We start from the raw sequence: 144,179 nt of genomic DNA on the forward strand, positions 1-144,179 counted from the left end.
ATTAGCTAAAACCCGTGCTGAGGGGTCCTTGTATAGTGCCTTGATGGCGTTCAGCATCTGGGAGGGGAAACCCATTTTCTCGAGCACCGAGAAGACAAACGACCAATTGACCCGGTCGAATGCCTTCTCAGCGTCCAGGGTGATGAAGAGCGCCGGTTTTGCGGACCTATTCGCGAAGTCTATTAGGTTGAGGACTCTCCTCGAGTTGTCGGTGATTTGCCTCTGTTGCACAAAGCCCACTTGGTCCGGATTAATTAAGGATGGAATAATAGGGGCTAACCTATTTGCAATCAATTTCGCGTAGATTTTGAGATCCACATTTAAGAGTGAGATTGGGCGGAAGTTTTGTGGGGTATCCGGGTCTTTTCCCGGTTTCGGCAGCGTCATTATGACCGCTTCCAACATTTCTTTTGGCATCTTTCCATCTGATGCAGCACGAGACAGGGAAGCCTGAAGATGGGGTTCAAACGTTGAGGCAAACAGTTTATAATACATATTAGATAGGCCATCAGGTCCTGGACTCTTATGACTTTGGAGTTGGCGAATTTATGCAGAGGATTTCTTCTGCAGTTATAGGAGAGGTGAGAGAGTTTGCACTCACCGCGGCGAGAGTGGGTAGAGACAGTGAGTCCAGAAATGTATCTATGTCTGTGGGAGAAGGAGGGGTGACGAGGGGGTCTTGATCCAGATTATAAAGATGGGAGTAAAATTCCATAAACCGTTTGGCAATATGTTTAGGGTCATATAGCTTTTGGGATTTAGCGGAGTTCCATAAGTATGCTATGCGGGATTTAGAGGATTTTGCCTTTATTCTGTTCGCGAGCAAGCTACCTGCCTTATTAGCTTGGGAGTAGTACCTGGCTTTAGTTTTCTTCAGGGCATATTCATAGGAGTGTAACAAGAGTTCTCTTAGATTAAGTTTGAGAGATCTCAAAGTGTGTGATGTATTCTCATTTGGAGCAGCTTTGTGTGAGCTACCGTGTTTTTAAAGGCTAGGAGGACCCCCCTTTTCTTTTTCGTATCATGTGCTTGCATGATCACTGGAAAACTATTGTGCTTGAGCCTGTGGGCGTATTTCTCAAGTATGTGCGTCTCTTGCGCACAAAAGATGTCACATTTAAGATTAAGGGCCTCCTTCCATAACATGCGGCGCTTAAATAGGCTGTTTAGGCCTCTAACATTAAGGGATCCTAATTTTAGCACCATTGTAATGGATATAATGCAATGTTAAAAGCCTGTACGAATATCTCAGGAGAAAGGAACCTCCTCCCAGTGCCCATATGCATAAAATATATCACATTTTGGCTTATCTCTACTCAAGAATAGAAACACAGGATAAATAAAAGAAAAGGAAAAGGAAAACACAGAACATAAGAATAACAAAGCTATCTAAACTCGGGCGGTCAGGTTGAGAGGTTAGAGGCAGGTGTAATTGCCTCTCAAGTATGTTGGGGGAAAACATAGTCAACTAATACAGGGTAGTGAATACTTATCCACTCCTACAACTTCAGAAACAATATGGTGGCAAGTCCTTCAGCAGTTCTTCTTCTTGCGCCTGCCTTCAACCAACTGCCATTCCTCCTCCGTTGAGATTTTGTTTCGAGGTGGCAAATCATGAGAAGGATCCGTCTGGATGTTCCATGTAGAAAGCAATTTCTTTCCTTCTTCCACTGATTTGACCACAATAAAGGAATCATCTTTACGGATCAGCAGCTTGACTGGAAATCCCCAGCGGTATACGATGGAGTGAGCCCGTAAGGCAGACGTTATGGGGAGTAGCGTGCGGCGGATTTGCAGGGTGGCTGCTGATAAGTCCGCGAAGAGCTGAATTGATTGGTAAGGATCTGGCATGCAGTCCCTTCCTGGCATTCGCTAGTGCACTCTCTTTTATGTGGTAAAAATGGATCCTTGCAAGGACATCTCTGGGGGTTCCTTCAGGGAGATGTTTAGGCTTGGCAACCCTGTGCGCTCTATCAATGATCAGGTCGCGATCTGTGCAAGAGGGTATGAGCAATTTCAGTAGGCTCTTTATATAATCGGACAGATCCGCTGGGGTAACACTTTCTGGGATCCCCCGCAATTTAAGATTATTCCTGCGGGATCTATCTTCGAGATCTGCAACTTTAGCCTTAAGATACGACACTTCAGCAGCAAGTGCTTCATGTTCGTCGATCAGGTTATTGTGTGAAGCGGCAAACTCCCCAATTTTTTCCTCCACATGTTGCGTTCTATTGCCCAGATCTATGACTGTGGCCTGCAATGGCGATATTAGGTTTGACATATGTGCGGTCATAGAATTATTGAATGCTAACAGCATTTGCTTCATTAAGCTGCTGGATGTGGGTAAGTCATTGGTGGGGAAGGAGTGCAAAGCTTCAATTGTGGAGGGAGATTCTATCTTCTCCGGGGTGTCCGTTAAGTTGTACCCAGGGTGACCGGACTCTTGGATCCTAGGCCTCCGCTTTTCTGGACTGGCCGACGGTGAGGCCTGAGCGGCGTTCACTACAAGCAGGGATCCCGCGCCAGAGCTAGGCAGACTGACCTGAGAGGTTAAACGGGGGGAAGGAGATGTCGATGCTGTGGAGACAGCTCCTTTATCTGAGCTCCGGTGTATCTTCTCCCCCTCCTCCGTCCGTCTTGGGGATGGTGTATTGATGCTTCTAGTGCTGCTTGTGTTCGGGGCGATGGAGGAGGCCTCCCCGTCAGCGCCATATTGGCTCCGATCTTTGCTGAAGAAAAACTCCAGCTTTCCTTGCGCTTTAGATGCTCTCACCCCTCGTCATCATGAGGGTCTTCGCCAGTGTCTGGCTTTTTGTGAAAACGACCACTTTGAAGGGCTTTTGCAGTGTTCGTCGCAGTGCAGGAGCGGGAGATCTGGTTTATGCGTTCATCTCCCTCGGCAGCTTGGCCACGCCCCCAGTTGAAATCTTTTAAGGATACACACAAACATCAAATGAAATAGATTAACCCCTTAAGGACCCTTCCATATTTCACCTTAAGGACCAGGCGATTTTTGTGTCACTTTATGTGGTGATAACTTTAAAACTCTTTTTCTTATCCAGGCCATTCTGAGACTGTTTTCTGATCACATATTGTACTTCATGACAGTGGTAAAATTGAGTAAAAAAATGTCATTTTTATTTATGAAAAATTACCAAATGAAATTTATTTATTTTTTGGTGAAAATTTCCAAATTTCAATTTCTATACTTTTATAATAGACAGTAATACCTCCAAAAATAGTTATTACTTTACATTCCCCATATGTCTACTTCATGTTTGGATCATTTTGTGAATGCCATTTTTTTTTGGGGGAGGGGGGGGGGGCATTAGAAGGCTTAGAAGTTTAGAAGCAGATCTTGAAATTTTTTAGAAAATTTCCAAAACTTATTTTTTAAGGACCAGTTCAGGTCTGAAGTCACTTTGTGATGCTTACATAATAGAAACCACCCAAAAATGACCCAATTTTAGAAACTACACCCTCAAGGGATTCAAAACTGATTTTACAAACTTTGTTAACCCTTTGGGCTGTTTCACACGAGCGAGTCCATTGCGGGAATCGCGCTCCGTGTGTGAGTGTGATCCTCCGCTCTGGACTTGCAGGAGCACATGGCATTATCATGATTTATAATGCTTTGTGCCTCTGCTTGACCTTATTTCTACAGAATCATACTGACCGCTTTATGTCACTAGGATTCTGTGGAAAAAAGGCCATGCAGAGACACATAGCATTATAAATCATGATAATGCCGTGCTCCTGCAAGTCCAGAGCGGAGGATCACACTCACACACGGAGCGTGATTCCCGCAATGGACTCGCTCGTGTGAAACAGCCCTTTAGGTGTTGCACAAGAATTAATGGAAATGGAGATGAAATTTCAGAATTTTACTTTTTTGGCAGATTTTCCATTTTAATCAATTTCTTTCCGCTAACAAAGTAAGGGTTAACAGCCAAACAAAACCCATTATTTATTGCCCTGATTCTGTAGATAACCCCCCTATATGTGGTCGTAAACTGCTGTATGGGCACATGGCAGGGCGCAGAAGGAAAGGAACGCCATATGGTTTTTGGAAGGCAGATTTTGCTGGATTGTTTTTTTGACACCATGTCCCATTTGAAGCCCCCTCTGATGCGCCCCTAGTCGAAACTCTAAAAAAGTGACCCCATTTTGGAAACTACGGGATAAGGTGGCAGTTTTGTTGTTACTATTTTAGGGTACAAATGATTTTTGGTTGCTTTATATTACACTTTTTGTAAGGCAAGGTAACATATAATAGCTGTTTTGGCACCGTTTTTATTTTTTGTTATTTGCAATGTTCATCTGACAGGTTAGATCATGTGATATTTTTCTAGAGCAGGTTGTTACGGATGTGTAATGACCGGCGTCACGCACAGGGAGGGAAAAGGGAAAGCCCTGCCCAAGGGAGAGGGAAAGGTGGTGACCCCTGACTCACCTTGCGGCTGGCACCTGACTGCCCTGACGTCCCTAGACGGGTTCCTCACCCGTGCGGCGATCGCTTGCCTAAACCCTGGCTTTGCCTAAAATGAGCCTTAGATAGTGAACGGGCCGGTGGGATCGCTAGTCCACACCACTGACACTAAGAGGGAAACACCTGGGAGAGGACAGACAATACAGACAAACACATACACCCAGGTGGGCGACCACAGCAGACCACAAAGGTCCAACAGGGATCCGGAGGGTAGCGTTCTGGACCAACAACCAGAGAACGCAGCAACACAGCTCCAGAGGGTCAGAATAGATGTCCAGGCAGGAAGCTCTATATCTGGCAACCAGAGAAGTGTGAGAGGGGAATATAAGGAGGTTGGGAGTGCTGGACAAGGAACAGCTGAGGAGAAGGAGCTACGGATCCCTGAGTGAGCCAAAAAGGGTTGCAAAGCAAATCCAGAAAGCTACCATAAGGAAACAGCCCTATCTTACATAGAGCGCGCAGCCAACCGCTGCGACTTCCTGACCCCGGGTATAACTGAGTCAGGCGTGGTTCTTGACACCCTCGTGACAGGATGCAACAATAACAAATATGACTACTTTCTTTGGTTGTTTGTATCAGTTTTACATAATAAAGCATTCTTGAAAAAAAACATTTTTTTGTGTTTCCACATTCTGAGAGCCATAGTTTTTTTTTATTTTTTGGGCGACTGTCTTATGTAGGGGCTAATTTTTTTCGGTATGAGATGATGGTTTGATTAGTACTATTGTGGGGTGCGTATAACTTTTTGATCGCTTGGTATTATAGTTTTTGTGATGTAAGGTGACAAAAAAAGGCTTTTTTGACCCTTTTTTTTTTTTTCTTTTTTACGGTGTTCACCTGAGGGGTTAGGTCATGTGATATTTTTATATGGACGCGGAAAAACCTAATATGTCAACTTTTTTATTTATTTAAGTTTTACACAATGATATCTTTTTTGAAACAAAAAAAAATCTTTAATGTCTCCATAGTCTCAGAGCCATAGTTTTTATTTTTTTTGGGGCGATTCTCTTAGGTAGGATATCATTTTTGCGGGATGAGATGACGGTTTGATTGGCACTATTTTGGGGTGCATATGACTTTTTGATCGCTTGCTATTAGACTTTTTGTGATGTAAGGTGACAAAAAATGTCTTTTTTAACACTGTTTTTATTTTATTTTTATTTTTTACGGTGTTCACCTAAGGGGTTAGGTCATGTGATATTTTTATAGAGCCGGTCTTTACGGACGTAGCAATACCTAATATGTATATTTTTTTATTTACTTTTTAAGTTTTACACATTAATATAATTTTTTCAACAAAAAAATTATGTTTTACATAGAAACATAGAATGTGTCGGCAGATAAGAACCATTTGGCCCATCTAGTCTGCCCAATATATCTGAATCCTATGAATAGTCCCTGGCCCTATCTTATATGAAGGATAGCCTTATGCCTATCCCATGCATGCTTAAACCCCTTTACTGTATTTGCAGCTACCACTTCTGCAGGAAGGCTATTCCATGCATCCACTACTCTCTCAGTAAAGTAATACTTCCTTATATTACTTTTAAACCTTTGCTCCTCTAATTTAAAACTGTGTCCTCTTGTGGTAGTTTTTCTTCTTTTAAATATGCTCTCCTCCTTTACCGAGTTGATTCCCTTTATGTATTTAAAAGTTTCTATCATATCCCCTCTGTCTCTTCTTTCTTCCAAGCTATACATGTTAAGGTCCTTTAACCTTTCCTGGTAAGTTTGGCACATGAAGGGTTAATGCGCCAGAATCGGCGCAGAAGAGGTAAGAAGTTTTTTATTTTAAGGTCTGATCTGAGGTCTGATCGGGGTCTGAAATGGAGTGCTGATATAAGGTCTGAAGAACGTCTGATAGGGTTCTGATATGAAGGTCTCATGTAATATCCTGATATAGGGGTGTCATGTAATGTCCTGATGTTGGGGTCTCATGTAAAGACTTTTCCCCTTAAAGTATATGTTATTTGTGGGGCAAAACTGTGATATGAACAACCATAAAGGAGGCCAAAATGAAAACATTTGGCACTTAAATGCTCAGCCTCCTCCATTTAGATACACCAGACCTGCCATCTGCACTTGTTCTATTTAGTACAGATGCAGTGTGTTTGAATGGAGGAGACATCACATGGAGGTGACTTGCTTGGTCACATAACCCTCAAACAGCGGCCATCTTATGGACAGAACCTCTGTGTGGACATGGACAGTACAAAAAGACTTTGTAAACAAGGGGGCATATCTTATAAAATATAGAAAATGGTGTAGAATTTCAACAAAGACTATATTAGTAAGTGAGTATAATCATCTCACAAACACATTGGTCAACAGTGTTAATATAGTGGGACCATGCTGCTCCTTGTTCACACAAGGCGTTTTTCCAGGAATGCAGGTAATCACTTTCTCTGGCTTAAGACAGACACTCTTCAGTTGGATAGTGGTCTGCTTCAACCCAGATTGAAGCTCAGCAAATCTATGCTGGATCGTTAAAGGCTTTTCTGCAAGATGTCATAAATCACACAATAGTGAGAGTACCTCCGGCACAGTAAAAACTTTCTGTTTTATTATACTCACAGAAGTAAAAGTTATTCAGCATATCAATATGATAGTATTCTTTCCGCACAGCCCGACCCGGGTTTCACATAAAGCTTCGTCAGGGGCGAGAATCTACCATGGCTAGGGTAGGCGGCTATTTAACCCCCTTCCCCCCACATGGCACACCTGATGATTGCATTACTAATCTAATTGCTCCAGGGATTTCTCCAAAGTGCTCATTTTCCAAATAAAATACATAAAGAATAAATAAATAAAATGCAAATAAAATACACTCCATCAAAGATTAAACTTTCACCCAAAAAACTTTAAAAAAAAATTTTAAATGTAATTTGATTTAATTTTTTTATTTTTCACAAAAAAATTCCACAAAAAATCGCAATGGTTTTTTCATGCTGACTCTCCCCTTTGGGAGTTATATTCTAAACACGGCTAGATCAACCAATGACTGACTACAAAAGTGCTTCATTCATGAATTCACTCGTCCAGGTGAGTGCCCTCTCCTCCCGGACAATTCCTTATTCCACTACTCCGGCGCAATACAATGTCAATACCCCAAATATACCTTAACCAGGCTCGGCTTGAGATCGAATTCTATATTCATCCCTTTAGGTTGAAGGGTGATATACGTACTGGAGTGCCCTTGTGGCCTCCAGTACGTGGGAAGAACCCTCAGAAAACTGGAAGTTAGAATACAGGAACACATCCGTAATATTAAAAAAAGGTCTAACCACCCATAGTGTCTCTATGCATTTTAAGGAGCACCATGAGAAGAACCCTAGAGGTTTGAAGTTCATGGGAGTAGAATTAGTTAAACCCCATTGGCGGGGTGGTGACCCAGTCATGCGAATAAATAGAAGAGAGATCGAATGGATATACAGATTAGGCACCCTTCAACCTAAAGGGATGAATATAGAATTTGATCTCAAGCCGTGCCTGGTTTAGGTATATTTGGGGTATTGACATTGTATTGCGCCGGAGTAGTGGAATAAGGAATTGTCCAGAAGGAGAGGGCACTCACCTGGACGAGTGAATTCATGAATGAAGCACTTTTGTAGTCAGTCATTGGTTGATCTAGCCGTGTTTAGAATATAACTCCCAAAGGGGAGAGTCAGCATGAAAAAACCATTGCGATTTTTTTTGTGGAATTTTTTTGTGGAAAAGAAAAAAAAATGAAAATGAAATTAAAAAAAATTTTTTTTTTGTTTTTAATTTTTTTTTTTAAAGTTTTTGGGGTGAAAGTTTAATGTTTGATGGAGTGTATTTTATTTGAATTTTATTTATTTATTCTTTATGTATTTTATTTGGAAAATAAGCACTTTGGAGAAATCCCTGGAGCAATTAGATTAGTAATGCAATCATCAGGTGTGCCATGTGGGAGGAAGGGGGTTAAATAGCCGCCTACCCTAGCCATGGTAGATTCTCGCCCCTGACGAAGCTTTATGTGAAACCAGGGTCGGGCTGTGCGGAAAGAATACTATCATATTGATATGCTGAATAACCTTTTTACTTCTGTGAGTATAATAAAACAGAAAGTTTTTACTGTGCCGGAGGTACTCTCACTATTGTGTGATTTATGACATCTTGCAGAAAAGCCTTTAACGATCCAGCATAGATTTGCTGAGCTTCAATCTGGGTGGAAGCCCACCACTATCCAACTGAAGAGTGTCTGTCTTGAGCCAGAGAAAGTGATTACCTGCATTCCTGGAAAAACGCCTTGTGTGAACAAAGACCAGCGCGGTCCCACTATATTAACACTTTGCATTTGTGAAGAACCCACTTCATTTCGGGAGACCAGCAGCGCAAGTACCGTTGAAACCTAGTGACTCATTTTATTTCATTTTATTACATTGGTCAACAGTAACCAGAAGGTGACCAACCCCTTCAAGACCAAAATGGCTCCGTCATTAAGGTATTAAGGAGGAATCTGGTCTAGAGTATGTACTAAGGAGGAATCTGTTCTGGGCTTTGTATTTATTTAGGGGGTCTGGGACCTTTATTTATTTACAGGGTCTGAATTCTGTATTAGCTTGGGGGGGTGTCTATATTTCTTTATAAGGTCACGTGTAAATATTTTGCAGGGTAATAATGGGGGTCAGAATTTGTGGTTTGAGGAGTGTTTTATATACAATTAAATCGACAGGACTTGAGGCCAAAAATGTTCCTGCTTTATGGTGGGCATGCACATATTCAATGCAGGTCAAAGCATTTTTAGCAGTGTAGTTTTTTTTTACCCTAGAGGTTTGCTTTTTTTCAAATCGCAGCATGCTCTGGCATACTTTCCATTATTGCTTGCTGTTTTACTCATATAGACCTCCACAGTTTTTTTGTTTTTTTTTGCAAGTTCAAAATATGGGCAAAGTGTATTGGCAGTTTTTAAAGGTATTTTTGCATGGTATTTTTTTTAAACAAAGCTTTTTTTTTGTCATACAGCTTCACAGAGAAGTAACATCACAGAGGGACACATGCATTAATCTGAAATGACCACCAGGCATGGAAAAAATATTAGGTTATCAAACATGCCATGAAGGCATAAATGCCTTAAAAACAGCTAAAAAGTTGTGGAAAAATCTGATCAACCCAGGAGTTTTTGAGGCTTTTTTCCCCAAATAATAAATGCTAGGGACAAAAGTGTAAGAAGGAACCCTAATGCCCCCTTTTTCAGAATTTCCCTGATGTCCCATCTCAAAATTTTGGTAGTATTTGGTCAGTATTTTTTTCAGTATTTATACGCCAAAACGGATGGACAAATCTCTTCTTTGTCTGTACCGAAGGTTTCACTCCTGTTTTTGTATTACAAATACTGATGAATAATGCTGACCAAATACTGACTTATGAAAGTGGCATAAGGGTTTTACCTGTAGAAAACACTTACCTGAAAATATTTATTGCAACATAGCAATAATTTGTAGCATGACTGCACATAGATACTCTTGACGATGTTAGTTCAGGCATTTAGCCTCTCAGTAGAACGTGGATTTGTGACCACAAAATTGCTTAATGCAATAGGTCCTTGTGACAGTCTTTTAAGGCCCCTTTCACACGGGCGAGTATTCCGCGCGGATGCGATGCGTGAGGTGAACGCATTGCACCCGCACTGAATACCGACCCATTCATTTCTATGGGGCTGTTCAGATGAGCGGTGATTTTCACGCATCAATTATGCATTGCGTGAAAATCGCAGCATGCTCTATATTCTGCGTTTTTCACGCAACGCAGGCCCCATAGAAGTGAATGGGGTTGCGTGAAAATCGCAAGCATCTGCAAGCAAGTGCGGATGCGGTGCGATTTTCACGCACGGTTGCTAGGAGACGATCGGGATGGAGACCCGATCATTATTATTTTCCCTTATAACATGGTTATAAGGGAAAATAATAGCATTCTGTATTCAGAATGTAAAATAGGGCTGGAGGGGTTAAAAAAAATAATATAATAATTTAACTCACCTTAGTCCACTTGATTGCGTAGCCCGGCATCTCTTTCTGTCTCCTTTGTTGAATGGGACCTGTGGTGAGCATTAAATACAGTTACAGGACCTTTGATGACGTCACTCCGGTCATCACATGGTACGTCACATGATCTTTTACCATGGTGATGGATCATGTGATGACCGGAGTGACATCATCAAAGGTCCTGTGACTGTATTTATTGCTCACCACAGGTCCTATTCAACAAAGAAGACAGAAGTAGATGCCGGGCTGCGATCAAGTGGACTAAGGTGAGTTAAGTTTTTTTATTAATTTTTTTAACCCCTCCAGCGCTGTTTTACTTTGCATTCTGTATTCAGAATGCTATTATTTTCCCTTATAACCATGTTATAAGGGAAAATAATACAATCTACAGAACACCGATCCCAAGCTCGAACTTCTGTGAAGAAGTTCGGGTACCAAACATGCGCGATTTTTCTCACGCGCGTGCAAAACGCATTACAAAATCGCGCATGTTCCCGCAACGCACCCGCACCTTTTCCCGCAACGCCTGTGTGAAACCAGCCTTAGGGTGCTTCTACTCTTTTGCTTGTTTTTTATTTATTTTTTGAATTGTTAAAAGCGTCATGAAATTCATGTCTTCCTTTAGAAGCCTTTATTTGGGGCTTTATTTTCTAGCCACGCTTTTTGGCTGGAATGATTTTAAAAAATACCACCACAAAAGAAAATGTTTGTAGGGTATTTTATAATTTCTTGTTGGCCAACGAGTCACATCTAGCCACAGTGTCGTCCCCCCCCCCCCCCCCCCCCCCAAAAAAAAAGGTTGACAATAAAATGCGAGATAAACTAAAATTGGTTAAATGGATCACAATCGGTTTGGTACTTCCTGAGTAAATGTTAGAATTCATCCATACCCTGCTTCTATAATAAAATCCAACCATTGCTAGCGGCAAAACCTCAAGCATATGGAACACACACCTCCAGTGGTGAAACCCCGCTGCTGTAACAGAATGTCTTTCTCCACCCAAGTGTTTAGTATGGGAGATACAAAAGCTGCGCAAGCCTTAGAAGCCAAAAAATTAGAATTATCATTTTGTGATACCTTGATCCTACTGGATCATGATAAATTAAGTTCCCTGCACCAAGCGATGAAAAATAAAACCTAGATTTATTTGGCATAGATTAAAAGCAGGTGGTGTGCTACCACATCAGAAAAGAGTTAGGACCGATTACATGGTTTCAATCTACTCAGGGATTCTTAGTCATAGCAAATGTACTGATGAGAATTAGCTAAATCCATGCCGGAAGTAGCTGGGTTAACCCACTCCATAATAGAAGTAGTACTAAACATGCAACATAAGTAACACATTAAAGAATAAAAGGGAACACACATAATAAAAAAAGATGCTTGGAAAAGCGAAAATAAGCATTTTAACTTCCTGGTTCAATTGCCTCTGCCAGTAAGGCTAATCATATCTCCGTGGTGTACCTTGGGAAAATATGGAGATGCTCCAGACAATAGTTTTGATGGGTTCTCAGTTGGTTGGGCCCTTGATATATGTTCCAAAACCCTTATCTTAAATTTTCTGGTTGAATACCTAAGATTGCATGTAGTGCACTTCATGGAGTATACCATGTGGATAATGTCGCAACTAATAAGAGTTTCTTGAGTCTAGCCTATAATCATAAGTTGATGAGTCATTAATCCTTTTTCTTACATATTTACAAAGGTTGCATCTAGATAGGAAACATAAAAATAAAATAAAAATGTTTTTTTTTTTTTTTTAGCCATGTGTCATTGAAGAGGCTATATATTGAATGCCAGGAGACAGGGTTTCTGCAAGGATTTCATCCTGACATAAGATTGGTATGTGTTTCTTGATGATATCAGAAGTAGCCTGAAATTTCATGCTAAGGGTTGTATAAAAAATGACTATTTGTGCTAATGTCCCCTTAATTTTCTCCTATTTATAAGATCAAGGAGGTTTGAGTTCAAGTAGTAAGAAAAACCTGTGAGGTGGTCAGCATCAGACTGGCATACTTAATTGTCCTACTAGATCATGACAGATCTGGCAAATAAATCATGACTAGAGTAGAGTGAATTGATTCTAAATGAATCAGATTTGTCACAAATTTCACAAAAATTCTTCTTCCAAATGAATCCAAACTTTCGGCATTTTGCGTTGGACGAATCTTTCAAAACAGTGCCCACCATTTTGCATTTACAATTCAGTACAGTAGTGAAGGAAACAGGGCAGGGAGGAAGAAGACAGAGGATCACAGGGCCCCACTGTCTGACTTGTCCATAATGCTTTGCAGTCAGCCTGATGGCCAATCAGGGGGGATGTTATTGGTTGGTCTCTCAGGCTGTATGTTAGCTCTGATCAACAGACACCATTGTGAGCTCAGCCATAGATCTGATAGGACGTATCTACCATGTCTCAGACAGTCATAAATTAGACACAAGACACCATTTTAGAGTCTTGCAGGGAAATTGTAGGGATATATTTAGTTAGGTAGATTGAATTACTAGGTAGAAAGTCAGGTTTTATCATTGGGGATAGGATAGAGTGAGCTAGTGTTGTGTATCTGTTACAGCCAGGGCTGGAGCTTTTTACACGTATACAGGCTGATACACTGCTGCACAGAGACAGTACACTATTTGCTATGTGCCAGAGCCAAACCTGTTGTAATTTTTCTATAGTTTACAAGTGTGCAAATAAGTGTATTTTAGTGTGTCAACAGCGGTGTATAGTTTGGTCACACCCAGGGGACGTCCAATTAGGCCTGTATTTTTTCCCCCCCAAAAACTGTTGCAATTTTTCTATAATTTATAAGTTCGCAAATAATAATATTTTAGTGCCTCTAAAGTAGTATAAAGTATGGTTGCACTCGGGGGACATCCAAATGTGCCTTTTGCTATTTCCTACAATCCTGTTACAATTTTTCTATCACGTATAAGCACTAGTGTTGATCACAAATATTCGAATTTCAAATTTTTATCGCGAATATAGGTACTTCGAAAATTAGCGAAAATTTCGAATATAGTTATATATATTAGAAATTTCGAATATTCAAATTTTTTCCGATTATTTTTTTATCAGTACACATGATCCCTCACTGCTTCTAGCTTGTGGGCCAATAAGAAGGCTGCAATATACTTGACTTTAGGAGTAGTAGTGTTTGCGAATGTTGCTCTATATTCGTTTTTTTTTTTGAATATTCGCTATATTGCTATATATTCTTGTTTTAGAATATTACGAATATTCAAAAAAACAAAGTTATAGCAATATAGAGAATATTCAAAAAAATCAAATAGAGCAATTTAGCTAATATAGTGATATAATCTTCTTTGTCTAATAGTTGTAAGTTGAAAAATTCGCAATAAAAAATTTGAATCCGAAAATTCGCATATTATACAATCATTACCTTTCCGATTTTTTGAGTAAAAAAAAAAATCGTGAATTTTCGAATTTTCAATGAATATGCTACAAAATATTCGCGAAATATTGCGAATTCGAATATGACCCCTGCCGCTCATCACTAATAAGCACCCAAATAAGCATATTTAATGTGTCAATGGGAGCGTGTAGCTTGGTTGCACTTAAGGAATGTCGAATTGGTCCTGTATTTTTTCCCAAAAAAGGATATTATTTTTACTTTTTTTTAAATCATAACAAATCTTATGGTGCAGTGTGTTTTTAAAGGGTCATTTACATTTAAAAATCTTTTGATATGTCATGAAGGCCCCATAGACTTCTATAGCACGCGTCTCGTGCAACGAGGAGAGAGATTGCAATATGCCTACGCTCTCTTCTCTCTCCTCGTTCCCAGCACTCAGACCACCACTGGTCTAAACTTTGATATGTCTCTATGCTATATGAAACATTTTTGACAGGCCATTTCTTAACGCTGTCAGCCATATCTTTAAGAACAGATATATATACAGTACAGACTAAAAGTTTGGACACACCTTCTCATTCAAAGAGTTTTCTTTATTTTCATGATTATGAAGGCATCAAAACTATGAATTAACACATGTGGAATTATATACATAACAAACAAGTGTGAAACAACTGAAAATATGTCATATTTTAGGTTCTTCAAAGTAGCCACCTTTTGCTTTGATTACTGCTTTGCACACTCTTGGCATTCTCTTGATGAGCTTCAAGAGGTAGTCCCCTGAAATGGTCTTCCAACAGTCTTGAAGGAGTTCCCAGAGATGCTTAGCACTTGTTGGCCCTTTTGCCTTCACTCTGCAGTCCAGCTCACCCCAAACCATCTCGATTGGGTTCAGGTCCGGTGACTGTTGAGGCCAGGTCATCTGGCGCAGCACCCCATCACTCTCCTTCATGGTCAAATAGCCCTTACTTTTAAAGTTTTCCCAATTTTTCGGCTGACTGACTGACCTTCATTTCTTAAAGTAATGATGGCCACTCGTTTTTCTTTACTTAGCTGCTTTTTTCTTGCCATAATACAAATTCTAACAGTCTATTCAGTAGGACTATCAGCTGTGTATCCACCTGACTTCTCCTCAACGCAACTGATGGTCCCAACCCCATTTATAAGGCAAGAAATCCCACTTATTAAACCTGACAGGGCACACCTGTGAAGTGAAAACCATTTCAGGGGACTACCTCTTGAAGCTCATCAAGAGAATGCCAAGAGTGTGCAAAGCAGTAATCAAAGCAAAAGGTGGCTACTTTGAAGAACCTAGAATATGACATAGTTTCAGTTGTTTCACACTTGTTTGTTATGTATATAATTCCACATGTGTTAATTCATAGTTTTGATGCCTTCAGTGTGAATCTACAATTTTCATAGTCATGAAAATAAAGAAAACTCTTTGAATGAGAAGGTGTGTCCAAACTTTTGGTCTGTACTGTGTGTGTGTGTGTGTGTGTGTGTGTGTATATATATATATATATATATATATATATATATCAGTGTCTTTCTGACATTAATAACTATTGCTTTCTTTGCATTGAACAGCTTTAAAGGGGAGAGACAGAGAGAGAAAAAAAATTGAAAAAGAAAGAGAAAGAAAGACGAGAGAGAAAATGTGAGTTCTAGAAGACCGATTGAAACACGATCAAATAGTATTAGTATTCGGGTAATATCGATTCAGACCCAAATCTAACTTTCTGCCAGATTAGTTAGATTCGAGAACTTCGATCATCTTTAATCATAACAGATCATAATGAATTATCTTCAAATTCATGATTTTGGAAGCCATGATAAGACCCTTAGTCATGGTATCCAGTTACCATAAATCCATGTTTAAACAGATACCGGTGAATCTTAATGGACATTATTTCATGGTTCTAGTAGTTTTTATGGCACAGCTATATCTGTGCATACTGTGTTATTGTTGCTGTGAAATTACCAGAAAGCATGGTCTTATTATCATAACCCTCTCTTTCATATTATCCTTCCAAAATTAACCTTCTGACACATTTAATAGCTGTGGCTAAACTATTAATACCACTTCAATGGCTTAAACTTTACTCTCCAGCTCTGCAAGAATGGACTAATTAAAGAGAAAAGATTTGCAGGTTGGAAGAGATCCAGTTGAGAGACTCATTCCCATCCCAACTATGGACATCCTGGCTTAATTGGTACTGAATACATTTTGATCTACCTACTTCTTGCCTTCTGCTTTCCTGACCCTGCCATGAGTCAAACTGTTTTTGTCCTTTCACGATACTGAGATGCATAACCTGTCACTACTTTCTTAGATCTTTCAGTGTCAAAAATTTCTAATTTTATGATGTTTTATACTGTATGTATTAATAAACCCTGTGGATGCTGTATATCCACCTCCCCTGTCTGGGTACCTCTCTATGAGTAAGCTTACTATGATTGTTCATTGTACTAGTAGGTAAGTCTTATTGTATGATGTCCTGTTGGATTGGTCTTACAGTACTGACTTTCCCATGTTTGGTTTGTACTGTTATTTAGAAAAATGCTTAAAGGGGCTGATTGGCGGTGTTTGCAGGTGTCGGAACCCCACCAATCATAAACTGATGACCTAGGATAGGTCATCAGTATTAAAGTCCTGGAAAAATCTTTTAACCCTAGGTAGAGAAGTCCTATAACAGTGGCTTTCTCCTGCTGTATGCTCTGTCAGGCCAATAATTAAAAATAGATTTACTTATGAGCAACAAAATTTGGACTTTTCATACATTCTACATTTTTTGAAAAAATATTTTAAAAAGGTAAATTAGAGCTTTTCTACCTATAGATAATCTTCCTGCTCTTATTCCCTTCAACTCCCATGCAGTGCTTATTTTATTCACAAGGGGTCATCAAAGGTCTGATTTTCTTTCTTGATGCAGATGGCAAAACCTCTGAGCCTCTTTTACATGTTAGTCAAGCGAAAGTTAAGGTCTTTAATCTTAACATTATGTAACCACATATGACAGAAATATAGCACTGTCAATATTTATACGTTTCACACACGATAATCTTTAACCTGTAATAGTTGTCATCTGGCCGTATATCATTTGCTTTTTAATATAATTCAGGTCCTCTCGACCACTCTACCATGTTTTTCCACTTTAGGATCAACAATTATATCCATTAAAAATAAAATGAAGCAGATAGGAGGTAACTTAATATCTTATAGTGGGTCAAACGTTGCTATGCAAGTTCAATTACCAAATGACAACTATAGTATATGTAAGGTGTACAGATATAAGGTGTAGAAATTTCTTGAAATTAATTTTGGATCTGATTCTATCAGAGAATTCGATTAGGGTCTGAATCTATTCTACCCGATTCGAAAGCGCTGAAATTGGTGTGAAAATCAGTGTATGACAGTGAATGACACTCTGAGGTCTCTTCGCTCTCTTGGCTTTCTGCCTTTTTTTTTATTTTTTCATATATATATTTTTTTTCCTCTCTCTGTTTCTCCCCTTTCAATCACTTTACCACAAAAACTGCAATACTAAATAATGTCAGCATGATGCTCATATATATAGCTATGGGTGAATACATGGGGGGTCATTTATGATTAGATATACGCCACATTGTGGTGTATGTCTGTCGGAGATTTGGTCGCCTGCCATTAAAGTGAATGGGGCTCGCCGCGAACTTGAGGTTCGCGAACATTTGATCGCGTTCGCGAACCGTCCCGGCTGATGTTTGTCCATCACTAGCCCCCAGTCCTCATGCAGCCTTGCTTGGTAATTAAACTGCTGTTCAAACGCTGTAAACAATCCTCTTGGAACGATCCCTCTTTCAATAAGCAGGATCTAGGTGAGGGACAATGACCAGTCCCCCTCCACTGCATCCCCGAACACTCCAGGACACTCTGACAACAGGATGGAACCGGATTCTATCTCACACATCCAGCGCTTTCACCATCTCAGCCCTCACTTCCTGGTTCTTCTTTCAGCAACCAGCAGCATGAGTCATCCTCTACTTTGCATATTTAAATCCAACAGTAACTTAGCTGTAACAGAGAACCAGCGGCCTCCTGTGGCCGAAATGCAAAATGACAATCCTGAAGTTCAATTATGCATAGCATCATACAGGAAGAGCTGTTCCATAATCTCACATGTGCAAACTCTCTCCTGGATGATACTTTTTAAAAAAGCGCTGCACCACTTAAAGGGAACCTGTCACCAGTTTTATGGTGTCCTAACTAAGGGCAACATAAACAAGTGACTGATTCTCTTAGCACAATCCTGGGTCACTTTCTTTAATTGACCCAGTCAATCTGCCAACATCTTGTATTGAAAAGCTCCAGCTGATAATGATGAGTAATGAATATTTATGAGCTCCTGACTGTCCCCGCCCACCTGCTGCTGAATGACAGTTTGTTTCCATAGGAATCAGCAGCAGGTGGGCAGGGGAGTGGCTTTAGCTGTTAATTAAATATACGATGGACTCAATGACATCACGCTGGACTCCAATCAGCTCATTAGCATGCTGCATGTGGCATCTTTGCGTGTATATTATGAGATAACCATCTGTCACACCAGTAAGTGAATACATCTAAGGCACTTTTTAGTAGTTAATGATTGTATATAATTAGTTAGATTATAATCAAATATCCACATGACAGGTTCCCTTTAATTTATCATGTGCACCATGTTTCATAATTTCAAGCAAATACAAAGCAGCCACAATATTCCTGCCATTGTCGCTGACAACCTTGCCCAGTTGTAATTGGTGGGGAGACATCCAGTGCTGCTTGATGCAAATTAGCAACTGACCCACTGTGTGGCTTCTGTTCTCCAGGCTCATCAGTTCTAAGATGGCATGGAAATGCTTCCGTTTACACCTTAAAGGAGAGAGGGGATTTGAAGCAACTCTCTGCCATGTTTAAGTTGGGGACAGAAGGATTTCCTTTAAGGAGGATGTGGAGGAAATCAATAAATGCATGGTGTGCAAAGCAGACTTACACAAACACAGACTTAACAACACGTAATGTCCCTGGCCATAATTGCTGTTTCAGGTGTTGACAGTGGCGTGCCCAAGGAGCAGCCCACTTTCTCCTCCACTTGAGAGTACAAGATAGGGATGTCTTTTTGGAGAGATAATGGTGGGTAGGTAAGTTCCATTGAGGCTGAGTGCCTGACATCAGTTCCCTAAAGGCAGTGAAGGTGGTATGAAAGGAACTGCACTTGGCCAGGTAGGAGTTCAACTTGCACACAAGCATATTGATGGGTGCGTATAGTTGTTTCTTAGTCACATATTCCATTACAGATGACTGATAACAGATGGGGGAGGAGGAGGAGTTTGAGAAAGTGAAGCATTAACTGGTGTTGACAATTAAAAAGACACTGTGCTGTTTTTAGATGAAAGAAGTGGCAGGTGAAGGAGTAAAGTATTGTCCTCATCCTTCCTGCCACTGTTATCAGACTGTGATATGTCATCATGGGCTCCTTGGCCCCCTTGCGATTCCCTACTGTCACAACAACTACTAATGCCCCTACCGACATCACCATAGTGCCACTACTACTTCCACCACAAACATAGCTATGCGTTTCAGTCATCAGGTGCCCTGCCTCTACCTGAACCTTCTCTTTACGCCAGTCCAAATGATGAAAGTTTTCCTGTTACTGAGTTGTGCAAGAACTATTTTAAGTATCTTCCATGGCAATTGGGATCTTTGAAAAAGAAGGTGTCCTATTAGGAAGCGGAAGTGAAGACAGAAATGCTGCAAACTGAAAAGCTCATCTCTGGAAGCAAGTAGAAGGAGTAGAAGGAACCTTGGCTCAACGGCACAGTGTCAGACTCACAGGTGACATCAACATCATCCTGCTGTGACTGAGAGAATCAGTGAGCCACCAGTCCATGTCATCCTCTTTGTCTTCAGTACTCTGTCACCTTCAATACACCCGGCCGGCACCCCCCATAGAACTGCCTATTCTTGTCTGAATAGGACCTGTTCTATTTTTTTGCGGAGCCACGGCCCAGAAGTTCGGGGCCGAAGCCCTGAACTTCGGGTCCGTGCTCCGGAAATGCGGATGCGGAGAGCACATAGTGTGCTCTCCGCATCCATTCCTGCCCCATTGAGAATGAATGGGTCCGCACCAGTTCCCGATATTGCAGAATGGATGCGGACCCATTTGCGGACGTGTGAATGGACCCTTACGGTCCTCCCTATATGATAAAATTGACCTGCTACCTTCATTCTCCAGGTCAGTACGATTACAATGATGACACTTATATACCGTATTTTTCACTTTATAAGACACACCTGATGATAATATGCATCCAGGCTTTAGAGGAGGAAAATAAGAAAAAATATATTTTTCATCAGACCTCTTATAATATTCTCAGATCAAATCCCCATATAAGGAACTCAGATAAGACCCCCATATCAGGAACTCAAATCTAACCCCCATCAGACTTCCATGTCAGACCCCCATCAGACCTACATGACAGACTCCCGTTTCAGGCTTCAGATCAGACTTCCATGTCAGACCCCCATCAAACTTCAGATCAGACTTCTATGCCAGACCCCCATTACACCTCAGATCAGAGATAAAATAAATAGCTTCACTTACCTCTCCTGCTCCACCACTCCTCTCCAGGTCCGGCGATCACTTCTCTAGTCGCGCTCCCTTGTCTTTTCCGGCCTGCTCTGCACTGTCACCAGACAGTTTGCAGCTTCAGGTCATAGTACTCGCCCTATGTCCTGATGCTGTATGCAGTCAGGACAGTGCAGCACGGCCCCAGGGAAGAACACCATGGAGCCCTCACAGCGCTTCACTCTCTACTCACCACAATGGAAGCACTCGTTAGTATTTGCGTTATAAGGCACACTAACGATTTCCCACCACTTTTTTGCAGAAAAAAAGTTCTTCTTATAAAGCAAAAAATGTCCTTGTGTTTTAATATTGAAAAAAAATTAACAACTTTAAAAAAATCATTTCTTTTTATTGCCATATTCTAACCCCTATAACTTTTTTTTATATTTGTGCCTATGGACGTGTGTGCTCATTCTTTTCAGGGCAATCTGTACTTTTCAGTGATTTTGAATTTTAATGTCTATTTTTGATTTTGAAAAAAGGGGGTGATTTGAATTCTTATATATATATATATATATATATATATTTATTTTTTTACTTTTTATAAGTCACACTCGGTGACTATATCTAGTAATCATTATATTGTATTATATGATGGGTATATAGTCATCACAGAACACAACATTTACTGTATTCCAATAAAGTGTTGCCACCTGCAGGCCTGTATTGAAATATACCAGTGATGGGTATTGGAGCCTGCTTGAGGCTCCGAACCATGACCGACGTATTCCTGATCTCAGCTGGGGAATGTCGTTAAAGCGTGGCTCCTGCGTCTTCACCACACATATGCCGTGGTCACATTTGACCACGGCATCTGAGGGGTTAAATGTATGCAATTGGACTTATGGCTAATCGCAGACGTTTGAAACAGCAGAAACCCTGCGGCCATCTTAAAGTGATCTTATCCCTAATGATAAAACCAGACTGTCTAATAATTCAATCTACCTAAATAAATATACAGTATCCTCTTCACAATCATTTCATTGTTCCTGCAAGACCCTAAAATTGCTGACCTGTGTGTACCTCATCATAAATGAGGCTCATCCTCCAGCAGGGCAGGAAATATAATAGACTGTTATAAAGTGCTGGTGTGTGATAAATCATCTCCCCCATTGACTTATCACTTCACATTCACAGTTTTGACAAAACTCCTCTCTATTCCTGAACCCTCAGTGCCTATGCAAGCACCGCCAGGACTGGACTAAAAAACAACCCTGGCACATAAACCCCACCAACCAACATACACTCCACATATCACGGTGAGAGCCATTAGTGTTGGGCAAGAATATTCGAATCGCAAATTTTAATTGCGAATATCGCCACTTCGAGAATTTGCGAAGATTTAGAATATAGTGCTATATACATTCGTATTCGTGAATAGTCTAGATTTTTTTTCATCTGAACCCATGATCCCTCCCTGCTTCTTGCTTGTGGGCCAATGAGAAGGCTGCAATGTCTTTGTCTGAGCTTAGCAAAATCCCTAGCAACCAATAGGAAAGTTGCCCTGAATGCCAGCATTTCTAAACTACTGGCCTTTGAAATGCTGTCATTCAGGCTGGTGGAGACGGACAGCTTCAAACCGCTCATGTCGCTTGCTGTCCCACAGTACGTCGTTCCAAGCCGCCACTACTTCTGCAGGAGAGCCGTGCCCTCCCTGCACAACCAAGTATCGGATAAAATCAAGTGTGCACTGTGCAACGCCATCTGTGGCAAGGTCCGCCTAACCACAGATACGTGGACCAGTAAGCACGGCCAGGGACGCTATATCTCCCTAACTGCACACTGGGTAAATGTAGTGGCGGCTGGGCCCCAGGCGGAGAGCTGTTTGGCGCACGTCCTTCCGCCGCCAAGGATCGCAGGGCATCATTCTTTGCCTCCTGTTGCCTCCTCTTCCTACTTGGCTTCCTTCTCCTCTTCTACCACCTCCTCATCCGGTCAGCGACAGACCTTCACCACCAACTTCAGCACAGCCAGGGGTAAACATCAGCATGACATTCTGAAAACTGATGTGTTTGGGGGACAGGCCCCACACCGCGCAGGAGTTGTGGCGGGGTATAGAACAACAGACCGACGAGTGGTTGCTGCCAGTGAGCCTCAAGCCCGGCCTGGTGGTGTGCGATAATGGGCGAAATGTCGTTGCAGCTCTGGGACTAGCTGGTTTGATGCACATCCCTTGCCTGGCGCATGTGCTGAATTTGGTGGTGCAGAAATTAATTCACAACTACCCCGACATGTCAGAGCTGCTGCATAGAGTGCGGGCTGTCTGTGCTCGCTTCAAGCATTCTCATCCTGCCGCCACTCGGCTGTCTGCTCTACAGCGTAACTTCGGCCTTCCCGCTCACCGCCTCATATGCGACGTGCCCACCAGGTGGAACTCCACCTTGCACATGCTGGAGAAACTGTGCGAGCAGCAGAAGGCCATAGTGGAGTTTCAGCTGCAGCACGCACGGGTGAGTCGCACTGCGGAACAGAACCACTTCACCACCAATGACTGGGCCTCCATGCGAGACCTGTGTGCCCTGTTGCGCTGTTTCGAATACTCCACCAACATGGCCAGTGTCTCCTTGAAAAAACACTTAGGGCGATGATGGAAGAGGATGTTGCCCAGGATGAGGAGGAGGAAGAGGGGTCATCTCTAACACCTTCAGGCCAGTCTTTTAGAAGTGGCTCAGAAAGAGGATTTTTGCAACAGCAGAGGCCAGGTACAAATTTGGCCAGCCAGGACCCACTACTGGAGGAGGAGGAGGATGGGGATGAAGCATGTTCACAGCGGGGTGGCATCCAACGCAGCTCGGGCCCATCACTGGTGCATGGCTGGGGGGATACGGAGGACGCAGACGATACGCCTCCCACAGAGGACAGCTTGTCCTTACCTCTGGGCAGCCTGGCACTCATGAGCGACTACATGCTGCAGTGCCTGCGCAACAACAGCAGAGTTGCCCACATTTTTACGTGTGTTGACTACTGGGTGGCCACCCTGCTGGATCCCCGTTACAAAGACAATGTGCCGTCCTTAATTCCCTCACTGGAGCGTGATCGGAAGATGCGCGACTACAGGCGCACGCTGGTAGACACGCTCCTGAGAGCATTCCCGACTGACGCCGGGTGACAAGTGGAAGCACAAGGCGAAGGCAGGTGAGGAGGAAGAGGTCGCCAACGCAGCTGTGTCGGCACCAGCACCTCAGAAGGCAGGGTTAGCATGGCCGACATGTGGAAAAGCGTTGTCACCTCGCCGCAACAACCGGCCCCAACTGCTGATATGGAGCGTGTTAGCAGGAGGCAGCATTTGAACAACATTGTGGAACAGTACCTGTGCACACGACTACACGTACTGACTGATGGTTCTGCCCCATTCAACTTCTGGGTCTCTAAATTGTCCACATGGCCAGAGCTTGCCCTGTATGCCTTGGAGGTGCTGGCCTGCCCTGCAGCCAGTGTACTCTCTGAACGTGTGTTTAGCATGGCAAGAGGCGTCATTACAGACACAGCCAAGGTGGACAAGCTCACGTTCATTAAAATGAACCAAGCTTGGATCCCTCAGGACTTGTCTGTACCTTGTGCAGAATAGACAGTTCTAACAGCCTCAACCATCCATCCTTGTACTCAAGTGCACTTATTCCTTTTTTTTTTTATATGTCCCAATATTTTGGGGGATATCCCTATGTAAAAATGCAAATACACACATCTGTGTTGGCTACCTATTCCTCCTTCGCCGCCGCTTCCACCTAGACCGCCACGTGAGCCTACACGGCCACATCCACCCATTCACCGCCTCCTCAACCTCTTCCTCCTACATCATTCCTAATTTTTATTTATTTAAGGTCTTTTATGTTTTTTTAATTCATTTCCCTATCCACATTTGTTTGCAGAGCATTTGCAATGCTCTTAAGCACATTTTGCTGCCTTTTGCTAGCTCTTTCCAGGGATATTTTAGAGCCATTTTAGTGGCCAAAAGTTCGGGTCCCCATTGACTTCAATGGGGTTCGGGTTCAAGTTCGGGTCAAGTTCGGGTCCCGAACCCAAACTTTTTTTTAAAGTTCGGCCGAACCTGCCGAACCTGAACATCCAGGTGTCCGCTCAACTCTAGTAGTTACATATCTACTGGCATTGTAGAGTAACTGTAAAAATGATGTTCAAAATGTATTGGCATTTACTTATGGATTAAACATAACTACACATGCCCACACAAATATCATAAAGGTAGTACAGTTGAAGGAATGGGAAAATGTTTACTGTGTTTATGTTTACTGAAGCTCATAGAACATAAAACTGCCTTCCATCAGTGACAAATTTTGATAGCTTTCATTAGTGTCTCCACTGTACCGTATAAGATATGTTACTGTCATTGGCTATAGGGCCCTGAAGCAATGTTATCTGTCCACCACAGCACACTCAAAATGTTCTGAAGAAGCACAGTCAGAGACTTAGCTTTAAGCAATCTCCAATCATCCTTCAAAGGGAATGTGTCATCAAAAAATGACCTACTGTTTAAATCAGGCATGGCCAACCTGCGGATCTCCAGCTGTTGTAAAACTACAACTCCCACCATGCCCTGCTGTAGGCTGATAGCTGTAGGTAGCCTGGGCATGCTGGGAGTTGTAGTTTTGCAACAGCTGGAGAGCCTCAGGTTGGCCATCCCTGGTTTAAATCATGTTTGTATGTTAAACATATTTTTAAATAATATTGGGTTTTTAATTTTCCATGTCACTTGAAAAACATTTCTCACTGGTTACTAAGCCTAATAATAAGTGCCACTTCTTGGTCTGCACAGATCCCCTTACTGCAGTTATCTGCTTATCATTACAGACAGTCGAGTTGAGTCACATTATTATGACTACCAGCTAATATAGAGAGTAACCATCATGTGCAGCACAGACAGCAGCTAGACGGGCTGGGAGTAACTTAGTAAGGTCTTGGTAGGTTGTCACATGTATCTGGAGCCATGATGACTGCAGTGCATCCCACGGCTGCTGGAGGGTACATAAAGGGAACACGACAATCGAGATGGTCCCACAGATGCTTAATTGGGTTCAAGTCTAGAGAATTTGGAGGCCAGGAAGTATTTGGAAGTCTTGGTAATGCTCTTCCAAACAATGCTGTATTTGACAGCAACAAGTGATATGTGTGCAACAAATAAGGACAGACAAACACAATACCAGTCGCATGTAAATGGGTCAGAACCAGACAAGCTATGCAGTACCAAATGAGAGCCAGAGAGTGGTCAGAAGACAAGCTGGGGTCAAAGGAAATGAGCAATCCAATAAGCACAGGAACAAGGCACTGATGTATGGGACAGGAAGGGGTTTAAATAAAGCACAGAGTCCCAATATCAGGACCTGATAGGCGCTCCATTAGTCAGAAACACTAGCACATAGGAATAGAGCAGTTGAGCATTCAACCCACTGCTGGTCTCCTCCAGCACACACCTGCTACAGGAAGAACCAGAGCATTGCATCCTGTTGCTAAGGATGCCGTCACGTCACCAGGGTGCGTGGCTCAGCAGCGCGTCTCTCCTGGTGCGGCCATGCAGAGGCTGAAGGATTGTGCCGCTGGAACTTGGACAGGTAAGCCTACGACATACCCTTTAGGCCTTCTGCACACGACCGTATGGCTTCTTCAGTGTTTTGCAGTCCGTTTTTCACGGATCCGTTGTTCAGTTTTTTGTTTCCGTTGTGTTTCCGTTTCTGTTCTGTTTTTCCGTTCCGTTTTTCCGTATGGCATATAGTATACAGTAATTACATAGATAAAATTGGGCTGGGCATAACATTTTCAATAGATGGTTCCGCAAAAAACGGAATGGAAACGGAAGACATACGGATGCATTTCCGTATGTGTTCCGTTTTTTTGCGGACCCATTGACTTGAATGGAGCCACGGAACATGATTTACGGGCAATAATAGGACATGTTCTATCTTTAAACGGAACGGAAAAACGGAAATACGGAAACGGAATGCATACGGAGTACATTCCTTTTTTTTTGCGGAACCATTGAAATGAATGGTTCCGTATACGGACCGCAAAAAACGGCCAGTAAACGGGGGAAAAAAACGGTCGTGTGCAGGAGGCCTTAACAGCATCATCTTGTTCTCTCTACTCCTCATTCTTGCATTAACATTGCTTTAACATGGGCACATTTTAGAGTCCATATTATGGGTACAACACCTGGACCTTCAGTGGTTTTACTGAACTGAATTTAGATTACTATAGGAGTCTACACTGTATATTGATTCAGTTGGTTTTAACAGAGTCACAAAGAGAGGTGGCTGTCATATACAGTAGGTGCTAAAATGAGGTTGTGTTATGGTCATGTTAAGAGCAGCAGTATTAAAAAAAAGAAAATAAAGAAAAGAAAACAGTGATATTTATTCTAATACAAACATTTTGGAGGACATTTATTAAACTGTTTAATGGGCCATTGACACTGTGTTTTTTTGGGCAGAATTTAGGAGCGGATAGCCACAGCGAAATCTTGCTGGCAGCTGCCTCCTTTCTGCCTTCCATTCCTTTCAATCGCAGTCAGTGCTGAAAGTTGCAGAGCAGTGGTTTAAAGCCACAGCCACTAAAAATGAAAACTTTGCTGTGATTGGTTGCTATGGGCAACAAAGACCATTTTTCTTTTAGACAATTTTCATACATCTGCCCTTTGTTTCATAATATTATTTAACATAAAAATGTAAAGCAGATGTTATACCAGGGGAGATTATGTGAAAATAATGTTCCATATGACTTATCTATTTCCTGGAACACAGAACTCCACATGTAGAAATTATGTTCATCTAGAAATAGTGTATGCTGTTGACAGTTTAACCAAAATATAGTTTCTTCCTAAATAAATATTAAAGAGAACCTTTCACCATGTAAATGCAGTGAATTCTTCAGGCAGAATGTTATAGAGCAGGGGGAGCTGACCTAATATGCTTATTTATCCTTTCTGGAAGCAATATTTTTGAGTTTGCTGATCTCCATGATTCTCACAGGAGAATAATATCTGGTTCCGAGGAAAAGGAGCTCTCACATGTACTTTCTCTCCCTTCTCTACTTAGACTGGAACTCCCACTCCTGGCAGGAGGCAGGACCAGCTCACTCCTACCAAAAGGGGAGGAACAGGGTGGGTAGCTCTGTTCCTGCCAACCATTGTCAACTTCTCTTACTCTGCTGGAACACACGGCCAATACATGAAAAATACACAGATGTCATATCATACACAATAATCTCAACAAACAAAACTAGAACCAGCCCTGTACCTCACCTCAGGGATCTCCACATTCATTGCTCCAATTACTCTCTTTATTTCAAGCTGGCAGCTCAGGGGCCATAGGATATCTGTGTATGCCCTGAGCACCACAATGATGACGACAAGAACTCTGTGATATGATGATCTGTTAGCAAGGGGCCATATACTGTCCCTACACAAGGTCCCCTCTGGTTCATAGGCTTGCAGACATAGACTATAGATAATAGGAAATTGGTATTTATAGTAGGTGATAACCTATTATAATCTTTAAAGATGGAGCTTTACTTTGGCATATTGATGAATGGTGACAATAACTGTTACTGTAAAAATAACATTACTAATAAATATCATCAGAATTTCCCATGAAAAATCTCACAGTCCGCAGATAATTAGCCTGCCCTTTTACTAGAACCCACCAGTCAGGATTTGGGATTATTTTAAAGGGAACCTGTCATCAACTTCATGCTGCCCATACTAACGGCAGTATAAAGTAGAGACAGGTGAGTTGATTTCAGCGGTCTCTCAGTTATAAGTTAAAAGTAAGTGGTTGCCGAGAACCAACATCACAACCATGGCAGACTGGGCCTGGAAAAGAGTCACGGCCACCTGAGAAGAGTCCTGGTTATTCATGAATCCCTTCTCTCCTGCCCACCTGCTGATGACTGACAGTCTCCTACCTAGTTTTCTCCCTTTCTCTCTAGGAGAGAACTGCCAATCATCAGCAGATAGGCTGGGAGAGAAGGAGATTATGTATAACCAGGACTCTTCTCAGGTAGATTTGACTCTTTTCGAGGCCTGTGCTGCAATGGTTATGATGCTGGTTCTCGGCAACCACTGACTTTTAGCTCATGAGTGACACACCGCTGAAATCAGCATTTCTGTCACTATTTTATGGTGCCCACAGTGAGGTTAGCATAAAGTTGATGACAGGATCCCTTTAAAGTCTGTCACCATTACAGTTCCTTTACATCCTTAAGTGGATAAAATCTGTTTATTCATGTTCTTCATTTGATGCTTATCATGCACAGACCCAAGACAAGCTATGTAAGGAAGGATATAGGATATTTATTGTATGAAGAAAATAAATATACATATCCTTATTGCTTTAGGTCTAAAGGGGTTTTCCAGGACTAGAATATTGATGGTCAGTCCCCAGAATAGGTCATCAGTATACACTGCGTGCAGAATTATTAGGCAAATGAGTATTTTGACCACATCATCCTCTTTATGCATGTTGTCTTACTCCAAGCTGTATAGGCTCGAAAGCCTACTACCAATTAAGCATATTAGGTGATGTGCATCTCTGTAATGAGAAGGGGTGTGGTCTAATGACATCAACACCCTATATTAGGTGTGCATAATTATTAGGCAACTTCCTTTCCTTTGGCTAAATGGGTCAAAAGAAGGACTTGACAGGCTCAGAAAAGTCAAAAATAGTGAGATATCTTGCAGAGGGATGCAGCACTCTTAAAATTGCAAAGCTTCTGAAGCGTGATCATCGAACAATCAAGCGTTTCATTCAAAATAGTCAACAGGGTCGCAAGAAGCGTGTGGAAAAACCAAGGCGCAAAATAACTGGCCATGAACTGAGAAAAGTCAAGCGTGCAGCTGCCAAGATGCCACTTGCCACCAGTTTGGCCATATTTCAGAGCTGCAACATCACTGGAGTGCCCAAAAGCACAAGGTGTGCAATACTCAGAGACATGGCCAAGGTAAGAAAGGCTGAAAGACGACCACCACTGAACAAGACACACAAGCTGAAACGTCAAGACTGGGCCAAGAAATATCTCAAGACTGATTTTTCTAAGGTTTTATGGACTGATGAAATGAGAGTGAGTCTTGATGGGCCAGATGGATGGGCCCGTGGCTGGATTGGTAAAGGGCAGAGAGCTCCAGTCCGACTCAGACGCCAGCAAGGTGGAGGTGGAGTACTGGTTTGGGCTGGTATCATCAAAGATGAGCTTGTGGGGCCTTTTCGGGTTGAGGATGGAGTCAAGCTCAACTCCCAGTCCTACTGCCAGTTTCTGGAAGACACCTTCTTCAAGCAGTGGTACAGGAAGAAGTCTGCATCCTTCAAGAAAAACATGATTTTCATGCAGGACAATGCTCCATCACACGCGTCCAAGTACTCCACAGCGTGGCTGGCAAGAAAGGGTATAAAAGAAGAAAATCTAATGACATGGCCTCCTTGTTCACCTGATCTGAACCCCATTGAGAACCTGTGGTCCATCATCAAATGTGAGATTTACAAGGAGGGAAAACAGTACACCTCTCTGAACTGTGTCTGGGAGGCTGTGGTTGCTGCTGCACGCAATGTTGATGGTGAACAGATCAAAACACTGACAGAATCCATGGATGGCAGGCTTTTGAGTGTCCTTGCAAAGAAAGGTGGCTATATTGGTCACTGATTTGTTTTTGTTTTGTTTTTGAATGTCAGAAATGTATATTTGTGAATGTTGAGATGTTATATTGGTTTCACTGGTAAAAATAAATAATTGAAATGGGTATATATTTGTTTTTTGTTAAGTTGCCTAATAATTATGCACAGTAATAGTCACCTGAACACACAGATATCCCCCTAAAATAGCTAAAACTAAAAACAAACTAAAAACTACTTCCAAAAATATTCAGCTTTGATATTAATGAGTTTTTTGGGTTCATTGAGAACATGGTTGTTGTTCAATAATAAAATGAATCCTCAAAAATACAACTTGCCTAATAATTCTGCACTCCCTGTATGGTCAGCAGGGTCTGATTCCTAGGAACCCTGCCAATCAGCTGATTGAAGAGGCGAACTGGTGAGCGTTGCAGCCTCTTCCTATACCAATGATGACACATTCATCAATCAAATGGACTATGCACAGCTCAGTCAGTTTTAAATGAGTTTATGTGGCTGCAATGCCAAACACAGCCCCTATACAATGTACATCACGATGGTTGGTATGCTGTGAGGAGACTTCAGCGCTCGCTAGAGCACACCAACCTCGTCAAACAGCTGATTGGCATGGGTGCCTGAAGTGGGACCCCCACTATTCAAATTTGGTGGCCTAGCCTGAGGATAGGTCATCAATAGTCTATTCTTTGAAACCCCCTTTTATCTTTATTATATCTGTATAACACTATTGTTTCAATAATATTCCGTTTTAATGAGCGTTATTGAAATAAGTAAATTTATATTTTATGTGCATTGTTCAAAACTGTGTTTTTGTACTTTTCCGTGAAGTTTGCCTATAACATTGTTCTGAGTAACCGAACCAGTTTAACAGTATACTTTGTGCTCCAGGGCTGCAAGTCAAGGACAGTTTAGTAGAAAGGAACATGAGGTCAAAAGTTAAGTTTTTACATTTGTCAAGATTAGCAGAAATCAAGCTGAATGACTTTCATTGCTATTACAGTAACACGCAAGTTTTAATCTGTGATAAAAGCTCCAAATTGTGGATGTTCAGTATGTCACAGTAGTCATTGCTTATGGCTGTGGTGTCAATGCTGCAAACACTTGGATTGTGAATATTTGCATGCCTCTTGTATATACTGTACATAGATTCTTCTCAGATGAGCCTTGTTTGTTGCATTTAAAAGTCATTTCAAGTGCACATTTGCAACCATTTTTCATTGCTCCAATCCATCTTAAAATAAAAAATGAAAGAACCATTGATAATAACCTTGACATAATATTCAACCATTTTGTGTCTACAGCTCATAAGCAGACTTATGTGCCTCCATGGTTACAAGCTATAATCCCTGTCAGTATGGTCTTCCAGTCAAAATGCCGTCCATCTGTCCCAGCCGAAAGAGGACATATAGAAATAGCTGAGCAAATGCTCTTATGACAGCCGGACTCCTTCTGAGTAGAATTGCTGATCCAGACCATTTGGCCAACAGCATATAAGTGGTTTCAGAGGGAAGGGCTCCCTTTGTCGCCTACTGGCACCCCCACAAATGTGAATGTGAAGTCCAGATGTCTTTACATGGCAGCTGGGGGTCTGTTGAAGGCCCGCAGGTCTGCCCTTTGTGTATGCTTATTAGGCTATGCTGGAGTCAGGGCCTAATCGAGTGCCTGTCAATATAAGGGTGCCTTTATATGCAGCAGATTATGCTGCAGAAATGATCTATTCATTTGAATGGGGCTTGCAGAAATTGATGTCCTTCAAGTGAATGGAACTGATTTCCAGAAGCAGAAACTTCTGCAACAAAATTTGCAGTGTCTGAAGGCACCCTGATACACTGTACTACATAAATTGTACAGTGTATTATGGTAGCGATGAAAGGATTGCATGTCAAAGTCCTCTAGTACTATAGAAATGCTGGACCGTAGGAGTCAAGCAAATGTGTGGTCAACACAAGGCGCAGGAACACAACCAGGTGTCAAGTAAAGTTTTGATTTATTCAAGAACAACGCGTTTCGGGGTACAAAAGACCTCTTTGTCAAGTCTAAAAGAAGATAAATATAATATATATATATATATATATATATATATACACACATGTATATGTAAAAGTATGTATTACCATATAAATTATATAGAAATTGATAAAACAATTACTAAAAATAATGAAAACCGGACTAGCCGGTTTGACGCACATCCATTGCCTGGCGCATGTGCTGAATTTGGTGGTGCAGAAATTCATTCACAACTACCCCGACATGTCAGAGCTGCTGCGTAAAGTGCGGGCCCTCTGTGCGCGCTTCCGGCGTTCTCATCCTGCCGCCACTCGGCTGTCTGCTCTACAGCATAACTTCGGCCTTCCCACTCACCGCCTCATATGCGACATGCCCACCAAGTGGAACTCCACCTTGCACATGCTGGAGAGACTGTGCGAGCAGCAGAAGGCCATAGTGGAGTTTCAGCTGCAGCACGCACGGGTGAGTCGCACTGCGGAACAGCACCACTTCACCACCAATGACTGGGCCTCCATGCGAGACCTGTGTGCCCTGTTGCGCTGTTTCGAGTACTCCACCAACATGGGCAGTGGCGATGACGCCGTTATCAGCGTTACAATACCACTTCTATGTCTCCTTGAGAAAACACTTAGGGCGATGATGGAAGAGGATGTGGCCCAGGACGAGGAGGAGGAAGAGGGGTCATCTCTAACACTTTCAGGCCAGTCTTTTAGAAGTGGCTCAGAAAGAGGATTTTTACAACAGCAGAGGCCAGGTACAAATTTGGCCAGCCAGGGCCCACTACTGGAGGACGAGGAGGATGAGGAGGAGGATGGGGATGAATCATGTTCACAGCGGGGTGGCATCCAACGCAGCTCGGGCCCATCACTGATGCGTGGCTGGGAAGATACGGAGGACGCAGACGATACGCCTCCCACAGAGGACAGCTTGTCCTTACCTCATGGCAGCCTGGCACACATGAGCGACTACGTGCTCCAGTGCCTGCGCAATGACAGCAGAGTTGCCCACATTTTAACGTGTGCTGACTACTGGGTGGCCACCCTGCTGGATCCCCATTACAAAGACAATGTGCCGTCCTTAATTCCCTCACTGGAGCGTGATTGGAATATGCGCGACTACAGGCGCATGCTGGTAGACGCGCTTCTGAGATTATTCCCGACTGACGCCGGTGGACAAGTGGAAGCACAAGGCGAAGGCAGGGGTCGCCAACGCAGCTGTGTCAGCGCCAGCACCTCAGAAGTCAGGGTTAGCATGGCCGACATGTGGAAAAGCTTTGTCACCTCACCGCAACAACCGGCCCCAACTGCTGATATGGAGCATGTTAGCAGGAGGCAGCATTTGAACAACATGGTGGAACAGTACCTGTGCACACGCCTACACGTACTGACTGATGGTTCTGCCCCATTCAACTTCTGGGTCTCCAAATTGTCCACATGGCCAGAGCTTGCCCTGTATGCTTTGGAGGTGCTGGCCTGCCCTGCAGCCAGTGTACTCTCTGAACGTGTATTTAGCACGGCAGGAGGCGTCATTACAGACAGACGCAGCCGCCTGTCCACAGCCAACGTGGACAAGCTCACGTTCATTAAAATGAACCAGGCTTGGATCCCTCAGGAATTGTCTGTACCTTGTGCAGAATAGAAAGTTCTAACAGCCTCAACCATCCATCCTTGTACTCAAGTGCACTTATTCCTTTTTTTTATTTTTTTATATGTCCCAATATTTTGGGGGATACCCCTATGTAAAAATACAAAATAACACACATCTGTGTGGGCTACCTATTCCTCCTTCGCCGCCGCTTCCACCTAGACCGCCATGTGAGCCTACATGGCCACATCCACCCATTCACCGCCTCCTCAACCTCTTCCTCCTACATCATTCCTAATTTTTATTTTTTAAGGTCTTTTATGTTTTTTAATTCATTTCCCTATCCACATTTGTTTGCAGAGCATTTGCCATGACATTTGCTCTTTCCATGACATTTTTACAGCCATTTTAGTGCTCAAAAGTTTGATTTTTTTTCTCAAGTTTGGCCGAACCTGCCAAACCCGAACATCCAGGTGTCCGCTCAACTCTATTTATGATTATTACTCTGTCCCATTACTTTTGGTCCCTTAACAAGTGGGAGGCACATATGCAAACTGTATGTTCTTCAGAGTCCTTGCCCTCCTGAAAGTTATCTGTGGTCTAGATGGAATGGCCTCCTTAAGATAGGTGTCATTTTTTTTTATATGTACCAGTGTTTTGTTAAAATACTTTGGGATTGTAGGTAGTGATAAATGAGGATTTATACTTCTTGATGTCCTCCACGCCTTTGGATTTGTCCTTAATCATCAAACACTCTTCCTGACTTTGTTTGCTAGCTCGCATAAAGGGACCTTCAATGATTCCTCTAAGGTATTTTTTATAAAAAAATCTCGAACATGAGATTTGGCTCTGTGAAATAAAATCACTCGTATTGGTGCAATTCCTTCTTAGTCGTTTAAACTGTTTTTAATTCATTTATACTGCAAGCAGCTCCTCTAACCTCTTTACCATTCCCCTCCTTTTGGAAATCCATCTAATTTTTCCCTCTGTACCCCTGCGGGGACCCCTAGTTTGATCTTGCCCACACCCCAATTTAGTGTCTGGGACACTGCTGCACTATTGTTACAAAGTAGCGCCGATGGACTGTGGCGTTGCCACCTAGTTAATAGCATTCCAAAAGGGTATATACAGTGGGATGCGAAAGTTTGGGCAACCTTGTTAATCGTCATGATTTTCCTGTATAAATCGTTGGTTGTTACGATAAAAAATGTCAGTTAAATATATCATATAGGAGACACCCACAGTGATATTTAAGAAGTGAAATGAAGTTTATTGGATTTACAGAAAGTGTGCTATAATTGTTTAAACAAAATTAGGCAGGTGCATAAATTTGGGCACCACAAAAAAGAAATGAAATCAATATTTAGTAGATCCTCCTTTTGCAGAAATTACAGCCTCTAAACGCTTCTTGTAGGTTCCAATGAGAGTCTGGATTCTGGTTGAAGGTATTTTGGACCATTCCTCTTTACAAAACATCTTTAGTTCATTCAGGTTTGATGACTTCCGAGCATGGACAGCTCTCTTTAAGTCACACCACAGATTTTCAATTATATTCAGGTCTGGGGACTGAGGTGGCCATTCCAGAACGTTGTACTTGTTCCTCTGCATAAATGCCTTAGTGGATTTTGAGCAGTGTTTAGGGTCGTTGTCTTGTTGAAAGATCCAACCCCGGCGCAGCTTCAGCTTTGTCACTTATTCCTGGACATTGGTCTCCGGAATCTGCTGATACTGAGTGGAATCCATGCGTCCCTCAACTTTGACAAGATTCCCAGTCCCTGCACTGGTCACACAGCCCCACAGCATGATGAAACCACCACCATATTTTACTGTAGGTAGCAGGTGTTTTTCTTGGAATGCTGTGTTCTTTTTCCCCCCATGCATAACGCCCCTTGTTATGGCCAAATAACTCAATTTTAGTTTCATCAGTCCACAGCACCTTATTCCAAAATGAAGCTGGCTTGTCCAAATGTGCTTTAGCCCACCTCAAGTGGCACTTTTTGTGCTGTGGGCGGAGAAAAGGCTTCCTCTGCATCACTCTCGCATACAGCATCTCCTTGTGTAAAGTGCGCTGAATGGTTGAACGATGCACAGTGACTCCATCTGCAGCAAGATGATGTTGTAGGTCTTTGGTGCTGGTCTGTGGGTTGACTCTGACTGTTCTCACCATTCGTCGCTTCTGTCTATCCGAGATTTTTATTGGTCTGCCACTTCGAGCCTTAACTTGAACTGAGCCTGTGGTCTTCCATTTCCTCAATATGTTCCTAACTGTGGAAACAGACAGCTGAAATCTCTGAGACAGCTTTCTGTATCCTTCCCCTAAACCATGATGGTGAACAATCTTTGTCTTCAGGTCATTTGGTAGTTGTTTTGAGACCCCCATGTTGCTACTCTTCAGAGAAAATTAAAAGAGGAGGGAAACTTACAATTGACCCCCTTAAATACTCTTTCTCATAATTGGATTCACCTGTGTATGTAGGTCAGGGGTCACTGAGCTTACCAAGCCAATTTGAGTTCCAATAATTAGTTCTAAAGGTTTTGGAATCAATAAAATGACAACAGTGCCCAAATTTATGCACCTGCCTAATTTTGTTTAAACAATTATAGCACACTTTCTGTAAATCAAATAAACTTCATTTCACTTCTCAAATATCACTGTGTGTGTCTCCTATATGATATATTTAACTGACATTTTTTATCGTAACAACCAACGATTTATACAGGAAAATCATGACGATTAACAAGGTTGCCCAAACTTTCGCATCCCACTGTATATACTCTTATGGAATGCTATTAACTAGGTGGCAACGCCACAGTCCATCGGCGCTACTTTGTAACAATAGTGCAGCAGTGTCCCAGACAGCGCCGTACCTCCGCTGTAGCCACACAAAAAAAACAACTTCAAATTGAATATAGGGAAGCCGCGCATCTCTTATTTAGCTACTATATGCTATGATATGGGGGTATTATATAGAGGTCAAGCCTAATGGGCTGTTTTACCTTAATTTCTTTGCAGATCCTCCTCGCGATTATCGGTAAGTCCGCTGAGGGTTCGGTTCAGGTTTTGTGAATTTTCTTATTTCTCTTGTTCAAGGGGCTTCAACGGTCTCCACTGAAGGCAGACAAAGTTCTGTTAACAGTCTTTTTCAAAGCTCGCCCCGGTCGGTGGTGCAGCCTTTACTTTTTTGAATCTTGCTCGTGCTCACGGTGTGGAGCAGGTGACGTCACCAGAGCTACGGTTCCTCTTAGACACCAAGAAGGGGAGTTCAACCAACGCGTTTCTAGCACTGCGGTGCTCTTCGTCAGAAGAATCCCTGACGAAGAGCACCGCAGTGCTAGAAACGCGTGGGATGAAATCCCCTTCTTGGTGTCTGAGAGGGACCGTAGTTCTGGTGACGTCACCTGCTCCACACCGTGAGCACGAGCGAGATTCAAAAAAGTAAAGGCTGTGCCACCGGCCGGGGCGAGCTTTGAAAAAGACTGTTAAAAGAACTTTGTCTGCCTTCAGTGGAGACCGTTGAAGCCCCTTGAAAAAGAGAAATAAGAAAATTCCCAAAACCTGAACCGAACCCTCAGCGGACTTACCGATAATCGCGAGGAGGATCTGCAAAGAAAATAAGGTAAAACAGCCCATTAGGCTTGACCTCTAAATAATACCCCCATATCATAGCATATAGTAGCTAAATAAGAGGTGCGCGGCATCCCTATATTCAATTTGAAGTTACTCTTATGGAATGGTGATCATTAATACAATCATCTATTAATTATCAATCCATTGAATAATAACCTACTGTCTATCTTCATGCAAATATATTTGCCTTTATTTAGATTTTTTGATTTTACATCATTATTCACAACTTGTTCACTCTGTCAACAACAGTTTTCCTTCCGTTTACTTCACAAATGATGTCACACTGCATACCATATACATGGTTCCCTTTCATTCTACATTCCTTCAACCTCCAGTTGTATGGCCACCGGCACATCACTGGCAATATCATAAGCATTGACACAAGTTCTGCTCATACATAATTTCCCTCCACTTACCACAGATTAGGCACATTTATCTATCCCTCCATATCATCCTTCATTATACATTCTCCCTTCCATTACAATTTGTCTCCCACTGTCACCCCATCATCACAATTCTTATCATTCCCACTGCATTTATCCATCTGTTCCCTCAGCCCACACTGCGCATCTTTATTCACTCTCAGTGTCTCGCTCAGCCTCGTTACCCTAATCCCACCTTGCAGCGGGACTCCCTCCAATCAGCGCGTCCAGCTCTACGTTCAGCGGCCACGTCTCCCATTCAGCTGTTTACGTCCAGGTACCCTTCTTTTCTTATAGGTCTATGATCCCCGTTGGTGTTCTCCGTGCGATTTTGGAATAGTTGGTCTTCCCCAGATGAACATCCTGGTTTGGGGACTCTATCATCACTACACTGTTTATTCAACTATGAACATTAGTATTCATTATGCCTGTCCCCTTGTATACAAATATTTCAAGTTGGGATTTCTATTTTTATACTCACCTTATACACATTTCAACCACACTGAATGAGTAACTACATGTCCCTTAAATTTTATTTTATATCCTTTATTCAAAATAATCACAGTTTAGACATAAGACACATATAACATATTGTATATTAAGATAATAGATAAGTATATAGTGAATGTATCCAATACACAACACCACCTATACTCAATATGAATATAACTCTTACTAGGAGTAAAACGTCAGTGGTAAGCATCCTAACAAGGGAGGGAAGGTATTGAGTGACCTGTAGTGTGCTGAGTCTAATGAGAGCCGAACGCTCTCTATGAATAGCTCAGCATGGAGTCAATATCTCCCCTGTTCCCTAGTTGGCATACAGAATAACAAAGTGAGGTATATAAAAAATAATCCAAAGGAGTAGCCAGAGATAAGTTCAAGTCATACCAGTAAGAGTCAGGATAGGTGTGTGTGAGCTCCTCGACGTACAGTACAGACCAAAAGTTTGGACACACCTTCTCATTCAAAGAGTTTTCTTTATTTTCATAACTATGAAGGCATCAAAACTATGAATTAACACATGTGGAATTATATACATAACAAACAAGTGTGAAACAACTGAAAATATGTCATATTCTAGGTTCTTCAAAGTAGCCACCTTTTGCTTTGATTACTGCTTTGCACACTCTTGGCATTCTCTTGATGAGCTTCAAGAGGTAGTCCCCTGAAATGGTCTTCCAACAGTCTTGAAGGAGTTCCCAGAGATGCTTAGCACTTGTTGGCCCTTTTGCTTTCACTCTGCGGTCCAGCTCACCCTAAACCATCTCGATTGGGTTCAGGTCTGGTGACTGTTGAGGCCAGGTCATCTGGCGCAGCACCCCATCACTCTCCTTCATGGTCAAATAGCCCTTACTTTCAAAGTTTTCCCAATTTTTCGGCTGACTGACTGACCTTCATTTCTTAAAGTAATGATGGCCACTCGTTTTTCTTTACTTAGCTGCTTTTTTCTTGCCATAATACAAATTCTAACAGTCTATTCAGTAGGACTATCAGCTGTGTATCCACCTGACTTCTCCTCAACGCAACTGATGGTCCCAACTCCATTTATAAGGCAAGAAATCCCACTTATTAAACCTGACAGGGCACACCTGTGAAGTGAAAACCATTTCAGAGGACTACCTCTTGAAGCTCATCAAGAGAATACCAAGAGTGTGCAAAGCAGTAATCAAAGCAAAAGGTGGCTACTTTAAAGAACCTAGAATATGACATATTTTCAGTTCATAGTCATGAAAATAAAGAAAACTCTTTGTATGAGAAGGTGTGTCCAAACTTTTGGTCTGTACTGTACGTTTCGCCGTTCTGCGTCCTCAGGAGGAGTAATTAGATGGGGCCAAATGATCAGTATTTAACAGCAGTTCTATCCTATGAGCGGTGTCCTTGTTGGTCACATGTGCTGGTATTACGAGTGGAGGCTCATTGCGGCTTATCTGCCACCCAAAATTTTAATAAAAAGCGATCAAAAACTCTAACGTGCCTCATCTAGTACCAATGAAGACTACAAGTCCCCCATAGAAATCAAGCCTTCACACAGCTCCATGGAAAGTAAACTAAAAAAGTTAGGAGTCTTGGGATGTAGCGTTTTTTTAGGTGGTTTTACTGTGCAAAAGTAGTAAAACAAAAAAAAACAACAATTGTATTTATCCCGTCGGGTGTAGATGTGACTTCATCGGCGCAGGCGCATTGAGGATGGAGCGGCCGAGCGAGCGTCCGCCTCTCAGTGCGCCTGCGCCGACTGAATACCGTTACGGCGCAGGCGCGAGATCTTGATAGCAGACACGACCAGTCAGAGGACGATCCCGTCCGTTGGCCCTGTCAATAAACATGCGGAGGGGGCGTCTTTAGGATAGGAGGATGCGGCTGCTACCAGCAAGTAGCCGCCCTACTTGCTGGTAGCAAGGTAATTTGCATATTTTAAAAAGTTTTTAACAAAATCTGTTGAACAGAAATTATTAATTACATTATGTATGCATAAATCGCATTATAGGCATTCTAAGTAACCAAAAAAAAAAAAAACTGTTTAGTGGGGTGACAGAAGTTCTTTAACCACCTCAGCCCCCCTAGCTTAAACACCCTTAATGACCAGGCCACTTTTTACACTTCTGACCTACACTACTTTGACCGTTTATTGCTCGGTCATGCAACTTACCACCCAAATGAATTTTACCTCCTTTTCTTCTCAGTAATAGAGCTTTCATTTGGTGGTATTTCATTGCTGCTGACATTTTTACTTTTTTTGTTATTAATCAAAATTTAACGATTTTTTTTGCAAAAAAATGACATTTTTCACTTTCAGTTGTAAAATTTTGCAAAAAAAACGACATCCATATATAAATGTTTCTCTAAATTTATTGTTCTACATGTCTTTGATAAAAAAAAAATGTTTGGGTAAAAAAAAAATGGTTTGGGTAAAAGTTATAGCGTTTACAAACTATGGTACAAAAATGTGAATTTCTGCTTTTTGAAGCAGCTCTGACTTTCTGAGCACCTGTCATGTTTCCTGAGGTTCTAGAATGGCCAGACAGTACAAACACCCCACAAATGACCCCATTTCGGAAAGTAGACACCCTAAGGTATTCGCTGATGGGCATAGTGAGTTCATAGAACTTTTTATTTTTTGTCACAAGTTAGCGGAAAATTATGATTTTTTTTTCTTTTTTTTTTTCTTACAAAGTCTCATATTCCACTAACTTGTGACAAAAAATAAAAACTTCCATGAACTCACTATGCCCATAACGAAATACCTTGGGGTGTCTTCTTTCCAAAATGGGGTCACTTGTGGGGTAGTTATACTGCCCTGGCATTTTAGGGGCCCAAATGCGTGCAAAGTAGTTTGAAATCAAAATCTGTAAAAAATGGCCGGTGAAATCATAAGGCCTCTTTCACACGGGCGTTGCGGGAAAATGTGCGGGTGCGTTGCGGGAACACCCGCGATTTTTCCGCGCGTGTGCAAAACATTGTAATGCATTTTGCACGCGCGTGAGAAAAATCGTGCATGTTTGGTACCCAAACCCGAACTTCTTCACAGAAGTTCGGGCTTGGGATCAATGTTCTGTAGATCGTATTATTTTCCCTTATAACATGGTTATAAGGGAAAATAATAGCATTCTGAATACAGAATGCATAGTAAAACAGCGCTGGAGGGGTTAAAAAAAATAAAAAAAAATTTAACTCACCTTAGTCCACTTGATAGCGCAGCCGGCATCTGCTTCTGTATTCCTTTCTTTAGGACCTGGGTAAAGGACCTTTGATGATGTCACTCCGGTCATCACATGGTACGTCACATGATCTTTTACCATGGTGAATCACCATGGTAGAAGATCATGTGACGTACCATGTGATGACCGGAGTGACGTCATCAAAGGTCCTTTAGCCGATAGTTCATCTTTTGAGAAGTAAAGAATAGATCGGGAGCTACGCGAACAAGAGGAGAAGGTGAGTTAATTTTTTTATTTTTTTTAACCCTCAATTGATCACCTACTATGCATTCTGTATTCAGAAAGCTATTATTTTCCCTTATAACCATGTTATAAGGGAAAATAATACAGTTTATAGACTGTCACCTAGCAACCATGCGTGAAAATCGCACCGCATTCGCACTTGCTTGCGGATGCTTGCGATTTTCACGCAACCCCATTCACTTCTATGGGGCCTGCGTTGCGTGAAAAACGCACAAAGAGGAGCATGCTGCGATTTTCACGCAATGCACAAGTGATGCGTGAAAATCACCACTCGTGTGCACAGCCCCATAGAAATGAATGGGTCCGTATTCAGTGCGGGTGCAATGCGTTCACCTCCCGCATCGCATCCGCGCGGAATACTCGCTCGTGTGAAAGGAGCCTAAAGGTGCTCTTTGTAATGTAGGCCCCTTTGCCCACCTAGGCTGCAAAAAAGTGTCACACATGTGGTATCGCCGTATTCAGGAGAAGTTGGGCAATGTGTTTTAGGGTGTCTTTTTACATATACTCATGCTGGGTGAGAGAAATATCTCGGCAAAAGACAACTTTTCCCATTTTTTATACAAAGTTGGCATTTGACCAAGATATTTATCTCACCCAGCATGGGTATATGTAAAATGACACCCCAAAACACATTGCCCAACTTCTCCTGAGTACGGCGATACCAGATGTGTGACACTTTTTTGCAGCCTAGATGCGCAAAGGGGCCCACATTCCTTTTATGAGGGCATTTTTAGACATTTGGATCCCAGACTTCTTCTCACGCTTTAGGGCCCCTAAAATGCCAGGGCAGTATAAATACCCCACATGTGACCCCATTTTGGAAAGAAGACACCCCAAGGTATTCAATGAGGGGCATGGCGAGTTCATAGAATATTTTTTTTTTTGGCACAAGTTAGCGGAAATTTTTTATTTTTATTTTTTTCTCACAAAGTCTCCCTTTCCGCTAACTTGGGACAAAAATTTCAATCTTTCATGGACTCAATATGCCCCTCACGGAATACCTTGGGGTGTCTTCTTTCCGAAATGGGGTCACATGTGGGGTATTTATACTGCCCTGGCATTCTAGGGGCCCTAAAGCGTGAGAAGAAGTCTGGAATATAAATGTCTAAAAAATTTTACGCATTTGGATTTCGTGAGGGGTATGGGGAGTTCATGTGAGATTTTATTTTTTGACACAAGTTAGTGGAATATGAGACTTTGTAAGAAAAAAAATAATAATTTCCGCTAACTTGGGCCAAAAAAATGTCTGAATGGAGCCTTACAGGGGGGTGATCAATGACAGGGGGGTGATCAATGACAGGGGGGTGATTAGGGAGTCTATATGGGGTGATCACCCCCCTATAAGGCTCCATTCAGATGTCCATATGTGTTTTGCGGATCCGATCCATGTATCCGTGGATCCGTAAAAAACATACGGACATCTGAATACAGCCTTACAGGGGGGTGATCAATGACAGGGGGGTGATCAATGACAGGGGGGTGATCAGGGAGTCTATATGGGGTGATCACCCCCCTGTCATTGATCATCCCCTATAAGGCTCCATTCAGATGTCCATATGTGTTTTGCGGATCCGATCCATGTATCCATGGATCCGTAAAAAACATACGGACATCTGAATGCAGCCTTACAGGGGGGTGATCAATGACAGGGGGGTGATCAGGGAGTCTATATGGGGTGATCACCCCGCTGTCATTGATCACCCCCTATAAGGCTCCATTCAGATGTCCGTATGTGTTTTGCGGATCCGATCCATGTATCCGTGGATCCGTAAAAAACATACGGACATCTGAATGCAGCCTTACAGGGGGGTGATCAATGACAGGGGGGTGATCAATGACAGGGGGGTGAAAAATGACAGGGGGGTGATCAGGGAGTCTATATGGGGTGATCACCCCCCTGTCATTGATCACCCCCCTATAAGGCTCCATTCAGATGTCCGTATGTGTTTTGCGGATCCGATCCATGTATCCGTGGATCCGTAAAAAACATACGGACATCTGAATGCAGCCTTACAGGGGGGTGATCAATGACAGGGGGGTGATCAATGACAGGGGGGGTGAAAAATGACAGGGGGGTGATCAGGGAGTCTATATGGGGTGATCACCCCCCTGTCATTGATCATCCCCCTATAAGGCTCCATTCAGATGTCCGTATGTGTTTTGCGGATCCGATCCATGTATCCGTGGATCCGTAAAAAACATACGGACATCTGAATGCAGCCTTACAGGGGGGGTGATCAATGACAGGGGGGTGATCAGGGAGTCTATATGGAGTGATCACCCCCCTGTAAGGCTCCATTCAGACGTCTGTATGTGTTTTGCGGATCCGATCCATGTATCCGTGGATCCGTAAAAAACATACGGACGTCTGAATGGAGCCTTACAGGGGAGTGATCAATGACAGGGGGGTGATCAATGACAGGGGGGTGATCAGGGAGTCTATATGGGGTGATCACCCCCGTCATTGATCACCCCCCTGTAAGGCTCCATTCAGACGTCCGTATGTGTTTTGCGGATCCGATCCATGTATCAGTGGATCCGTAAAAATCATACGGACGTCTGAATGGAGCCTTACAGGGGGGTGATCAATGACAGGGGGGTGATCAATGACAGGGGGGTGATCAGGGAGTCTATATGGGGTGATCAGGGGTGAATAAGGGGTTAATAAGTGACAGGGGGGGTGTAGTGTAGTGGTGTTTGGTGCTACATATTACTGAGCTACCTGTGTCCTCTGGTGGTCGATCCAAACAAAAGGGACCACCAGAGGACCAGGTAGCAGGTATATTAGACGCTGTTATCAAAACAGCGTCTAATACAGTGTTTTTCAACCACTGTGCCGCGGCACACTAGTGTGCCGTGAGATATTGTCTGGTGTGCCGTGGGGAAAAATTCCAATTTGGTCTATTTGTGAGCTGAAGCCGCATGTTACGGACTCTATAGCTCCGGTGTCACTGTCCTGTTACAGTCTGACAGGAGGAGACATCGCAGTAGATCACCGATGCGCAGAAGAGCGCCGATGGATCTGATTATCGCGTCGCAGCGCAGAGGAGCGCTGAGTGATGGATCTGGAGGAGACATGAGCAGAAGAGCGCTGATTGATGGATCTGATGCGCAGAAGAGCGCCGATGGATCTGATTATCGCATCGCAGCGCAGAGGAGCGCTGAGTGATGGATCTGGAGGAGACATGAGCAGAAGAGCGCTGATTGATGGATCTGGATGGAGAAGAGCGCCTTAGGTGTGACGGACAGTGGCTATCTGGAGGAGACAAGCACAGTAAGTACTGAGTGACAGTGAGACAGGAGCAGATACAGTGATGGACAAGTTTTTGAAAAGGAAAGAACTGGACCCTGAACAAAATTCGGAGCCAGATGAGAGCCCAAGTATGAGTGGGGATCAAAAGAAAGCAAAGATGGTTAGCTCAAGCAAATTCTCTGGCCAAGGCAATATAGCGAAAGCTATATTTCATTTGGATTTACTTTCACCGGAGATGCAAAGAAACCAACTCCACTGTGCCTGGTGTGTGGTGAAAAGCTATCTAACAGTGCTATGGTCCCAAGTAAACTTAAACGCCATCTCCAAACGAAACACCCTTCGCTTCAAAACAAGAATGCAGACTATTTTGTTCGCCTGCGTGAAAACACGGAGAAACAGGCAACTTTCATGAGAAAAACCACAAAGGTAAATGAAAGAGCTCTTAAAGCTAGCTATCACGTTGCTGAACTTATAGCGAAGTCAAAAAAGTGGTGGTGTGCCTCGTGATTTTTTTCATGAAAAAAGTGTGCCTTTGCACAAAAAAGGTTGGAAAACACTGGTCTAATATACCTGTTAGGGGTTCAAAAAATCACATCTCCAGCCTGCCAGCGAACGATCGCCGCTGGCAGGCTGGAGATCCACTCGCTTACCTTCTGATCCTGTGAACGCGCGCGCCTGTGTGCAGTGTCATTGCTGTGCTTTGTGCTTTGCTGTGTCATTACATTAGATAGTTAGTTAGTTAGCTCATATATATAATACAGATAGTTAGTGGGAGATAGTCAGTGTAGGTTAGATAGTGATACAGTGTAGCTCAGGCATGCTCAACCTGCGGCCGTCCAGCTGTTGTAAAACTACAACTATCACAATGCCCTGCTATAAGGCTGATAGCTGTAGGCTGTTCGGGCATGCTGGGAGTTGCAGTTTGAGCATGCCTGGTGTAGCTGATAGGTCCCAGTGCAGGGTGTTAGGTAGTGTGATAGTTTCTGCTGTCCATACATACTGTACATGCTACAGACATAGTGCTGTGATGTCACAACAATACTTAGTGCACCAATCAGTAATATGGAATCAGACCTGCTAAAATGTGAAGCTGCACGTATTGCACCAAAATATGCGCATCATTAATTGCTGATTTGCGCAATCGCGAATATATTGAAGCACTCTATCTGCATATAAAGCTATTGTAAGGTTCTGCCATGCCAACCATTTTCTCCAGTCTCAGGAAACTTCTAGCAGCTTGAAAAATTTAGCAAAAGTGACCCACGCCTGTATTGCGCACGCAATACACGCATATTACATTGTCGATTTTCGCAATCAAGAATATAATGGCGAATTCTCAAATTCGCTAATTTATGACGAATATGTGCCCAAATATTCACGAAATATCGTGAATTTGAATATTGCCCCTGCCGCTCATCACTAGTGACAGCCTGTGAGATCCAGCCCCCTGGAACTTTTGCACCAGGGTCCATGAGCATTTAGCTAGGCCCCTGGATACTGACATGAACCCTGTGCCATGAAAACAGTTATATTCATAGAAAATCCCTTTTTGGTAGAAGGGTCTCTAATAAAGAAGCTGAACACAGGGTATACTGATGCTGGGGACTGAAGAAATCAGCTATAATCTGTGTCAAATGAAGCATTTCATAATTAGCAATAGGGGTCATTTACTAACAGTCTTTATGCCAGTTTTAGGCATGTTTATGCTTCCTCCACACAGGAGAATGGTGGGGAAGTGTGGGGGAGTGGCAGGGGCCAAGCCATCAGCCCCAGCAAATATACAAACAATTACAGCAGGAAACATAAATAAATGGTGATTGAAATCTGCTCCTATCAGTAGCTGGAGTACATCTCACTCCTGGTGCACAGACTTGAAGAAGATGCACCTAACTTATGATGAGGTCGGCCTTTGTCATGAATTCAGTGCATCTTCCGGCAATGCAGGGGATATCAAAGACTGGTGTAAAACGCAGTTTTTTTAAATAAATATCCACCAATGAGTTTGTCATCTAATGGGGTCCTCCAAAGCCAGAGACGGGGTAATTTATCAAACTGGTGTAAAGTAGAACTGGCTTAGTTGCCCATAGCAACCAATCAGATTCTGCCTTTCATTTTTGACAGCTCCTTTGGAAAATAAAAAGGTGGAACCTGATTGGTTGCTATGGGCAACTAAACCAGTTCTACTTTACACCAGTTTGATAAATGACCCCATAACTTTGTAGCCTCTCACTGCTCAGGCTAATTAATGAATAGTTCTCTAATAAGGTATTTGAAGACGTTTTATCTGAATCAAAAAGGTTGAACTGAGCATGTATGTGTATGGTATGTGTTGTCAGCCAATAGCTAATGAATGTGTATAGGCACCAGGTCTATACTAGGCTTCTTTCCTTCTCCTTGATTTGAACAGTTGCTACAATTGCACCATCCCAGTGCTTTGCTTATTGTGTATTATGTTTGGTACATGTATTCTTATGCCAGCACATAATTTCTCCGGAGCCTGTTCGACAATTGCGTCCTTTTCATCTTTTGATTCATTTAGCTGCAAGAACCTACAGGTGTTAGTTCACCTTTGTACACTGCTTCCCACAATACATCTGTTCTAAGGATGTGCTCAAGACGCAAAATGCCAAAGCAATTGACATGAACGATAATTGCAGGTCAGGTTTTTTCCGCATGAACATGATTTGTCTGCTGCTTCTTTGTTCAAATCTACTTTGTTTTGAAATATTTAAAGACAAAGAAAGATAAAGAATTTGCTTACAATAATGAGAACTTTTGGATGTGTTAGGGACCCTCTTTAAATGCTTGATGGCATTTTCCTCCTTTGTTTTCTCATTGAAATGATATATAGTTGAATGCAGTTTAGTTAATATAAAGTAAAGCTATTGTTTCTTTTATGTGTATACTTGGGCATCTACTTCACCTTCCCCTGGCATGCCTTTCTTCACGTCCTTCTTATGGAATGCTGTACCGCCTGCTCACCATTCTGTCTCCAGATGGGCAATTTCTTTTGTAACCTTACCCTAAGATGAAATAAAGTAAGGTCAGACATATTTAGTCAATAAAATTCTGTATGTATGTAATTATATCTGCTCCACCCCCATATCAAGTACTCAAAATACCGAAAAGTCAACCAAGAATCTCTTCTGTGGAATGGAGGTCTGCTGATAGTTATGTCTGCCAAAGAAGATTTGCACATCTCTTTTTTCATAATCACAACTAAAAGAGATCATCAGAATCCTCAAATAAGTAGGCCTAATGATGGAAACATTTGTTATTAAATATTACATTATTGTCCAGTGTCACTAGGGGGAGATGTTGCTGGAGGTTTGTAAAGCAATGTCAGTTAACGGTATGTTCTTTTCAAGTATGTTTATACTTGTTGGTTTTATGTCCACTCCTCCATTTTGATGACCAGGAAAAGAAGCTATACTACGTGTGTAACATCTATTACATCTGCAGGTGGGGGAGAGGAGGAAGGGAAATAACTGTATGATGAATGATGGCTAAGACCCATAAGAGGTATCAGTTCCTAGGCTGTTATTTTCTAACTATAAATTACAACTTTGGGTCATCCTGTAAACCTTAGATAAGACATATGGCAAAGTGTGGAACAATGTAAAAATGTGTGACATTTTTAGGTGGAATGTGATTAGGGTTGCCACCAGGGCCGGACTGGCCAGATGGCAGACCGGGCATTTTTCCCTGAGTTTTTTTAATTTTTTATTAATGTGGCAGCAGCTGGGCAGGAGTGGAGATGAGCGCTTCCATTGTGGAAGCGCTCATCTCCATATTCATCTGTATCGCCGTCCTCAGGACAGCGATACAGATGAATGGAGCAGGGGAGAGGCGTCTCCCTTGCCCATTCCTCTGATAGGCTACAGGCACTAGGCCTGTAGCCTATCAGAGGCCGGTGCAGGCGGAGCGATGACGTCATCGCGCGTGCCGCCCGAGCAGTACAGCGCGGGACACAGGCCGGAAGAGGCCTGCATCGCATCGCTGACAGCAGCATGGAGGTAAGTATATGAGTTTATTGTTTTTATTATTTAATTTTATACTATACTGTGGCAAGAAGGGGGGTGGGGGCCCTATATACTGGCACAATATAGGGGGGGGGTCGGCACTATGGAGAAGAGGGGAAGCACTATGGGGCCATATATACTGGCACAATATGGGGGGGCACTATGGGGCCCTATATACTGGCACAATATGGGGGGGACACTATGCAGAAGAGGGGAAGCACTATGGGGTCCTATATACTGGCACAATATGGGGGGGTTGGCATTATGGAGAAGAGGGGAAGCACTATGGGGCCATATATACTGGCACAATATGGGGGGGCCTATATACTGGCACAACATGGGGGGGCACTATGGAGAAAAGGGGAAGCACTATGGGGCCCTATATACTGGCACAATATGGAGGGGGGGCACTATGGGGCCCTATATACTGGCACAATATGGGGGGGACACTATGCAGAAGAGGGGAAGCACTATGGGGCCCTATATACTGGCACAATATGGAGGGGGCACTATGGGGCCCTATATACTGGCACAATATGGGGGGACACTATGCAGAAGAGGGGAAGCACTATGGGGCCCTATATACTGGCACAATATGGGGGGGGTCGGCACTATGGAGAAGAGGGGAAGCACTATGGGGCCATATATACTGGCACAATATGGGGGGGCCTATATACTGGCACAATACGGGGACACTATGGAGAAGAGGGGAAGCACTATGGGGCCCTATATACTGGCACATTATGGGGGGGCACTATGGAGAAGAGGGGAAGGAGCACTATGGGGTCATCTACTGGGGGCCCTATATACTGGCACGCATTATAGGTAGGCACTATGGAGAAATGGGGGACAAGAGCACTATGAGGGCATTATATAGGGGCATTTAATACTGGCACCCATTTTGATGCTACTATGGGGAAGGGAGGAAAGGAGCATTATGGGGGTATCTATGTGGGGCAGTCTATAGGGGCATTTTATAGTGCCACATTATGGAGGGCACTATGGAGACGGGGAAGGAGCACTATAGGGGCATCTTCTGGGGGGACTATATAGGAGTATTTTATACTGGCACAAATTATAAGGTCACTATGGACACCTAAGCTCAACTGGTGGCACTAAGTGTTTTTTGTAGTGGCACACAGTACGGGTCATTGGAACACATGAGGGCACTCTGGGGACATTGGCTCTACTGGGGGCACTAAGAGGAGGTATTTCTTTTTTTACTGCCACACAACGGGGCATTTTTTGTACTGGTGCACATTATAAGGGGGGGGGGGTTCTACTGCAGGGATCTCAAGTCTCCCGGACGTTCAGGGAGTCTCCCGCTATTAGATAGCGGCTCCCTGACACCCGCATGTGAGACAATATATCCCAGAAAGGTTTACTGATAGCAGAGCAGAGAGATAAGAGAAGTGACAGGACACAGAGTTTACTTTAGATTACAGGTTGAATAACCCTTTAGGGTCAAATTGGCTTCTCAAGGAGATATATATGTTAAAGGCATCCCTTCTTCTGACTCATTCAGTAGCTATAGAACTATTGAGAGAGATGTATTTTTTTAAATACATTTACACATTTAACCCTCCATTTTTATTATATTATTTACCCCAGTGTTAAATTCACACCCCCTGGATGCTTGATTTTTTTTCCTACAGTGGGGTAGATGATTACACACAGTGATTTAAAGAATAAACTTCCTGACTCAGACCAAGAGCCGACTCAGCGAGTCAGCAAGTGAATCGAAGCATCCGCGCATGCGTATTGCGCAAACTAAGCTTCGGTTCACTTGCTTCTTGTCAGCTTAGCGAATGAACCGATTCATGTGAAAGATCCGAACTTCCCATCTCTAGTTTACTCGCAGTAAACCTTTCTGACAACCTGTAGCAGCGTCCCCTTCTCGGCGGGTGCGCACAGTGCAAGAAGAAGCCGATGCCAGCAGTCCGCAACGGCGCATCAGCCACAAATAGCTTTTATAAGGCACCTTAGAAATCAGAATGCTGCCCTGGACATGAGCAGATGTTTAGCTCACAGGGCTTATAGGTGGTGACAGAATCCCTTAAATCATATACATAAATATGATAATTTGGGGCAGGGTAATGAGCCCAGTCCTCCACACCATAGAGCAAAGTGTGCAGATACTGCATATGTTTGGAAAATGTAATAAAAAGTTTGTTAAAGAAAAAAAATGAAAACCTCCCTGAAATGAGAAGTGCACCTCCCTGAAATGAGTTTTTGCAGGTTGGGATGTCTGCTACTGTCACACATTATAAAGAGAATTATTACTATCGTGGCATTATGGTGGGCTTTATTACAACTGGGGGACTATGGGAGCATTATTACTTGTGGGACACAATTACTGTTGTGGGCACTGTAGGAGCACTATTACTACTAAATGCACTCTGGCAAAGAAATAATTACTATTGTTGGGACTTTGGGAGCACCATTACTTTGGGGGCACTCTGGCACAGCATCAGCTTAGCACAGTTCTTTTTGCAGTATAGTTTTGGGGAGCACAGCTTCTCAGTATTGGGGGTGCATGATGGGATGTTAATTGGAGGATGATGGAAAAGTAGGAAACTAAGGCTACTTTCACACTTGCGGCAGAGTGATCCAGCAAGCAGTTCTGTCGCCGGAATTGCCTGCCGGATCCGTCAAAGTCAACATTACCGGATATTTTTCATGCAACGGATCCGTCGTTCCGTCTATAGTAATTAATGCCGGTTCCGTCATTCCGTTGCATACGGCAGACACTTTTCGACGGATCCGTCTGACGGATCCGTCGTAATAGCAGATCCGTCTGTTCCGTTTCCTTCCGTTTGTAAACGGAAAGACGGATCCGTTATTCAAATTTCAGAGATAAAAAGAGGCAATCTGTTTAAGCAAATACTACAAGTGGCTATAAAAGAAAACCGAAGGTCACTTACCACTCAGAAGTTCCTTCTGCAGAGTGCAAAGATGATGCCAGACCATATTAGTTTTGGATTTCAGGCTCTAATTCTGGTTTCGCGCTGGAGAAGACGTCTTCGAGACAGACAGCGTAGAAAGCGTCGCTATTGGGTGCATCCAATAACCTCTGCAAGAATAAGAAGGGGAGTTTTTGAAACTCTGTTTCCCGAATTGAGGAATTATCCTGACAAATTTTTTAATTACTTATGGATGATGGTAGAAAGTTTTGATGATCTTTTACAACGGGTGTCACCTCACATTCAAAGACAAGACACCACTTTCCGCCGCTGTGTTTCCCCAGCAGAACGCCTGTTGTTGACCATAAGGTAAAGTAGATAAATATTATATATAGTACCAATTCTGTCTAAATTTTTTAAAGCTGCTCTTTGGTAGTGTAAAACTATAAAAAAATTAAAATTTTTACTATTTTCCTGTGATCATTGTACAAAGTGCATAGGCCACAAGTGATGATCAGCATTATTATTTTTAATTCTGCATCTTTTAAAGTTTCAATCCATATAATGGTCAAACGATGTCAAATGAACTGTGATCAATATCGGTCACCATGGAGAAGAAACCTTTATCCTTTTTTTACATTATTATTGTCTACATAAAAAATCTTGATAAATATTAATAAAACGTCCCATAGAATTGTGTCTAATTGATATACCTTGTATATTATATATATTTTTTAAATACCTTAAATTTTTATTTTTTTTATAGGTTTCTTGCAAGTGGAGAAAGTTTTAGCTCACTCCATTTCCAATTTCGCCTTGGCATATCGACTGTTTCCATTATTGTGAAGGAGACATGCCGTGTTTTGTGGGATCAACTTCATGATGAATTTATTCCACATCCAACTAGACAGCATTGGAAAGAAATTGCTGAAAAATATTGGGACATTTGTCAGTTTCCCAACTGCATAGGTGCAGTAGACGGGAAACATATAAGAATAATCAAGCCCCAAGGAACCGTATCAGAGTTTTAGAACTATAAGAAATATTTTTCAATAATTCTAATGGCTATCGCTGATGCAGAATATTGTTTTGTTGCTGTCGACGTAGGGGCCTATGGACGCACCAACGATTCCATGGTTTTTAAAAATTCTTATATGGGCCGTAGTCTATATAACAGACAATTTGATTTCCCTCAGCCTCAACCACTGCCAGGTACTGATGCCCCACCCATGCCGTTTGTATTGGTTGGTGATGAGGCCCTCCAAATGTGTGGAAATCTTCTTAAACCTTATTCAAGCCACGGATTAAATTTAACAAAACGGACATACAACTACCGCTTGACCAGGGCTCGAAGAATGGTTGAATGTACATTTGGAATTTTGGTTGCAAAATGGCAGATTTTTACCAAACCAATTCATATGAAGGTGGAATCGGTGGACGAGGTTGTAAAGTGTGCTGTTGTGTTACACAACTACCTCCTTAAAAAGGAACCACTCAATTTGGACCAGATACCGGAGGACAGCGAGATGGCAAGCATTGAAAGTTTTGGACCACGGTCAAGTGTTGCGGTATCACGGATGAGAGACTGTTTTGCGGATTATTTTTGCTCGCAGGCAGGAAGGGTGGACTGGCAGGACCGATTTGTATAAACATTTTGCATTTAATTTAGAATTACTGTTAATTTATGTTTATTTGGTGGTTTACAGATTTCTGTATTAGTTTTCAATAGGATTTGTGGTTGAATAAATATTGTTTTTCAAAGTATTTGAAATTTTAATTATATATTATTTTTACCACGATAGAAGAGAAATACATTCTTGCTTTGCTACACTGATGTTATATTATTGTGTTGTTATATACTCATTTTTAATCTTCTATATCGCTAGAGGAGCGACACATCTTTGTGTAGCTCCGCTGGCGCTGGTAGATTTTAACAGGCCTGTTATTGTGTATTAATCTGACCAACACTAGAGGAGTGACACATCTTTGTGTAGCTCCGCTGGCGCTGGTAGATTTTAACAGGCCTGTTATTGTGTATTAATCTGACCAACACTAGAGGAGCGACACATCTTTGTGTAGCTCCGCTGGCGCTGGTAGATTTTAACAGGCCTGTTATTGTGTATTAATCTGACCAACACTAGAGGAGCGACACATACTTGTGTCACTCCGCTGGTGCAGGTAGATTTTATCAGGCCTGTTATTGTGTAGTAATCTGACCAACACTAGAGGAGCGACACATCTTTGTGTAGCTCCGCTGGCGCTGGTAGATTTTAACAGGCCTGTTATTGTGTATTAATCTGACCAACACTAGAGGAGCGACACATCTTTGTGTAGCTCCGCTGGCGCTGGTAGATTTTAACAGGCCTGTTATTGTGTATTAATCTGACCAACACTAGAGGAGCGACACATACTTGTGTCACTCCGCTGGTGCAGGTAGATTTTATCAGGCCTGTTATTGTGTAGTAATCTGATCAACGCCAGAGGAGCGACACATACTTGTGTCGCTCCGCTGGCGCAGGTAGATTTTATCAGGCCTGTTATTGTGTAGTAATCTGACCAACGCCAGAGGAGCGACACATACTTGTGTCGCTCCGCTGGCGCAGGTAGATTTTATCAGGCCTTTTATTGTGTAGTAATCTGACCAACGCCAGAGGAGCGACACATACTTGTGTCACTCCGCTGGCTCAGGTAGATTTTATCAGGCCTGTTATTGTGTAGTAATATGACCAACGCCAGAGGAGCGACACATACTTGTGTCGCTCCACTGGCGCAGGTAGATTTTATCAGGCCTGTTATTGTGTAGTAATCTGACCAATGCCAGAGGAGCGACACATACTTGTGTCGCTCCGCTGGCGCAGGTAGATTTTATCAGGCCTGTTAGGCCTCATGCACACGACCGTTGTGTGCATCCGTGGCCGTTGTGCCGTTTTCATTTTTTTTTCGTGGACCCATTGACTTTCAATGGGTCTGTGGAAAAATCGGAAAATGCACCGTTTTGCAGCCGCATCTGTGATCCGTGTTTCCTGTCCGTCAAAAAAATATGACCTGTCCTATTTTTTTGACGAACAACGGTTCACGGACCCATTCAAGTCAATGGGTCCGTGAAAGAACACGGATGCACACAAGATTGGCATCCACGTCCGTGATCCGTGGCCGTAGGTTACTTTCATACAGACGGATCCGAAGATCCGTCTGCATAAAAGCTTTTTCTGAGCTGAGTTTTCACTTCGTGAAAACTCAGAACCGACAGTATATTCTAACACAGAGGCGTTCCCATAGTGATGGGGACGCTTCTAGTTAGAATATACTACGAACTGTGTACATGACTCCCCCCTGCTGCCTGGCAGCACCCGATCTCTTACAGGGGGCTGTGATCCGCACAATTAACCTCTCAGGTGCTGCACCTAAAGGGTTAATTGTGCATATCATAGCCCCCTATAAGAGATCAGGGACTGCCAGGCAGCAGGGGGCAGACCCCCCTCCCTCCCCAGTTTTAATTTCATTGGTGGCCAGTGCGGCCCCCCCGGCCCCCCTCCCTCTATTGTAATATCATTGGTGGCCAGTGTGCGGCCTCCCCCGCCCCCTCCCTTTATTGTATTATCATTGGTGGCCAGTGTGCGACCACCCCGCCCCCCCTCCCTCTATTGTAATATCATTGGTGGCCAGTGTGCGGCCTCCCCCGGCCCCCCCTCCCTCCCTCTATTGTATTATCATTGGTGGCCAGTGTGCGCCCCCCCCGCCCCCTCCCTCTATTGTATTTTCATTGGTGGCCAGTGTGCAGCCTCCCCCAGCCCCCCCCCCTCCCTCCATTGTATTATCATTGGTGGCCAGTGTGCGCCCCCCCCGGCCCCCCCTCTATTGTATTAATATTATTGGTGGCCAGTGTGCGGCCTCCCCTCTCCCCCCCCGATCATTGGTGGCAGCGGAGATTCCGATAGGAGTCCCAGTTTATTCGCTCTGGGGCTCCGATCGGTAACCATGGCAACCAGGACGCTACTGCAGGCCTGGTTGCCATGGTTACTTAGCAATATTACAATATTAGAAGCATCATACTTACCTGCTGCGATGTCTGTGACCGGCCGGGAGCTCCTCCTACTGGTAAGTGACAGGTCTGTGCGCCGCATTGCTTAATGATCTGTCACTTACCAGTAGGAGGAGCTCCGGGCCGGTCACAGACATCGCAGCAGGTAAGTATGATGCTTCTAATATTGTAATATTGCTAAGTAACCATGGCAACCAGGCCTGCAGTAGCGTCCTGGTTGCCATGGTTACCAATCGGAGCCCCAGAGCGATTAAACTGGGACTCCGATCGGAATCTCTGCTGCCACCAATGATCGGGGGGGGGGGGGGTGGGAGGCTGCACACTGGCCACCAATGATATTAATACAATAGAAGGGGGGCCGCACACTGGCCACCAATGATAATACAATAGAGGGAGGGAGGGGGGGGGGCCGCACACTGGCCACCAATGAAATTACAATAGAGGGGGGGAGGGGGGCCGACGGAGGCCGCACACTGGCCACCAATGAAATTACAATAGAGGGGGGGAGGGGGGCCAACGGAGGCCGCACACTGGCCACCAATGATATTACAATAGAGGGGGGGCGGGGGGGGCGCACACTGGCCACCAATGATATTCAAACTGGGGATGGGGGGGGCCTGCCCCCTGCTGCCTGGCAGCCCCTGATCTCTTACAGGGGGCTATGATACGCACAATTAACCCCTTCAGGTGCGGCACCTGAAGGGTTAATTGTGCTGATCACAGCCCCCTGTAAGAGATCGGGTGCTGCCAGGCAGCAGGGGGCAGTCATGTACACAGTTTGTAGTATATTCTAACTAGAAGCATCCCCATCACTATGGGAACGCCTCTGTGTTAGAATATACTGTCGGATGTAACTCAAATCCGATGGTATATTCTAACATAGAGGCGTTCCCATGGTGATGGGGACGCTTCAAATTAAAATATACCATCGGATTGGAGAAAACTCCGATCCTATGGTATATTAACTCCTGACTTTACATTGAAAGTCAATAGGGAGGGATCCGTTTGAAATTGCACCATATTATGTCAACGTCAAACGGATCCGTCCCCATTGACTTGCATTGTGATTCAGGACGGATCCGTTTGGCTCCGCACGGCCAGGTGGACACCAAAACGACTTTTTTTTCATGTCCGTGGATCCTCCAAAAATCAAGGAAGACCCACGGACGAAAAACGGTCACGGATCACGGAAAAACTGAACCCGTTTTTGCGGACCGCAAAAAAAAAACGGTCGCGTGCATGAGGCCTTATTGTGTAGTAATCTGACCAACGCCAGAGGAGCGACACATACTTGTGTCGCTCCGCTGGCGCAGGTAGATTTTATCAGGCCTGTTATTGTGTAGTAATCTGACCAACGCCAGAGGAGCAACACATACTTGTGTCACTCCGCTGGCGCAGGTAGATTTTATCAGGCCTGTTATTGTGTAGTAATCTGACCAACACCAGAGGAGCGACATATACTTGTGTCGCTCCGCTGGCGCAGGTAGATTTTATCAGGCCTGTTATTGTGTAGAAATCTGACCAACGCCAGAGGAGCGACACATACTTGTGTCGCTCCACTGGCGATTGGACATTTTTAAAGACCTTTCCTACATACACTAAAGTAATCTCCCATCGCTGGTGGAGCAAACCAAGTATAGTTCACTTCAAAAGCGATGTGAGATGTTCACTTTTATTTTTAAAAAAAATTAAATAAATACAAAACAAATAAAATTTTGAAACAATAACATTTTTATTTTAAAAATAAATATTTTTAAATAATATAAATAACTTTTTTTGAATAAAAAAAAGTAAAAAAAAAGGCTACCTGTAAATGCCTGTAAGTAGGACCAGTGGGAGTGGTGGGAGTAGAAGGTTGGGTGGTGGAGGTTTGAACACTGGTTGGTCCCCCTCGTTCCTGTGCCCCTGTGGACATAAAAGTGTGTGTTGTGGCAAGCATAACAGAGGGAGTATTCAATCTGGATGGGGGAGCGGGAGAAGGAGTTGACCGAGCAAGAGTAGAAGGAGTGTTGAAACTGGTAGAAGGAAAATATTGAGGAGGAGAAGGAGAAAAGTGGTGAGAAAAGTGCTCGGTGGAATGGGGAGGCTGGGATGGGGGCTGAGGAGGTAGGAAAGGGGGGTAGGTAGTTTGGGTAGGGGGTTGTTGAGGTTGTGATGGGGGATAGGGCATGGATGGGGGATAGGGCATGGATAGGGGATAGGATGTGGGGCGGTGCTGAACTTGCCACAAGACACTGTCCACCTGTCTTCAGGCCTCAAACAACTGGTCGGGCATAAAGCGTTCCATCACGGGGAGCAACGAATACCAATAGTGATGCACAGGACCCAATTGCGACGTATGCACCGCCCCCTCCTGCAGACGTCGCACTTGTTCCTCCAAAGCGGCAATTCTATTGGTGAATCCCATCAAGGACTCGTAAACGAGCCTTGTGAGATCCTCGTAGTCCGCCTGACGGCTCCTACCGGTCCTCTGGCGACGCATCAATGCCTCAAAAAGTGGTGCCATTGTGGCCATTGTTGAGTCGCCAGAGGGCACAGGTAGGGGAACATTGAGGTCCCGACCAGCTGTTGGAGTAGGACATGAGGGACCCGCGGTGGGCGGCTCTTCGGGGACCGCCTCTTGTGCTCCGGCCTCTGGAAGGACTTCACGAAGAGCTTGGTGCGCCCGAGTACTGCTAGATGTGCTGTAAAAGGAAAAAAATAATAATAATGGACAAATAGGGAACTATATGTGAATGTCCCAGACAGAGTGTCAAATGACAGTCTGCCTAGGCCACACACATAGATTGGAGATTAGTATTCATAATTATTATAAACATTAGAGCTTACCTTCGCAGCTGTAGGGTTCTACGAAGAAAACCTAATGCGGCCTCATACTGGTACGGCCGCTTTTGGCTTGCTCTTGAACCACTCGGGCGCTTGACCTCATCATTGTAGTCCTTCTTATAGCAGTCCCTCATAGACCGCCACCGCACCAGGATTGTAGTCCCTGTCCGCAAGAAAAAAATAAAATAATTAATATTATAATTATTTATTTCAGACATCAGAAATGGTTTAGTATTTGTTTGAACCTGCTACAACAACAATAAAAAAATTATTGATGTTCACTATAGGTAGCAGTGAGTGACCAACTTCAACCAGACACAAAACCAATTTTTAATGAAAAGTACACATGTGCATTATACTAGAGTATACTTACGGCACTCCTCCCGTTGACTCTCATTGAGGTCATCCCAATTAGGCACTAAAACTTCGCATATCTCAAGCCAGAGGAGCCGGGTAGCATGATGGTCAGCATGGCGGCGGTCCGTGTGGTCCCACAGTGGTGGTCTGTCCTCCACCATCTGGATGAGGAGTTCATTGTCAATTATACAACTGCCAAATTCCTCCTCATCCGTTCTGGTGGAGCGTCTTGAACCCTAAAAATATATAAAATAAATAAATAAATTATAATCTCATGTTTAAAGGGATTCTAACACCAATATATGTGTCCTAGCATGTCCGCAATATATGTGTCCTATAGGGCTGTGTGGTTTTAATAAAAAAAAAGAAATTATTTTATAGATATGTAAATGAGTGTTGAATGTGTCGCTCATGCGCGGTTCTCTGCATGAAGCTGATGTCAGGACAGGGAAGGAACATTATACCGGCACTGCGCACAAGTAAGGTTAGTACAGCCCCTTGGACACATTCAACACTCATTTACATATCTATAAAATACTTTTTTAAATAAATTAAAACCACACAGCCCTATAGGACACATATATTGCGAACATGCTAGCGGCGATCTAGCCGTGCATGTCCGTATCTCTATAGGCCCAAACCTGGTGACAGAAATCCTTTTAACAGATTTGCAATTAAAAATACTCCTCTAGGAAATACTCACACGAACACGACCGCCGCGGGCTCCCCGACTTCCTCTGGCTTTAGATTGACGACCTCTATTGGAGTCAATGGGACTAGCGACCTGTAACAATAATTTAAAAAAATTAAATATACAAATCATAATATTGAGCTAAAAAAAAATACAAAAAATAATTTACCGCTTCATGTCCTCCACCACCAACTTCCTCCTCTCCAGCGGGCTCTGGGCCGCGAGGCCTCTCCTCCACAGATGATGACTGTGAAATAATTTTTTTTTTAATTTAAAATGCGTTCATAATGTAAATGCAGAATGCTTTAAAAAATGTTTTACCTCATGTCTCCGCCGACGTCTTGGAGGAGAGGTCCCGGCCTCAGTAGAAGATGTTGAGCCTGTAGAAAAAAAAATATTAATCAGATTATTATTATTAAATATTATTAATACAAAAAAAACAGACAAATAATACTTACTTGACATTCTATTATAAATTCTTTGGGTTTCCCTTTCCCTTATCTTGCAAGTTTTTTTTTTTTCTTTGGCCCAAAAATTTTTGGGAAATAGATTTTGGACTACATGAGAAAAAAAAAAGTGAGTTAACATTTTGTAGGCCTACTACCCCTAGCATCAACTATCTACTTGCACCACATGCAGTGCCTCTGCAAAACTACATAGGCATTGCATGTGCAGCAAGTACATAGTGGATGCTAGGGGTAGTAGTCATCAGGACTACCACCCCTAGCATCCCATCCACTATGTACTTGCACCACATGCAGTCCCTATGCTAAAGTACATAGGTCCCCACTGGTGGTACAAGTACATAGTGGATGCTAGGAGTGGTAGTCATCAGGACTACTACCCCTAGCATCCACTATGTACTTGCACCACATGCATTGCCCATGCAAAACTACATAGGCATTGCATGTGCTGCAAGTACATAGTGGATGCTAGGGGTGGTAGTCAACAGGACTACTACCCCTAGCATCCCCTATTTACTTGCACCACATGCAGTGCCCATGCAAAACTACATAGGCACTGCATGTGGTGCAAGTACATAGTGGATGCTATGGGTGGTAATCAAAAGGACTACTACCCCTAGCATCCACTATGTACTTGCACCACATGCATTGCCTATGCAAAACTACATAGGCATTGCATGTGCTGCAAGTACATAGTGGATGCTAGGGGTGGTAGTCAACAGGACTACTACCCCTAGCATCCCCTATTTACTTGCACCACATGCAGTGCCCATGCAAAACTACATAGGCTCTGCATGTGGTGCAAGTACATAGTGGATGCTATGGGTGGTAGTCAAAAGGACTACTACCCCTAACATCCACTATGTACTTGCACCACATGCATTGCCTATGCAAAACTACATAGGCATTGCATGTGCTACAAGTACATAGTGGATGCTAGTGGTGGTAGTCATCAGGACTACCACCCCTAGCATCCCATCCGCTATGTACTTGCACCACATGCAGTCCCTATGCAAAAGTACATAGGGCCACACTGGTGGTACAAGTACATAGTGGATGCTAGGAGTAGTAATCAACAAGACTACTACTCCTAGCATGATCTATTTACTACAGCTCCTATATATAATTACAAAACAAAAAAATTTCTACTCACCTAGAATGGCGTCGATCAGGCAAACAACGGAAATCTTTGCGACGGATCCGGCTCTAATGCATTCCTATGGAGAAAAACGGCGGATCCGTCATTCCGGCAAGTCTTCAGTATTTTTCGCCGGAGAAAACAACGTAGCATGCTACGGTTTTCTCTTTTGCCTGATCAGTCAAAATGACTGAACTGAAGACATCCTGATGCATCCTGAACGGATTACTCTCTATTCAGAATGCATGGGGATATGACGAAACAGTCGTTTTCCGGTATAGAGCACTTTTGACGGAACTCTATGCCGGAAAACAAAAACGCAAGTGTAAAAGTAGCCTAAGATGTCTGTCAAACTCTGCAGAGATGTGAGATGGCTAAAAGAAATTATCACGGTGGTCTGGTCTGAATGGAGAAGATGAAGAAAGAGAACATCTACATCAGAGGAGACGTCACTGGATATAAGAGGTATGGGGCACTGTATTAGGCTACTTTCACATGTGCGTTAGTGATCCTGGCAGGCTGTTCCAGCTGAGAATTCACTGGATCCGGCACTGCAGGATGCAGACAGAATGACCGCCAGCTCCATTAACTATAATGGGGTACGGCAGAGATCCGTCCACAATCTGGGAAAAATGAAGAGAATCAGCGGGACATAAACCGCTGCATGCTGTGCTTTGTGTCCAGTCAATTCCTTGCATTTTCTGCCGGATTAGGTGGCCGGATCGTACTAAGACCCCTAATGTCACCTGGGGACCCCCAAAGAAGCTTGTGTGTTGGCTGAAGCCTTCCTATCTTACTGGTGGCTGGCCCTGCCTCTCAATTGTGCTTCCGGTTTTGGCTCCGCCCCTAGACTGCAAGGGGGTGGGGCCTGTTGGGGGTCATGTGATTGGGCTGCTCAGTCAAAAATGCCTGGGCCTATTTTTTGTCCCAGTCCGGCCCTGGTTGCCACCTTTCCCAACAAAAAATACAAGCCACATTAAGCCACACCCAAAGGTTGTCGGGGCGTGGATTAACACGGGGTGTTAAGTCGTTATGTCATAATGTGGCTCCCAGTATTAATAGTGCCCCCATTAGTGCTCCCCAGTAATATAAATGCCTCCATTAGTGCCCCCCAGAATGGATAATGCCCCATTAGTGCCCCCAGTAATAGTATTGTCCCCATTAGCGCCCTCCAGAATTAATAATGCCCCCATTAGTGCCCCCAATAATATTAATACCCCCATAAGTGCCCCCCAGAATCAATAATGCTCCCATTAGCACCCCCTATAATAATTAGTGCCCCGATTAGAGCCCCCCAGTAATATTTATGCCCCCAGTAGTGACCCCAATAATAGTAATATCCCCATTAATGCCCCCCTAGTAAGGGTCCATTCACACGTCCGTGATGCAATTGCGGACAAGAATAGGACATGTTCTATTTTTTTCCGGAGCTGCATACCGGAAGATTGGGGCCGCGCTCCAGAAATGCTCCTATGTGCTCTCCGCATCCATTCCTGCTCTATTGATAATGAATGGGTCCGCACCCGTTCCCGATATTGCGGAACGGATGCGGACCCATTCCACGGACGTGTGAATGGACCCTTATAGTAATACCCCCATAATTACTAATGCCCCTTCTCTTCTCTGTGAAAAAAATAACTCACCTCATCCATCTTGTGGATGACAATTTTGTCTGCTTCGGCGTGACAATGCCACCTGCCATGCTGTGACATTACACTTGAGGGTGGATAAAACAGTACAGTGATAAGCCAGTTCCTCCAAATCTGCATACATAAAAGTCTATGGGGTCAGGGCTCAGGGTTTTTGCCAGACAAAGGGCAGTCTAAGTACGACTGAATCTTGTTGTTTAGACGTTGTATATCCGTGTGTTGATGAGTGTCAGTTTGGTCCAGCATTTGAAAAAAACTTTTCCCTCATGTTCAGCAAACTGTATTGGCTGCTGCGGCTTCTCCTACTTGTTGCAGCGGTAGCACTGGTAAAGGCAGAGGAGCAGTGACTCACTGGGGAGCACAGAAGGGTCTCCTGGTCGAACATGTGACCGTCAGTCAGCTCAGTGAAAGCTGCAACAAACGTATAAATTCGATAAAAATTCCTTAAATTTCCTTTTAATGCGAGGGTCTAAAAGCATGTCTATCCAATAGTAATCCGTTTGCTTGATGCTAGGGATAGGCTTGTCAGGACATAAGCAACCAAGCATGCAGCATACCATGCTTGCCAGCATGCTCGAGGACCCAGTTATTTTGTTCTCTGCTTCGCACTACAATGGTTGGTCATGGCAAGCATCATCATCATGTGTGCCTCATCCTCCTTCGCTTCTTCCTGCACATGCGGGTCCCAACTGCCACATGGCAGTGAGCAAGATGTGAAAGCTGTTCTTATTCCACCATCCCTTGTTACAACAGCCTGAGCTTTTGTTCTAATATAAATATCAAAGGGATAACATTGTTGATGCCTCTGTTGTCCCTACTCACAAACTGGGTGCCTAAGTGACCAACACACATCCCTAATGAGCTGCCACTGCAGCCAGCAAGTAGCGCAGGGGCAACACGTGAGGTGCGCTGTGGACCGATGAGGGGCCAAATAATAACACACAGTTCATCAGTTTACTCACGGTTAGCAGAAAGCCTCCCTGGGCTGGCAGCACAGTGTTGAGGTGGACAGCACGAAATCCTCCGGGGCACGCTCTGTGGTAGGGAAGCATCAGCCAAGATGGTGGTTGAGGTGCCCTTGATGTTAGGGGTGCTTAGGGTGCTTGTTCCGGCTGAGTCCCTTGATGGTATTTGTCGTGACGCCAGTACCGTTAATGGTGGTACAACCAGTAGTGGTAATAAGGAGGTAGACAGTGGTAAGATGCAACTCACAACTTTTACTGTTGATGACTTTGGTTGCAGCAGTACAAAAATGCAGTCTCTTGATGTTAACAGAGTAGGTCTGCAAATCCACTGTTTCTAGACTTTTCAAGTTGGTCTTGGAGCTTAGCCGGATATTTCCTATATCAGTGTAATTTGGTGAGGTGGCCGTAGGCTATGGTATCCTTCACCTGAATATCCCAAAGGTCCTAGATGCCTGATTTGTGGCTTTTATCCTTTGGATAGATAAGTCCTTTTTCCTTGTCCCTTTCTGGACTAAACTTTCCTCAGAGCAGAAGTGCTAGATCTGCACTCTCTCACTCTCAGCAGACTGAATCATAAGTCAACAACCACTGACCTGTCCCTATCCCTCACTCACTAGGCCTGAACTAGGTATATATAAGACCTAAGCTATATCCCCATCTAGTGGTGGGATGTATAAATTACACCTAATCTGCCTGGTAACAGGGATTTTGCAGATACCATAGTACAAAGTACAATACAACATAATGCAATTGACAAGGTAAAAAGTGCTTTTAAGCAGTGCCCACACACACGTAGTGGGACGCTGCACCACTGCCTGAGGTAATCATTGACTGCTTTACACAGGTGGTCCGGCATATGCAGGGTCGAATTCCAGCGAGTTGGAAAGTTGCTGATCAGGTGGTGTAAAGGTAGACAGTTCTGTCACTACAAATTCAGAAGGGTGAATTTGAATGGCTGACATTCTCCTGGACATGGTTGCCAGACCTTGCAAGCCATGATACTTTTTTAAAAATAACATTGTACCACCAAATTTATAATGTGGGCCATGCAGGGAGCATGTGTTATATTCTCCAAATACAATATACAGTGCAGCCCCAATGTTCTTGTTATCATAGCTGACTATGTTGGCCTGTTGCAGTTGGCATTAAGATATTTAGCGGAAAATCTGTTGCCTGAGGCACAATAGCAACTGATCTGCTGTGTTGCTTCTCTTGCCTAGGCTCATGATTTGTTTGACAGCATAGCTTAGGCTACTTTCACACTTGCGTTTTGGGCAGATCCGTCATGGATCTGCAAAAATGGATCCGTTACAGTAATACAACCGCATGCATCCGTCATGAACGGATCCATTTGTATTATCTGTAACACAGCCAAGACGGATCCGTCATAACCTCCATTGAATCCATTTTCTATTGTGCCAGATTGTGTCAGTGAAAACAGATCCGTCCCCATTGACTTACATTGTGTGCCAGGACGGATCCGTTTGGCTGAGTTTCGTCAAGCGGAGAGCAAAACGCTGCAGGCAGCGTTTTGGTGTCCGCCTCCAGAGCGGAATGGAGACTGATAGGAGGCAAACTGATGCATTCTGAGCGGATCCTTTTCCATTCAGAATGCATTAGAATGCAAACTGATCCGTTTTGGACCGCTTGTGAGAGCCCTGAACGGATCTCACAAACGGAAAGCCAAAATGCGAGTGTGAAAGTAGCCTTACACATATGAAAGCAGGGAGGTGGAAAAAATACTTTGCCCTTTTTCTGCTCGGGATAGGAAGAGTGAGGAGGACATAAAGGTGATGGAAAAATGCCGGGTTTGGGAATCAGACGTACACAACCATGGAGGTGTCAGTAGCATCTGGCCTTGTTGCGGTGGTGCATCGTGACCACTGTCACAAAGAACATTGATTGACCCAGTAGGCAATGAAAGACATATACTATCCCTGGTTATAATTTCAGCCTCACATATCAATGATTCTGTGCACCACGTTGTTCACCATGTGAGAGTACAAGGCAGGGACCTTTTTTCTCAAGAAATAATGGCAGCTATGTATCCTCCATCAAGGTTGAGTGTATGCCATCAGCTGTCTAAAAGCAGTGGAACCCACTACGTGTTACCGCAGTGACTGCCCCAACAACAACTTGGTCTGGCGGTAGTTCAGTTGGCACACAAGTGAGTATTGTTGATTTCTGCCTACACATATGGGACCTGGTACAAGAGTTTTGCTTGGCCCCCCTCTCCCTCAGTGCTTTGTGGCAAGGGGCAGGGGTGCATGTAGCCTTTCTGCTGCTTGAGGTAAAAATTGAAATACACCCCCCATGCCAAATTCTCAACCTAACCCCTTCTCTCCAGTCCTACTGTTAAAGTTAATTGTTTTACTACTGATGACCTATCCTAAGGATAGGTCATCAATATCAGATCGTCGGGGGTCCAACACCAGCACCCCTGCCAATCAGCTGTTTGATGAGAAGGCAGCTTCCGTATGAGAGCTTCTTTCTCTGCTCTGTTTAAACATAGAAACATAGAAACATAGAATGTGTCGGCAGATAAGAACCATTTGGCCCATCTAGTCTGCCCAATATATCTGAATCCTATTAATAGTTCCTGGCCCTATCTTATATGAAGGATAGCCTTATGCCTATCCCATGCATGCTTAAACTCCTTCACTGTATTTGCAGCTACCACTTCTGCAGGAAGGCTATTCCATGCATCCACTACTCTCTCAGTAAAGTAATACTTCCTTATATTACTTTTAAACCTATGCCCCTCTAATTTAAAACTGTGTCCTCTTGTGGTAGTTTTTCTTCTTTTAAATATGCTCTCCTCCTTTACCGAGTTGATTCCCTTTATGTATTTAAAAGTTTCTATCATATCCCCTCTGTCTCTTCTTTCTTCCAAGCTATACATATTAAGGTCCTTTAACCTTTCCTGGTAAGTTTTATCCTGCAATCCATGTACTAGTTTAGTAGCTCTTCTCTGAACTCTCTCTAGAGTATCTATATCCTTCTGGAGATATGGCCTCCAGTACTGCGCACAATACTCCAAGTGAGGTCTCACCAGTGTTCTGTACAGCGGCATAAGCACTTCACTCTTTCTACTGCTTATACCTCTCCCTATACATCCAAGCATTCTGCTGGCATTTCGTGCTGCCCTATTACATTGTCTTCCCACCTTTAAGTCTTCTGAAATAATTACTCCTAAATCCCTTTCCTCAGATACTGAGGTCAGGACTGTGTCAAATATTCTATATTCTGCCCTTGGGTTTTTACGCCCCAGGTGCATTATCCTGCACTTATCCACATTAAATTTCAGTTGCCAGAGTTCTGACCATTCTTCTAGTTTTCCTAAATCCTTTTCCATTTGGCGTTTCCCTCCAGGAACATCAACCCTGTTACATATCTTTGTGTCATCAGCAAAAAGACAAACCTTACCATCGAGGCCTTTTGCAATATCACTTATGAAGATATTAAACAAAATTGGTCCCAGTACAGATCCCTGTGGAACCCCACTGGTAACATGACCTTGTTTTGAATGTTCTCCATTGACTACAACCCTCTGCTGTCTGTCACTCAGCCACTGCCTAATCCACTCAACAATATGGGAGTCCATGCTCAATGACTGCAGTTTATTGATAAGTCTTCTATGTGGGACAGTGTCAAAAGCCTTACTAAAATCTAGATATGCGATGTCTACTGCACCTCCACCGTCTATTATTTTAGTCACCCAGTCAAAAAAATCTATAAGATTTGTTTGACATGATCTCCCTGAAGTAAACCCATGCATGCTTGTTTACCTGCTTGTTGTGGCAATTGCAGTGTTGAGCAGGTGTAATTACAAGTATGGTGTCCCCTTTCATCTCTATGGGACGGCTCTGTCTGTTCAAGTGAATACTACAGAGTAGTCCCATTAAAGTGATTAGGGATGTCATACTTATAATTACACTGCTCACCGCTGCAATTGCTGTGGTGAGCAGGTAAACAGAGCAGAGAAGGCAGGGTTCTTATGACCGCTGCCTTCTCTTCAAAAAGCTGATCAGGTGCGGGGAAGGGGCAGGAATCAGCCGATCTGATATTGATGACCTATCCTGAGAAAAAAGCGGACAACCCCTTTGAAGACATATTTGGAAAATATTACATACAGCGCTGCAGAACATACATGGTAATACTGTACCTCTTACATCCAAAGATGTCTCCTCTGATGTAGATGTTCTCTTTCCTCATATTCTCCTTTCATCATGATTTCTTTCAGTTTGTTAAACTCTCTGCAGGGTTTAAAAAACAGTTAGTCTTAGTTTCCTATTTTTCAATAATCCTCCCACCTTCTGAACACCCCATCCTGCCAATGTCACGGCACAGTGTGGGTAGTAAACTCCACACTGAACACAAGAGGGAAGGGAAAAGGTACTAGGCCTTTAAACTAGGGAAAGGGGAAAGGTCACCACCTAGTCAATCCCTAAACCGAGCTACTATCAGTACTACTATCAGTATGAACATACTTTGATGGTAGGAATGTTCATATGCATGAACCTAGAGACCTATCTGACCCTATAGGGCCCTGGATATAGTGTCAGGAGAAAAGATGACCTGTTCCTTCCCAGCTGAAGGAACAGGAGACTCCCTCAGGCCTAATACACAAAGATAGGGAAATACAACAAACAAGAAATAGGGAAAAGACACAATTCCGAAGTACGCGGACGAGCAGGAACTCAGACTAGAACCAAACACCAGCACTTCCACAACCAGAAAGGAGCTATCAACTAGCATGATGGGTGAGACCAGACTAAATAGAGGAATTGGAATGACCACTTAAGCTACACCTGAGACAAGAGGTGTGGTCATAATCAGCAACAACACAGAAACAAGTGAAACCAAAGAGGCTGTCAGATCACATCACGTGCAGCCAGTCTCTTAGATATTCTGACCCCTGTCACGGGAGATACTGTGACAGCCACCCCCCATCCTGTGCCTGCTATGCTCACCAATACTATACTGCAGAAACAGTCCACCTGGAAATACTGGTACCACACAGATAGTGCCCCCTTCAACAATTATTGCCACACAGTGCCCTAACGAAATAACTGCACCCGTCAAATAATGTAACCACAAGGTCCTACAAAAATAAGTGTGCTAAGCTGTGCCAGGTGCCACCCACAGTTATAGTGGTCCCAAAAGTCCCACCAATAGAAATAATTATCTGCCAGAGTGCATAGTGTTAAAAGAGCCCCCAATAATAATAATGCCCACATTGTGCCCTTACTAGTAATCATGTTCCCCATAGCTGCCCAGTACTAATGCTTCTCCTTATAATGTGTGCCAGTACAAAAAATATCCCCTTACCTTTCAGCTCAGACCCCCATATCAGATCCTCAGATCAGACCCCCCATATCAAACCTCAGATGAGACCCCCATCTCAGACCTCAGATCAGACCCCCTTTAGACCTCTATGTCAGATCCCATATCATACCCCAGTTTCAGACCTCAGATCAGACCTCTATTAGACCTCCAGGTCAGAAACCCCCATATCAGACCTCAGACCGGACCCCCATTAGACCTCCATGTCAGATCCCCCCAATATCAGACCTCAGATTAGACCCCATTAGACCTCCAGATCCCCACATATCAGACCTCAGACCAGACCCCCATTAGATCTCCATACATCAGACCCCCCAATATTAGACCTCAGATCCCCATTCAACCTCCAGACCCCCATTACACCTCTCAGACCCTCATATGAGATTTAAGATGAGACAAAATAAATAAATTAGCTTACCTCTCCTGTTCTGCCGCCATTCTCGAGGTCTGGCGGTCAGACTCTCTTGTCTTCTTGAGGCCTGCACTGCACAGTCACCTCACTGCCTACAGGATCAGATCATAGTGCTCTCTGTACGTCCTGATGCTGTAGGCAGCCAGGAAACAGCAGCACAGCCCCAAGAAGTGCAGGCAGGAAGAGGTAAGTACAGTGCTCACACCACTTCACTCCCCGCCTCCCCGGATGTCCACAAAAGGCAGAATCGTGACACTCCCCCAACAGCTGGAGACAAAATTGTATGGGAACAAACAACTTATCTGTTGGGGTGGATGCCGGTGCCAGATGTTGTTCAGCCTTAATGCGAGCTGAGATATCCTGGGTAAGAGCCGCTAAGAAGATGTTTGCTGGTAGGATGGATTCAGGCGGTGCCTCAGTGGGTTGAAAAGCATGGAAGCTCCGAGATAATGCGTCTGCCTTCACATTTTTACTTCCCGGCCTGAACGTAATGGAGAAATCAAAACGGGTAAAAAACAGAGCCCATCGGGCTTGCCGGGGATTCAACCTCTTAGCGGACTCGAGAAACATTAGGTTTTTATGGTCAGTGACAACAGTTACCCGATGCCTTGCCCCCTTCAAAAAATGCCTCCACTCCTCAAATGCCTATTTAATAGCCTGCAGCATCCTATTCCCTATGTCGTAGTTTCTCTCCGTGGGAGAGAATTTCCTGGAGAAGAAAGCACATGGTCTCAGGTTAGTGAGGCTAGCAGGACATTGTGAAAGGACTGCTCCTGCGCCGTCCTCGGACGCATCCACCTCCACAATAAAGGGTCTCTCCTGATCAGGCTGGATCAGAATGGGAGCGCTACTAAATGCCTTTTTCAATGTTTCAAATGAAGAAATGGCCTTGGTAGACCAATTCTCCAAATCCGCCCCTTTCTTAGTAAGGTCGTCAATGGTTTAGCAATTACAGAAAAATTCATGATAATTTTGCAATAGTAATTAGCGAAACCCAAAAACCGTTGTAAGGCCTTTAAGGATGAAGGCCTTACCCATTCCTTAATTTCCAAAACCTTACCAGGATCCGTCTTAAAGGCGTGAGGAGTCAGAACATGCCCTAGAAACAGTATCTCCTGTACACCAAAGACACATTTCTCTTGCTTAGCGGATAGCTGTTCTCCCTCAACACCTCTAATACTTGTTTGACATGAGACACATGAGATTCGAAATCAGGAGAGAATATCAAAATGTCATCAAGTTAGACAATAATAAATATACCTAAGAACGCCCTAAGAATATCGTTCATTAAGTTTTGGAACACAGCTGGGGCATTGCTGAGTCCAAAAGGCATCACCTGATATTCAAAGTGTCCTATCGGAGTATTGAACGCTGTCTTCCATTCGTCTCCCTCCTTGATTCGGATTAGATTGTATGCACCTTTCAGGTCAATCTTGGAAAACCAGGTTGTCCCCAGAACCTGGTTAAATAAATCCGGAATCAATGGGAGACAGTATCTGTTTTGGACAGTGATTTTATTTACAGTTGTGTTCCAAATTATTCAACCCCCAATGCTGTAAAGGGTTTTAGGGAATTTAGTGTACATTTGTAATTGTGTTCGGAATGAAATCTTACAAGGACTTTTTAAAGAACCAAATGCAACTAAAATGACATCAATTGTTTTTGTAATACAGTATTAAATGTGTTTTTTTTGTGATTTCTTCATTGACACAATTATTCAACCCCTTAAAGACTACCACTCTTAAGAACAGAGGTTCATTCAAGTGTTTTCGATCAGGTATTGAAAACACCTGTGGATGTCAAGGAGCAGCAATCAAGCATAATAAGCACCAATTAGGCAGATTTAAAAGGACTGTGATACTCAGCTCCTTCTAGACATTTACTGGTGTGTTTACAAACATGGTGAAGTCAAGAGAATGGTCCAGGAAGACAAGAGAAGAGGTGATTTCTCTTCACAGGAAGGGCAATGGCTATAAGAAGATTGCAAAGATGTTAAACATACCAAGAGACACCATAGGAAGCATCATTTGCAAATTCAAAGCAAAGGGCACTGTTGAAACGCTACCTGGTCGTGGCAGAAAGAAGATGCTGACTTCGACTGCTGTGCGCTACCTGAAGCGCAAAGTGGAGAAAAGTCCCCGTGTGACTGCTGAGGAACTGAAAAAAGATTTGTCAGATGTGGGTACTGAAGTTTCAGCTCAGACAATAAGGCGCACACTGCGTAATGAAGGCCTCCATGCCAGAACTCCCAGGCGCACCCCTTGCTGTCTCCAAAGAATAAGAAGAGTCGACTGCAGTATGCCAAAAGTCATGTGGACAAACCACAAATGTTTTGGGATAGTGCTCTGTGGACTGATGAAACAAAATTAGAACTGTTTGGGCCCATGGATCAACGCTATGTTTGGAGGAGGAAGAACAAGGCCTATGAAGAAAAGAACACCTTGCCTACTGTGAAGCATGGCGGGGGGTCAATCATGCTTTGGGGCTGTTTTGCTTCTACAGGTACAGGGAAGCTTCAGCGTGTGCAAGGTACCATGAATTCTCTTCAGTACCAGGAGATATTGGATGAAAATGTGATGCAGTCCGTCACAAACCTGAGGCTTGGGAGACGTTGGACCTTTCAACAGGACAATGATCCCAAGCATACCTCCAAGTCCACTAGAGCATGGTTGCAGATTAAAGGCTGGAACATTTTGAAGTGGCCATCACAGTCACCAGACTTAAATCCGATTGAGAACCTCTGGTGGGACTTAAAGAAAGCAGTTGCAGCGCGCAAGCCTAAGAATGTGACTGAACTGGAGGCTTTTGCCCATGAAGAATGGGCAAAGATACCCGTAGATCGCTGCAAGACACTTGTGTCAAGCTATGCTTCACATTTAAAAACTGTTATAACTGGAAAAGGATGTTGTACTAAGTACTAAGATTGAATGTCACTTGGGGGTTGAATAAAACTGATAATGATGTGAGCACAGAAAAGACATTTGTGGTTATTTCATTATAAATGTTATGTTATATTTGTCTGACTTACAAGTGCCTCTTTGATTTAATTGTAAACAAGATGACTGAAATGATCAAAATCAATGTCAAACTGGCCAAAACACTCAATTTCAGTGTGGGTTGAATAATTTTGAACACAACTGTAATCTCCGGTAATCAATACGAGACCTAAGACCACCATCCTTCTTCTTAACAAAGAAAAACCCTGCTCCCATAGCAGAGACTGAAGGTTTAATATGCCCTTTAGCAAGGCTCTCCTTAATATAATCTTCCATAACCTTGCGTTCGGGCTTAGAAAGTTTATAAATTCGCCCTTTAGGAAATTTGGCACCCTCTATTAGCTCTATGGCGCAATCATAAGGTCTATGGGGGGGGGGGTAGAACCTCTGGAGTAGGGGATGAGAATACATCAGAATATTCCTTAATAACTGAGGGTAATGTATTAGACCTTACTGAAACCCAGCCTGGACCACGGATAAGCATGAGTCACACTTAGGTCCCCATTTCACCAACTCTTCTTTGGACCAATCTATTGTGGGGTTATGTAAACGGAGCCAAGGCAAGCCTAGTACCACCTCAACCGGTAGGTTCTCCAGGACTAAAAGAGAACATCTCTCAGAGTGGCACACACCCACGGTTAGAGAAATCTCAGAGGTACATGACCTCACCGTACCACCAATCAGGGGAGTAGCATCAATAGCCATGACATGGATAGGTGTAGGTAAAGCAAACATTGGAATACCCAATGTACTGGCATATTCAAAGTCAATAAAGCTGGCCGCTGAACCAGAATCAATAAAGGCTTTACCCGGCCACTTATTAACCCCCAGAGAAATTGTTATGGGTACCAAAAGCTTACATTTAGAAAAATCAGAGTGTACATGGTCTTTAGGTTGTCTTGCCTTAGGAGACTTTTCAGAGAGGACCCTCTTAGGACACTTGTTGACCCAATGGCCAGGATCTCCACAGTAGAAGCACTCTCCGCGTCTGCGACGAAGATTACCCCGGGTCATGCCAACCTGCATGGGTTCCTCGGTGGAGACCTCAGTGTTGTCCCTGGAAAAGGCCTCTGACTGGACCACCATCTGATAACAGAACTGTCGTTCTTGTCATCTCTCTCTAACTCATCGGTCAAGTCGGACAACTGGGGTCATCATCTCCTCTAAGGTCTCTGGAATTTGATAACTGACTAATAGATCTTCAGGGCTGGTTCATTCCATCCTGAGGGGACACACCACCGTCTGAATTGGGTGCAATACTCCTCTGCAGGGAGATGGCCCTGAACCAGTGCCCTAAGAGCCGCCACGGTTACCAGGGCCCTGTCTGGTTCATCATAGAAGGTACCCAGGGCCTGAAAATAAACCCCCACAGAAGTTAGACAACTGGCCCCAGGAGGTAACGAGAATGCCCAGTCCTGGGGATCACCCTGTAGTAGAGAAATGATAATACCCACGCGTTGGCTCTTGGGACCGGAGGACACGGGGCGCAAATGGAAGTAGAGTTTGCAACTCTCCTTAAAGGAGAGAAACCTCTTCCAGTCTCCAGAAAAGGGTTCTGGGGCTCAAAATGTGGACTGGAGGGCTGAGGAGTGGAAGAACCTTGCCCTAACTCAAAAGAACGGAGTTTATCTCCTAGCTCCTGCACTATCTGTGTCAGGTTAGAGACATGGTCAGTCAGGGTCACAAGAGGATTCATGATACAGTGGTTATTGGGCCTGTTAATATGTAAAGGTCACGTCCACACACACACAGCGGGAAGGATAGTGACCACTGCGCTCCACCCTCACCCCTGGCCCTGCCTACTTGCCTCACGAGTCCTGATGACAGGGGACAACTCGACAACAGTCCCTTACTTAAGATATGTGCAGGGAAGACAGACAAGACAAAATACGGAACGTGAACGGACCGGGTCAGAACCAAGAGAGCTACGCAGTACAAAGGGTTAAGCAAAGAATGGTCAGAAGAAGCCGGGGTCAAATACCAGGAGAGTAGAGAAGTACCAGAGGAGTCCACAAAGAGTAGTCAGGTGGGAGCCGGGGTCACAATACCAGGAGGGATGCGCAGTACAGGAGGAGCAGGCAAAGGATCACCAGGGAACAGGATTAGGTGAGTATTCTAGAATTAACTGGCAACCTGTGGCCAGCAGGCTGCCTGTATTTATAGAGGGGTCTGATGGTCATGTGACATGGCCAACATCACATGACCGACAGACAGACAAGTCGAGCACCGAGTGATCAGCTCGGCGCTCAAGGCAGACCTAGGAGCAGGGAACCTCCCAGCTAGCAAAGCCGCCCTGGGAACGAGGCCAAACACAGATCCTCGCTCCAGAAGCTAAGCAGCAGGTCTGCGGCTGATGGGAGAACGAGTGCGCCTTTGGCGCCCCGTGACACCACCCTTCCTGCGGGACGTAGGGCTCGCCCACCTCTCTCTGGAGGTGGGGGGTTAGAATGGAATGGAAGGTTCCATTCTATCTAAGTATAGCTCTGCCCTGTTTGCTGCCACCTGCTGGTGAACCAGGCACATTACATGTGAACATAACAGTTGCATAACAAAATTGGAATGCACATTGTGGAGGACCTGGAATAAATACACAAGATGACATGAGGTTAGAACAATAAATACAATAGCAAGGTGCAGAAGTGGTAACACCACTCTGGGTGTTACACAAGGGTAAAAGAGCAATAGTATCAGGCCGCAATTTCGCACCAACTCTCCAACTACTGATTGACGCATCGAATTAAGTGTAAAAGAATTTGACCACCCTAAAAGTGTGTAGAGAAGTGTTCTGCTTCGGCGGCTATCTGTTCTCGGCCTTTATGGTATGATCACCTCTAGTAGTTTTTTTTTTTTCTTAAGCTCGAGGAGCTTGCTTTCTTTACCCGTGCAGCATGCCAGACCGCCAGTACTTATATGTAAACTAAATACACCCCAAAACTGTTTGTATCAGAACGCATATTCACCTCAGAATGAAGGAGGAATGGATGTACTTATATATCAACTAAATACACCCTAAAACTGTATCAGAACGCAAATTCACCCCAAAAGCAAGCATGAATGGAAGTACTTTTATATATGAAATAAACACCCCAAAACTGGTTGTATGAGACTGCTAATTCACCCCAAAAGCAAGGATGAATGGATGTACTTTTATATATTTAAAATGAACACACCCCAAAACTGTTTGTATCAGACTGTAAATTTACCCCAAAAGCAAGGATGAATGGAGATACTTTTACATATTTAAAATAAATACACTCCAAATCTGGTTGTATCAGACCGCACTTTCACACCAAAAGCAAGGATTGATAAGTACTTTTACATATGAAATAAACACCCCAAAACTGGTTGTATCAGACACCAGTGTTAAAGATTTGTGAATTTTATTCTATATTTTGTATCTCTAGGACTGTAATGAGTTAACTTTTTCTTTTTCAAGTGCTTCCCACCCCCCTCTTTGTTTCAAGGCTGGAGAAGAGAGGGGGGGTGGCAAAGAGCTGTGCTGTGAGAAGTGTCTGTTTTCTCATCCTTGTACAGGTGTCCCAAGGGAGGTATATAGAGTGTGAAGGAATGCATAAGCCAATCATATGGCTTGATGATATGTATATATTATTCACTGCCTATAGAGAAGCACCTCTTTGAAGTGTCACATATGACGTATGCAGTATTATTGTTAGGATAAACGCCATTACAAAATGGCGACGGTAACCAGATGTTTACATTAGTTCACATTCCAAAGTAGTGCCCAGTGCGCAGATGCCAGGGTGTTATCTCCTCTCTCTTATCTCTTCTTCCTTTTGAGCCAATGAAATAATGCCTGGGCCTCAGAAAGTACTGCCCTTTTTTGAAGATACATATACCACTTACTCTGTGTAATAAAAATTAGAGATTGCTTTGACCAGCTTCTCTGTCAGTGTCTAGTCTCTCAACCACGCGTGGATATTAACCCTCTGGGGGTACATTGATTTGGAGCACCAGAGTGTATCTCAAATGCTCTAATTTAGGGCTACTTTATCACCAGTTTAACCCCAAAAAGCAAGTATGAATGGATGTACTTTTATATATTTAAAATAAATACACCCCAAAACTGGTTGTATCAGACCGTACTTTCAACCCAATAACATATGTTAGGATTACTGCCATTACTGATTAAAACAACCTGCAATCTGTTGTTATAGATTACTTTCAGTAACCCAATTAGTGCAGCAAGGTGTAATAGAATAGCTCCTAATACCCAGGCTTTACACTCTCCTATTGGTCCCTGATCTCTCCCTACAGTGTGGATAAAGCCTCCCTTCCCTTTTTTCTACACTATGAGTAATCTTTCCCTGTTTCTCTGAACTGCTCAATATTTTTTATTTTTTTGGGAATAAAGTCTTTTCTAAACACTTTCCCTAGTGCCTGCAACGTCTCTCCCTGCACTAAGTTAACTGTAAAATGGGGGAGACCAGGCATGAGGAGGCTATTTATAGAGCTGTGACATCACAGGGGCTTGCTATCTGCTGATTGGCTGTCTGCATGGCATTGTGGGTGATCCCTCGTTCCCAGGCTTCTTACTTTCACTTTGTAACATGTGTAGAAGCCATTTCAGAATAAATGCGATTCGTTACCACGATAGATAGAATTCCACTTCATCAACTTCGATTCGCTCATCTCTAATTACTATGCACTTAGCGCAATAATACAGTCTGGAGATTTTCACAGTCCCCAACTTAATTAATCATATTCACTGCCTTGCCACAGTGCCACCATGGCCAGGCCCCTTGCACATCATGACAGTCTCCAGTCTTCTCACAGTATTGATTCACAGTACATGCTTTTTGTACTGTGACTCACATTACATAAAATATGTCCCATGAGGACCGAGGAGACACAGTATAATGTGCAGAAAGGAATAAAGAGAGGCCATACATGCTGTGCTAAAGCGCTGCTATTGACTCTCTCAGGCAGTACTGGAGGGCCACTAAGGAGTTTAGACAGAGAAAGCAGAACAGAGAAGAGGAGAGTAGCTAGTGTGCAGTGCTCCCGGTGGCCTTCATGACTGAATGGCGGGGGGCTCGTCATCCTCAGAGACATGAAAGAGACACACACAGTCACTCCTGCTGTCTACTGCTAATCACTAGCATGCAAGGTGCTGCGCTAAAGCTTTGTGCCTGTACATGCCAGCAAAGTGAAAAGTCAGCAGCGTTTGACCAGACAAACTGACTAATGCACCTTGGGCCCTGCTCCCATTGCGGGCCCATCTGCATCCCATGCAATCGTTACTCCTCTGCTGAGATCTAATTCACTGCAATATAGAATTTCAGTTTGATATATGAGTGTCCAATCCAAAAATATTGATTGATTGGATCACTGTCTGCATAACAGCCTGAACTATAAAAATTAGCACATTGTGTAACTAGCATGATAAATGCTGTAAAAATGCAGAATCTCTGTTTTTGTTCATCTGTCTCCCAAAATTAATGAAAAGTGATTAAATAGGCTTATTTACCCTAAAATGGTACCAGTGAAAGTGTCCACTATTCCCACAAAAGCAAGCCCTCACACAGCTCTGTTGACAGAAAAATAGGAGTTATGGATCTCACAATATGATGACACAGAACCATGAAAAAAAAAAAAATGTTTCGGATTACTGTTTTTTTCATCGCCCCCCCCCCCCCCCCCCCCAAAAAAAAACAAAAAACTCAGAAAGTTGCTCAATGCATTAGATTCAACCCAAAATGGAGCCCTTATATTGCTATGGCGATTAAAAATTTAAAAGTTATTGCTCTCAGAAGGCATTGATAACATTAAAAAATGCTGTGTCCTGAACGACAAAATACTGTATAAGGGCTCTTTCACACCTGCGTTGTTTTGTTCCGGCATAGAGTTCCGTCTCTCCATGCATTCTGAATGGAGAGAAATCCGTTCAGGATGCATCAGGATGTCTTCAGTTCCGGACCGGAACGTTTTTTGGCCGGAGAAAATACCGCAGCATGCTGCGCTTTTTGCTCCGTCCAAAAATCCTGAACACTTGCCGCAAGGCCGGATCCGGAATTAATGCCCATTGACAGGCATTAATCCGGATCCGGCCTTAAGCTAAACGTCGTTTCGGCGCATTACCGGATCCGACGTTTAGCTTTTTCTGAATGGTTACCATGGCTGCCAGGACACTAAAGTCCTGTTTGCCATGGTAAAGTGTAGTGGGGAGCGGGGGAGCAGTATACTTACCGTCCGTGCGGCTCCCGAGGCGCTTCAGAGTGACGTCAGGGCGCCCCACGCGCATGGATGACGTGATCGCATGGATCACGTCATCCATGCGCATGGGGCGCTCTGACGTCATTCTGGAGCGCCCCGGGAGCCGCACGGACGGTAAGTATACTGCTCCCCCACTCCCCACTACTACTACGGCAACCAGGACTTTAATAGCGTCCTGGCTGCCATAGTAACACTGAACGCATTTTGAAGACGGATCCGTCTTCAAATGCTTTCAGTTCACTTGCGGTGTTACGTATCCGGCGGGCACCTCCGGCAAATGGAGTACACGACGGATCCGGACAACGCAAGTGTGAAAGAGGCCTAAGTTGAACCTTAGAATTTACCTTTCCCCCTATTTTACCACCTGTTAGTTGGGATCAGGTCGTTTTGTTGCCAAGCTGTACGTAAGGAAAAATATATCTAGATTTGTCATTACAATGGACTTTTAATTATTTAAATAAAAGTTCTTTATCGTCTAACTAAATAGAGAGATTTTCCCATCTAGGAAGCACCCATGCTACCAGTGACAGCTGTAATCCTGATCATTTTGCATGTATTACATACATTTCAGACCCTTTGCAAAGGGTGTAGGTACCCATAAATTGTGAAGAGCTAGCAGATATATAGTTCTCACCAATGTCTACGGCAAGCAGGACTGGGCCAACTGTTTGATATACTGTGGGTCAGGATCAGGAGCCAGGGGTAAAAGCCAAATACACTATGAAAACATATTTTGAATCAGGAATCAAACATCAAACAAAGACTGGAATGTTGACAATCGCAGGAAAGCACTGTCAAAGCTCAGGCAAGAATTTTACAGCCTAGTGTTATGTAGATAAATTATGTCATATATGGATGGGTCTCCTTCTATCTGGCAGTATAATTAGAGAAGAGCGAAGTTCTTAAAAATTCAATTTTTCTGCTTCGCCAAATTTTACAAAAAAAGTTCACTTTGTGACGAATTAGCTCATCATGAAGCACATTTCTTTTTAAGTAGCAGGTGCAATGACGGGGAACAGCAATTGCACCATCCCCCCATCATTGAACCCCTTAGATGCCACGTTCATCGCTGATCGCAGCATCTGAGATAAATATTAAGGTGTTGACGTCATCACACTGGCTGGCGTGGTGACATCATATGTCACCGAGCACAAGATTTTGAGCGGGATCTTCAAGCAAGATGGCCGCAGTGGCCTCTTCGCGCTCAAATGGATGAGGTGAGTATGATTTTTTTTAATTTTTACCACCATTGCAGGGAAATTATATTCGTCTTCATGAAAAATCACTGAATAAAGTGGCCTAAATGGGAGGAAATGCTCAACCCCAAACACAGTAGTGTGTTTATAATCGGGGGAGCAATTCCTCCGCAAGTGATCCGTTGCTGACGGCAATCCCCAGCACAAATGCATACAATGGAGGATGCCGGCAGCGGACCACATGCACCACAAAAACATCCTACACAAGATGAAATAAATATTAAGATGAAAATATAAGTGATTTATATCGTTATCATGAAGCACGAGGAAATTCAGCTTCATGGCGAATAGAATTTTCCCTGAAATAAGGATTGAAGTCCACTTCGGATATTTCAATTCACTCAACACTATAATCATGGGAATTGGTATCAGTAAATGAAGTTTCTTTTGTGTGCACTTAGTTATGGGTTTTTTTTACACATAGAAGTGAAATAGTGATGTGATGTCTCAGATGACTGTAGTTTTTCATGATTCTGGACCTTTATTGTCTGTGAATGTCTTTACTAATTCATTAAAAATCCTTTTTCAATATATACTACGGTATGTAAAAAACTATGTAATTATCAGATGGCCAAGACCTATAAATATGAGGAAAATTTGTAAATAATGGATGACCTTTTTAATTTTCTGTGCATAAATTTGCTAATCAATCATAAGCCACAGAGCTCACTACCAGGTGACTTTTTAGAAAATTGTGTTATTGATAATAAATTAATGCTCCATGTTTCAAGGCACAGAGAATACATTTATAAAATATACAACATGTAATCTCCGGGTCACTTTGTGCATATTCATACATGTTACGCACAGATTTCTCAATGTATTTGAACAAGTTTTCTGCTTACTTATCAGTGACATTTTGCACAGAGCCCCTGAGGAGCTAGTGCAGAGGATGAGAGTAGAAGTGGCCCTGGTGAGATTGTATGTCACGGTGTACTCCATAAGTTTGTTTCTATGGTGCAGAGTAATAATATTCTGGAGAAGGGTCCATGATCCAGGGAGTTATTCTGATTGATTGAATTGAGGAATGTTTTGCCCAAAAATTATGAAAATTGGCTTCTACCTCATAAAGGTTTTTGCTTTCCTCTGGTCAGCTTTGGGGGTGATATGTTGAACTGGATAGATGTCTTTTTTTAGCCTTAGAAACTGTGTTAATATGTTAAAAAACAGATATATAAGAAGGCACCTGAGCAATAGGTTCTCTAGCTTACTAGTCCCTGTGAAGGTGTGCTGTTATTCTGATTTGTCTTCCTGTGATTACCTGTCTTGACTTGTCCCTCTGCCTGACTCCTTTATTGACCCTGTACTGCCTGTTCCGACCTTTGGAATGTTTACCAGATTGAAGTACCCTGCCTGCCCTGACCTCAACTTGTTCTCAGTCAACGATTTTGCCTGCCCCCATTGTGTCATGCACCGGTGTCTCTTGACCTTCCTTAGTCAGTTGTCCCTGAACAGAGACTACTTTAATAGGTAGCAGCGTGGTGGTTCTCCTGCAGCAGAATCCAAATTCCTGTACAAGGGTTAAAGGGTGAAGACCAGGGGTCCACTTACATAACATCCTTAGAAGTAGCCCCAACCAAATCTGTTTGGTCACACAGTGGCTCCACACCCTGCTTTGCAACAAACCGAATTGGTTGAATGCAGCAGCAATGTTAAATTGTTTGTAATTATGGGGTTGCAGCCCTGGCAACCTGTGAGTTGTGCTGTAACCCCATTCATTTCCATGATGTTGTGAGGCTGCACTTCTACACAGCAATCTTTGGTCACTGTTGTATCAGCCTAAGTAGCAATGTAGCCTCAGCCTTAAAGTGGCCTCCAGAAAATGGTGGAATAACATAAACCAGGTTGCCTCAAGGGTATAGGTGCAAGCAATTGCGTAACTATAGGGGGTCACAGCAGGGCTGACAAAGCCCTCCTTGCCAGGCATGCACTGTGACCCAGAGACAAGTAGGGTCTGGACAGGGCCGTGGGAAATGATCGTTTCCATTGTATCACAGTTCTCAGGATGCGGTGGGGTATAGGAGCGATGTCTCCCTGCTCTGCTGTTACCTCTCATAGGCTTTAGGTCTTTTGCTTGTGGCCTATCAGAGGCTAGCACAAGCAGCATGATGATGTAATCCTCATCACGCCTCCTGAGCTGGACAGGGTACAGCTTAGTAAACATGCCGGAAGATGCCTGCACTGCAACACTGATAGCTGCATGGAGGTAAGTATTTGAGTTTATTATTTCTTATTTGGTACCACGCTGTTGGGGGGGTGGTCAGGAGCACTATGGTGGTATTGTTTCTACTGGCAGCACTAATTATGGGCATTTTGTACTTACACACATAAGGGCGTGCATTTTTGTACTGATACACATTTTGGGGAGCACTATGGGGACAGTGGCTCTACTGGGGGGAACAAAGAGGGGGTATTTTTTGCATTGGCACATAGAAGGGAGCATTTTACTGGCACATTTTAAAGGGTCACTTTATGCACTGGCATGCATATAAGGGGTATTTTTGTACTGGCACACATTACAAGGCGGTATTTTATGTACAAGCACACATTAGGGGTCATTTTTGTACTGGTACAGATTAGGAGGAGGATTAGGAGAAGGAGAATTATTAATACTAGGGAACATGATTACTACTATGGGCACCATGGTTATTACTACTGGGACACTGTTAAAACTAAGAGCACAATAATTTTTGGGGAACATTATGTTTGTGACACTATTAGTGTCAGGGATGCTATTTGCTGGGTGCAGTTATTTTTACGGAACTGTATGCCAATAAACAGGGGTACTATGTGCGTGGTACTAGTATTTTCAGGAGAACTGTTTCTGCAGCATAGTATTGGGGAGCACAGTGGGCACAGTATTGGGGTGACAGGATGGGGTATTCAGAAGGGGGCAGGAAGATGGAAAACTAAGATGTCTGTTTGCAAAACTTTGAAGAGACAAGAGATAGCTGAAAGAAATCATCATGGTGGTCTTGTCTGAATGGAGAAGATGAGGAAAGAACATCTACATCAGAGGAGACATTACTGGATGTAAGAGGTATATGGCGCTCTATTACCTGTTTTGTAGCACTGTATATAATGTTTTCCAAGTATATCTTTAACACTAGGGCTAGAGGGAAGGGGTTAGGTTGAGAATTTGGCATGGTGGGCCTTTTTAATTTTGTCTCGGCAACAGAAAGGCTAGGTACACCCTACCCTGCCACAAAGCAGTGACCGTGACCACAATATTGAATTCTTGCTCCCGGCCAGCATCATCCCTACACTACACACTTAATGTGTGGCATAAGCTGCCTAGAATGGATGGGCAGGCAGTAGGGCTTGTGATGGTCTTGCATGGTGTGAAAGACAGCCCAGGCCGAGTGATTCTAGAGATGCAGGTAAGCTTCCAGCAGAGCACGGAGCCTGTCTGCAGAGTTTTCCTGGGGTGGCCTGAAGTGTGAGTGGAGCTGGAACCTACAAGGTGTTTTGAGGTTGAAGTTGAGGTATGAAGTTGAGGTGTGAAGAGGTATTGAGGGTAGTGGGACCCAAGCCGAAATCTTGTACCAGGGCCCATGAGCCTTTAACTATGCTCCTGGGGGCAAGTTCAACACATGTAGTAGAGCATCTCTCTGACATTAAAGATTAGTCTTAATTTTTGAGCATGTGTGTAACGAAACTGAATAGACTTGGGTCTAAAAATGATCTTTATCTATTTGTGGTGAAAAATCTACTGTATATCAACAAGCCAGAATGTAGTCCCAATGATAACAAATAGGAGGGTGGAAATATTTCCAAAGTTTCACTCCTGGACCCAGCTGTGACAATGACATCACAATTAAGGTTGTGGCACTTGCAAAATAAGCTACGTATTAAATTTGATTGGCTAACAGAGTAAACAGATGCAAGCATTCTTGCCACAACACAATCGTCTGAATGTCATATGTATAACTTTAGCCTAATTGTGGATTTATGTGGTTAACAAGATGCAGGCAGTGAAGATGCTCTTGATGTGTGTGATTACTATTATAAATTGTGGCTGCCCTATTTCCCTTTATAATGACAACAGGTAATATAACATGTTCATTTGTCTTTTGATCTTCCTTTTAGTCTTTTGGCACATGTTAGCAATTAGTATAGTTTTTAGCTTGCCTTTTTATGTTTCTTTTTATTGTTTCTCTCCATTGACAGGTTTGTTTGTTTCTTACATTCAAATGTAAAATATCAGTTGGAGTACTTACAGCATGTAGAAATCGTTACATACGGTATATTAAACACAGTGGAAATTCATTAAATTAGATCTGTTTTCTTCCACGTTTCTGATAACGCAGGTTTATTGACTTGCAAACCTGCACTGTAATGGTGGGTTTACATGGGCAATTGTTGGGCCGATTATTTTGGAAACGAACGTTAGTACGAACACTCGTTCCCGATAATAGAGAATTGTCATTGCCGACCCCTGAGGATGCTGGTTCACCAGCGATATGCATGGGGCGGGTTATGTGTGCATCCTAGACTTGGCACCTTGAGGTACACTATGGGTATTGTTCTCATCTGCTGTATAATTAATGTTGCATAGTGAAGTATTTTTGATATTATGTGCTATGTCAATGTGTCTTTGTATATATGGTTTTCCTTCCTCATAAGATCTTTATTGTATACACTATTTTAACATTGTGGTGTTTAATAAAGATTTTTATATTTTTAGATATTTGATGTGCGGTCTGTTTTTACAGTCTTTCTTGGTTCGTGTGATATAGCATTCCCTATAATCGGCCCGTGTAAAGGTGCCGCAGATCACCAGATGAATGAGCTGAACGATCGTTCATCAAGTAAAATGATTACTCATGAGGACATCCATTCATCGGTTCTGGGCAGCGGATTGTGCTATGTAAACAGGGATCTGCTGTCCAGTTGCAGTAGCCATTGCTCTTCCCCATACAGTGGAGGTGATCGCTGCATGTAAGTGCAGGTCTTTCCTTTACTAATGAGGAGGCAGTTATTGGGAAGGAATAGTCTCTCTCAGATAATTGTCTCATCAGTCAGTGCAGTGTAAATGTGCCTTAAGAGACGAGCCAATTAAAATATATAATAAATAAATAGAGTCAAAGGCTATTTTAGGGTGCCTGTAGGTGCAGTGTTCCCTGGCTGCATCTGTACTTGCTAATGTTTAAAATAGCAAGCACTGGTGTGGCCCAGCCATTAGTGCTAAAGTTTGCATGGTCAACCATAATAGCTCCCAACCCATTGGCAGAAGACTTAAAAGCTGTGCCACATAGATTCTGCAAAAGATAGAAAAGAATAAGGATGAAAACGCCTCTGGGAACATGCCAGTGGACTGGTGGAGACTTTGTTGTTTAGGTCATCATATTAAGCATAGTGAAAATAGAATGAGCCACTGCTGGAACTCCTGCACTACATGCATCAGGGATACACGTCCTTTTAACCAGCCTTTCCCAAAAGGGTAACAGCATTAGTATTATTTCCTGCTTGACAAAAGATGCTGTCTGAAACGCTGCAATTTTATTTTCACGGGATGGTGATAAATTAATAAAATTCCTACATGCCTATAAGAACCTACGAGTGCTGTCTCATTGTTTTAATTAAATGCAATCTAATCGAGCATACAGAATTGGGTTGTCCAGATCCGACAACACCGCTAAATTTCAACCCTATTAAATGGTTTGTGCCAGGTTTTCAAGTTATTCTCTATCAGATTGGAGGGGAATAGCTGAGCGCTGTATTCTCCGACTGTACCATAGAGAATGAATGAAGCAGCAGGGCACATGTGAGGCCTGCTTCTCCATCAGCATGGGGAAACAGGACCCATGTTTTCAGGATCGGTTGAGGTCTGAGCAGTCAGACCACCAGCAATCAGTTAGTTATCCCCTTTCCTGTGGATAGGGGATAGCTTGAAAACCTGGCACAGCCCATTTAACTTCAAAAATGCAGGCACAACGTAACACAATTTTAGGAAGAATCTGGGGTAGATGCTGAAACTACACAGCTCTGTCCATATTTCAGTGGATATAGCTGGTTGCTGCAGCATTGCTCCCATTGAGGTGAATGCGAGCAAGTGCGGCAGTTACAAGCTGGAGTGACTCTGAAACAACTGATTGCCGGGAGTATAGGTTGTCGGACCCACGCCATCAGGAATTAATGGTGTAGCCTAAGGGAAGGCCATCAATGGTGAAGGAGTAGACAATTCCTTTAAGTTGTTAGGTGAATGTGTGTGTCACGGTCCCTCAGGTGACTGATGTCAGGAAATGAAGGAGATTGGCTGAGCATGGAGTCTTACGGATTCAGAGACCACAGGCGGCTGGTTCCGATGGTGGGTATCAGGCCTGCCCTGAATCTAAGGTTGCCCTCCCGGACAGATTTTTTGGGGGTAGTGACAATTTCATTAAGTTCAGGGAATCATGTAAGTAACTGTACCCTCGTTAATTTCCGAATTTTCTGATGTGTTTTCTGAGAGTGGTAACCAGGAGTTACCCCAGCATCGGGAGTATGATTGTCCCGTCAATCTTATTCCTGGAGCTAAACTGGCCAAATCTCGGTTGTATAATCTTTCGGAGCCTGAAAGAAAGGCTATGCGAGAGTATATCACCGAGAGCTTGGCAAAGGGTCATATCTGACCATACAAATCCCCAGTGGCTGCTGGGTTGTTCTTTGTAAAAAAAAGAGATGGTACCCTTAGACCATATCTGGACTTCGGTGAGCTCAACTACATTTTCGTCTGTGATCCTTAACCCTTCCTTTTATTCCGGATTTGTTTAGTCAGATTGTCGGTGCCAAGGTGTTCTCTAAATTGGATCTGAGGGGGGGATATGATCTGGTAAGGATCAGGGAGGAGGATGAGTGAAAGACTGCATTTAATACCCCTGAGGGTCATTTTGAAAACCCTTTGGGTTAAACAATGCTCCAGCGGTTTTTCAACACTTTATTAATGACATCTTTTATCATCTGGTGGGGAGATTTGTTGTTGTATATCTGGATGACATACTCATTTATTCTCCAGACATGGAGACTCATAAGGATCATGTGAGACAGGTGTTACAGATCCTAAGAGAGAATAAATTGTATGCGAAGATGGAAAAATGTGTTTTTGCTGTTCAGGAAGTGCAATTCCTGGGTTACCTGCTCTCACCCTCAGGTTTTCATATGGATCCCGAGAAAGTCTGTGCGGTGTTGGACTGGGATCGACCCGAAAATCTGAAAGCGCTTATGTGGTTTTTGGGATTCACCAAGTACTACCGTAAATTCATCTTGAATAGAATTGAGCAGACACCTGGATGTTCGGGTTCGACGGGTTCTGCCAAAATTCACAAAAAGTTCGAGTTCGGGACCCGAACTTGACCCCGAACCCAAACCCCATTGAAGTCAATGGGGACCCGAACTTTTGAGCACTAAAATGGCTGTAAAAATGTCATGGAAGGGGCTAGAGGGCTGCAAATGGCATCAAATGTGGTTAAGAGCATGGCAAGTGCTCTGCAAACAAATTTGGATAGGGAAATGACTTTGAATAACATAAAATACGTAAAAATTAAAAATAATAATCTTGATTTCGGAGGACGAGGTCCATATGGAGTAGGAGGTTGAGGAGGCGGTGGATGTGGCGGTGTAGGTGGAAGCGGCGGTGGAGGAGGAGGAGGTAGCCTACACTGCTTTTTGGTTTTATTTTTTAATTTTGTTTATTAGGGTACACCCCAAAACGTTGGAAAATATAACCTGTGATAACCCCCTCCAGTCGTGCTAAACATACGTTCAGACAATACACTGGCTGCAGGGCAGGCCAGCACCTCCAAGGCGTAAAGGGCAAGCTCAGGCCATGTGCCCAATTTGGAGACCCAGAAGTTGCAGGGAGCAGAACCATCATCAGTTCGTGTAGGAGTGTGCAAAAATACTGCCCCACCATGTCGCACGTCCCCGTGATGTTCACGATCCAATTGGATATCTGCTCTATCAACTTTCGATGTTCTTTTCTGCGCCTACCATGTTGATCACGGTTAGCTGCGAATCAGGGTTCCACCCCGGAGAGGGAGCATGAGAAAGAGAGACCACATCCAAGGGAGATCAATGGATGAAATTTAATTGTGATCGAGCGGAAATGTGGGAGAAGCTATTAAAACGGAAGAATTGAAGGAAAGGACGGGGCGCACGGCAATTACCCATTCCCGACTCGGGGAGGTAGTGACGATAAATAACAATACAGGACTCCTAAGATGCCCTGGTATTTGAATGATTAATAAAAAATTATAGGGAATGTCACTGGGACATTTTGGATTTGGAAACGCTAGCCAGAAAACTGCCTACTGTCGTTTACCCCTGGCTGTGCTGAAGTTGGTGGTGAAGGTGTTACGCTGACCGGATGAGGAGCCGGTAGAGGAGGAGGAAGCAACAGGAGGCAAACTGAATCCTCGGTAGTGGAAGGACATGCAGCAAAGTGCTATCCGCCTCAGCCCAGCCGCCACTGCATTTACCCAGTGTGCTGTTATGGAGATATAACGTCCCTGACCGTGCTTACTGGTCCATGTATCCGTAGTGAGGTGCACCTTGCCACAGATGGCGTTGCGCAGTGCACACCTGATTTTGTCCCCCACTTGGTTGTGCAGGGAAGGGATGGCACGTCTGGAAAAGTAGTGGCGGCATTTCAAAGTAGTGGCAGCATTTCAAAGGCCAGTAATTTTGAAATGCTGGCATTCAGGGCCAGGGATCGCAGGTGGGTAGGGGGGTACTTCCTCTTCCGCTCCAGTGTTTGGGAGATGGAGAGCTGAACGCTTCCGTGGGGCATTGTGGACATGCTTGGTGACCCAGATGGTGGTGTTGCTGGCAGATCCTCTGTTTGCGGGTGGCAGGTGGCACTGTCACTCCAGAGGTGGATGAAGAGGCCGAGACTGCAGCAGAAGAGGAAGCAGGAAGAGCTAGAGACCTTTCTTGGTTTTTGAGGTGTCTACTCCACTACAGCTCGTGCTTTGCACTTAGATGCCTGGTCATGCAGGTTGTGCTCAGGTTGAGAACGTTTATGCCTCGCTTCAGGCTCTGATTGCACAGCGTGCAAACCACTCGTGTCTTGTCATCAGCACATTGTCTGAAGAACTGCCACGCCAGGGAACTCCTTGGAGCTGGCTTTGGTGTGCTCGGTCCCTTGCCGTGGTGGGCAGTAGCAGGCGTACTGTCTAGGGGATGGCCCTCCCATGTACTCATCTTGATACATAAGTGGTTGGGCATCGGTGCACTCAATCTCTTCCACTTCTGGGGCAGGGATAGGTGGATGGCCCTGGGAAACCCTGCTAACAGAGTCATCAAAAAGAAGATGAGACTGCTGCATGACTTGTGGCTCAGACTGCTTGGCTGATTTGCAAGAGGGTGAGGAGAAAGACTGATGGACATCGGCTGCAGGTGCCAACTCTGATCTTTCAGCAGGAGACTGGGTGGGAGACAATGTGAAGGAACTGGAGTCACTGTCAGCAACCCAATCTACTATCGCCTGTACTTGTTCTGGCCTCACCATTCGTAGAGCCGAATTAGGCCCGACCAAATACCGCTGCAGGTTCTGTCGCCTACTTGCACCTGAGGAAGGTGTTTCACTTGTGCGTGTAGCTGGCACAGATCGACCACCTCCTCTCCCTGCAACAGGAGCTCCACCAGCAGCACCACGACTGGGGCCACGTCCCAAATTTAGGATCTTGCCCTAAATGGGTGTTTTTTTAATAGCAGAATAGAACCACAGTATCTAAAATGGTGTATCTCACACGTACAGATGCAGACTAGGCCGCAATTAAAGTTTTTGCCAAAAATGGGTGTTTTTTTTAATAGCAGAATAGAACCACAGTATGTAAAGGGTGCATCTCACACGTACAGATGCAGACTAGGCCGCCATTAAAGATTTTTGCCCAAAATGGGTGTTTTATTAATAGCAGAATAGAACCACAGTATCTAAAGGGTGTATCTCACAATGACATATGCAGCAAAGGCTGCAATATTACGTTTTTTGCCCAAAATGAGTGATTTTTTACTAACAGAATATGACAGCAGTATATAACGCTTGAATTTCACACGTGCAGATGCAGCAAGGGCTGTAAAATTGTGTATTTTGCCCAAAAAGTGTTTTTTAAAACCTAGAAAATTATAGCTGTATTTCTAGCTTAAATTTCACACTGACTAATGCGACAGAGGCTCAAGATGAAGGTTATTGGCAAAAATTGGTGTTTTTTCAAAGCCAGAAAATTATTGAAGTATTTCAAACTTGTTTTTAACAATAACAGATGCAGCAAGGGCTGCAATATTAAGTATTTTGCCCAAAAAGGTGTTTTTTTACTAACAGAATATGACAGCTGTATATAACGCTTGAATTTCACACGTGCAGATGCATCAAGGGCTGTAAAATTGTGTATTTTGCCCAAAAAGGGTGTTTTTTAAAACCAAGAAAATTATAGCTGTATTTCTAGCTTATATTGCACACGACCGTTTTTTTTTTGCGGTCCGCAAAACGGATTTCCGTTGTTCCGTGATCCATGACCGTTTTTTCTTCCATGGGTCTTCCTTGATGGAGGATCCACGGACATGAAAAAAAAGTTTTGGTGTCCGCCTGGCCGTGCGGAGCCAAACTGATCCGTTGTGACGTTGACACAATATGGTGCAATTGCAAACGGATCCGTCCCCCATTGACTTTCAATGAAAAGTCAGGAGTCTCTTTTATACCATCGGATCTGAGTTTTCTCCAATCCGATGGTATATTTTAACTTGAAGCGTCCCCATCACCATGGGAACGCCTCTATGTTAGAATATACCATCGGATTTGAGTTAGATTGGGAAACTCAGATCCGACAGTATATTCTAACACAGAGGCGTTCCCATGGTGATGGGGACGCTTCAGGTTAGAATATACTAAAAGAACTGTGTACATGACTGCCCCCTGCTGCCTGGTAGGTGCTGCCAGGCAGCAGGGGGCAGACCCCCCCCCCTCCCTCTCCCCCTGTATTTAACTCATTGGTGGCCAGTGCGGCCGGCCCCCCTCCCTTGTATTTAACACATTAGTGGCCAGTGCGGCCGGCCCCCCCTCCCTCCCTTGTATTTAACACATTGGTGGCCAGTGCGGCCTGCCCCCCCTCCCTCCCTTGTATTTAACACATTGGTGGCCAGTGCGGCCGGCCCCCCCTCCCTCCCTTGTATTTAACACATTGGTGGCCAGTGTGGCCGGCCCCCCCTCCCTCCCTTGTATTTTACACATTGGTGGCCAGTGCGGCCGGCCTCCCCCTCCCTCCCTTGTATTTAACACATTGGTAACCAGTGCGGCCGGCCCCCTCTCCCTCCCTTGTATTTAACACATTGGTGGCCAGTGCGGCCGGCCCCCCCTCCCTCCCTCCCTTGTATTTAACACATTGGTGGCCAGTGCAGCCGGGCCCCCCTCCCTCCCTCCCTTGTATTTAACACATTGGTGGCCAGTGCGGCCGGCCCCCCCCTCCCTTGTATTTAACACATTGGTGGCCAGTGCGGCCGGCCCCCCCTCCCTCCCTTGTATTTAACACATTGGTGGCCAGTGCGGCCGCCCCCCCTTCCTCCCTTGTATTTAACACATTGGTGGCCAGTGCGGCCGGCCCCCCCTCCCTTGTATTTAACACATTGGTGGCCAGTGCGGCCGCCCCCCCTAATTAAAATGACCGACCCCCATCATTGGTGGCAGCGGAGAGTTCCGATCGGAGTCCCAGTTTAATCGTTGGGACTCCGATCGGTAACCATGGCAACCAGGACGCTACTGCAGTCCTGGCTGCCATGGTTACTTAGCAATTTTAGAAGCATTATACTTACCTGCGATGTCTGTGACCGGCCGGGCGCTCCTCCTACTGGTAAGTGACAGGTCTGTGCTATAAGCAATGCGCCGCACAAACCTTTCACTTACCAGTAGGAGGAGCGCCCGGCCGGTCACAGACATCGCAGGTAAGTATAATGCTTCTAAAATTGCAAAGTAACCATGGCAGCCAGGACTTCAGTAGCGTCTTGGCTGCCATGGTAACCGATCGGAGCCCCAGCAACAGTGGCGTAACTACCGGGGAAGCAGCTGCTTCGGGGCCCGGGCTGCCATGGGGACCCGGCACCCCGGCAGCGTGTGTGACAGTTTATTTTCAAGTTAGTTAAATATCGATTCTTGTCTTAATGTTCAGGGCTCCTTCACAGCAGCAGCGGCTGACCAGGCCCCCTCGCTAATGTGATCTAATCTTACGGTCTCCTAAAGTCTCCTGATGTGTCTGGGATTCAAACCCACAACCTCCAATGTATCAGTGTATCTGTTGAGGAACGGTTAAGACGTATGCATATATATCCATGCATGCCTGCAAACACGTGCGGGCATGTATGGTATATATGTGCATACATTAGACATAGCATCATGGGACGATGTGCGCAGATGTGCCCAGCATCTGCGCACGTCTGCCCATGGTTATCCCCAGGGGCTCATGTTGGCCCCTGTGGGAAATATGTGGTCCCTGGAAGCTGTGCCCCCTTATAATCCCCCTTATATTAGTATATATATGTGTCCCCTTATAGTTAGCATATATTTCCTGGCCCCAGATATATGTGAGGGTGTGTGTATATATAGATATGTGTGTATGTATTTGCACACGTGTCTATGTATATACACTTATGTCAGCATGACAGTATGTATGTGGGCTTATTGCTGCCCATTCAAACCCCCGGTTTTGTATGTGTTATATGTATATATTCAATTCCAACTGTTATCAACAGAGTTGTTTAGAGACTGATAGCCTGTAGGATAACAGCTGATTAGCATCTAGTCCCCTTTTGTTCAGGCCCAAAGCACTCAGACTCTGTGGCACCGTTGTGAGGGGACCTTCTAATCAGAGCCATCAAAAACCTGTTTTTCTGCCCCATGGCCATGCCCATTACTCCCAGCATTTTTGGGACTAGGAGGGGGGACTAAGGCACACTATGATGTCACATGCCTGAGGAAGGAGGAGGGGGTTGCTTTTGGGCTATAAAACCCCGAACCGGACAGAGGTGCCTTCTCTTGCAACCAGACTAGATTCAGAGACGCATAGGAGAGAGGAGCTCCATGATGACCACCTGGATAAGGCCTAAGTATCACCCCTGGTCCTGTAACCCCTATATTTGTGTCCTTGATGTGATGTGACCCTGGGCCCTGATTTACCCTTGCCGTGTTACTGGACACCTTGATCCCCCAAACCCTTGCCTTATTGTATCCTTGTTTGTACCCCTGATCCTGTGCCACTGGTTCCCCTGATTGTATTTGTGGTTACCCCCACTGTATACACCCTGATCCCCCAAACCCTTGCCTTATTGTATCCTTGTTTGTACCCCTGATCCTGTGCCACTGGTTACTGGACACCCTGATCCCCCAAACCCTTGCCTTATTGTATTCCCCTGTTGTACCCCTGATCCTGTGGCCCTATTAGTACCCCTGATTACCCCCACTCCCTGCTGTGTCCCTGATCCCTGCTGTACCCCTGGTAAACCTCAGCACTCACTTGCAAGTAACCCTTGCAGTGCTGAATCTATAGTGTCTGTGGCCTGCACTCCCTTGCAGTGCCACCGTTAACCCCGTAGGGACAGTGAGAACAGATGGGTGGGTTATTGTTAATATTACTTGTATGTGTGAACTGTGTAGTTAGTTGATGGGTGGAATTGGGAATGTGTAGCGTAGTTTAGGATTGTATATTTAGTGCTGTATTGTTAGTATTGCGTGCGTAGTGTATTGTTAGTAATAAATACTGTGTTTGGTTTATAACTATCTGTGTGGCGTGTGGTTATTGGCGATAGTTAGTTTAGTAAGGCGCATGCAGCTAGCATAGTGATCAGTGTAAAGTATAGCGAAGGTATTGTTATTATTATATAAAGGCATAAATGGGCGGAGTTATCACTAGATGGCTCCTCCTATTTATGAATATTAATTATCGATATTTACATAAATATTGGTGATTAATATTCCCCCTTTACATTGGCGAGCCAGGCCCACTGCGTGGATTTTGCATTTATTTTTGGTCTTAAGGCTGAGGGTCGCTGGTACTGTGAATTAGCGGGCAGGAGAGACGCGGTCAGCGGAGTGTCTGAGCGTCTAGTACCCGATAATTCGTACAGGAGTAGCGATACTTCCCTTAGAGTACCAGAAATAAAACAGAATCTTTTGCAGAGAATCTGTGAATTAATATTTTTGTATTTGCTTTACACGGTCACCGGCGCTGGGGTAAGAGAAGAAGAGACGGAAAAGTACAGCACCAACAAGAAGATGGAGGCTCAGAAAAATGTCACTGCATCGCTCAAGTGATTGCAAGGGAGAAGACACATCACTGAAGGAGATCCATCTTTGTGGGAGCGGCGTACAAGTCAGGCTGGTCGGGAAGAGGCGATCCGGGAAAATGGACTTCTTCCAAGCAGCTGCGAGGTACGGCGCCAAGGAGAAGATGGACTCTCATCAAACGGTGAGTATTGACTTCCCCACACTGCAACACTTGAGCAGACACAGCACATTTAACCCCATCCTCCCCACTACATACAAGTCAGCAGAAATGCTGTGGTCCGATTTGTTAGCACAGGCTTGTACTTATGAAAAGCTTTGTGTTAACAAACGGACGGTTTTGAACAAGGCCACCAAACGGCTTTGGATGCTGGCCAAACTCGTTCATACGTTTGAGGCTAGCATCTGTAAGCCAAAGGAAGTGGCGCTGGTGTCCCAGTCAACGGAGACAATTCCTCCGGCCATTCACTGCCAGTGCTGTGCCAGTAATTCGGACCAGGTTTCGGCATTGCGGGCACAGCTGGCAGAGAATGTGCAGTCTACTGTTGACCGAGATGCGCAGGTGGCTAGGATAGAGTCACAGTTAGTAGAGCTGCAGAGGCAGAAGGAGGAAATTGAGGCTAAGTTGACTCAGTCTTATACTGAGGTCAAGGCCTTCAAGGAGCGGACTGCCTCTACTGACGTGACGGTAGCCAAATTGAAGGCTCAGGTTGCTGTAAGGTCCCAGCTAATGTCTGGCATGCAACAGGTTATCACCAAGTTGGTGCCGGCCCTTTCTTTTTCCGTAAAGCCAGGGTCGGAATCTCCCAAAATGTTGCCCTGTGCAGGGCCACAAGGGGGGAGAGTAGTCTGTGACCGGTCTGATCATCAGGTCAAGCCGGTCCAGACTAACAGAGATTTTTCCCTGACTTTGGAAAAAAGAACTGTGGTGAAGAGTGCGTCCCTGAGGATGGTACAATTCAGGAGAAGGGAGCACGGCTGTAGTGTAGATGGACCTGGGTCATGCAGAGCAAACATCAGATGTTTTGCATGTGGTGGCCTAGGTCACATAGCGACACACTGCAAAACAGATAGGAACACAACACACAGGACAGGAAACCAAGTCACGTGTTTCAGGTGTGGGAACAAAGGACACATTGCAAGGAATTGCCCTTGTGCAAGTAATTGCAATGTGTCCAACAGTATCAGCCAGGTAACAAATTGTGCAGTGGGGTCTAGTCAGCTTGGCCATAAAGGGGTTACCTCTCGGCAGCATCACCAGCTGCTGAGGGGTCAGAGTGGCCAAGCTAGGCTAGGCAACATTTGACACCCCTGTACTATTTGTTACACCGTTTGTTCCCTGTGTATGTCCATGTTGTGTGTTGTTGTTATCTGTTTGTAAGTTTTTCTTGATGTTGATGGTGATAGTCCTTGTCTGCGGATGTGTTCTACCATGCTGATTTATGTAGTGTTGTAAGTCTCATCTGCTGTCTGTTTCATTCTGTGTCCCCTTGCAGTGGAACAGTGTTATACTGTGGATCGAGAACGTATAGGTTCGCGAGCAGATAATATCACACGGGAAATCCTACACAAAGGATGATGTGATATTATTCTGGGCAGCCAGGGTCTCAGATCGATACAGATAGCGTTGTTGTGCTCAAGGTTTTCGGTAGGGCTGTGTTGCGCTGGGGACTGGGGCGGACAGACAACATTGGTGTAATGTTGTGCTGCGCACTTAATTCTAGTCCGGTCAGGTAGCACAGCTCTGATAGGGATTGGACGCAGAGTGTTTGGCAGCAGAGTGTGGACTGTGTTCTTGTGTTGTGGGGTCCTGGGGAGCCAGGGCATGCCTATGCCATTGGTTCTGCAGGCCTCCACAAGATGGGATCACAGGGGGAAATCAGCCTGGGTGCACACGAGTGGACGGGGATGCGGTGCCATCAATAACAAGATGGTGCTTTGTCCACAGAACTCCAGTTATCCTAACCTAGTAGGGTGGCCATCCTTATCTGTTGGTGCAGAGGGATGTGCAGCAGAGGACTCAATCCTCTGAAGGTACGGTGTTAAGACACCAGTGTTGGGATAACGAGGGGTCCTGTGAGATAAAGGGCAGCTCAATGCCTTTCTCTACCCATGGGTCAAAGGTATTGGTGCTGGAAATTTTCACATTAATTGCACTGTTAGGGGAGAAATTCCCCTGGGAGCACCTGGTGTTTTCTTCTGCCATAGGTGTGATTTTATATGGAGCGGAAGAAAAACCCAGGAGACGCCACAGAAGAGACCAGCTATTCCCCCTGACACTGTAGTGAAGCTCCAGAGGATCCCACTGGATTTTGGCAACTAAGCGACCTCTGCCTAGAGGTGTTCTAGAGAAGACTGTGCCACAATCCAGCGGGAGCATTATTTAAGGCTCTGGAGGAAGACTTGAGAGACGTTCGGGTGGAAGAACTTATCACTTGTTTCACCCAGTGAAACTTCTTCTGGTTCTGGTCATCGTAATACTTACTGACCAAATACACCAGAACCAGACAGAACTTTACAGAACTATCCGGAGGAGGAGGCTCAGGACATAACTCCAACTTTGTCCTGTAGCCAAATATTTTATGGACACTTTGTTTCCTATGAGGGTTCGGAACGTATAACATGTACTACCCTGAAACCCCATAGCACATTGTATTGTATATATATTGATTGATTGTGTTTGTTGCTCGATGGTGTACCCATAGACACTCTAGGTACAAATGTGTGACAGCCTATATTCGGCTGTACACATTTGCATCCTATAGTCGTTTCCCATTGACACAGGGGTCTGCGACCTACCTGTGTCTTTGGAGGTGTAGAGATATGCCAAGTTGCATGAGTCTCTATGGGTACACACATTTAATGGAATTTGGTGGTGTTGGGAGGGATGTGACATGTGTTTTGTGTGAATGGGGATAAGGTTAGGTCACGATAGGGACAGGCATCATTCATTTGCCACCTTGAACCCTGGAACGGTGAGGTTCTTAAGGGAAGGGCTGGAGGTGTAGTGTGGCGGAGGTGTTCTCCACAGTAGAATTTAGGTACTGTGACATCGCCGCTTGAGAGTCTGACCTGCCTTGTAAAGACCTATTAATCTGTCCACGGGAGAACCGCACCCATCAAGATGGAAACAGACATTGGATAGAAGAAAGTTGGGACAAAGACTGTAAGGGTGAACCCGCTCCAGAATTGGGGGGGGCGAAGATACCTGAAGATTGGCAGAATTACCGAGAGACTGTGGGGGTGTGGCCACTCCAAAGTGGGGGTGGCCAACACCAAGAGACTGTTATAGAAAGGTAAAGACTGTAAGGGTGAACCCGCTCCAGAATTGGGGGGGGACGAAGATACCTGAAGATCGGCAGAATTACCGAGAGACTGTGGGTGTGTGGTATCCTAAAGATGTCAAGAAGTAGGCGGTGTATCCTGTGGACGGAGGAGGAGGTTACGGTGAAGGGCAGGTCAGAGGAAGCTGGATGAGGGATGTCTAAGTACCTAAAGATCAGTGTGCACTACAGTTCTTCCTGAACTTCCACCAAAGATGGAGTTGAAGGGGGGCAAATATATCTCAACCCGTTCCCCCATTATATTGTCGTATTATATTCCGACAACAGGGGGATTGTTGAGGAACGGTTAAGACGTATGCATATATATCCATGCATGCCTGCAAACACGTGCGGGCATGTATGGTATATATGTGCATACATTAGACATAGCATCATGGGACGATGTGCGCAGATGTGCCCAGCATCTGCGCACGTCTGCCCATGGTGATCCCCAGGGGCTCATGTTGGCCCCTGTGGGAAATATGTGGTCCCTGGAAGCTGTGCCCCCTTATAATCCCCCTTATATTAGTATATATATGTGTCCCCTTATAGTTAGCATATATTTCCTGGCCCCAGATATATGTGAGGGTGTGTGTATATATAGATATGTGTGTATGTATTTGCACACGTGTCTATGTATATACACTTATGTCAGCATGACAGTATGTATGTGGGCTTATTGCTGCCCATTCATACCCCCGGTTTTGTATGTGTTATATGTATATATTCAATTCCAACTGTTATCAACAGAGTTGTTTAGAGACTGATAGCCTGTAGGATAACAGCTGATTAGCATCTAGTCCCCTTTTGTTCAGGCCCAAAGCAATCAGACTCTGTGGCACCGTTGTGAGGGGACCTTCTAATCAGAGCCATCAAAAACCTGTTTTTCTGCCCCATGGCCATGCCCATTACTCCCAGCATTTTTGGGACTAGGAGGGGGGACTAAGGCACACTATGATGTCACATGCCTGAAGAAGGAGGAGGGGGTTGCTTTTGGGCTATAAAACCCCGAACCGGACAGAGGTGCCTTCTCTTGCAACCAGACTAGATTCAGAGACGCATAGGACAGAGGAGCTCCATGATGACCACCTGGATAAGGCCTAAGTATCACCCCTGGTCCTGTAACCCCTATATTTGTGTCCTTGATGTGATGTGACCCTGGGCCCTGATTTACCCTTGCCGTGTTACTGGACACCTTGATCCCCCAAACCCTTGCCTTATTGTATCCTTGTTTGTACCCCTGATCCTGTGCCACTGGTTCCCCTGATTGTATTTGTGGTTACCCCCACTGTATACACCCTGATCCCCCAAACCCTTGCCTTATTGTATCCTTGTTTGTACCCCTGATCCTGTGCCACTGGTTACTGGACACCCTGATCCCCCAAACCCTTGCCTTATTGTATTCCCCTGTTGTACCCCTGATCCTGTGGCCCTATTAGTACCCCTGATTACCCCCACTCCCTGCTGTGTCCCTGATCCCTGCTGTACCCCTGGTAAACCTCAGCACTCACTTGCAAGTAACCCTTGCAGTGCTGAATCTATAGTGTCTGTGGCCTGCACTCCCTTGCAGTGCCACCGTTAACCCCGTAGGGACAGTGAGAACAGATGGGTGGGTTATTGTTAATATTACTTGAACTGTGAACTGTGTAGTTAGTTGATGGGTGGAATTGGGAATGTGTAGCGTAGTTTAGGATTGTATATTTAGTGCTGTATTGTTAGTATTGCGTGCGTAGTGTATTGTTAGTAATAAATACTGTGTTTGGTTTATAACTATCTGTGTGGCGTGTGGTTATTGGCGATAGTTAGTTTAGTAAAGCGCATGCAGCTAGCATAGTGATCAGTGTAAAGTATAGCGAAGGTATTGTTATTATTATATAAAAGCATAAATGGGCGGAGTTATCACTAGATGGCTCCTCCCATTTATGAATATTAATTATCGATATTTACATAAATATTGGTGATTAATATTCCCCCTTTACAGTATCAGAGGCAAATCATTTACCCACACAACCATAAAGGCTGCATTGAAACTGATTGAAAAAATATATTTTTTTTCAGTCAGCAGCAAGGCAGCTTTTATGGTCTTGTGGTTAAGTGCTTTGCCTCTGATACAGAAGGTCGTGGGTTCAAATCCCAGCAGAAACTTTTCTGAAATACAAGCCCACCTAACTAACAGACGGATAGAAGTTATTTTTCTCTGTCACTGGGCTCAGGGCAGGGTAAAAAGATTGTGCACTGCACCCACACAACTAAATCTATGTAGATCGATGAGTTCAATTGGAGTTTTGATTAAATATTCTGTCCTATTCTCTCCCTCACAGCAGCAGCTGACGTGCAGAGTGACGTGCAGCGCTATGTGACTCCAGCTTATATATAGGCTGGGTCACATGCTGCACTGGCCAATCACAGCCATGCCATTAGTAGGCATGGCTGTGATGGCTTCTAAGGTCACACAGTTAAACGCTTGTTGATTGGCTGCTCTGCAGCCTCAAAAAGCGCTAAGAAATCGCCGAACACCAAACCCAAACTTTTACAGATATGTTCGGGTTCGAGTCCGGGGTCCAAAAATCCTAAAGTTCGGTACGAACCCGAACTTTACAGTTCGGGTTCGCTCAACCCTAGTCTTGAACTATTCAACTGTGGTTAAACCTTTAACAGACATGACTAGGAAGGGGGTCGATATCTCGATTTCTCTGTTTGGTGGCATTACAAGCCTTTTCTGCTGTAAAGGAATGTTTTGCTTCAGCCCCTATTCTGGTGCAACCGTAGGTGTCTCAGCCATTCATTGTAGAGGTTGACACATCCGAGGTAGGGGTGGGAGCAATTTTGTCGCAAGGTCCGTCCTTCACCTAGTAAATGGCGCCAATGTGCTTTTTTCACTAAAAAACGTTTGACTGCTGAAAGAAATTATGACGTGGGTAATAGGGAATTGCTGACCATTAAGTTGGCTTTTGAAGTTCGGCGCCATTGGTTGGAAGGAGCAATATATCCTATTACGGTAATTATACTGCACCGTCCTTGCTTCCTCCTCTCTTGGCCTCCGAAATCCCACGCAGGCGCAGTATCGCTGAGTGCCTGCGCCTGTACGATACTCCTGCTCCTGAGAGCAACAGCGCTCTGATTACGTCACTGGGCTCGGCGCATGCCCATTGACACTATTGAGGCTGTTGCCCTCTGGAATAGGAGTATCGTACAGGCGCAGGCACTCAGCGATACTGCGCCTGCGCAGGATTTCGGAGGCCAAGAGAGGAAGAAGCAAGGACGGTGCAGTGAATAAATTAAATGACGTAGTGGAGGGGGCGGCTCCGTAGGCCAAGAGAGGAGGACGCAAGGACGGTGCAGTGAATAAATTAAATGACGTAGTGGAGGGGGTGGCGCCGTTCGGCAAGTATGTGGGAGTACATTTATTTCTTAGGAGGCGTGCTGGGCTTGGAAGAAAGGCGGGCTAGGCACTGCAGGGGGGCGTTACTGGGCACTAGAGCAGAGTAATAATGCCCCTCTGGGCACCTTGAGACTTCATTTGCATATCAGAAATGAAGGTACTTTATTGCACATTGCTATGTTAATGGTTTTATATGGTCAAAATAGGTGACAGATTCCCTTTAAGGACTGTCCGTGCCGTTCCGCAAATTGCGGAACGCGCACGGACGCCATCCGTGTTTTGAGGATCCGTGATTTGCGGACCGCAAAACACACCACGGTCGTGTGCATGTAGCCTTACCTTGAGTCGGCTAAATGACTGAATCCAGGGCAGGCCAGATTGTCGCTGTTTTTCACCAGATTTAACTTCATTGTCACCTACCGCCCTGGGGTTAAGAACCTCAAGGCGGATGCTTTGTCGTGCAACTTTCCTGGGGGGGTGATTCTCAAGATCCTAGTCCTATTTTGTCTGAAGGGGTAGTCACATCTGCCCTATATCCTGATCTTGAGGCTAAAGTGTTGGAGGCCCAAGAGGATTCACCGGACTCTTGTCCTCCAGGGAAATTGTTTGTTCCTTCAGACTTACGTCATAAGGTATTTGAGGAACATCACTGTACTGTCTTGGCTGGACACCCTGGGAGCAGATCCACTGTCGCTCTCATCTCGCCCAGATTTTGGTGGCCGGGGCTGCTTAAGTGTGTTGAGGACTATTTGTCAGCTTGTTGTACCTGTGCTCGTGCTAAGATGACACATAGTTGGCCTTCTGGATCTCTTCTTCTGTTACGCATCCCGTCCAGACCTTGGACGCATTTATCCATGGACTTTATCACGGATTTACCGAATTCTTTAGGAAAAACCATGATCTTGGTGGTAGTTGATCGGTTTAGCAAAATGGCGCATTTTATAGCATTGCCGGCTCTACCTAATGCCAAGACTCTTGCACAGCTGTCTGTCGATAACATCATGAAACTACATGGCATTCCCTCTGATGTGGTGTCTGATCGGGGGACTTAGTTTGTTTCCAGATTCTGGAAAGCGTTCTGTACTCGACTGAGGGTACAATTGTCCTTTTCTTCGGCTTTTCAGACGGAGCGCACCAATCAGAATCTGGAGACTTACTTGAGATGTTTTGTTTCGGAGAACCAGGAGGAGTGGTCTTCATTCTTGTTGTTAGCTGAGTTTGCCATTAATAACCGTAGACAGGAGTCCAATGATAAGTCGACGTTTATTGGGGCATATGGATTCCATCCATAGTTTGGCACATTTTCTGGTTCTCAAACTTCCGGTATTCCTGAGGAGGAATGATTTTCCTCTTCTTTGTCTTCGATTTGGCAGAAAATTCAAAATAACCTGAAAAAGATGGGCAACGGGTATAATAAGCGTGTGGCTGACTGGAGAAGTATGAATGGTCCGGACCTGAGAGTGGGTGATTCTGTGTGGCTGTCCACAAGAAACATTAAGCTTAAGGTACCTTCTTCGAAGTTGGGTCCAAGATTTATTAGTCCACATAAGATCACTGCCATTGTTAACCCTGTAGCCTTCCATCTTGAACTTCCTCAGGCTTTGAAAATTCATAACGTATTTCATGTCGTTGTTGAAGAAATGTGTCGAACCTGTTGAGCCGTCCTCCTTGCCTCCCGCTCCTGTCATGGTGGACAGTAATTTAGAATTTCAAATCAGCAGTATTGTGGACTCACGAGTTCTCCGTAAATCCCTTCAGTATCTAGTCCACTGGAAGGGTTACGGATGTGAGTTCCAGCGGCCAATGTTAATGCAAATGATCTGGTGAAGGCCTTTCACAGAGCCCATTCTGATAAGGCTGGTCCTGGGTGCCCAGAGGTCACCCGTAGAAGGGGGGTTACTGTCACGGTCCCTCAGGTGACTGATGTCAGGAAATCAAGTAGATTGGCTGAGTGTGGAGGAATCTAACAGCCTCCTTGATTTCTCTTGATTCAGTATTGATAGGGTTAATGACCACTTCCCTTTTCTCAGCTGTTGCTCAGTGGTCATCAGTTCTACCCTTTATAGTCTGACCCCACCCTTTTGACTATGCATTTTTGGTTTGACTGAGCTGGCGTGAGTTTGTCTCTGGTGTTCCTGCTCGTCTGTCACCACCAGTTCTGTGAGACGGTCTGGCAGATGTTCTTCTCTACCTCTTGTATGATGTTCTTTGTTTTGGTTTCACTTTCTCATCTCTTTTCCTTCTGCCAGGTGTCACTTATTTAGACTAATCGTCTTACTTTATATTCCCTCCCATAGTGCCTCACTTTGCGGTTTATACTACTTCCTGGATGAAGTGTTCACTGCTGGAGGCTGCTTCTGCTGTTTGCGCAGATAAGTCCTTTACTTTATTGTGTTTCCTTGCTGGCTTGATTCTAGGTGACCCTGACTCCGTCCGTATTAAGTGCAGGGAGCCGGTGGTCGTGTCCCCTCACTATTATAGGGTTTTCAGGTAACATAGTAACATAGTAACATAGTACATAAGGCCGAAAAAAGACATTTGTCCATCCAGTTCGGCCTGTCATCCTGCAAGTTGATCCAGAGGAAGGCAAAAAAAACCCTGTGAGGTAGAAGCCAATTTTCCTCACTTTAGGGGAATAAAAAATTCCTTCCCGACTCCAATCAGGCAATCAGGATAACTCCCTGGATCAACGACCCCTCTTTAGTAGCTATAGCCTGTAATATTATTACACTCCAGAAATACATCCAGGCCCCTCTTGAATTCCTTTATTGTACTCACCATCACCACCTCCTCAGGCAGAGAGTTCCATAGTCTCACTGCTCTTACCGTAAAGAACCCTTTTCTATGTTTGTGTACAAACCTTCTTTCCTCCAAACGCAGCGGATGTCCCCTCGTCACAGTCCGGGGGATAAATAGATGATGGGATAGATCTCTGTACTGCCCCCTGATATATTTATACATAGTAATTAGATCTCCCCTCAGTCGTCTTTTTTCTAACGTGAATAACCCTAATTTTGATCATCTTTCAGGGTACTGTAGTTGCCCCATTCCAGTTATTACTTTAGTTGCCCTCCTCTGGACCCTCTCCAGCTCTGCTATGTCTGCCTTGTTCACAGGAGCCCAGAACTGTACACAGTACTCCATGTGTGGTCTGACCAGTGATTTGTAAAGTAGTAGGAATATGTTCTCATCACGGGCATCTATGCCCTTTTGATGCAAACCATTATCTTATTGGCCTTGGCAGCAGCTGCCTGACACTGTTTTTTGCAGCTTAGTTTGCTGTTTATTAAAATTCCTAGATCCTTTTCCATGTCAGTGTTACCGAGTGTTTTACCATTTAGTATGTATGGGTGACTTGCATTATTCCTTCCCATGTGCATAACTTTACATTTGTCAGTGTTAAACCTCATCTGCCACTTATCTGCCCAAGCCTCCAATGTATCCAGATCCCTCTGTAGTAGTATACTGTCCTCTTCAGTGTTAATTACTTTACACAGTTTAGTGTCATCTGCGAAAATTGATATTTTACTATGCAAGCCTTCGACAAGATCATTAATAAATATATTGAAGAGAATAGGGCCCAATACTGACCCCTGAGGTACTCCACTAGTGACAGTGACCCAATCTGAGTATGTACCGTTAATAACCACCCTCTGTTTTCTATCATTGAGCCAGTTACTTACCCACTTACAGACGTTTTCTCCGAGTCCGAGCATTCTCATTTTATATACTAACCTTTTATGTGGTACAGTGTCAAATGCTTTGGAGAAGTCCAGATACACGACATCCATTGATTCGCCGCTGTCAAGTCTAGAACTTACCTCCTCATAGAAACTGATTAAATTAGTTTGACATGACCGATCCCTCACGAAGCCATGCTGATATGGCGTTATTTGCTTATTTCCGTTAAGATGCTCTAACATAGCATCTCTCAGAAAACCTTCAAACAGTTTACCCACAACAGATGTTAAACTTAACGGCCTATAGTTTACAGGCTCTGTTTTTGGACCCTTGTGACTTAGGTACGTGGGCATGCAATCGTCTACCATTGAGACCCTTGCATGGGCATAGCAGTCAAGGAGAGCTCTTAGGGTTTTATAGGGCTCACCTATAAGCTCCTTAGTTTGGGATCAAGCCAGTCGCTCGTTTATTCATAAGTTCCAGTTATCTGCAAACTTCACCCGTGACATCGTCCATCTCTACAGAAGTTAAGTGTTGCGTTTGTTTGTGTTTGTTATATTCCCTGTTGTTTGTATCTGGGCCTGAGACAGAGACTTCCATACATCCATCTGGGGAGGAATGGGTTGTCTCTGGTCCCAACCTTTTCCAGGGCATAATAGGGATATAAAGGCCTAGGTAACCTGCATATGAATATTCCTACCTTCAGGGTCTATTCATATTGATAGATAGTTAGGGTCCGGATTAGGGTTGTCTAGGAGGTGACCTGTTTCTTCCCTAGTTTCCAGGCCCAGTTACTGTTCCCCTTCCCTCCTGTGTTCAGTGTGGAGTTTCCCCCCTACACTGATCATGACAGTAGTACTGTACAGTCTATGGAAGATGTCCATAAACTACAAGCTGACTTGAACACTCTGAGTGATTGGGCATCAACTTGGCAAATGAGGTTCAATGTGGATAAATGTAAAGTTATGCATTTTGGTAGTAATAATCTCTGTGCTTCATATGTCCTAGGTGATGTAACACTGGGGGAGTCACTTATAGAGAAGGATTTGGGTGTCCTTGTAGATCATAGATTGAATAACAGCATACAATGTCAATCAGCTGCTACTAAGGCCACCAGGATATTGTCATGCATTAAACAAGGTATGGACTTGCGGGGCAGGGATGTAATATTACCACTTTACAAAGCATTGGTGTGGCCTCATCTGGAATATGCAGTTCAGTTCTGGGCACCAGTCCATAGAAAGGACGCTGTGCAGCTGGAAAAAGTACAGAGGATAGCGACTAAACTGATAATGGGCATAGAAGGTCTTAGTTATGAAGAAAGATTAAAATAATTTAATTTATTTAGTCTTGAGAAGAGACATCTAAGGGGGGAACGTGATTAACCTATACAAATAAATAAATGGGCCATACAGAAATATACGGAGAAAAACTGTTCCATGTAAAATGCCCTCAAAAGACAAGGGGGCACTGCCTCCGACTGGAGAAGAAAAAGTTCAGTCTCCAGAAGCGTCAAAACTTCTTTACTGTAAGAACTGTGAATCTGTGGAATAGACTTCCTCAGGACGTGGAAGGAACAGTGGACATTTTTAAAAAGGGGTTAGAGCAACATTAAAGCTTATGAAAATGTGTAGAGTTCTGAGTGTCACTTCCTTCTGGGATTCGCGTCCCCACCTATCCCTTGGTTGAACTTGATGAACTTATGTCTTTTTTCAACCGTATTAACTATGTAACTATATATCATTCTGCTCAGCTCCTCCTTATCTATTACATGTTCCCCGCAGAGTACATTCAGTGTCAGAATGGGTTTCCCTGGGCCCACCAGAGGAAATTATTCTTGAGGCTTAAACCAATCATAAAGTTTAATGGGTTTTGAATCTCAAAAATAGATTCTAATGGCAAGTGACTAGCTCCAAAGGCAGCCAAATGTTTTTTTCCCCCTGGATTCTTGGGGCCCATTTATAGTATCAGACCCTGGGTCATCTCTGGTAAGCCAGTCCGACCCTGATTGCGCTGCATTTTCATTTAATTCTTATTTCCTTATCATACTAATAGGTTGGCTGCTATGGAAACATGTTGTTGCTTTAGCTTCTCATTTATTACAAATCAGTGGATTTATCACTTGCAAGAGAAATATCAGCAAGATGTGCAGAAAACTGGTGAAAAATAATGATATATTAGGCTCTATGTGCAGCACTAATTACAGTAGGGAGCACTATCTGTGTGGTGCTAGTATTCTCAAGGGGAATATATGTATGGTGCTAATATTTATTTAAGCACGGCATTTGGAAGCACTGGACAGCAAAGCAGGTGCAGTATTAGGGGTAACAGCAAGGTGACACTGCTAGGGTACCAGAATGAGTTTGCGTTGAGCAGTTGGTAAAATTAGGGAAAAGTGGTGAGCCAAATATGTTTGGACAAAAAAACTCAAAGACAAGTTGTGGCTGGAAGAAATGTCATGGTGGATGAAATAGAACATCTACAATACAGCAAAATGTCACCTATACAGAGAAAATGTCACCTGTGAATCACTGGATGTAACTCCTGTGTACATTGCCTGTGGCTGCATCTGCTCAGTGCATATTTTACCAAATTTTCTGCAGTGCTGAATTAGATTTAAAAAGAAATTTCAAAAGAAAGAATTTGCCTTTGGTGTGTGGCAAAGTGAATTTCGTACATATGTCTGAGGGGCTTTTGCCCCTACTCTTTCAATGTCCTAGCAACAGCCCTGAAAGCAATCCAGTTACAATAATTTGGACAAGGACTCTGGTGGATCACGGCAAGGTTCAGCTTCTTCAAAGCTAGACCGCAAACAAATAACAGCAGAAAAGCTAAATTATAACACAGTAAGACAAGTTGGATGTTGTCTGTTTACCTTCCCTCTGGGTTGTAAATTGCTGCAGAATATGTTGCTGCTATATAAATATCATTATAAAATTATTTTATTACATTTACTTTCCATAGTTCTGTGTTTACACAACCATTTCTTCACTGCCTGTATTTAGTTTACAAGGATGGTTCACAGAGGGGAGGGGGCAGCCGCATTTGCGCCAAGTATTGCATGGCTAGAAGTGGGCTTCACGTTTAAAGGTTCTTTCTGTGCAAGAAGTATAGTCATCAGCCGATACTATAAGTAGACATAATAATAATCTTTATTTATATAGCGCCAACATATTCCACAGCGCTTTACAGTTCAGGGGTTCATGTACAAAAAGTCATAAATAACATAGCAACAGACAAGTCAATAATTACAAGAGGAATGAGGACCCTCCTTGCAAGAGCTTACAAAAGGAGATAGGGGTGACACAAAAGGTAAAAGTGCTTGTTTTGTACAATGGTCCGGCCATCTTGGGAGAATAGGGGAGCAAATATAAGGCTGCTTGAGCCAGTCAGCAGCCAATATATTAAGTGTTTGTGGGTGCAGTGGAGAATTTGGTAGAGAATAGAGTTGTAATATATCACTGTCGTTTGGAACGCTATGTTACTGTTAAAACTAATACTTTATTAATTAAACACAGGGAAAAGGAAAGGGAACTACCTATATTAAAATACTAGGACACCATCTAACCAGTATTGGGTCAATGAATCGGACCTATGGAACCGCAAGATGCGGTATATGCAGCTGTAGATGGGGTCACTAGAAATGCCGCAACTAGTGCTGTACTGCAGGCTGGATCATAAGGCCATGGGGCCGTGCTGGATCCAATCCACCAGAAGTATGCACTGTGGCGCGGTCAAAGTGCTCTGAACCACTACCAGCTAATAGAGCCCTGGACTAAAGTTAAGATAGACTAATCCATTGATAAACATCTGCCTGCAGAAGCCGACCTCACTTGAAACCATCCGTTCGGACTGAATCAGATGTCTGAGTGTCGGCCCTGCAGGCACGAATCAAGGGACACTAGGCTAAGCTGGGTGGAACAGAAAGGCTTGATTGCAATTGCTCATCAGCTGCAGAGGGCTGAGAACCGCAGACCTCAACTGCAGTGTGAGCGCAATACAAGCAACATGAACATTAATTTATCCCCACACCACGCTCGACGCGTTTCGCCATATTCGGCTCGTCAGGAGCATAAATCTGTGGATATTAGGACAAATGATCAAAGCTGCTAAGCCTCAGTGACAGAGGCTGCAGCTGTCAGTACGAGGTGGCCGAACGCGGCCTCTCAAGTGCACGAAATATAAGGAGAGTCCTCCTCCCCTATGCTGAGCCACGCCTTCAGGGCGGCCAATGAAAATGCAGGAGGCGCGGCACCGCCGCATCATCCATCCCGCCCCCATTCTACCGCCCCCTCTATGAGACGGGCCCAGATGAATGTCACAACATTCATACATTAAAGGTAGAGTTAATACATACACCGGCATACTAATCCGGCGGCACGGTGCAGCAGCGATCGGGATGAGGACTGCTGAGCGGTCATCGGTACATTATGTTCAGGACATCAAACGGTAATGGTCGGAACAACACCACAGGGTCACAAAGGGGACCCTGCAGCATTATTGATACCAGGTGGTAACACAGAGATAAGTCGAATATTAAGTGGCAATCCCTCTATAAGTTACAAAGGGGGGGGGGTTTAGTATAATATGGTATAAACAAACCAAGACTAGTGGCTACACTCCCATACCCCTGCTTTCTTATGACCCGATCAGGGGCCCAGGTGATCACACTTCTACTGTCTTACTGACAATAAGCTGTCTAATGTTCAGTACTCCTGAGACACAGGGATCTACTCCTGTTATTGCCCCCACTGCACTCCCTGTCATGGAGTTTAGAGAAAACACGCAAAGGAGTTATACTCATTCAATCCATGAGGTTGGAGTGCATAATGCACTCCTTTGCGTGTTTTCTCTAAACTCCATGACAGGGAGTGCAGTGGGGGCAATAACAGGAGTAGATCCCTGTGTCTCAGGAGTACTGAACATTAGACAGCTTATTGTCAGTAAGTCAGTAGAAGTGTGATCACCTGGGCCCCTGATCGGGTCATAAGAAAGCAGGGGTATGGGAGTGTAGCCACTAGTCTTGGTTTGTTTATACCATATTATACTAAACCCCCCCCCCCCTTCTTTGTAACTTATAGAGGGATTGCCACTTAATATTCGACTTATCTCTGTGTTACCACCTGGTATAAATAATGCTGCAGGGTCCCCTTTGTGACCCTGTGGTGTTGTTCCGACCATTACCGTTTGATGTCCTGAACATAATGTACCGATGACCGCTCAGCAGTCCTCATCCCGATCGCTGCTGCACCGTGCCGCCGGATTAGTATGCCGGTGTATGTATTAACTCTACCTTTAATGTATGAATGTTGTGACATTCATCTGGGCCCGTCTCATAGAGGGGGCGGTAGAATGGGGGCGGGATGGATGATGCGGCGGTGCCGCGCCTCCTGCATTTTCATTGGCCGCCCTGAAGGCGTGGCTCAGCATAGGGGAGAAGGACTCTCCTTATATTTCGTGCACTTGAGAGGCCGCGTTCGGCCACCTCGTACTGACAGCTGCAGCCTCTGTCACTGAGGCTTAGCAGCTTTGATCATTTGTCCTAATATCCACAGATTTATGCTCCTGACGAGCCGAATATGGCGAAACGCGTCGAGCGTGGTGTGGGGATAAATTAATGTTCATGTTGCTTGTATTGCGCTCACACTGCAGTTGAGGTCTGCGGTTCTCAGCCCTCTGCAGCTGATGAGCAATTGCAATCAAGCCTTTCTGTTCCACCCAGCTTAGCCTAGTGTCCCTTGATTCGTGCCTGCAGGGCCGACACTCAGACATCTGATTCAGTCCGAACGGATGGTTTCAAGTGAGGTCGGCTTCTGCAGGCAGATGTTTATCAATGGATTAGTCTATCTTAGCTTTAGTCCAGGGCTCTATTAGCTGGTAGTGGTTCAGAGCACTTTGACCGCGCCACAGTGCATACTTCTGGTGGATTGGATCCAGCACGGCCCCATGGCCTTATGATCCAGCCTGCAGTACAGCACTAGTTGCGGCATTTCTAGTGACCCCATCTACAGCTGCATATACCGCATCTTGCGGTTCCATAGGTCCGATTCATCGACCCAATACTGGTTAGATGGTGTCCTAGTATTTTAATATAGGTAGTTCCCTTTTCTTTTCCCTGTGTTTAATTAATAAAGTATTAGTTTTAACAGTAACATAGCGTTCCAAACGACAGTGATATATTATTTTGATAGGTGGAACGTATACCTCATCATACCAGCTGTACCAGAGAATAGAGTTGAGCAAACCCGAATTGTAAAGTTCGGGTTCGTACCGAACTTTAGGTTTTTTCGGCACCCGGACCCGAACCCGAACATTTACATAAAAGTTTGGGTTCGGGTTCGGTGTTCGGCGCTTTCTCAACGCTTTTTGAAAGGCTGCAAAGCAGCCAATCAACAAGCGTTATACTACTTGCCCCAAAAGGCCATCACAGCCATGCCATGGCTGTGATTGGCCAACTGCAGCATGTGACCCAGCCTCTATTTAAGCTGGAGTCACGTAGCGCCGCCCGTCACTCTGCTCGGATTAGTGTAGGGAGAGGTTGCAGCTGCATAAGGCCATCCTTCATATAAGATAGGGCCGGGGGCTATCCATAGTATTCAGTATATTGGGCAGACTAGATGGGCCAAATGGTTCTTACCTGCCGACACATTCTATGTTTCTATGTGAGGGAGAGATCAGGGAGACATCCTATCAAGAACTGTTTTTTGTACTCAGCGATCTACAGCAAATGTGTTTTGTGGGTGCAGTGCACAATCTTTTTAAGCCTGCCCTGAGCCAACTACTGCTGAAAAATAACTTTTTTTTCTTCAGTTAGTCAATATCAATACATAATCGGCAGCCATTTTATGCAACGATAGTGCACCAGCACAGGTTATCTGCATGTCTGCAAGTCCAGAAATACAGTTTTTTGCTTACTGGGGTTAAAAATATACATCTGTTAAATATAGTGCACATCTGGGATTACACATGCAAAAGTGATTGTCACATTTAGGACAGAAATACAGCTTTTTGGTTACTGGGTTGAAAAAACCCTCTAATATACTGCACATATGGGATTAGACAAGCATAAGTGACTGTCACATTTAGGCCAGAAATGCGGCTTTTTGATTACTGGGGTGGAAAAAGCCTCTGATATATTGCACATCTGGGATTACACGTGCATAAGTGACTGTCACATTTAGGCCATAAATACGGCTTTGGCATACCGGGGTGAAAAAAGCCTCTGATATACTGCACATTTGAGATTACACGTGCATAAGTGACTGTCACATTTAGGCCAGAAATACGGCTTTTTGGTTACTGGGGTGAAAAAAGCCTCTGATATACTGCACATCTTGGATTACACTTGCATAAGTGACTGTCACATTTAGGCCAGAAATACAGCTTTTTGGTTACTGGGGTGAAAAAAGCCTCTAATATACTGCACATCTAGGATTAGACAAGCATAAGTGACTGTCACATTTAGGCCAGAAATACGGCTTTTTGGTTACTGGGGTGAAAAAAACCTCTAATATACTGCATATCTGGGATTAGACAAGCATAAGGGACTGTCACATTTAGGCCAGAAATACGGCTTTTTGGTTACTGGGGTAAAAAAAAAACCTCTAATATACTGCACATCTGGGATTAGACAAGCATAAGTGACTGTCACATTTAGGCCAGAAATACGGCTTTGGCATACTATGGTGAAAAAAGCCTCTAAAATATTGCACATCTGGGATTACACGTGCATAAGTGACTGTCACATTTAGGCCATAAATACGGCTTTGGTATACTGGGGTGAAAAAAAGCCTCTGATATATTGTACATCTGGGATTACACGTGCATAAGTGACTGTCACATTTAGGCCAGAAATACGGCTTTTTGGTTACTGGAGTGAAAAAAACATCTGATATACTGCACATCTGGGATAAGACGTGCATAAGTGAGTGTCACATTTAGGCCAAAATACTGCTGTCATATAGAGTTAAAAAAAATATAGATTTGAGTGCAATACCCTACATCAGGGTTTTTATTGGCGGTTAATTATTTTTAACAGACTTAACCACTTTTTACTTTGCTTTGTAAACGCTAACTATGAAGCAAACATTTAATAAGGGAGGCGGTCATGGTCGTGGTGGTGGTGTTGGTGGAGCCTCTGGTGCAGGGAGAGGATGTGGCCGTTCTGCCACAGCTACACGTCCTACTGAACCTACTACCTCAGGTCCCAGTAGCCGCCAGAATCTACAGCGATATTTGGTCGGGCCTAATGCCGTTCTAAGGATGGTAAGGCCTGAGCAAGTACAGGCGCTAGTCAATTGGGTTGCCGACAGTGGATACAGCACGTTCACATTATCTCCCACCCAGTCTTCTGCAGAAAGCGCACAGGTGGCGCCTGAAACCCATGCCCATCAGTCTGTCACATCACCCCCGTGCATATCAGGGAAACTGTCTGAGCCTCAAGTTATGCAGCAGTCTCTTATGCTGTTTGAAGACTCTGCTGGCAGGGTTTCCCAAGGGCATCCATCTAGTCCTTCCCCAGCGGTGGAAGACATAGAATGCACTGACGCACAACCACTTATGTTTCCTGATAATGAGGACATAGGAATACCACATCAGCACATCTCTGATGATGACGAAACACAGGTGCCAACTGCTGCGTCTATCTGCAGTGTGCAGACCGAAAAGGAGGTCAGGGAGGAAAACTGGGTGGAAGACGATGTATGGGACGATGAGGTCCTAGACCCCACATGGAATGAAGGTCATGACACTGAATTTCAGAGTTCGGAGGAAGAGGCAGTGGTGAGACCGAGCCAACAGCGTAGCAAAAGCGGGAGCACGGTGCAAAAGCAGAGCAGCCGTCGCCAAAACAGTTCGCCTGCTACTGGCCACCGTCACCAGGGACCGAGCACACCAAAGGCAGCTTCAAGGAGTTCCCTGGTATGGCACTTCTTCACACAATGTGCTGACAACAAGACCCGAGTGGTTTGCACGCTGTGCCATCAGAGCCTGAAGCGAGGCATTAACGTTCTGAACCTTAGCACAACCTGCATGACCAGGCATCTACATGCGAGACACGGGCTGCAGTGGAGTAAGCACCTTCAAAACCAAGAAAGGGCTCAGGCCCCTCCTGCTCCCTCTTCTGCTGCTGCCTCTGCCTCTTCCTCCGCCTCTGGAGGAACGTTGGCACCTGCCGCCCAGCAAACAGAGGATGTGCCACCAACAACACCACCTCCGTCACCAAGCATCTCCACCATGTCACACGGAAGCATTCAGCTCTCCATCTCACAAACCTTTGAGAGAAAGCGTAAATTCCCACCTAGCCACCCTCGATCCCTGGCCCTGAATGCCAGTATTTCTAAACTGCTGGCCTTTGAAATGCTGTCATTCAGGCTGGTGGAGACGGACAGCTTCAAACAGCTCATGTCGCTTGCTGTCCCACAGTACGTCGTTCCCAGCCGCCACTACTTCTGCAGGAGAGCCGTGCCCTCCCTGTACAACCAAGTATCGGATAAAATCAAGTGTGCACTGCGCAACGCCATCTGTGGAAAGGTCCACCTAACCACAGATACGTGGACCAGTAAGCACGGCCAGGGACGCTATATCTCCCTAACTGCAAACTGGGTAAATGTAGTGGCGGCTGGGCCCCAGGCGGAGAGCTGTTTGGCGCACGTCCTTCTGCCGCCAAGGATCGCAGGGCATTATTCTTTGCCTCCTGATGCCTCCTCTTCCTACTCTGCTTCCTCCTACTCTTCTACCACCTCCTCATCCGGTCAGCAACAGACCTTCACCACCAACTTCAGCACAGCCAGGGGTAAATGTCAGCAGGCCGTTCTGAAACGGATGTGTTTGGGGGACAGGCCCCACACCACGCAGGAGTTGTGGCGGGGTATAGAACAACAGACCGACGAGTGGTTTCTGCCAGTGGGCCTCAAGCCCGGCCTGGTGGTGTGCGATAATGGGCGAAATCTCGTTGCAGCTCTGGGACTAGCCGGTTTGACGCACATCCCTTGCCTGGCGCATGTGCTGAATTTGGTGGTGCAGAAATTCATTCACAACTACCCCGACATGTCAGAGCTGCTGCATAAAGTGCGGGCCATCTGTGCGTGCTTCCGGCATTCTCATCCTGCCGCCGCTCGGCTGTCTGCTCTATAGCGTGACTTCGGCCTTCCCGCTCAACGACTCATATGCGACGTGCCCACCAGGTGGAACTCCACCTTGCACATGCTGGAGAGACTGTGCGAGCAGCAGCAGGCCATAGTGGAGTTTCAGCTGCAGCACGCACGGGTGAGTCACACTGCAGAACAGCACCACTTCACCACCAATGACTGGGCCTCCATGCGAGACCTGTGTGCCCTGTTGCGCTGTTTCGAGTACTCCACCAACATGGCCAGTGGCGATGACGCCGTTATCAGCGTTACAATAGCACTTCTATGTCTCCTTGAGAAAACACTTAGGGCGATGATGGAAGAGGATGTGGCCCAGGATGAGGAGGAGGAAGAGGGGTCATCTATAACACTTTCAGGCCAGTCTTTTAGAAGTGGCTCAGAAAGAGGATTTTTGCAACAGCAGAGGCCAGGTACAAATGTGGCCAGACAGGGCCCACTACTGGAGGACGAGGAGGAGGAGGATGAGGAGGAGGATGGGGATGAAGCATGTTCACAGTGGGGTGGCATCCAACGCAGCTCGGGCCCATCACTGGTGCGTGGCTGGGAGGATACGGAGGACGCAGACGATACGCCTCCCACAGAGGACAGCTTGTCCTTACCTCTGAGCAGCCTGGCACACATGAGCAACTACATGCTGCAGTGCCTGCGCAATGACTGCAGAGTTGCCCATATTTTAACGTGTGCTGACTACTTGGTGGCCACCCTGCTGGATCCCCGTTACAAAGACAATGTGCTGTCCTTAATTCCCTCACTGGAGCATGATCGGAAGATGCGCGACTACAGGCTCACGCTGGTAGACGCGCTCCTGAAAGCATTCCCAACTGATGCTGGGGGACAAGTGGAAGCACAAGGCGAAGGCAGGGGAGGAGGAAGAGGTCGCCAACGCAGCTGTGTCAGCGCCAGCAACTCAGAAGGCAGGGTTAGCATGGCCGACATGTGGAAAAGCTTTGTCACCTCGCCGCAACATCCGGCCCCAACTGCTGATATGGAGCGTGTTAGCAGGAGGCAGCATTTGAACAACATGGTGGAACAGTCAGTACCTGTGCACACGACTACACGTAATGAGTGATGGTTCTGCCCCATTCAACTTCTGGGTCTCCAAATTGTCCACATGGCCAAAGCTTGCCCTGTATGCCTTGGAGGTGCTGGCCTGCCCTGCAGCCAGTGTACTCTCTGAACGTGTATTTAGCACGGCAGGAGGCGTCATTACAGACAGACGCAGCCACCTGTCTACAGCCAATGTGGACAAGCTCACATTCATTAAACTGAACCAGGCTTGGATCCCACAAGACTTGTCTGTACTTTGTGCAAAATAGACATTTATACCACCATCAAACATACATTCTTGTACTCAAGTCAAGAGCAATGATTCTTTGTTTTCTTTTTTTTTATTTGTCCCAATTATTTGGGGGCTACCTACCCCAATAAAAAATAAAAAAACATTGTTGGCTACCTCCTCCTCCTCCATTGCTGCCTCCACCTACAACACCACATTCACCGCCTCCTCAACCTCTGACTCCATATCCACCTCCTTCTCTGAGTTGCAGGTTAATAATTTGTCATTTTTAGTTATTTTATTTCATTTTAAGATATTTACCTATCCACATTTGTTTGCAGAGCAGTTGCCATGCTCTTAAGCACATTTTACTGCCTTTTACATCCCTCTAGCCTTTTCAAGGACTATTTTAGAGTCATTTTAATGCAAAAAGTGCCAATTTTAGTGCCCTAAATTGAAAAAATTCTTATTTTCAATTGTCGGTTGACATTTTACCATTTTTGGCGTATACAAACCCCTGCTGTGCCTGGGTGACAGGGGCCTAAATCTCTCAAAATCCTCTGTTCTATTGCTGGGTGACACGAACCCCCTTTTGCCGTGAATGAACCCCTGCTGTGCCTGGGTGACAGGGGCCAAAATCTCTCAAAATCCTCTGTTCTATTGCTAGGTGACATGAAGCCCCTTTTGCCGTGAATGAACCCCTGCTCTGCATTGCTGACAGGGAACAAAATTTTGTGAAAACATCTGTTTCTGATCGGAAGATGCGCGACTACAAGCGCACGCTGCTGATGGCATTCCCACCTGACAGCGGGGGCACAGTTGAAGCACAAGGCGAAGGCAGAGGAGGAGGAAGAGGTCGCCAACGCAGATGGGGCACCGCCAGCACCTGAGAAGGCAGGGTTAGCATGGCCCAAATGTGGAAAAGCTTTGTCAGCCTTGGAGGTGCTGACCTGTCCTGCAGCCAGTGTGTATAGTGTGAACATGTGTTTAGCATGGCAGAGAGCATTATCACAGGCCACAGCCAATGTGGACAAGCTTACGTTTATTAAAATGAACCAGGCATGGATCCCACAGGACATGTCCGTACCTTGTGGAGAATAGACATTTATACCAGCCTCAACCATCCATTCTTGTACTCAAGTGCACTTATTCTTTGTTTTATTTTGTTATATGTCCCAATATTTTGGGGGATACCCCAATTTAAAAATAAAAAATAACACAAATCAGTGTTGGCTACCTATTCCTCCTTCACCGTCAACCTACACCGCCACATCCACCCATCCACTGCCTCCTCAACCTCCTACTCCTAGATCCAGATTGTTGTTTTTAATTTTTCAGTATTTTATGTTATTTTAAGTCATTTCCCTATCCACATTTGTTTGCAGAACAGTTGCCATGCTCTTAAGCACATTTTGATGCCTTTTTCAGCCCTCTAGCCCTTTCCAGGACTATTTTAGAGCCATTTTAGTGCCCAAAAGTTCGGGTCCCCATTGACTTCAATGGGGTTCGGGGTCAAGTTCGGGTCCCGAACCCGAACTTTTTTTTCAAGTTCGGCCGAACCTGCCGAACCCGAACATCCAGGTGTCCGCTCAACTTTAGTGGAGAATCAGGTTCAGTAAATGATAGATAGTCTATATATTGAGATGAGTTAGATCAGGGGATGTGATAGGCTACCCTAAAAAGATGTGCTTAAACTTGTGTATGTTGTGATTTAACCTGATTTCTTGGGGTAGGGCATTCCAGAGAACCAGTCCAGCTCAGGAGAAGTCTTGTAGCTGGGAGTAAGAGGTTCAGATTATGGTGGAAATCAGTTGTAAGTCATTGGCTGAATGGAGAGCACGGGTATGGTGGTAGACAGAAATGAGGGAAGATATGTAGGGGGGTACAGCACTGTGGAGAGCTTTGTGGGTAAGGACGAGCAGTTTAAATTGGATTCTATAGTGTATAGGCAACCAGTGCAATGACTGACACAGAGTAGAGGCATCGGAGTAGCGGTTGGACAAATAGGTGAACCCTAGACATAGCTTGGAATAATCAGGAACTGATACCCCCTTGTTGTTATTCAGAAATTTGCTGTTGCTGCTAGGGACCCCAAAAAATGGAAAAGTGAACCTGGCACATTTCTGCATTTTGGGCATAGATTTGAGACATTGCTCCCCTGCTTAGAGCTTGGAGAAGAAATATCAAAACATAGAAGTGATTCAGAATCAAAGAAGCTACTATACATGGAATTGAGTTTGTATGGCATGCCTGAAACTACGTCAAATGGTAATTGTGAGGGAGGTTCATGTTTTTTTAGAGATCTTAGAGTAATTTAACTATATTCCCATCACATATATCACCCATATAATAAAATCTCTTCCAACGAGGTTCACATGAATGATGTGTGAGTTATGTTAGGGACGAGTTGTCTCATAAAGTTGTATAATAGCCAAATTCTACTGAGTAATACACTTTACTGATAGCGAAGACAATCATATAATGGGGAGTCTAATATGCTTGGGTGATTAAGGACAGGGGGGAATAGTGATCTCCCATTTCATAAATGTTTTGCTGTGCGTAGAAATGTCATTGTTGGGCCTTCCCTGTGTCAGAATAGGCATGTTTTTGGCCTAACCAGATCACTTGTAAATCAGTGGAAGGAGTACTGATATAGTGCTAGCAGGGCATCATGTTCTATCTATATGGCAAGCTAAGCCTCTGTTAGAAATTAGTTTTGAAAGTTGAACCTAATTGGACCTTTTCCCTTGAGCAATTCTGTTTTATTAGACTTGTAAAATACAGTATATAGTTGCTGCTTTTATTGCATTGCATTCTGTCAAATGAAATAATATTTTTGGACAACTCCATTCATTTAAGCAAAACTAGAAAATTTGATTCGGCAACTTCACTGAAGTTCCCCAAGAAATTCGATCTGTTACAGATGAATTTGTCACGAATTGCTATAAATCAGGTATACCTAGACCACTCTGCCTTAGGGTACGGCCACACGGAGCGACTGAGCTGTGGGTGAGTTGCGGCCATGCTGCGGTGAAGAATTGGTGTGGCCAATTAGCCCACAGCTGCCTTTCATTTAACAATGAAGACTGTACTGTAATAGTCGGTCTTCATTGTTAATGGCCGCATGGCACCTTTAGCGCGCCTTTAAACTAGGGCTGTTACTGGTATGGGATCTGGCTGGTTAGGTGGGGGCACAATATTCTGGCATATCCACTTCTCCAACTCCAGCTCTCTCCTGCCCTACAGGTGGGAACCCTTCTTCTGCCATCTGCTTTTCCTCCTTTTCCATCATCTAATATCAATGAGAGTATGTCATCATGAACATCCAGCTCCTCTTCCTTGTTGACCTTTTTAGGAAGTAAAGCCAGAAAAAGATAAGGATGATCATCATTAAGACCAGGCCCCTCTAAGGGGTGCAGACTGGATGGTATTAGTTGGCAAACTGGCACCGGCATAATACAGGCTTCCATCTTATTGGTATTGAATTCTTCTATTAATCGTTTTCAACAACACTGTCCCTAGTGCATGAGCGCTTGTCACGTCTCTCCCTATGCTCAGCTCACAGGGCAATGGTGGAGACCACACAGGATGTGGATTTTATAGGACTGTGACATCACACATCTGCGGATTGGCTGGCTGTATGGCATTATGGGTGATCTCATGTTCCCGGGCTGGTCTCCTCTACACTTAGTTTCGCTTTGTAACACGTGCAGCCGCCGTTTTAGGAAAACTTGATTCATTACCACAAAGCACAAGGAAATTCAGATAAGCTGCGAATTGAGGTTTTCCTAATCTTTGGACAGAATTCCGCTTCAAATGCTTCACTTTGCTCCACACTAAACAAAAATAAAAATCATGAAAGGGACCAGTCTTGTAGCAAACACTAGCTAAAAGCCATGTACACTAACTAGACTATTGTAGTGGATGTGCTAAGTGTACACAACTGTCAAGCTTCTCTGTAGCAGTTTCTCAGGAGTGATTTGCCCCTTTAGATGAGTAGGTCATCAGAAAGCATTTGTGGCAGAAAATAGTAATGTTCTGCCATTTTAGCTGACAACTTGAAATGTTACCAGTTAAGATCTAAAATGAAATGTAATACAAAATATCACTTTTCTAAAAACATTATTTAATCTAATAAAAATGGAGGATTATTGTCCTAAAAGCTTAATATGCACTGACATCTGAAAGCTATTAAGGAAGCAATTTCGAGCAGACGTAAGACATTCATAACATAACAATTGGTGAATACAGATAGATTATGTAAGATAGAGAAAGAACAGATACTATAGCCATATCCATGTATGAAAACATGATGACATACTGTATATTACAGGCAATAAGTTGTATTACTTAAACAAATTGCTTAAGGCTACGGAAAGATCTTGCCTTGCATTTAGTTGTAATTTTACCCTTAACCTTTCTTGCATCCAAAAGGTTAGATTTATTTTCTATTTCTCTCAAGGTAAAATTTACTAGTCACATGAAAAGGAGCCCAATGGTTTCAAAGGTCTCATGGCCCATCTGTATCTCATTGAAATAGGCATGGCGTTGCAAAATAATATAGCTTAGACAATTGGGATAATTTTATGGAAAACCTCAAAATTAGATTTTGAGCGGTAGAGGTTGACCACTATATATATCCATCTGGTGCCTTCTTAATTATTGATCATGGACTGCCCTGCATGAAGGCAACCTATGGACTATTACTCCATGTAATTTTCAGAGAGAAAGTCATGCTATATACACACAAAACGGCAACAGATTGATGGAGAAGATAATTTGCTAAATCCCATTTTGATGCTCCTTTAGCATATCATCTCAAAGGTCAACAGTCAATATGGAGATCTCTCTCATATGAATTGCCACCATGTAATAAGACATTTGCCTGTAACAGGCAATGCATGAGAAATTTCTGAACAGACAAGACTTCCTCTGGGTAAATCTGCTTGCAAGGGGGAGTCTGTAGCATGTTGATCAACGGAATAACATGGCAGACTGAAAGTCAATTAATATTTTGCTGTTTACTTTTATGTTATTTTTTTCTTTAAACCATATAACATATATATATATCATATTATAATTAGAGATGAGCGAATTTCATATTTCGAAATTCGTTCACGATTCGTTTGGTGGTAAAAGCAGAAATGGACCATAACGCAATTCTGTGATGGAATGCATAACGGAACGCCTTTAGAGGCATTCCCTTATTCATTCCATCATAATAGAAGTCTATGGGCTGCAAAATGGATCCGTCCTGTTTCCGTTAGGCAGGGGAGTCCTCTCCTGTATAACGGAAATGGGACGGATCCTTTATGCAGGCCATCATAGAATTGTGTTAACGGAATCCATAACGCAATTCTGCTTTCATCACCAAACGAAGCGTGAACTAATTTCATAACATGAAATTCGCTCATCTTTAATTATAATTAAATATCAGACATTTTGACTTGTCATGGTCCAGGAGCCTAGACCCCCACTGATCTCTAAAAATGAAAGTACTATGCCCCATTGGATGTGTTCAGATTAAGGATAAGGATTTCTTAAAATGTTTTGTTTCGATTAGTGTGAATTGGCCAAAAAATTTGATTTAGGTATGAATCAATTTTACCCAGATCAAATAGGAGAGAGGGAGAGAGAGACTGACTGATTTGGGGGTGATTTCACCTTATAGGAGGATCTGAGGGGTGCTATTTCTCCATATGCAGAGCCCCTAGTAGGAACAAGGAATAATATAGGCCAAGCAATATTTCCCTGGGTCTCTGGGAAAAAAGATTTGTAAATTAGCTTTCCTTCCAAAAGGAAAAGATAAGCTTTTCCCACAAAGCAGCAAAATCCCCCCTCGGGTTTGGTTCCAAGGTACCACTTGGAACTGAATCCGAGTTCAGAAAATGTTTTTTTACAGTACAAATTAATTTATGAACTTATTACCTGAAGTTTTGCGAGACTTCGCAAAGCAATAACTTTGGATCATCGGAGCCAATACATTCTTATACTGTACAGAGCTCCTGCTCCGTACAGTATTGGAACAAAGTTTTATGCGAATCGACTTTGGATATTTCATCTGAAATCGATTCGCTCATCCCTAATCCTGTCCATAAGATGGCCGCTGATGGAGAGTCATGTGACCACACACATCACTCCGCCTCCTTTTTTCATACACTTTATCTGCACTAAAATCCCAACTGTAAAGTGCAGATGGCAGGTGCAGTGTAATTGAATGGAGGAGACATCACATGGAGGTGATTTGCCTGGTTACATGACCCCCCCCCCCCCCCCCCCCATCAGCAGCCATCTTATGGACAGGACCTCACTGTGAACAGCACAAAAGACTTGACAAACAAGGGGGCATATCTTATGAAATATAGAAAATGGCACAACATTTCTACAAAGACAATATTAGTAAGTGCTGAATACTCATCTTATAAACATATTGGTCAACAGTAACCAGAAAGTGGCCAACCCCTTTCCTTTAAACATATTTTTAAAGAAATTATGGTAGTTCATTTTTATTTTCCATGTCAATATCTATATAAAAAAAACATAAAATCCAGGAGTTTTCACACTGGACACTAAGCCTAAAAAGCACCACTTCTTGGTCTGTACAGATCACTTTACTGCAGTTATCTGCTTATCATTACAGGCAGGATTAGAATGACAGATATCATGTCTATATGTAGATAACACACACATTCACAATTATTTGCTCCTTACTTGTTAAATGACCTCTTCACAGGTCACAGAAAACCTCCAATAAAAGTTAAAGAGTCAGCTCCTGTCCATTGTGTCTATGTCCCATGGTTGCTGCTGTAAAGCACATATCTAAATACTGTTAACAACAGCTCAGGCAAGATGTCAGCCCTCATAATAATGTTCAGAAAATAGAATTAAAAAATCTGCAATCAGAAAATAAAAACACTATAAAAAAAGGGTTTGTGTAATATGAAGCTGCACCAATGTGTCAAAAACCAAAATGTTGTGCTCACAGTCGAATAGAATCACCCTTTCTACATAAAAGGATTACAACTATAAAAGGGGCATTGGTTCCTCCTAATCATATAGTATGTAGCTGAATACATAAGAATCATGTAGCTAAGTACATAAGTATTATATTCGGATCCTTCTAAAAGTATGCGAAAATATCTTCAACATTCGAGAGTATTCGTATATGACCATAAATTCGTGTAGTTAAGAATTGTTCGTACGAGTTAGCGGCGTCCTGCTACTCTAGGTACACAAGCGGCGTTCCGCTTTCCAGGAGCTCTATTTAATAGACTCTGTTTGCTGGTCTTATTCTTATGTAGTATGCGATATCTATTGTTTCGTGAGAAATATATAACACTTTAATGCGCTTATTCAACTCACGATTTAGTGTCCTCACCACTTCTTTTTCCCAAGCTTGGCTAGCACCGCACTCTGACCTCTATCTGTGTTCCGGTGCCCGTTCACATATGACCGAAGCCTTCTTGCACGTAGGTAAATCTGTATTCAAGAGGTAAGAGTGCGGTGCTAGCCAAGCGTGGGAAAAAGAAGTGGTGAGGACGCTAAATCGTGAGTTGAATAAGCGCATTAAAGTGTTATATATTTCTCACGAAACAATAGATATCGCATACTACTTTAGCCAAGACTGTATTCGAAATTGCTTTTAATTTGACTCCATTGTCAGTAAGTGCCCAGTCATAGAGTTGAGTGAACCCAAACTGTAAAGTTCGGGTTCGTACCGAACTTTAGGTTTTTCGGAACCCGGACGCAAACATTTACGTAAAAGTTCGGGTTTGGTGTTCGGCGATTTTTATGGCGCTTTTTGAAAGGCTGCAAAGCAGCCAATCAACAAGCGTCATACTACTTGCCCCAAAAGGCCATCACAGCCATGCCTACTATTGGCATGGCTTTGATTGGCCAACTGCAGCATGTGACCCAGCCTCTATTTAAGCTGGAGTCACGTAGCGCCGCCCGTCCCTCTGCTCGGATTAGTGTAGGGATAGGCTGCAGCTGCTGGGAGGGAGAGATCAGGGAGAAATCTTATGAAGAACTGCTTCTTTACTCAGCGATCTACAACAAATGTGTTTTGTGGGTGCATTTCACAATTGTTTTAAGCCTGCCCTGAGCCAACTACTACTGAAAATGAACTTTTTTTCCTTCAGTTAGTCAATATCAATACATAATCGGCAGGCATTTTATGCAACGATAGTGCACCAGCACAGGATATCTGCATGTCTGCAAGTCCAGAAATACTGCTTTGAGACACTGGGGTTAAAAAAAAAACGTTTTTTCATATAGTGCACATCTAGGATTATCGCTGCATAAGTGACTGTGAAATTTAGGCCAGAAATACGGCTTTCTCATACTGGGGCATACTGGGGCGAAAAAAAACATCTGTTTCATATAGAGCACATCTAGGATTATAGATGCATAAGTGAGTGTCACATTTAGGCCAGAAATACAGCTTTTTGCTTACTGGGGTTAAAAAACCCTCTGATATACTGCACATCTGTTATTAGACGTGCAAAAGTGACTGTGAAATTTAGGCCACAAATACAACTTTTTGCTTACTGGGGCATACTGGGGTGATAAAAAAAACATCTGTTTCATATAGTGCACATCTAGGATTATAGGTGCATAAGTGAGTGTCACATTTAGGCCACAAATACGGCTTTTTGCTTACTGGGGTTGAAAAACCCTCTGATATACAGCAAATCTGGGATTAGACGTGCATAAATTACTGTGAAATTTAGGCCACAAATACTGCTTTTTGCTTACTGGGGTTAAAAAAACCTCTGATATACTGCACATCTGGGATTAGACGTGCCTAAATTACTGTGAAATTTAGGACACAAATACAGATTTTTGCTTACTGGGGTTGAAAAACTCTCTGATAAACTGCACATCTGGGATAAGAGGTGCATAAATTACTGTGAAATTTAGGCCAGAAATACGGCTTTTGCTTACTGGGGTTAAAAAACCCTCTGATATACTGCACATCTGGGATTAGACGTGCATAAATTACTATGAAATTTATGCCACAAATACGGCTTTTTGCTTACTGGGGTTAAAAAACCCTCTGATATACTGCACATCTGGGATTAGACGTGCATAAGTGACTGTGAAATTTAGGCCACAAATACGGCTTTCTCATACTGGGGCATACTGGGGTGAAAAAATAACATCTGTTTCATATAGTGCACATCTAGGATTATAGGTGCATAAGTGAGTGTCACATTTAGGCCAGAAATATAGCTTTGGCATACTAGGGAATACTGGGTGAAACAAACCCCTCTGTTTCATATAGTGCACATCTAGGATTATAGGTGCATAAGGGACTGTTCATTTTAGGCCACAAATACGGCTTTTGCTTACTGGGGTTAAAAAAAACCTCTGATATACTGCACCTCTGGGATTAGACGTGCATAAATTACTGTGAAATTTAGGCCACAAATACGGCTCTTCGCTTACTGGGGTTAAAAAAAAACTCTGATATACTGCACATCTGGGATTAGACGTGCATAAATTATTGTGAAATTTAGGCCACAAATACGGCTTTTTGCTTACTGGGGTTAAAAAAACCTCTGATATACTGCACATCTGGGATTAGACGTGCATAAATTACTGTGAAATTTTGGCCACAAATACCGCTGTCATATAGAGTTAAAAAAAAAAATTGGAGTGCAATACCCTACATCAGGGTTTTTATTGGCGGTTAATTATTTTTAACAGACTTAACCACTTTTTACTTTGCTTGGTGAATGCTAACTATGAGGCAAACATATAATAAGGGACGCGTTCATGGTCATGGTGGTAGTGTTGGTGGAGCCTCTGGTGCAGGGAGAGGACGTGGCCGTTCTGCCACAGCTACACGTCCTACTGAACCTACTACCTCAGGTCCCAGTAGCCGCCAGAATCTACAGTGATATTTGGTCGGGCCTAATGCCTGATCAAATCCCTCCCTGACCTCCTTTTCGGTCTGCACACTGCTGCGTCTATCTGCAGTGTGCAGACCGAAAAGGAGGTCAGGGAGGAAGACTGGGTGGAAGACGATGCAGGGGATGATAAGGTCCTAGACCCCACATGGAATGAAGTTCGTGCCACTGACTTTCAGAGTTCAGAGGAAGAGGCAGTGGTGAGACCGAGCCAACAGCGTAGCAAAAGAGAGAGCAGGGTGCAAAAGCAGAGCAGCCGTCGCCAAAACAGTTTGCCTGCTACTGGCCACCGTCACTAGGGACCGAGCACACCAAAGGCAGCTTCAAGGAGTTCCCTGGCATGGCACTTCTTCACACAATGTGCTGACGACAAGACCCGAGTGGTTTGCACGCTGTGCCATCAGAGCCTGAAGCGAGGCATTAACGTTCTGAACCTTAGCACAACCTGCATGACCAGGCACCTGCATGCAAAGCATGAACTGCAGTGGAGTAAACACCTTAAAAACAAGGAACTCACTCAGGCTCCCCCTGCTACCTCTTCTGCTGCTGCCTCGGCCTCTTCCTCCGCCTCTAGAGGAACGTTGGCACCTGCCGCCCAGCAAACAGAGGATGTGCCACCAACAACACCACCTCCGTCACCAAGCATCTCCACCATGTCACACGGAAGCGTTCAGCTCTCCATCTCACAAACCTTTGAGAGAAAGCGTAAATTGCCACCTAGCTACCCTCGATCCCTGGCCCTAAATGCCAGCATTTCTAAACTACTGGCCTTTGAAATGCTGTCATTCAGGCTGGTGGAGACGGACAGCTTCAAACAGCTCATGTCACTTGCTGTCCCACAGTACGTCGTTCCCAGCCGCCACTACTTCTCCAGGAGAGCCGTGCCCTCCCTGCACAACCAAGTATCGGATAAAATCAAGTGTGTACTGCGCAACGCCATCTGTGGCAAGGTCCACCTAACCACAGATATGTGGACCAGTAAGCACGACCAGGGACGCTATATCTCCCAAACTGCGCACTGGGAAAATGTAGTGGCGGCTGGGCCCCAGGCGGAGAGCTGTTTGGCGCACGTCCTTCCGCCGCCAAGGATCGCAGGGCATCATTCTTTGCCTCCTGTTGCCTCCTCTTCCTACTCAGCTTCCTCCTCCTCTTCTACCACCTACTCATCCGGTCAGCGACAGACCTTCACCACCAACTTCAGCACAGCCAGGGGTAAACGTCAGCAGGCCGTTCTGAAACTGATGTGTTTGGGGGACAGGCCCCACACCGCGCAGGAGTTGTGGCGGGGTATAGAACAACAGAACGACGAGTGGTTGCTGCCAGTGAGCCTCAAGCCCGCCTGGTGGTGTGCGATAATGGGCGAAATCTCGTTGCAGCTCTGGGACTAGCCGGTTTGACGCACATCCCTTGCCTGGCGCATGTGCTGAATTTGGTGGTGCAGAAATTCATTCACAACTACCCCGACATGTCAGAGCTGCTGCATAAAGTACGGGCCGTCTGTGCGCGCTTCCGGCGTTCTCATCCTGCCGCCGCTCGGCTGTCTGCTCTACAGCGTAACTTCGGCCTTCCCGCTCACCGCCTCATATGCGACGTGCCCACCAGGTGGAACTCCACCTTGCACATGCTGGAGAGACTGTGCGAGCAGCAGCAGGCCATAGTGGAGTTTCAGCTGCAGCACGCACAGGTGAGTTGCACTGCGGAACAGCACCACTTTACCACCAATGACTGGGCCTCCATGCGAGACCTGTGTGCCCTGTTGCGCTGTTTCGAGTACTCCACCAACATGGCCAGTGGCGATGACGCCGTTATCAGCGTTACAATACCACTTCTATGAGAAAACACTTAGGGCGATGATGGAAGAGGATGTGGCCCAGGACAAGGAGGAGGAAGAGGGGTCATCTATAACACTTTCAGGCCAGTCTTTTAGAAGTGGCTCAGAGGGAGGTTTTTTGCAACAGCAGAGGCCAGGTACAAATTTGGCCAGCCAGGGCCCACTACTGGAGGATGAGGAGGAGGAGGATGAGGAGGAGGATGGGGATGAAGCATGTTCACAGCGGGGTGGCACCCAACGCAGCTCGGGCCCATCACTGGTGCGTGGCAGGGGGGATACGGAGGATGCAGACGATACGCCTCCCACAAAGGACAGCTTGTCCTTACCTCTGAGCAGCCTGGCACACATGAGCGACTACATGCTGCAGTGCCTGCGCAATGACAGCAGAGTTGCCCACATTTTAACGTGTGCTGACTACTGGGTGCCCACCCTGCTGGATCCCCGTTACAAAGTCAATGTGCCATCCTTAATTCCCTCACTGGAGCGTGATCGGAAGATGCGCGACTACAGGCTCACGCTGGTAGACGTGCTCCTGAGAGCATTCCCGACTGACGCCGGGGGAACAAGTGGAAGCACAAGGCGAAGGCAGGGGAGGAGGAAGAAGTCGCCAACGCAGCTGTGTCAGCGCCAGCAACTCAGAAGGCAGGGTTAGCATGGCCGACATGTGGAAAAGCTTAGTCACCTCGCCGCAACAACCGGCCCCAACTGCTGAAATGGAGCGTGTTAGAAGGAGGCAGCATTTGAACAACATGGTGGAACAGTACCTGTGCACACGCCTACACGTACTGACTGATGGTTCTGCCACATTCAACTTCTGGGTCTCCAAATTGTCCACATGGCCAGAGCTTGCCCTGTATGCCTTGGAGGTGCTGGCCTGCCCTGCAGCCAGTGTACTCTCTGAACGTGTATTTAGCACGGCAGGAGGCTTCATTACAGACATTTTCCCTTCAGGGACCCTTTGGACCCGGGATTTAAATTTTTAAGGTTCAGATAGCCTAAGGCTAGTGGATTCCCGTTTAAGGTCTGGTTTAAAACATAACATTTACTTCATATTTTTTAAAAATATACGGGAAGACAAAAAAGGAAAAGGTGTCTTAAAATTAAAGTGCTCCTGTGCTTTACAGCAATGAAGTGTTTTACTTATTATCAATTCCTGCTTCTGTTTGCAGTCACATTCCTTGGTATATCTACTGCTCTATTCACAGAGATAAGCTCCTTATCTATTTTCCTACTCCGGTTTAGTAAGAATGTCACGAGATGACTGCTCTATGTCAGCTCTACACCAGAGTAACTATGAGTGTCTATTACTCTATCCCTTTATTCCTCTTAATGGATTAGAGTATTGTCTCCACCTTGCTGTTTGTGTCGGCTTGCCCAGTGTCTGCAGCGCACCGGGAGCCGAACACTAAGCACAACCGCACTTGTTTAAAACCTAACTAATAGCTCCCCCGACATGTTTCACCACAGATGTGGCATCTTCAGGGGCAATGGAGCTACTATCAACAAGATTGCCATGTGAATTGGTGCTTAAATATCGTATGGGTGGATCTTTCCCTCCCTATTTACCAATGGGTTTTCGGCGATCACATGATAGTCACATAGTTAGAACAAATAGATTCCATTTTTTGTACTTGGTCAGTCAGAGGACTTACCAATGTTTGCAGAGAGTAGGCGCCTGCGTGGGAACTTATACCTTTATCCCGACTTCCTTTTCAGATTACAGCGCATGTCTCGCCAGGATAGAATCTCCGTATGGGCTCTAAGTGTGGGCGCATGCGCACCACACTCTACATCACCTCCTCCTAGGTTATCCATACTGCGCATGCCCACTGACTTAGTCCATGAGCTTTCAAAATAATCCAAAATCAAAGCGCTTATGCGCATATGTCCATACTTAGTAAAATTTTGAGTCTTTATTCTTACTCTCCACCTCTTCTACAGATTCAAAGTCCAGGCGCATGCGTCCACACTTTGATTCGGCTTCATAGATTGTTCCTCCTGCGCATGTCCATGGACTTAGTCTCTGAACATCCAAGGTTCTCCCAAATCGATGTGCTTATGTGCTTTGTGTCCCTATTTTGGAGATTTCCAATATATACTTTCCACCACATATGTTCCTTTTTCGATTTTATCTCCATATATTTATCTCCATATTACATTTGGGGGACTCAAAACAGATTACACATATTCTCTGATTTGTTCTCAAAAGAGATTGAGAGAACTCTAGCATATGAATAGGAAATCATATAATTTTCCTGAATAGAGAGGGGAGGGGGGGGGGAAAGATTTTTTATGGATATTTTGTTCTTCCACAGGAGATTCAGATCCATCCTGGTGTAAAAAGATATTTGATGCTGTTATATCTGATGTTATCTTTTATATTCCACAGGAGATTCAGATCCATCCTTTTGTAAGACATATCATGCTGTTATACTTGATAGGGTGTCACTTAGGGATGTTCTACAATGGTACCAATCCTATCTATGACCTACGTCCACTGATCTTCTTCATAATCTTTTCTATATATTTTTTATTTTTTATCGTTCTTATCCTATCCGTAGGTTAAAAGATGCATACTACACTGCTGGGACTCCTACAGATGATACTGACCAAAATGATAATTGGCCTTACTTTTTCCTAAATTCTTCCTTTTGTTTCTTGTATTTAAATTTTTTTACATGTATATCTATATACTCCAGTATACTAGGTTTCCTTTTTATATACAAATATAATTTGATGCTAGATGAATGCTGCAAATGAAAAACCTTCATTCAGTCCATAGGGGCTCATGGTGTTTAATCTATCAATCCACCGGGCTTCACATTGTAACAGTTTTTTATCTAGATTACCTCCTCTTGGTCCCATGGATATCTTTTCTATTCCCCAGAATCTTAATATCGAACTCTGGTTCCCATGTATATATTTAACGTGTCTAGCCAGGGGGGTATCTTTATCTGTTTCAATTGTGCTCAGATGCCCTGAGATTCGGCGTCTCAGCTCCTGTATAGTTTTACCCACATACAGTTTTGGGCATGGGCAGGCAGCTATGTAGATAACTCCTTGTGTTCTACATGTTATCAGTTGTCTAATTTCATATTCTTTCTTGTCTCCAGGGTTCGTAAATTTCTTGATACGAGGTATGTATTTACAAAAGGAGCAGTTTCCACACGGTGATGATCCCCTAAATTTTTCCCTTTTCTCTGCAGGTTGGATTATTTCTTCTGCTAGATGACTATGGACCAACTGGTCCTTGAGATTCGGGCCTCTCCTGTATGTTATAGATGGATATGGGGTAAGGACCATACCTAGGTCTCTGTCAGATCGTATTATATGCCAGTATTTTTTAATAATCCGACATATCTCATCATTATATCCATCATAGGTTCCAATACATCTGATGACTTCACTTTTTTGTGAATTGTTGTTTTCAATAGTTCTTCTCTATTCAGTCTTTTGGCTCTATTATATGCCTTCTTTAGGGATCTGGTTGGATATCCTCTCTTTTTAAACCTTTGGAATAGTTGTTCACTCTCTCTTCCAAAGGAGATTTCATCCGAGCAGTTCCTATGTGCCCTCAGGTATTGGCCAGTTTGTATTCCTCTTTTCAGGGGAGGTGGATGCCAACTGCTCCAATGCAAATAACTGTTTGTTGCAGTCACTTTTCTGTATACCTCTGTAATCAAATGACCCTCTTTTGATTTCTTTATTTTAAGATCAAGAAATATTATCTCCTTATTTTGAACTTCAAAGGTGTATCTCATCCCTATATTATTATTATTGAGTCTCTGAGTGAATTCTTGAAACAATACGTGACCGCCATCCCATAATATGAGAATGTCGTCAATATATCTGCCCCAGAATATAATGTGGCAGACATATGACGACATCTCATCCGTGAAAACAAAATAATTTTCCCACCACCCTAGAAATAAATTTGCATACGTAGGGGCACATGACGTCCCCATCGCAGTCCCATTAATTTGGTGATAAAAGTGTTCCTGAAACATAAAATAATTGTGCTCCAAAATAAATTTAAGTGCTAATAAAACAAACTCATTATGTTTTTTGAAATTTAGACTTTTTGTATTAAGATAATATTCCACCGCGTGTATTCCTAGTGAGTGCTGAATATTACTATAAAGTGACTCAACATCTAGACTTGCTAGAATGGTATTAGGTGTGACTGTGATATCATTAATTTTTAGGAGTAAATCCTTCGTGCCCCTAATATATGAGGGTAGGGCGGTCACAAAGGGTCTCAATATTTGATCAATGTATTCACTCAGAGCTTGCGTCAGGTTTTCATTACCCAAAACTATCGGTCTCCCAGGGATGGGTTTCTTATTCTTATGCTGCCCCCCTTATCACTCGGTTTTATTATTATATTTCCATTTTTCTTTAGAGTCTCTAGGGCTTCATGTTCTTGACTACTCTGAGCCCTAGAGACTCTAAAGAAAAATGGAAAAATAATAAAACCGAGTGATAAGGGGGGCAACATAGTCATACAAGATAAAAATGACTATGTGGAGATGGTTCTTAGACTCCTCAGAGATAAAAAAAAAAAAAAACTCTTATCTCTGAGTCTTATCTCATGACCCCACAAAAGAATATATGAGTGAATTAAAAAATCTCCTCACGGATGCATGTCAGGCAAATATCATCTCAAAAGATGAATATCAGTATCTATTTTATAAAAGCCCTACAATCTCCACATTCTATGCCTTACCAAAGGTGCATAAGAATAAGAAACCCATCCCTGGGAGACCGATAGTTTCGGGTAATGAAAACCTGACGCAAGCTCTGAGTGAATACGTTGATCAAATATTGAGACCCTTTGTGACCGCCCTACCCTCATATATTAGGGACACAAAGGATTTACTCCTAAAAATTAATGATATCACAGTCACACCTAATACCATTCTAGCAAGTCTAGATGTTGAGTCACTTTATAGAAATATTCAGCACTCACTAGGAATACACGCGGTGGAATATTATCTTAATACAAAAAGTCTAAATTTCAAAAAACATAATGAGTTTGTTTTATTAGCACTTAAATTTATTTTGGAGCACAATTATTTTATGTTTCAGGAACACTTTTATCACCAAATTAATGGGACTGCGATGGGGACGTCATGTGCCCCTACGTATGCAAATTTATTTCTAGGGTGGTGGGAAAATTATTTTGTTTTCACGGATGAGATGTCGTCATATGTCTGCCACATTATATTCTGGGGCAGATATATTGACGACATTCTCATATTATGGGATGGCGTTCACGTATTGTTTCAAGAATTCACTCAGAGACTCAATAATAATAATATAGGGATGAGATACACCTTTGAAGTTCAAAATAAGGAGATAATATTTCTTGATCTTAAAATAAAGAAATCAGAAGAGGGTCATTTGATTACAGAGGTACACAGAAAAGTGACTGCAACAAACAGTTATTTGCATTGGAGCAGTTGGCATCCACCTCCCCTGAAAAGAGGAATACCAACTGGCCAATACCTGAGGGCACGTAGGAACTGCTCGGATGAAATCTCCTTTGGAAGAGAGAGTGAACAACTATTCCAAAGGTTTAAAAAGAGAGGATATCCGACCAGATCCCTAAAGAAGGCATATAATAGAGCCAAAAGACTGAATAGAGAAGAACTATTGAAAACAACAATTCACAAAAAAAGTGAAGTCATCAGATGTATTGGAACCTATGATGGATATAATGATGAGATATGTCGGATTATTAAAAAATACTGGCATATAATACGATCTGACAGAGACCTAGGTATGGTCCTTACCCCATATCCATCTATAACATACAGGAGAGGCCCGAATCTCAAGGACCAGTTGGTCCATAGTCATCTAGCAGAAAAAATAATCCAACCTGCAGAGAAAAGGGAAAAATTTAGGGGATCATTACCGTGTGGAAACTGCTCCTTTTGTAAATACATACCTCGTATCAAGAAATGTACGAACCCTGGAGACAAGAAAGAATATGAAATTAGACAACTGATAACATGTAGAACACAAGGAGTTATCTACATAGCTGCCTGCCCATGCTCAAAACTGTATGTGGGTAAAACTATACAGGAGCTGAGACGCCGAATCTCAGGGCATCTGAGCACAATTGAAACAGATAAAGATACCCCCCTGGCTAGACACGTTAAATATATACATGGGAACCAGAGTTCGATATTAAGATTCTGGGGAATAGAAAAGATATCCATGGGACCAAGAGGAGGTAATCTAGATAAAAAACTGTTACAATGTGAAGCCCGGTGGATTGCTAGATTAAACACCATGAGCCCCTATGGACTGAATGAAGGTTTTTCATTTGCAGCATTCATCTAGCATCAAATTATATTTGTATATAAAAAGGAAACCTAGAATACTGGAGTATATAGATATACATGTAAAAAAAATTAAATACAAGAAACAAAAGAAAGAATTTAGGAAAAAGTAAGGCCAATTACCATTTTGGTCAGTATCATCTGTAGGAGTCCCAGCAGTGTAGTATGCATCTTTTAACCTACGGATAGGATAAGAACGATAAAAAATAAAAAATATATAGAAAAGATTATGAAGAAGATCAGTGGACGTAGGTCATAGATAGGATTGGTACCATTGTAGAACATCCCTAAGTGACACCCTATCAAGTATAACAGCATGATATGTCTTACAAAAGGATGGATCTGAATCTCCTGTGGAATATAAAAGATAACATCAGATATAACAGCATCAAATATCTTTTTACACCAGGATGGATCTGAATCTCCTGTGGAAGAACAAAATATCCATAAAAAATCTATATTCATATGCTGGAGTTCTCTCAATCTCTTTTGAGAACAAATCGGAGAATATGTGTAATCTGTTTTGAGTCCCCCAAATGTAATATGGAGATAAATATATGGAGATAAAATCGAAAAAGGAACATATGTGGTGGAAAGTATATATTGGAAATCTCCAAAATAGGGACACAAAGCACATAAGCACATCGATTTGGGAGAACCTTGGATGTTCAGAGACTAAGTCCATGGACATGCGCAGGAGGAACAATCTATGAAGCCGAATCAAAGTGTGGACGCATGCGCCTGGACTTTGAATCTGTAGAAGAGGTGGAGAGTAAGAATAAAGACTCAAAATTTTACTAAGTATGGACATATGCGCATAAGCGCTTTGATTTTGGATTATTTTGAAAGCTCATGGACTAAGTCAGTGGGCATGCGCAGTATGGATAACCTAGGAGGAGGTGATGTAGAGTGTGGTGCGCATGCGCCCACACTTAGAGCCCGTACGGAGATTCTATCCTGGCGAGACATGCGCTGTAATCTGAAAAGGAAGTCGGGATAAAGGTATAAGTTCCCACGCAGGCGCCTACTCTCTGCAAACATTGGTAAGTCCCCTGACTGACCAAGTACAAAAAATAGAATCTATTGGTCTAACTATGTGACTATCATGTGATCGCCAAAAACCCATTGGTAAATAGGGAGGGAAAGATCCACCCATACGATATTTAAGCACCAATTCCCATGGCGATCTTGTTGATAGTAGCTCCATTGCCCCTTAAGATGCCACATCTGTGGTGAAACATGTCGGGGGAGCTATTAGTTAGGTTTTAAACAAGTGCGGTTGTGCTTAGTGTTCGGCTCCCGGTGCGCTGCAGACACTGGGCAAGCCGACACAAACAGCAAGGTGGAGACAATACTCTAATCCATTAAGAGGAATAAAGGGATAGAGTAATAGACACTCATAGTTACTCTGTTGTAGAGGTGACAGAGAACAGTCATCTCGTGACATTCTTACTAAACCGGAGTAGGAAAATAGATAAGGAGCTTATCCCTGTGAATAGAGCAATAGATATACCAAGGAATGTGACTGCAAACAGAAGCAGGAATTGATAATAAGTAAAACACTTCATTGCTGTAAAGCACAGGAGCACTTTAATTTTAAGACACCTTTTTCTTTTTTGTCTTCCCGTATATTTTTTAAAAATATGAAGTAAATGTTATGTTTTAAACCAGACCTTAAACAGGAATCCACTAGCCTTAGTCATTACAGACAGACACAGCCGCCTGTCCACAGCCAACATGGACAAGCTCACGTTCATTAAAATGAACCAGGCCTGGATCCCACATGACTTGTCTGTACCTTGTGCAGAATAGACAGTTCTAAGAGCCTCAACCATCCATCCTTGTACTCAAGTGCACTTATTCCTTCTTTTTTTTTATATATATATGTCCCAATATTTTGGGGGATACCCCTATGTAAAAATGCAAAATAACACACGTGTTGGCTACCTATTCCTCCTTCGCCGCCGCTTCCACCTAGACCGCCACGTGAGCCTATACGGCCACATCCACCCATTCACCGCCTCCTCAACCTCTTCCTCCTACATCATTCCAAATTTTTTTTTTTTAAGGTGTTTTATGTTTTTTTAATTAATTTCCCTATCCACGTTTGTTTGCAGAGCATTTGCCATGCTCTTAAGCACATTTTGCTGCCTTTTGCAGCCCTCTAGCTCTTTCCAGGGCTATTTTAGAGCCCTTTTAGTGGCCAAAAGTTCGGGTCCCCATTGACTTTAATGGGGTTTGGGGTCAAGTACGGGTTAAGTTCGGGTCCCGAACCTGAACTTTTTTTTCAAATTCGACCGAACCTGCTGAACCCAAACATCCAGGTGTCCGCTCAACTCTACCCAGTCATCTTTTTATAACTATAAAAAACGGATATGTGTCGCAGAAATTTTTTGGGGTAACATTCCCTTTAACCAATTTTTTTTTCCTAATGACATTTTATGCTGCTTTAGAATTTCATCTGTGCTTACTTTTGTGCTGTACCATGTACTATAATTCATTCCCAGGTCTGTGGAGCCATGAGAGGCAAACAAGTGGTTTTCAGCAAGAGCCTACATCTAATCTGAATTGATAAACTAGAAAATGGCCTTTTAATAGCTGTGTTGTTACTTCTTGTACAAAATTGGAATATTTAGTGCTACACGGTGATTCATGCTTTCAGGACTGAATGCTTAATTGTAATCAGAATGGCATGCAAATGGAGAGGTGACAGAATTACAAGTAGGTGAGAAGTAATGTGACATAGTATCCAAAAAAGCCTTGCAGCACCATAAACGTGACAAAGACAGAAAACAAATTCTCATGTTACTCAGGCTGAATGTTTTTCTTATTCTACTCATCAGCATGCCACGAAAATGACAAAAAATAATTCCATGTAATTATAGAAAACATAATTCCATCTTACCTGAGTGCTAAATTTACATTGGAATAAACTCACTAAAAGTTTTGTTCTGAATCCCTCTGTAATAGAATAGATCATTGAACACAGTTACTCATTGCAGTCCATCTGTTTGGAATGGACTACTGCCACCACGAGTCACTTAGCTGTAGATGTTGAAGTTGGGCCTGAGAGTGGATTCATCATAAAGGAAGTCACAGAATTGGATGTAATCATTGTATGATGAGATCACATTAAGTATCCTGTTAAAGGGGATATAAATGATTAATATTTTGGGTTATTATCGATAATTAATATTCATAAGTCATGAGTCGTCTATTGAAGACTCCGCCTATTTATACTTTGAATACAAACTACCTGTTGCTTTACCTTTCTGTGAACTACATGCGATGGATTATTACGGCGGCGGCCAAAAGGACTATAAACTGCATATTGAACAATAAAGGAATTTATTACACAAATTCAAGTCTACAGTCTATTATTATTGCTATATCTACGGTATATATATTTATATCACTGGTTATATAAATATATATACATATAGACACACACCGCAATACATTAGCAACATTATAAAACCTGACTACGCTAACACAACACAATCTACTATTCCACCCTAATTCCACGCCACAATCTATCTAGACATACACTTACATACACATGGTAATAACAGCGCCCACCCTCCTGGTTCTATACTGTCCCTACAGTGTAGAAAGAGTTAAGTACAATAAACAGGATGGCACTGCAAGGTTTAATACCACAGGACAATGCAGGCCAGGGATATCAATGTTGGAGTATTGCAGGGGTGAATGCAGGGCAAAGAATGCAGGAGTTCACGGCAATGCAGGAAATGCAGGGGTTAATGCAGGGTAAGGATTGCAGGGGTTAATCTGCAGGGGTTAATGCATTGGTGATATAGGGGTTCAGGGGTACAGCAGGGTTTAATAGCTACTGCAGGGGTTGAATCTGCATGGGTTTATTGCAGGGGTTAATGCGTTGGTGGTATAGAGAATATAATGGGTAGACATTACAGGGAATAGTAAACAAAGGGTTAATATTATGGATTGGTGGTTCAGGGGTAAATACTCAGCCAGTAATGCTAGTTTTTAAGGGATGATCCTTGCTCCTATGCTCGCTGTCCAGGGGTTAATTCTTACTTGTCGATGCTCATTTTCCAGGGGATCATTTTCACTTCAATGGGGCTGCTCGGTCCATCTTCCATCCTGAACGCAGCGCGGCCGGGTTATTTAAACCTGACGGCTCTCGCTCCCGAGCATCCCGCGAGTCCTGGCGCACGCCTCCAGGCGGAGAATTGCTTTGATCCTCCGGCCTGTGAAGTGACCGCCGGAGATCCGCTTCATACAAGGGCAGGGGATCCCTTTGTTCCCCTGTCTTTGTAATGTAAAACACCTCCGGCCCTCTCGGCGATGTTATCAAAAGGCAGAGGATCTCTATTGATCCTCTGTCTTTTGAAGTGTCCTCAACTGGACATAATTGTCCAGTCATCTTGGCGGCATTTCGCTCCTGTAGGCGCGCTGGCATGCGCCTGCAATAGGATTCCTCAGCTGGGGGGGCACCTAAGATTGGGGGGCATGCAGGCCGCATTTAAGTATATATATATATATATATATATATATATAATAACTGGGGCATACAAACATCTCTCTCTCTATATATATATATATATATATATATATATATATATATACAGTACAGACCAAAAGTTTGGACACACCTTCTCATTCAAAGAGTTTTCTTTATTTTCATGACTATGAAAATTGTAGATTCACACTGAAGGCATCAAAACTATGAATTAACACATGTGGAATTATATACATAACAAACAAGTGTGAAACAACTGAAAATATGTCATAATCTAGGTTCTTCAAAGTAGCCACCTTTTGCTTTGATTACTGCTTTGCACACTCTTGGCATTCTCTTGATGAGCTTCAAGAGGTAGTCCCCTGAAATGGTTTTCACTTCACAGGTGTGCCCTGTCAGGTTTAATAAGTGGGATTTCTTGCCTTACAAATGCGGTTGGGACCATCAGTGGCGTTGAGGAGAAGTCAGGTGGATACACAGCTGATAGTCCTACTGAATAGACTGTTAGAATTTGTATTATGGCAAGAAAAAAGCAGCTAAGTAAAGAAAAACGAGTGGCCATCATTACCTTAAGAAATGAAGGTCAGTCAGTCAGCCGAAAAATTGGAAAAACTTTGAAAGTAAGGGCTATTTGACCATGAAGGAGAGTGATGGGGTGCTGCGCCAGATGACCTGGCCTCCACAGTCACCGGACCTGAACCCAATCGAGATCTTTTGGGGTGAGCTGGACCGCAGAGTGAAGGCAAAAGGGCCAACAAGTGCTAAGCATCTCTGGGAACTCCTTCAAGACTGTTGGAAGACCATTTCAGGGGACTACCTCTTGAAGCTCATCAAGAGAATGCCAAGAGTGTGCAAAGCAGTAATCAAAGCAAAAGGTGGCTACTTTGAAGAACCTAGAATATGACATATTTTCAGTTGTTTCACACTTGTTTGTTATATATATAATTCCACATGTGTTAATTCATAGTTTTGATGCCTTCATAGTCATGAAAATAAAGAAAACTCTTTGAATGAGAAGGTGTGTCCAAACTTTTGGTCTGTACTGTATATATATATATATATTGTAAGGGATCGTTTACTTTTAGGGGGTCGCCATCACAAATTACTTCACCAGACAAGGGTAGAATGTCCAAACTCGTGTTTTATTCCAGACATTTCAGCAAAACAGGTTATGAAGTCGCAGCTTCAACTTATAACGTGTGACATCCACACAAAATAACAAACCCTTGCCCGACTAGGCTCTAACTAAACACATAAGTGTATCCCTGACTCACCTAGAGAGCCCTGTTCACACATGGAACACAAATGCGGCTTTCCTCAGCAATACAGTCCAGCAACGCCAGGCTGTGACACTTCAATACCTTTTGGGGGATTGTGGCCCAGTATTCCTCCTGACTCTGGCCTCGTGATCCTTGTTTCACAGGCGTCACCACGTGCTCCAAAGTTCAGGCTATCGCCTAGCCTCGTGACCTCTCAGCCCACCCGGCTGAGACCACTCACACAGAGCCTCACCAGGACTCTGCTTCACAAAACACTCCAGAGTGATACACACCCAATTCCAGAAACCAGATTAAATGGAATCCCTGGACGTAAGCTTGCCCTAAGTCCCGGACTGGAGCTTGGGGAACAAGCACCCACCCAGCACAATGCCTGTTCCCAGTAAAAACCCGCCCTGGACCAGCTATTCTAACTATTTTGGTGTCCACCAGCTAACTTTGTGGCCACCTATCTAGGGGCCTTTGCTCCATCAAGGCCAGGCCCCTTGGTGACACGCTCCTGGTGCAAACAACACCCCTTTTATTATGCTTCCCTGACACTTTACTGCACATCTCAATGTTCGCATTGCCACAATATATATATATATATATAGAATGATGCAAATTCAGGGCAGCACACCTAGTAAAAAATGCTGGGTGCCAGCGGTGTCGACACTAGGTCCAAAAGTGTCAAATAGACAAAGAAATAAGTACACCGCAGCACATCCGTCTGGTGAAAAGTGGTGGGATCCTTTATTCACCCAGGTAGCGACGTTTCGGTCCGCTTACTGGGACCATTTTCAAGCAATGCATACATTACAATTGTGGGTTTTTATGTGGTCATCTCAATTTACATACATAAGTGGTACTTAAACAAAATAGTGCAAATAAAATACAATACATTTTGAGTACATACATCCGAGCATCATATAAGAGAGACGATGCAGTCCAATGCATGAATACATGTAGTTCAGATATAGGAAACCATCAGTGCATAAAATATATACTTATAACACTAAAGTGATGATCAAAATTAAATAATTGTCACCTGTAAATGTGACGTTGTAGGAGGGCCTGGTATGGAATCGGGCAAGCTCAGGTTACAGGTGGACACAGGATTCCATGCTGTGTCTCGTGGAAGCGGCGTCCCGGAACTAGATTTGCGCATGTCCGTGACGTCATTGAAAAGGCTGTCACGTGTTCACAATGGTGTGTCACATGATCGCCGCGTCACCGGCACCATAAATAAGATGTTTCGATATCAATACAGAGTAGCATCTAAGGTCAAATGTCATTCAGGAGGCTTTTCCCAGGGTACAGGATCGGGTGATGTGCTATCAAACGATGCACTATCACTCGGGTTGTGTAAATGAGGGAGGAGGGGACAGCATCTGCTGATGCCCTAACATTCCCTATATTAACCCTTACCGGGCAAAAGACTTCCAGAATTGACCATAACAAAAGAAGAAAACGCATACAAAAGACGCATTCATGTGATTACAAAAGAAAATACAATGTAGTCCGGGATGAACCGCGCATATCCAGAACATCTGTCCTCCTGCTGAGCTAAACCCGTCCATCCATAAGTCCTATATGTGGAATAAAAAAGTGAAAAATGTGAATAATAAAAAAATATATTATCCAAATATATTTTGGTTAAAAACATAACAAATTTCTCATTACTGGGATCGACAAGGATACAAGAACGTGTCATCATATGAATAACCAAGGTTTGTACTCTACGTTTAGGCCGTTCGGCTTAATAGATTGTAATTTAAAGATCCACTCGGATTCGCGCTTTTTAAGCATTTTAATGCGGTTACCTCCTGTGCGTGGCAATGGGACATGGTCTAGGATCATGAACTTTAGATCACTTTCCCCATGTCCCATATTCGCAAAGTGATGGGAGACTGGCAAATCTTTTCGCTTTTTTCGTATCGAAAAGCGATGCTGATTAAAGCGGGATTTGAAGTCACATGTGGTTTCACCTACATATAAAAGCTTGCAGGGACACCATAAAACATATATAACGTAACAAGAATCACAAGTTAAATAAAATTTAAGTGGATATGAAACTCCAGTATTCGGATGAATGAAATCACGTCCCTTCACCATGTACTTACAATTTACACAGTGAAGGCACGGATAACTGCCACACTTTTTAGGAGCTAAAAATGACTGATGTACACCTTTTTGCGAGCCTATGTCATTTTTGACTAGTTTATCCTTAAGATTACTAGCCCTCTTATATGACATTATAGGTCTATTACAAAGTTCAGGGATATTTTTGTGTTCGGTGCCTAAAATTGGCCAGTGTTTATTGATAATTTTACCTACATGTGTACTGGCTTCACAAAAGGTGGAAACGAAGGGTATTTTTTGGGATTGGTCCCTCTTTGTACCGTGAAAAAGATCCCTTCTTTCTCTCTGGTTGATGCGGCTTAATTGTTGTTGTAGGACTGATACTGGATAATGTCTCTGTCTGAATAATTGTGTCATTTTGTCTAAAGTGCTGTCAAGCGTATTAGTATCACTTACTATCCTCTTGACTCTAGTAAATTGGCTATACGGTAGTGACCGCACCATCGTCCGAGGATGAGCACTGTCATACCTCAGGACGGTGTTGCGGTCAGTAGGCTTCGTATAGACCTCGGTTTTTAGCAATGTCCCAATACGTTTGATATTAACATCCAGAAAATGCAGCTCACTAGTGGAACTTTCCAAAGTGAACTGTATATCCGGAACCAAACTGTTCAGGTATGTATGAAACATGTGTAGTTCGGCAGCTGTGCCCGTCCAGATGACAAAAATATCATCTATGTATCTCCACCACCTCAGCACATGGCTGAAGTGGTGGGACACATAGACGTACTGTTCCTCCAAATGAGAGACGACCATGTTGGCGTACGTGGGGGCCACATTCGTCCCCATGGCCGTCCCCCTGACCTGCATATAATAATCATCACCAAAAAGGAAATAATTATTATACAGGATCAGCCGTAACAATCCCAGAAAAAAAGTTTGAGCCTCAGTAGAATAGTTAGAATGTGCTAGGGCCGATTCTACCACTGCTAAACCGATGTTATGCTGTATAGAGGTATACAGACTGACGATGTCGAAGGAGGCCAATATGGCGTCCTCCGGCATCGTCACGTCTGCTAACCTACTAAGAAAATCCGTAGTATCCTTAATGTAAGATTTAGATGTAATTACATATTCCTGAAGAATTTTATCTAGAAAAATAGATGCGTTGCTTAAGAGAGAACCACGGCCAGAAACAATAGGTCTGCCGGGTGGGCACTGTAAACTTTTATGAATCTTAGGTAACAAATAAAATAAAGGAGTAACTGGAAAATCTATAAGCAAAAACTCGTTCAGCTGTTCGTCAATCAGGCCTGTTTGTGTGTATGTATGTAACAGCAATTTTAATTCCCGTTGGATATCAAATTTGGGGTCTCTTTGGAGTTTGACATATACTGCAGGGTCAGACAATTGGCGGGCTGCTTCTGCCATGTACATAGAAGTATCCATGACCACTACCGCACCACCCTTATATATATATAAAAAAAAGGGTCACAGCAGCACAAGACCGATGATGTGGGTGCAGGTAATCCTCACAGCCGTAGGCTCAAACGGCTATAGGTAAGTATAGCATCAAAAGGATGAGGCAGCACTCCAAATAAAGTGAAAAAATGGTGGATCTTTTAATCCCCTCTGCAACGTTTCAACCGCTCAATGCGGTCTTTCTCAAGCATACAACATGGTGTCATACAAGGGTATATATACCCACAATGCATAGCAACAAATAAAGTGACAATAATTCAATTGAAAATATTCTAAGAATAAAAAACCATGTATAAAATACAATAAACATCTCAGAATTGTGAAGGTTACAACAATAGTGATTTACATGATATACATGCATCATATACAGAATTGATAATCATAATACAAGCATAACGGTGCATTA

The sequence above is a fragment of the Bufo bufo genome, chromosome 2, assembly GCF_905171765.1.
Source record: "Bufo bufo chromosome 2, aBufBuf1.1, whole genome shotgun sequence".
In the NCBI taxonomy this organism is placed as follows: Eukaryota; Metazoa; Chordata; class Amphibia; order Anura; family Bufonidae; genus Bufo; species Bufo bufo.